Source organism: Arachis hypogaea, chromosome 19 (genome assembly GCF_003086295.3).
Source record: "Arachis hypogaea cultivar Tifrunner chromosome 19, arahy.Tifrunner.gnm2.J5K5, whole genome shotgun sequence".
NCBI classification, from domain to species: Eukaryota; Viridiplantae; Streptophyta; class Magnoliopsida; order Fabales; family Fabaceae; genus Arachis; species Arachis hypogaea.
The window spans coordinates 27,552,499-27,696,677 of record NC_092054.1 but is presented as its reverse complement, the minus strand read 5'-3'; the positions used below and the strand labels follow the sequence as shown (position 1 = coordinate 27,696,677).

Below are 144,179 nucleotides of genomic sequence, written 5' to 3'. Positions count from 1 at the left end.
GGTGTAGTACTGTGCTTCTCGTACTAGACTTTTTGTCTGCGGGAAGTATTTCCGATTTGAGATAGCTGACTATAGAAGTCATCTACCCCTGGTCCGAGTCTGATATATTTAGGACCTTTTTCTCTTCTGTGGTTGACGGATTTTGTAGTGTTTCTTGGATGAGGCTTCTATTATTGTCCCCTGGTTTGGTGCTGGCTAGTTTCGAAAGTGCATCAGTTCGAGCATTTTGTTTCTGGGGTATGTGTCGGACTTCATATCCCTTAAATTGGCCGAGCTGTTCTTTGGTTTTGTCAAGGTATTTTTTTCATGGCGGGATCCTTAGCTTTGTAGCTCCCTGCTATTTGCAAAGTGACTACCTGGGAGTCGCTAAAGATGGTAAGTCTTTGGGCTTCCACTTCCCTAGCCAGCCTCAAACCAGCCAGTAGTGCTTCATATTCAGCTTGATTATTTGAGGCAGAAAACTCAAACTTTAAAGAGAGCCCGAATTGGGTTCCCTAATCAATCTCTAAAATGACGCCTGCACCACTCCCGATTTTGTTTGAGGAGCCAACCACATAAAGGCTCCACTCTGTGGGGGTGCCCGGGGTGTCAGTGTACTCTGCGATGAAGTCGGCCAGGTACTGAGATTTGATAGCTGTCCGGGCTTCATATTTGAGGTCGAATTCGGATAACTCAACTGCCCATTTTAGGATTCTTCCAGCTAAGTCTGTTTTCTGTAAGATCTCCTTTATGGGTTGGTTGGTCCGCACTCTGATAGTGTGAGCTTGAAAGTATGGTCGGCGTCGTCGGGAAGTGAGTATGAGGGCGTAGGCGAACTTTTCTATCTTCTGATAGTTCAATTCAACCCCTTGTAAAGCCTTACTGATGAAGTTGATGGGTTGTTGCCCACTTTCGTCTTCTCTGACTAGTGCTGATGCTATTGCTCGACTTCCTACGGCGAGGTATAGTATGAGCTCTTCGCTTTCTCGAGGTCGAGTAAGGACGGATGGTTGCCCCAGAAATTTCTTGAAATCTTGGAAGGCTTGTTCGCATTCTGGGGTCCACTCGAACCTCTTTCTCTTCCTTAATGTTGCATAGAAGGGGAGAGATCTTAAGGTTGATCTAGCCAGGAACCTAGACAGAGCCGCTAGTCTTCCATTGAGCTGCTGGACCTCTTTGATACAGGTCGGACTTTTCATGCGAAGTATGGCCTGGCACTTATCTGGGTTTGCTTCGATTCCTCTTTGAGTGAGCATGAAACCCAAGAATTTGCCAGCTTCTACCGCGAAGGTTCACTTTGCGGGGTTAAGTCACATACCATGCTTTCTTATGGTGTCGAACACTTTAGTGAGGTCGGATAACAACGATTCCTCATTTTGTGTTTTTACCAGCATGTCATCTACATAAACCTCCATTAGCTTTCCGATGTGGTCGGCAAAGACTTTGTTCATCAATCTTTGGTATGTAGCTCCTGCGATTTTGAGTCCAAATGGCATGACTATGTAGCAGTAATTTGCCTTTGGAGTTAGGAACGAGGTCTTTTCTTGGTCTAGTGGATACATTGGGATTTGATTGTATCCCGAGTAAGCATCCATGAAAGAGAGGTAATGATAGCCTGACGAAGCGTCAACTAGTGTGTCAATGTTCGGGAGTGGGTAGGGATCTTTTGGGCAAGCTTTGTTGAGGTCGGTGTAATCGGTGCACATCCGCTACTTCCCATTTGACTTTTTGACCAATACCACATTGGCTAGCCATAATGGGTACTTTACCTCCCTTATGAACCCTGCCTCCAACAAGGCCTGTACCTGTGCCTCTACAGCTTGCGACCTTTCTGGGCTGAGCTTCCTACGTTTTTGCTGTACTGGCCGAGACCCTGGATATACGGCTAACTTGTGGCACATTAGTCCGGGATCAATACTAGGCATGTCGGCAGCCTTCCATGCAAAGAGATCGGAGTTATCTTTTAGGAGCTTTATTAGCAGTTCCTGTAAGTCTTCTCCCAGATTTGCCCCTATATTTGTTGTTTTGTCTGGAGTGTCTACAACTTGAACTTCTTGGGTTTCACCTTCTGGCTGAGGGCGGAGTTCTTCGCGAGCTCGAATTCCCCCGAGTTCTATATTATTGGTTTCTTTTCCTCTGGGGTCACCTTTAAGGTTCAGACTTTCGTTGTAACAGCGTCGCGCGAGTTTTTGGTCTCCCTTTATGGTAGCGATCCCTTCCGGAGTGGGGAACTTCATACATAGGTGTGGAGTGGAGACCACGGCGGCGAGCTGGTTTAACATTGTCCAACCTATTAACGCGTTGTAGGCTAAGCTCACGTCGACTACAATGTAGTCTATGCTTAACGTCCTAGACCGAGTTCCTTTCCCAAAGGTTGTGTGTAGTGGGATGTACCCTAATGACTGAATTGGGGTGTCTCCTAGCCCAAATAGGCTATTTGGATATGCTCTGAGTTCTTTTTCTTGTAAGTCGAGTTTATCGAAGGCGGATTTGAACAGTATATCCGCAGAGCTTTCTTGGTCGACTAGTGTTCGGTGGAGGTTGGCATTGGCAAGTATTATGGTGACTACCACGGGGTCATCATGCCTTGGGATTATGCCCGCGGCGTCTTCTTGAGAGAAGGTGATATTGGGGAGGTCGACCGACCTGTCCCCTCCTCCAACATGGTACACCTCCTTAAGGTGTCTTTTGCGCGATGACTTAGAGATCCCTCCTCCTGCGAATCCTCCATTGATCATGTGGACATACCTCTCAGGGGTGTGATGGGGACGTTCAGCTCGTCCGATCTCTTCGTCCCTTCTTCTTTTCTTTGGTTCATCTGTTTTATTGGCCAGAAACCTGTCTAGTCTTCCTTCCCGGGCTAGCTTTTCTATAACATTCTTCAGGTCGTAACACTCATTGGTAGGGTGCCCGTAGACTCGGTGGTATTCGCAATACTCTGTCCGACTTTCTCCTCTTTTATGCTTAATCGGACGAGGGGGTGGGATCTTCTCAGTGTTGCATATCTCTCTGTAGACATCCACAAGGGACACCCTGGGGGGAGTGTAGTTGTGGTATTTTCTAGGTTTTTCAGTAGGCTGGTCTTCTTTTTTCCTGGACTCTTTGTCCTTGTCTCGAGGTAGATAGGAGAATCCAGATTTTGGAGTTTCTCCTAGTCGAGAGTTCTTTTCCATATTAATATACTTTTCTACCCGTTCTCGTACCTCGTTCAGAGATGTTGGATGCTTTTTAGATATGGAGTGGCTAAAGGGTCCTTCTTGCAGGCCATTGATGAGACCCATAATGGCTGCTTCTATTGGCAGACTTTGTATATCCAAACATGCCTTGTTGAATCTTTCCATGTAGTTGCGGAGGCTCTCCCGATCTCCTTGCTTAATCCCTAACAGGCTTGGGGCATGTTTGGCTTTGTCTTTCTGGATGGAGAATCTAGCTATGAACTTTTTGGCGAGGTCATCAAAGCTTACTATTGACCTTGGCGGCAAGCTGTCGAACCACTTTATTGCTGTCTTGGTCAAAGTAGTCAGGAAAGCTTTACAACGGATTGCATCTGAGGCATCCGTAAGATACATCCGACTTCTAAAATTGCTGAGATGATGGCTTGGATTAGACGTACCATCGTACAAAGTCATGTCGGGGACTTTAAAGTCCTTCAGAACTTTAGCTTTCATGATTTCTATTGTGAATGGGTCTTGATCCTTGTGGGGGCTATCTTCGTGGCTGGATCGAGTGGTCTTACTTTTAAGATCAGCTTCGAGCTTCAGGAGCTTGTCCTCCAGCTCTCGACGCGGTCTTGTTTCTCTACGAAGGTCTCGCTCGGCCTCCTGCTGCCGGTCGGCTTCTTGTTCAAGCTGTTTAAGGCGATGCTGTTGTTCACGGATAGCTTCCAAGATTTCTGTGTCTGTGGTTGTTTATCTCCCTTATCTTGAGGTGTATCTTTTGGAGTGGCATTCGTGTTCTTATGCGGCGTTCTGTCCTCCAAGCCAGAGTTGTGATTGTTGTCAAGGTTGTCCTCCATGACAATGGGATGACGTCCAGGTTCCCCGGCAACGGTACCAATGTTCCGAGGGTTACCTGAAACTGAAGGTTGATCTCGGAGGAGATCTGCTGTTATGGTCGAAGCTGTTACGTTCGACTTGCTGATCCTTAATTAACGGAGGGGGGTGGTACCTGCAAGAGACTCCGATGCTTAAGTTAGCATGGGTTTTTAGTAGGTTTTTTATGTAGAATCAGAGTATAAGTTATACCTGGGTGCTCTAGTGTATTTATAGTAGTGTGGAATGACCTCCCTTGAGATAAGTTAGTTATCTTATCTTATCTTTTGTGGGTGAGTCCCTTTTATCTTTGGCCAGCTGCCTTTAGGTGGGCTATGATCTTCTGCTTTGGGCCTACTTAGGCCCTTATAGCACTTTGGCCGAGCTCTTTTTGGGAAGAGGTCAGTGTCGACCAATCTTTATAAGAGGTCAGTCGTTTCTGTCTTCATTCAACCCGGTTTGCCTAACTCGACCCATGGTATGAACAGGTGTTTAGTCTCTTTATGATGTAATTTATTTTTCTCATATCACACTCAATAATAATTAATCATTCTTCTCTATTCAATCTCTCAAATTTCGCTGGTGCAACTACAGCTTTTCTCTTCTCTCTTGGTTATAGGACATATAAAAACTTTAATATCAAGTCATAATATTATTAAAAACTTGGTTTAATTACTCTGTTAATCCTTATAGTTTTGTAAAATTTTTAATTAGATCCTATATTTTTTGTCCTTTTAATTGGATCTATGCACCAATTTTTTTTCAATTAAGTCTCTCTTGACAGTAATTAACTTAAACAAAAAATTGGTGCAGGGACTCAAATAAAAGAAAAAAAAATATAGGGACTCAATTAAAAAAAATTTGATGCAAGAACTTAATTAAAAGAAAAAAATATAAAGACCTAATTAAAATTTTCGCAAAACCATAGAGAGAGTAATTAAACCTAAAAACTTTGATATCAAGCCATTGAAAAAGTTCACGTTCATGATCAAATTTGTCGAAAACCGGATGAATTGGCCAAACCTATCAGGCAATTATTGAAGGAAAATTCATTCATAATGATGAAAAGTCCATCGATTAGTTACCGAGGGAAAACAAAATTTGTCGATAAACTATTATCGATGAGATTTTTTACCAACAAATAAAATTTGTCAATACATCCATCGATAATAAAAAAAAATTCACGAATAAATTCATCAATTCAACTAGATATCCTTTAAAATATGTACAATATTCAGCCTTTTTTTACAATAATTCAAAAAAAATAAAACCAACACATCTAAAAATTGTAAATAAATTTAGTGATTTTAGGAATTAAATTCATATTTAAAATTCAAATTAAATCAAACTAAAATTTAAAATTTAAATCTTAAATTTCTGTTTCAAATTTAATATATTTAATATAGTAATATTTTATAATTTAAATACACATTTAAAATTCAAATTACTCAAAATTTAAAATTTAACTTTTAAAATTCTAAATTAAATTTTAAATCATTTAATGATTCACTGAACACATTCAAAATAGGAGAAGAGAAGTCACAGAACCCCACATCCAAAACTAAAAAACTCAGAACGACAATTCAGCAGCACTCTGAAGACAGAGAGACTTCATCCCCCTGCTGCCGTTCGTCTGCACCACCCTCTTCGTCGGCCTTCATCATCGACGCCCTACAACGGCAACTCAGCGGCGCTCGTTGGAAACCCAGAGAAGTCACTCCCTGCCGCCGTTCGTCCGCGCCACCCATTCCTCCACCACGTCGCTAATCCACAACGTTGCATTCCTCTCCTTCCAAGCTCATCTTCGTCGCCGCCGTTTGTCCACATCAACCACGCCGACGACTTAACTGAAGTTTGGATTATTCTGACACCAATAATTTTTGTATTATTCTGTATAAAATTTTGATTTTTTTTCTAATTTGAAAAATAAATTCCGAATAAAATAGCTTGAGAAGATTTACATATATATTGTAATGTTTTTTTTATCTTTGCATGTACAATTTTGTGTTTTTTGGAAGTGTTCGAATCGAGCTTTTTGTTGGTAAGTTCATGGTTGCTACTTTACGTTATATCAATTTAGCTATTACTGCAGTTGGGTCAGAAATTAGCGTAGGCTTCAAATTCATATCGTAGGCTTGAACGATTATTGGACTTGAGCACTAATATTCTCATTTGTGTGTTTAAGTGTTACAGCATTACATGAAAGCTTTCTTTTCTACCCCAATACTAAATAATTTTATTGATTTTGGGTTTTTTATTTTTTAGAATGGATTAACTCTGACGGGTGCAAGGAAATTATGATTAAGTTCTATTTTGTAGTGTGTTAATGATCGAAAGATGTTATTTTTGTTGCATAGCTTTCATAGTCAATTAGCTTGCTGGGTTGGTTGCATGGGCTGGTTACACTGAAATTAAAAGAAATACATCTATTTGTTGGGATGAGAATAAAGATAAGAACTTGTAAGTAATTAGCGTGGATTATTACGATTCAGGACGTGTACTTAATTAGTTTGAGTAAAGAAGCAAAAAGAAATCTAGAGTTTACAAGAGAAGATGTAGCTGGTATAGTCATAAAAATTGTGTTTTTATTTTTCAATTATAACACATCTAATAGTATGATATTATATACAAAATATTCTTAAAACACATCTAAAATTGTAAAAATCTAGTTTTTAAATATAAATGTTTTCAAAATCGTTAAATTCTAGTTTTTAAATAAAAACGTACATAATACAATTAATCTTTTGATTTTTGATTCGATAAAATGCATCTAATATTTATTATTTAAATTATTGGTTGGATTTTTTCGTTATCTTTCAACTATAACACATGTAATAGTATGATATTATATGCAAAATATTTTAAAACACATCTAAAATCGTAAAAATCTAGTTTTTAAATATAAATGTTTTCAAAATCATTAAATTCTAGTTTTTAAATAAAAATGCACATAAAACAATTAATCTTTTGATTTTTGATTCGGTAAAATGCATCTAATATTTATTATTTAAATTATTAGTTAGATTTTTTCGTTACTTATTTGAACATTAACGCTTTTAAAATTATTATAATCAACAATTAATTTAAGTTTTTTATTATTTATAAAAAACATCCAACATATATTATTATAGTATTAGTTGAAAATTTTATTACTTGTTTGAGCATTAGTATTTATTCATCTTAATTTTTTTATTGATATTACTGGTTGGTATTTTAAATAATGGTTGAAATTAGTTTATGTCATAAGTTTATTACACATATAAAATAATACAATCGAACTAAAAATATATTTAGAATACATTCAAAAATCTATCAAATAGCACAAGATATTTTTTTTTGGTCTTACTGATCCAAAATGTTTAACTAAAATGGACATCTACAAGTATTTTCGGTGAAAACTTTATGTTTAACCTTATGATATAAACAATGTGCAGTGTAAAATCATAATGCCAGTTAAAAAACGTACTTCATCTGATACAAAGAAAGGAAAATCAGCAGTTAGTAAGGCTTCCGATGGCAGACTTGATGAATCTAGTGTTAACAATGTCAAAAAGAAAGTTGGAAGGCCGAAGAAACCAGAGGGTCCTAAAAAGGTAGTTTGTTTTTCATTTAGAAATTTTCGAGGTTTGCAAGTGAGGTACACAATTTCACATATACTAACTAGTGGCTCAATTTTTTAGAAAACACTTGATACCCGCTGCTCTCCAACTGCCATTGCGGATATGATGGAGCATTTAAAAGATAAATATCCGATCAAATACCAAGAAGTTGAGAAAATGAGTTTTGGATGCCTGAGGCACATCCCTAAGTGGTCGATGAACCAAGATTTGGTTGTCGCCCTGGCACGGTCATATAACAAGGATCGAATGCTTTTGGAAGTTGAAACCGGAGACATACCGATGAATGCACGAGTGATAAGTCAAGCATTGGGACTCCTTGCAAATGGTAATACGTAAAATATATATTTAATGTAAAGTGCATATATGTTCTCTTTTACAGTGTCTGATAAGACTATTGCTAGTTAGTGTTTTTGGATGTAGTACTACTTCTCTTAACCTTGTGCATATATGAGGCTCGAATCCCACTTTATTGGCATAATTGTAGTAAAATTGGCATGCTTCTTCGAGGGTTCCAAATAGCATCCCCACTTTTGGAATCTCCTCGTCAGAAATAGTGGGATGAATTATGACCTAAAAAAACAGTACATACTAACAAGGATTGTGGCACAAGAATGACAAAATAATACGTGCATATATATATATATATATATATATATATATATATATATATATATATATATATATATATATATATATATATATATATATATATATAGTGTCATTACTCGGATATTTAGATGTGTTCATAGGAATATATGTATTAAAATATAAACTATAATTAGAATGCAAGTAAAAAAGTCAGCCATAAATATAAGAAGAATAGATTGTTACATTATAAAAAATTCCAAAACAAAAAATGTCAACTACCTCATCGTGCACTCAGTTTCTGTAGCAGAATTGCTTGAACTATTACAATTTATATCGTCCATGTCGATATGGGTATCAAATGAGTGAATTTCTTCTGATGACGGTTGCGTGTTCAAGTCTATCACAAATGCCATGTTGATGTCTAAGATTATAAATAAAATAATGATCATTATAATATTAGAAAAAGAAAAAATTGTAATTAATTAAACTATATGCAAATTAATAGCTAAGTGTCCATTTGGTTAAACATTTTGGATCAGTAAGACCAAAAAAAAATCTTGTGTTATTTGATAGATTTTTGGATGTGTTCTAGCAATATTGTAAGTTCGATTATATTATTTTGGATGTGTAATAAACTTACGAAATAAACTATTTTCAATCATTATCTAAAATACCAACCAATAACATTAATAAAAAAAATTAAGATGAATAAATATTAATGCCCAAACAAGTAATAAAAATTCCAACTAATACCATGATAACATATGTTAGATATTTTTTATAAATAATAAACAACTTAAATTAATTGTTGATTATAATAATTTTGAAAAAGTTAATGTTCAAATAAGTATAAAAAAAATCCAACTAATAATTAAAATAATAATATTATATGCATTTTATCGAATAAAAAATATATATTAATTGTATTATTAACGTTTATATTGTATTATTAAAGTTGGCTGATTTTGGATGTGTTTTAAAAATATTTTGTATAAAATATCATACTATCAGATGTGTTATAATTGAAAAATAACAACACAATTTTAAATTAATTGTTGATTATAATAATTTTGAAAACTAATAAGTATCGAAAAAAATTTAACTAATAATTTAAATAATAAATATTATATTCATTTGATCGAATAAAAAATCAAAAGATTAATTGTATTATTAACGTTTAAATTTAAATATTTAAAGTTAGCCTAATTTTGGATGTGTTTTAAAAATATTTTGAATAAAATATCATACTATCATATGTGTTATAATTGATAAATAACAACAGAATTTTTATGACCATACCAACTACATCTTCTCTCTTAAACTCCAGATTTTTTTTTGCTTCTTTACTCAAACTACTTATGTAGAAAGTACTTTATTTGCAATAACTCTATTAATAAACTTAAATAAGATCAACCTTGTTCCAATTAAATCATCAGAGTATTTTTATGTTTAAATTAAAATATAATTAAAAATGTTGAACATGATATTTCTTAACAAATTACATAAACACATATGTGGAAAGTAATGATACCTTTCACCAATGCAGAATGAAAGAGTGCTTCAGCTGAAAGGTAGTGATACGTCTTCACCAATGAAAACGAGAGGGATAATTCAGCTGGAAGGTACATCTTTAGTTTTGGATTCACTAATGCAGTTTGAATGTCCCGTAGAATAAGAAATAAAAAACTTTATCTGTTACGTGAAGTTACGAAAGTAAAGCAAAGTTACCGTAACCAATGAAGTGGGTAGGTTTTAAAATTTAAATTAAATTCATTTATAGATACGTATCTATAAAATAGGAACATGTTTCAATAAAAAATAATTAAATATTATTTAAATATGATTAAAGACTTATTAAAGGTTGATTAGTATTGTACAACTAGCATTTTTCTAAATTCATCGGTGTTATATTGTTTTCTAATGTTAATAAAATCATTTTATCCAAAAATTTAAGCTATTAAAAAAACATATAAATGTTTATATAACTATTCATTATATCCTTAATTAGTCTAAGACATAAAATTAATATCTCAAATAAAGACAAATGATAACAACGGGTTACTTATTCTTTATCAAGAATCTATCAATGTGGGCGGCAATTATATTGGCAAATGCTACAAACACGTGTTTAATTTTTGTATTAAGTAAAGAGTAAATGTTTTAATTATTAAGATGACAACAATATAATATCGTTTTAAACTTTTAATTATTAGCGAGTGTTTTTGTTAATGTCAACCTTGAATTAACAAGTATATGCAATATAGAGCAAGTGATTAACATGGCAACAACTAATAATGTCTTTGATTCACATACAAGTGATTCTTTATTTATTAAGTATATGCCAACCTTGAATTTACAGTTACACGCAGCCGGTTAGGACATACAGCAAGGCGACAAATTAATGAAGGTTTCAAACGTATGATTATGTCATTGCGTTGTTCGTTGGATTCTGCTGGCGAAAAAGGAATAAAGGATTAAGGGACCTGATGACCTTTGTGGGCTGCGTTCATGTAATTGACAGCTACCAAAAACATTAGTTAGTTGCTGTTCAAGACTAAATTATGATTGTGTTATGTCTCTCGTATGCTGCGGCATAATTATTGCCAAGTAGAAAATAGCAGGAAAAAGGTCTCGTATCATTATTCAAATGCGTGCAAGATATATATTAGCTAGAGATATTGTAGATTTTTTTTTAATCGAAAATAGAGAGATTCAAACTCAGAACCTCTTAGATGAGTATAAAAAAACTATACAATTTGAGTTATAACTGCTATAGATATTGTAAATTAGTAGAATAACAATTACCATAAACATCCTCATCACTCTCACCCAAATAACAATAACAAAAATGATTGTATGAACAAATAAAAATTCACCAATTCAACTAAATATCCCTTAAAATCATTATTTTTTCAGCTTTTTTTTTTTGAAAAAACTCAAATAAATAATTGCAACAAACACATACATAAATTTGGTGTTCCGTACATCTTTTCTCCAATATTTAAAATAATCAATTTAAAAATTTAAAAAATTAATTATTTTAAATTAAATTCAAAATTTAAAATTATAACCTAATAAAATTCAAAATCATCATCATAATTAAATCTCGCCAAAATTTTTATTCCACAAGAGCAGATGTGTTCCTTCTCTCCTTCCATTTATTTATTTAATTTTATGGAAGAATTTTTTTTCATGGTATTTTTTAGCCCAACAGAACCATGACTAATTTATTTACAAATCTGATCTCTATTTAAGGATTTGTGATTGACTAACAAAAATTTATTGATACTTTCGTACCCAGATTCGTAGCAATCCTAGCTGTCCACTTTTGGATTTCTGCAGGCTTCCTTTTTGTTTTGGACAGGCAACTTCTGCAGGCTTCAATCATTCCCTAAGCAAATAATGGGCTTATTGGGCCGTTAGTTATATGGGCCGAATAGTTGGGCCTACTGCAAATTGCAAAATAGTACCCTTGAGCAGAGTGCGCGGGAAGCAGTTACCGTCTCCCTCGCATTTCTTCTTCTTCTGCCGTCTCACTCATCTTTCTCATTTTCTCTGCTCATTCCTAACACAAATTACTCAAACCAAATGGGTATCAAGGTCAACAATTCTTCGCATTTCGTTTTCATTTCAGCTTTATTCTTTATAATCAACGTTTCATTTTCCTTCATTGACGGATTCTCATGGAGGTTATTTCATTCTAGGGTTTAACGAAGCTTTTGGCGGACAATGCACCGAAAGCCATGAAGGAGAATAAATTCGAGAGCTACTTTGGACGCAAGATCGCCATTGACGCCAGCATGAGCATTTACCAGTTCCTTGTCCGCACTACTTACTCACTCTTAGCTACCACTATATGCTTCCAGCAATTCGTTTCTCATGTTTGTGTGGTTTTTGGTGCAGATTGTTGTGGGAAGAATTGGAACTGAAATGCTCACTAATGAAGCTGGTGAAGTTACTAGGTGGGGTAGTTAGTGATAATCAATTCACATTCACATAATTTTCAATCGAGTATTGCCTAATTGTGGGTCTTGTTATGTTTCTTTTTTCGTGTTTTCTTATAATTTCTTTATTGGAAATGTGTGATGACTTTGCTTTTGTATGTTACAGTCATTTGCAAGGCATGTTTACGAGGACTATCAGACTTCTCGAATCTGGGATGAAACCAGTGTAATTACTTATTACGTTTTCTGTTATTTGTTTTAAGTATTATTTCTATTTCCTTTCTTTCAATAGAAACCTAGGAGAAAGTGTTGTTTTGTAACGTATGCACTATTGCTGATTTTTTCCCCTTGCTAATTTTCCTCTTTCCCAGATATGTTTTTGATGGGAAACCACCAGAGTTGAAGAAGCAAGAGCTGGCAAAACGGTATTTTTGTGTTGATGTTTTGTTATTTCCAGATTGTTCATTTTTCCCCCCAAAAAATAAAAAAGGAATTTCATTAAGATGAGGAGAAGGATAATACAAACTGGGGATAAGGGCATCCCTGTACGAAAGCAAAACAAAACAAAAGATTTTTTTGTTTGAATGAAGAAAAAACAAAAACAAAAGATTTATCCGTAAAGCATAGCTTTCAATCTCTCAACATGTCTGAGAGAGAAAGTCCCCTATAAACTTCATGAGCTTTACACCAAATAGATGCTAGGCATATAATCCTACACTACAAAACATGTTTGTCATTGAAGGTGCATTATGCTCCCACCAAATAGTGGCAAAAACTGCACAATTCATCTTGTGCATCTAAAGAAGTTTTCTTTATTTTTTTCTTTTAAAAGAAAAATATATTCTTTTTCCACTTGATAAAAGTTCTTTAATAATGTTTCAGAGGTGAGGATGCTTGGGTGAGTGTACACAACAGACTAGATAGGATTAGAATTATTACATTTTGCATTATAAAGGACTTGAGATAGTTTCTATTATAGAGAAGATTATAGAATCTGATCTTAGTTGGTAAGTGGCTATACTTGGAGAAGGCTTGTTGAGACGGGAGTTAGGAACTTGGATTCAATGGAGGGTGAATGATTTAGATTTAGATATAAATGATTTAAACACATATATGGTTCATAATAAAACACTCATTTGATTCATGTAGTTGACCCCATCTTGAGAGACAAGGCTTAGTTTTAGTTATTCTCGTTCTCGTAATGATGTCTTTTTCACAAGTTTTGTTGTTGTTCAGTTTGACGAGGAGGGCTGATGCTACCGAGGATTTGTCTGAAGCCAAGGAGGTATGTCCATAATTTGATATTGGGTTATCCCTATGATTCCTTTGTGCAAGTATTTTCTTCTATTAAATAACAATATTGATCTTGGGGATGTCTTCTTTCTTGTAATTTTAGACAGCCAATAAGGAAGACATTGAAAAATTCAGCAAACGGACTGTGAAGGTGAGTCTTTGTTGGTTTGGCATCTTTGTTTAATAAGTTATTGCATGTAATGGATAAAGCCTTGGTTTTAGGTGCGAGCTGTTGATGCCATTTCTCCATACTCTTGTAGGTGACAAAGCAGCATAATGAAGACTGCAAAAAGCTTTTAAGACTCATGGGAGTGCCCGTTGTTGAGGTAACATTGTACTACAGAAGTATTTATGATTACTGGTACTGTGTGTCTAGATCTGGCTAAGACTTTGGCTTCAACAGGCACCTTCAGAAGCAGAGGCTCAGTGCGCTTCTCTTTGTAAAGCTGGAAAGGCAAGTTCATATCTACTGCATCCCCTTGAATATTTTGTTCTTTATTTTTTTTCTATTTATAGTTATAATCTTTAGTTATGACTTCATGCTATTTTTTTAGTTGATTGTTCAATCCTTTAAAATTAATTTCATTATTTCAAACATTTCCTAATATAAATTTTCTGATGTTTATGTTGAATATTTTACTACTTGTAGGTTTATGCTGTAGCTTCAGAAGATATGGATTCTTTAACATTTGGAGCTCCCAAATTTCTTCGCCATTTAATGGATCCCAGCTCCAAAAAGATTCCAGTGATGGAATTTGACATTAGCAAGGTCCTTGTAGCTTTCAAAGTTTGTCAAGTTTTTCACTATTAGATCTGTGCTTATGTTGATATTTATCTTGTTTCAGGTTTTGGAGGACCTACAATTGAGCATGGACCAATTTATTGACCTATGCATTCTTTCTGGGTGTGATTATTGTGAAAGCATCCGAGGTACTTTATATTCAATTTGATTTGCGAGATGTTAATTGAAGTGTGGCATTATGATTGCTATATAACTCAGTGCGTCCATGTAATATAAACATGATGTGTGCTGCAGGTATTGGAGGAACAACAGCTTTGAAGCTAATACGTCAACATGGTTCTATTGAGATGATACTGGAGAATATAAACAAAGAAAGGTTTTTCTTTTTCTTTTCTTCCGTTCTTTAAATCACCCTTGTCCACTTTATGCAATTTGATCTTGTGGTGAAATTTGGCTTACCTACTTCCCTTTGTTATATTCACACTGGATTTGCAATCAGATGTCTGGCTTAGATATTTGGGCTCTTCCAAGTTTACTGATTGTGAGAATGCATGTTCCATGTATTTTTCTTTTGTACTCATGTTGTATCTTGGTGTCATTTCATCATTATATTAAATATCTGCTATTGGAGGCTGTTATGTATTTTGGCCTCTTTATCTAGTGATTGATATCCCATTGATGCTGCCTATTTTTCCAGATATGCAGTGTAGAGCATCCATATCCACTGTCTATCAAAATAACTTCGAGTACTTTTTTTTTTTTTTTGTGGTGGTATCTCCTTACCATGTTGATAGTTTATCCTTTACAATGTATTGAATGTGTGAAGCAGGTATCACATTCCAGATGATTGGCCATATCAGGAGGCCCGACGGCTTTTTAAAGAACCATTGGTCATAACTGAAGACGAGCAACTTAATCTGAAGTGGTCTGCTCCAGATGAAGAAGTAATAGCTAGTCTGTTACAAAATCCTTTCAAACAGACACAGATTCACATACTCAAATTAATTCTATCAAAATATATTGAGTTCTTTGGCAATGTAACCAGCTTTGATCATGTTGCCTTGCAGGGGTTAGTAACATTTCTGGTAAATGAGAATGGATTCAACATTGATAGGGTGACAAAGGTGTGTGGCTTCAAATAATATCTTTTTGTTGACTGTTTGATCAGGGTTTGGTGGGCTTTCGTTGCTTCAGAAAACAACTTATTTATTTATTTTATTATCTTTAATCTGATAGGCAATTGAAAAAATTAAAGCAGCAAAGAACAAGTCGTCACAAGGCCGGTATGTGATCCTTAACTTGTTGGACATGAATGTTTAATGTTTTTTCTTTTCTTTTCCTTTCTAATTCCTTCACTTTCACTCTTCCAAACACTAACAGATTGGAATCATTTTTTAAGCCTACAGCAAATCCATCTGTACCCATTAAACGGAAGGTGTGTATCCATTACGCCTATTAGAGTCATTGCTTGCTATTATTTGTTAATATACGAAAACACTAGAAAAAAACCTGGCAAATTTTTCATCAAAACATTTATGGTCAAACTTTGGGCTTGCTATGATTCAATTATTCAGTTCTATTCGCCTGTTTTTCTGGCTGTAACAGCATCATGAATTATTGCTTCCATGCATTATTTGCATTATCTTAAGATGTCATCTGGATGATGACTAAACTCTTGCATCTGATGATGACATGACTTATTAACTTCAGTTGTGTGAAAAATCATTCATCTGAAGATGTGATCATGAATGTTATTTCTTAGATACAAATTGAACACCACAACTTGTGTGGCAAGGATATCCCTGATCATCTCCTTTACCCACTGTAGGTTTTTAGTTCTTTATTCTCTTACAAAAAATAAAAAATAAAAGGGTTAGTTGCACCTACACTTGTGACCTTTTATGATGCCATGCACACTATAGTTTCTAAACTTTAAATGTGCAAATTGAGCCTTCTAAGTTTTTCAAATTTACAGTTTGACCATGTTGGTAGTTTGTTCGTCAATTATTAAAAAAATATCACATTTAAGATTTAACAAAATATAGGGTATCAAAATTGCATATTTAGGAAAGTTCAAGAGGACCAATTTTTGCATAACCCGAACTTCTAAGGGTGTAGTGCACTTATTTTGGTTACAATGCACGTGTTCTCGGGGGTTTAATTTGCACATTTTTAAAGCTCAGGGAATAAAGTAGATGGGAGTAAGATGCATTTATTCTTTTGTTTTTGCAAACAGTATCCTTTCTGTTTCGCATCTGAGAAATTGAAGTACCAGAAACAGGAGTTTGCCATTTACTAGAAATATTGAAGCTGATTTGCGAGCATAATTTTGACTGCACACTTGATGACAGGAAAGCAAATGCATGCTTAAATCTTTCAAACCAGATATTGAGCATAAGATGTTCTCTCTGCAAACTTTTAACTGTTCAAGGCCCATGGTTAGTGGCAAGTTAAGCTTGCCAAAACATAATCTGGGTTCCAAGCACCACGTGTCATTGTCATTATTTAGAGCTGTCTGCTTTGGTGCCTGAAGCTGATTAGCCCTGGTGAACCTTCAAAGTCAATCTATTCTCATGTAGAATCTATATTTTAAGTAAAGAATGTGAAAGTCTTAATTTGATCATCATATTTTATGGAAGGGATAAACTATCCTTTATCACTATCTATTGTGTCATCCAATAATCTGTAACTACTAATTTTACATCATAAATTAAAAAAAAAGCCTCCTTTCATTACTCCACGCATGTTTCATTCCCAATATTGTGTATTTCTCAAATTAAGTATTTAGCTTAGCATTTGCTCCCTTTAAGTATGCAGTTTTGTGGTTCATGGTGTTTAAACTTTACCAAGTCTCATTGACTTTATTTACATAGATACGAAGTCTCATTGTTATGCAGGAATGTAAAAGAACTGAAGAGCTTAAAATTTATTTTGTTTCTCTTGCTTGTTTTATTTCTTGTATTTCTTTATTAACCACCTTTTCTTTAGTATTTTAATCTGATAATTGTATATGCTAGCGGTTAATGGATAAACAACACCTCCACCCCCCCCCCCCAACACAAAAACCACAAAAAAGATGTCACTGGTAATCTGGCAATACCAGCTTTCACATGATGGTGGAAGTTTATGACTAGATTTTACATATGAGCAAAATTTACCCATACTGGGCTCATGCATTATTGCTAGGTTTTTTCTACTTCGTAGCACAAGATGTTTGATGCTTTGCAAAATGGGTTTATACCTTTCATAAAAGAAAGTTGAGAAGTTCGTAGAGCCAGTCTAACAAAGAACTTCAACGATTCTGCTGATGGGTTTAGAATAAAACACCTCTACCATATGTCACTATTCTTGCGTTAATAAGTTCTCATTTCTTGGCAGGAAACACCACAAGCTAATGCTAAAGAGAGTAACAAAAAGACTAAAGCCACTGTTGCTAAGAAGAAGAAATAGTTGGCAGCATCTAGAAGATTCTGGCCAAAGCAGTTAATCAGGTTAGAGTAGCTTTGCATCATGGAGGTTTGATTTGCAGTACTGAAATTTACTCCTCCAAAGTGTAAAATACTAATGTTAAGTTTATTTTTGGAATTTGACTAATTTATGCTAGAATTTTGCTTCCTATAATGCCAATCTGTGGTGCTACTTAATTAGTCCATCGTTACGTAACAACAAAAATGATTGGAAGAAAAATTCCACTGAATTTCAGTTTACCCTTTTGTAGTTTTTCTTTTGTCATCTCATGCTTAACTAATGTCTAATGTAGTTTTGCTTTTGACACGAGTTTTTAGTTACAAATGGTTCAAATTTCGTACAAACTTAAAGTCCAACCAAATCCCCACAAATTCTTTGAAAACTTGTGATCTAATACACTACCAAAATAAAAATGTTTGAAAGAGAATAGAAAATTGGCTAAAACAATTTAAAATTATCTTATTATCCTATTTTATATTTTTTAATTATTGTTGGAATAATTGAGTAATATTAGAAATAACAAGTGTAGTTATAAATTTTACATACATAAAATTACATGTGGCATGTAGAATGTCGTGGATATGTTTTGTATTATTTTTAAATTAGAGTGACAAGGAAAAAAACACGTTTTATATTTGGGAAACTAAAACAAAAACCTTGTGATGAGTAAAAGTGTAGGGCACGGATTCTATGTGCTGAAGATCTTTGGCACACCAATGCGCATAGCACTTATCTTCGGCTGACCGGTGTGCCTTTGGATGCTGTCTGTCGGATCTCTCTCGTTTTTTTAATTCAATGGTGGAGATCACCTTTCCTCTTCCCTCCTTTGATTGGTTAATAGATATCTTGTGTCAGAGGGGCTATTTTACAAATTTATATTGTTGCTAGTTATTTTTGTTAGATCTGAAAACTATCTGGGTTTATGTAGAATTAGTTAACGATTTTTAAGATGGAATTATTTGAAGTTAATGATTCTGCGTTACGTTTAATCAGAGACGATGGGATTGGGCTGGGAAGGAAGGAGTTTCATCGTTGACGTTGTTTGACGCATACTAGAATCGCGCGGATGTTTACGTTTCCGTCACTGACCACCAATGGAGTTGCAGGAAGTTCCCCCCAACCCACCCCTCGCGGAATCACACTGCAAAGCTGCCTACTCTCCGAATGGCGCATCTGTCGCGACTCATTGGTTCGGAGGATGAAGATCTGCATAGTGTCCTCGCCGGAGCTGGATTCGATCACCGTCGGATAACAATGAGTGATGTTTCGGCTAGATGTATGGCTTTGTCGGAGACGATCAACAAGGAATGATCGAAACGGCGTGGAGACGGGGTGCGAGAGGATGACGAAGGAGAGGAAGAAGGTTTTTCGGGTCGGGCGGGTCAGGTTGGAACACAATTGGTTGGACTTGGCTCAATCCAGATGGGCCTCTACGTTATAATTTTTTTCTGAAACCAATGAACAATGATGGGCTCAAGTGCTGGGTTATTAATTGTTAAAAATGGATCACTGGTTTGGTATGGTCAAAAAAAAAATTTACATGGCTGAAGAAAGATGAGGAACACCCAGTACCAAAAAAGAAAGGTAACACAAAAACAGTTATTGCATGTATAATTAGTTGCTGAACAATCTAATATTCTATAAGATATAATAATTGAGTAAAACCAACTTATCTGTAAGGTTTTGCCATATTCTGGTGCACAATATTAACAGAAACGTTGAATAAGGAACATCCACATATTTTCCAATTGAACACGGGTTTGCATTCGAGCAATATGATTGGTTGAGGTTGAATACCTCTCCTTTAACAAGCAAAATTCGATGAGGCTTTTTAAGGAGATTTTAGTATTTAATTGCACTAATTGGCTTATTATAAACCAAGAAAGAACTATGAAACTTGTTTAAATTAGTCCTTTCGTATTCTTTGTTCATCCAAGCATTTTAATTGAAAAATATGTTTATCCATTATAACCGAATTTGGCATAATATTACGATACGCCAAATGAAAATAATTCAGAAAGGAAAAATCGATAAGCAAGTCTTTGAGAACGCACACGATTTGGAAACGGTAAATGCTAACAACCCAAGATAATTTCCTAATTATGTATCAACCGCTCAGATGACTTGTTTTATATTGGATGATTTACATCCCCCTTTTTTGCTTGGGACTGTGAACTATCTGGTACCGTCACAGTTAATTTATACAAAATTGCCCACAAGATTGGTAACTCGGATAGGTAATGGGGAGTCACCGAAAAGTGTGATTTGCGTATATTTATAAAATATTTATTTCAATTTAAATCAATTCAAATTATTACTAACAAGAAAGGAGATGAGAAGATATTGATAGTTAACCGCATCTGGATTAAACGAATTTATACTGACTACGAAGCATAGAATATTAATCTTCCGAATCAATGGCAATCAAAATGGAAATAACTTAGAAATTTTGTTCTTGTCATGTAATAGTCACTGGCGAGGAAGGATAAACCGATTAACAATTCAAGATAAACAGATTTTTAAGATCGAAGCGATGAAAGTAGATATATTAATCGCCATCGAGTTTTAATTAGCATTTCAGAAGATCAAAAGGGCGATCAAATAAACAAACCAACTAGATCATTCAGGTTTCAGGCCTCGACAGAAACCAACACAATATAAAGATATCACACATGTGCACCAGGTCAAATACCTCCATCACTGTCTTCACTCTGCTCCGGTTGAACACCTGCCCGACGGAACAAAAATTTGTGCTTGACCTCCAAAACATCGACCCTGTGTGCCAGGTCACGCCATTTTGAGCTTTCCGCCATCATTTCGTTTGCTTGGTCATACAGTATGCGAACGGTCGCTTCAGACTGTTGCTGCGCCTTGCAGAGCAACTTTTCCTCCCAGCGCCGTGCTTTCTCCTCTTCCTCCAGTTGATCCTCCTTTTCCCTCAACTTGACCTTTAACTTTAACCTCTCGGCACTGACCTTCCAGAGTTCATCTGAGATCTTTTCAAGCCTAGCCTCTCAAATCTCCTTCCTCCTGACAAGTGCGGCCTCAACGAGGTCACAATCCGCGAACTTTTCATCTGTACGGACGATGTCGATCAGAGAAGCGATCGGCTGTTCCATGAGGTCGTCGGGACTAAAGGTGTGGTCGGTGATGGACTCCTGCGACATTTTCTCTAGTATACAGTAGAGAGAGCAGTGGAGGGTGGCAGAAATAAGGAGGGCGATAAGGATAGACAGAGAGGTGAGAGAAGGAGTTACGGAAGAGAAGAACTAGGAAAGAAACATTAGGAGGGATAGGGTTTGTCATTAACGGGCACGTATACATATACATATATAGTGTAAAGTGGGACACTGCTTCGAATACTTTTTTTCATAGAAAATTAGTAATTAATGTACTTCGTTTATTTTTGGGAAAACAAACGATTTATTTAAACTAGTTTGATGGAAGAACAGTATAATACTACATACATTGCCAGGGAGGGGAGGGGTCGGTTTACGATGTCTCCATCCCGTTGTTGCACTGACCCCTAAGACCTGGGACTTTACCTGTCCAGCAAAACGTCAGCCAGCTGCCGTATGATTTCTCCCAGTTGAGTCTTGAGTTCCTGTCTCTCTCTTTCGATCTGGGATACACGGTACTCGATTGACGCAACGGCCTGTTGTAGGTTCTCAATCGATTGGCTGGCTGCAAGTGATGTGACTTTGTTAGCAACACGCAAGTGACTAGATGTGGGGGCGTCGCAAGAAGACATTTTTCGCTTACCTGATGCACCTGGTACCGCCGGGGAAGTGGTTGTCACCGTCGTAGCGTGCCGTCCACCGTAAACGAATCGATTGAACTTCGACGCCGGCGGGAGCTCGCTACCCAGCCCCAGAACAGGCGAAGTCGTCGTCGCCGTCGTATCGTGCCGTCCACCTTGAACGAATCGATTGAACTCCGACTCCGGTAGGAGCTCGCTGCCCAGCCTCAGAACAGGCGATGCAGTCACCTGGAAGTAGTCGTTCCAGGCGTTCATGGCCTCTTGGTAAGTCCGGTAACGAAGAAGCAGGTTTCGTGAAAAGTCATCCACCTGAGCCGATGCCGTCTCGCAGTTGGGGTATATTCCGGGTATCCTCCCTCTAAAGACGACGTACCTCCCACCTTCTGTTCGCATTGCCATCCGACTGTTAGAGGAGATCTGGTAGACCTTGCAGAGGGAGAGGGGGTTAGGCTTGATGGTGGAATACAGTTTATGGGTTTTTTTCTCACTTGGAGGCTAAGAAATGGAAGAGTAAACAAATAAAGCAACTAGAATGGTGCAACAGCAGTCGAGGTTTACTTGCACACAGACCCTATATTCAGGAGTAGGGGTGCAGGCACTCTAGGTACAAGAATATGGGTGTACTTGCACCATCAAATAAAAAAGTAATAACATTTGTCTTATTCACCACTATTAATTTAATGAATTTATTATATTTTTAAAATTAATTTTGATCAAGAATCAATTCCCATTATAAATTGCAATCTGTTGTGATAAGAATACCTTATCACATCTTATGTGGATGCCCATTTTCCAAAAGATACAGTTTTTCAAGGATGACTGAATTTAATATAGTTTGAAAAAGTGAATCCTCTTCTTTATTTATTTATTTAGTTATTTTATAACACAATCGAGTGAACTTTTTAATTTTAATATGGAAAGAGTGTTGGTGTATAGTAAGGTTATGTAGGGAATTGTAATTTGGGTTCCCAGTTAAATACGATAAATGCTTTTTTAATCAATATAATTATTATATTACCTGGACGCATCGGTAAACAAAGAAAACATCTAGGAAAATGTATGCGGTACTGAACCACAACCCCCCTACCCCCTCCCCCCCAATGGCAGTATGTTAAAAAGCAAAATTCCAGAAGGTCAGTTACAAATTCGTTTATCCTCTTTATAATCTCCAATAATCCCTCCACGAAGTCCTTGCAAATGGCTGGAAGTTCCCAGAAGGACAGAAATAAAGTGGACGTATCCGTTCAGCACGAATGCCCGCTGAATCTTCTTCCTCGCGAAATATGGTCGAGTATTGCCACGATGATTGCATCGAATTCGATTGAGGATCTATTCAACATGAAGGCGACGTGTAAGGTGTTCCTGGGTGTGGCGAGTTCAGACCCTGTATACAAGCATGCGACGATGTCGTATAAACCGTTAGCGCGTTTTTTACTTCACCTCGACGGGCCTGAAAGGAGATTCCTTGATCGCTGCGTGGAAGTAGGAAATGTGGATGCTATACTCCGACATGGGTTCACGGAGTATCTCTGGTTTGGCCGCCGTGACAAAGGGATGGAACTGCTTGCTAGGGCCTCAACGGAGGGCTGCGTCGAAGCAGGTTACCTGTGTTCCATGTTGCTAATGTTTGATCACAAAGACGAGGAAGACGTGCAAAGGGGTGTTCAAATGATGGAGGTTTATTGTATTTCTGGGCAGCTCGAGAGCTATACCAATTTCTTGAGGGGCATTTGCAAAGATACTACTGTGCTCTTAAAAGAAATGTTTGCACGCATTTGAACGACCGTGACTGTTTACCACTCTTGCCAATCCTCCCCCGACTGTACTGTTGTGGGTTTATCTTTATGTAATCCTCCAATACAGTGGCTAGCAAATGCCGGTTTGTTATGATCCTTCATTAACCCCTTGCTAATTGCTATGTGTACTGATAGTGTATTTTATTTTATTTTATTTTATTAAAAAACTGTCAGTTTGATCAATTAATTTATAATAATTATGTGGATGGCACAGACGACGCAATTAATGCGTATCTTGGCTATAAGCCTATAACTTAGTCCAAATAATGCTTTCTTCTTGAGTGGGATATGATCTGAACTTTGCACTATTGAAGTGACGTTTGAATGGACAGAAGACTGTTTAGTCAATCAACCTTTTAAACCTTCGAAAGGTTTTTTTCTGGGGCTGGGTACTAAGACCGTGACAGTGAATTTATACAAAATTGGTAAACTTGGTGTATAGCAAGGTTATGGAAGGAATTGTAATATGTGTTCCCAATTGAATAGGATATATGCTTTTTTAATTAATATAATTATACTATCGCGATAAGTACAAATTATCATATAATAATATATAACAGCTAACAAAAGTGTCTGTCCATGTATTAATGCCTGGTTTTATCTCGAAACATCGATAAATGAAGAAAACATCGTGGGAAACGTATATTAAAAAGCAAAATGCCACAATATGGTCCAGTATTACCACGATGGTTGCAGCGAATTCGATTGGGGATCTGTTCAACATGCAAGCGAGTTGCAGGTTATTTGCAGCTGTATGCAATTCTGACGCCATGTACAGGCATGCCTTGGTGTCAGTGTTGCCGACTGCTTGCTTCCTGGACTACTATGGGCGGCCTGCAATGAGATTTCTGCGTCAATGCGCCACAGCGCAGAATCTGGCCACTCTGCTCTGGATCGGGATGGCTGATTTATTCTTCCTTGGCCATCGCAGAGGTGGTATACAGACCCTGACCGAGGCAGCAGAGTTGGGTGATGTAGAGGCCTGCTTCCTCTCTGTGATGCTGCTACTGTCGCTTGATGACAAGGACAAGGATGAGATCCACCGTGGATTCGAATTTTCGGTGTGGTCCGTGAGTCCGGTGCAGTCGAAAGGTGCAGAGAGGTCTTCACGCAGGTGTTCGCGGGCCCGTGGTCGGAGATAAACCCGGCAGACCCAGAAGAGCCCGTGTCATCCGTTCCGGGAGTTGTCGTACCGGCGGAGCCATGGATCTTGCAAGTGATTTGTCCAGTGTGTTGTGTGTGCAATGCCTGATTGAATACGAGGTGCGGAAGTTCTTGGAGACTGTTTACGTTTAAGAAGTTTTCTAAACCCCGATGATGGAGGTGTTGATCATGCTCCGTGTGTGCATTGTCGGGCACACTATGATTTGCTATTATGTAGTCATGTTATTATTATATATCATTTTGTCCGAATAATTTTTTTTATATTGGGTTATTATTCATGTTTTTCATTAATATTTTGATGTTTTGGAGTAATGAATAATGAATAATGAACATGATGTTTTTGCTTTCATATTTTAATGAGTTCTGATTATGTAATTGCACTAAATGTTTTATTATAACCTGAGAGAGAAGTAATTTGAATTTTGTTTCGATCACTGGCTTTGTATTCTTTGTTCATCCAAGCAATCTAATTTGAAAGATGTTTATTTCCTATAATTTCATGTAATATAAGGATATCATAATCATAAAAATGATACTATGTCTATGTTTCTTTGTATTATTATCTAGTGTAAAATGACAGTACGTGCCCTTAAATCAGAAGAAAGGATAAATCGAAAAACACGTAATACCTAGTGTATTATTATCAAACGCGCTGCCTGTGGGGTGATACCAAACTGCAAGGAAGGATAAATCGAAAAACACGTCTTTGATGACGCACACATAAATAATTGCAGAAATGGTCCGAAATCACGATTTGGAAATGGTACTTGGCTCCATCATAGCATAAATCCCTAATTGTGTGTCAACAGGTCACATGACTTTTGAAATTAAGAACAGACAGATGAAAGTAGATATAATTATATTATCAGAGTTTAAGTTCCACTACAGAAGATCAAACGAGAGACAGAACAAACAAAGGAAATAAAAGGATCATACAAGCCTCGACGAAAAACATGACATTAGGATATCAAGCATGTGCAGTAGGTCAAATAACTCCGGCCCCGTCTTCATTCTGCCCGGCTGGATGACGACCCCGACAGAGCAAAAACTTATGCTTTTCCTCCAAAACGTCGATCTTGCGTTCCAGGTCACGCCACGGTAGAGCCTCCAGCTATTCCTGTTCACGGCGCTTGGCGATTTCTGCCATCAATTATTTTGCTTTGACGTCCAATTGGTGAAGGATCACGTCATTCTTTCGCTGTCGCTATTTTCAACTCCTTTTTCAGCCGTCGCGTTTCCTTCTCCTTTTCCTCCAGTTCATCCTTCTTTGCCTCGAAAATGAACTTGGCGGCCAACATCTCCACTTTCGCCTGCCTCAGTTCTGCTTCGGTCCTTACAAGTCTATCCTTCAAAATCTCCTCCCTCCTGACCAGTGCGGCCTCAACGAGGTCATAATCTGCGGACTTTTCATCCACACGGATGATGTCGATAAGAGCATCGATCGAGAGTTCCGCGAGGTCGTCAGGACTAATGGCGTGGTCGGTGACGGATTCCTGCGACATTTTCTCGGGAGAAGAAGACGACATATGGCAGATTACGACGACCCTTAAAGCAACGATTTTTGTTCCGGCGACGACGGTCGTCCTCTGGGTGGGTCGTTCTCAGGAGATAGACATCGAATCTTCCTTCTGAAGTTACGCCGAGAGTACGAAGTAGAAGCCGTGTACGGAGATGACTGTGGCGATGTGGCAGACGGTGGAGAGAGCAGTAGAGTATGGCAGTAATAAGGAGAGGGAGAAGGATAGACAGAGAGTGGAGAGAAAGAGTTATGGCAGAGAAGAACTGAAGAAGGGTTAGTACTTAGTAGGATTTGGGGTTGTCAATAACGGGCACGTATATATATATATATATATATATATATATATATATATATATATATTATGAAGTAGGTAGAAAGTTTCTTGGTATCCTTTTTTTTTCGTAACTATTGTGTCAATAATGGGGGTTTATTTTCAGGAAAATAAAACATTAATTTAAACTATTTTAAAGGAAAAAAAAAAGAAGAAAAGATAACATTTATTCAGCGAGTAATTAAATTAAGAAACTAAAGTTGACATGAATATAACACAAAAATCGAACAGTCAACATTAAATTCTTGCGTTGTAAAACCAAAGCATTTGAATAGGAAAGCACATTAGTATTAAAATAAAGGGGTAAAGTATTGAGTTAAGCTTGTCTTTGTTTCATATTCCTAGAAAAATAAATAAATAAAAACGAGTATTCGTTCGTCCCCTATTAATTAATTATCTTATCTTTTCCAGAACAATCGGTAAAGAAACGTACGAGGCACTGAACCATTTTAACAACAAAAAAATGATATAATAAGAGCACAAAACGTTTCTTTGGTGGTCGTGTGTTGTCTTGATATTTTCCAAAACCCCTGGCCCAAGTTGCTTGCAAAATGGTTGGAGGTTCCATGAAGAACAGAAAGAAAAGGAACGCAGCCAAGTCGATCAGAGAGAAAGGGACCGTATCCCTTGAGTACGAATGTCCGATGAATCTTCTTTCTCGCGACATATGGGTCAGGATTGCCACGAAGGTTGCGTCATATTCGATTAAGGATCTGTTCAACATGCAGGAGACTTGTAAGGTGTTTCTGGGTGCAGCGAGGTCCAACGCTGTTTACAAGGAGGCGTCGATGTTGGAGTTGCCGATTGCATCCTTTTTATACTACTATGGCCGACCTGAACACAGTTTCATAGAATGCTGTGCGGAGGCTAAAATTAAAATGGATGGTCGAAAATGCTTGAGTCACGTGTAAGCGTGAGGCACACGTACACGTGGGTTGGTGCCCTGTTTTTCAAAATTTTTCATGTTTTTTGCACCAAACCAAGCATTCCAAACCTCCAAACAGCTACCAAAACACCATAAAACCTTATTTAACATATTAAACTACTAACTAAACTCAACAAATCAATCAAAAATGAAATTAAACCAATTCTACCAATATGTACAAAAGAGAAAAAAGGGAAGATTTTACCATGGGGGGTGTCTCCCACCTAACACTTTTCTTTATTGTCCTTAAGTTGGACTTATGGGGAGATCCTCATCAAGGTGGCTTGTGCTTAAATTCATCTTGGAACATCCACCAATGCTTGAATCTCCAATAAGCTCCATTCTTCAAAATCAATAACTCCAAGCCTTGATGGAGTTCCTCACAAACCATGAGCTCCCAAATTGATTTTCCTTGTGCTATCTGGGATCCTACACTTTGTTTTGACACCCGTCTTCAAGTTGATCATCATTGTTCCATCCGGGTGGTAGGCAAGATGAATTCTCAATAAAGTGCCAAATCCTCCTTCTAGACCCATCTAGTTGAGCACTAGCCAAACCTTTGTATCTAATCCTTGAAGTTTCAACCATAATAAACCTTGCTTTACATCGCCAATCATGAAATATCTTTTTTTACGCTTCATCCCACAAAAGTTCCTAAGTTGACCATCCGTTTCAAGCAAGCCATATTCGAGTGGGATAATAAAGCTAATAGAAATGAACTTCACCAACTCAAATATAGAGGTAGATGACAACCTAGGCAAAGAAGCTTCCAAGGATCTTGACAAAGTGTATCCCATCCTCCTTTTTCTAAGGACCTCCACCTCCTCACAAGATTTCTCAATCTCAATCCTTTGTTTAACAATTTTATCTAACTTTTTTCCCTTACTCAAATCATAAATGGGAGGATGAGAGAAATTTACCTCCACATTACTTTCTATCTCATCGGGAGAAGCTTCTTTAAGTTCAAAGGATTCTTCGCCACTAGGATTTGATGCTTGATCTTCAATTCCAAGAGAACTAAATTCTTGCTCTATCCCATCCAATTCTTCATATGGAATATGCTTTGGAGGATGTACACTTTCCTCCTCAACATCAACTTCAATCTTGTTGGAGGGATTTTCTGTGGCCTTAGATTCCCATGGAGACTCCGCATCTCCTAAATCTTCAACCACTTCTTCCTTTTCTTCAATAATTAAAGCTTCCTCCAATTGTTCCAACACAAAGCAACATTCCTCATTTTTCACCGGAGTTTCCAATCTCTCCTTCATGCTATGCTCTTCATTTGATTCTCCACATGTTGCCATGGGAGTTCCTTGAGTGTCCAAGCATTGGGAGGCTAATTGGTTTACTACCTCGGCCAAGACGGCTATGAATTCTAGTACCTCCCTTTTCATCTCCTCTTGTCCTTGAACAAGAACATCAAGGATGTCATCCATTGGAGGTTGGGGTGGATGGAAGGGTTCATCATTTTGGAGAAATGGCTCATAATAGGAAGATGGTTCTTCTTGGTCAGGTTGTGGTGGTTCAACACTTTCCACTTTTTCCACTTGTTTCACAACACGCTCCATGGTTGCTTGAAGTTGATCCAATGCTTCCTTGAGACGATCCCTTGACTCTTGTTTCGCTTGGATAACATGATTAGGATCATATGGCTCTTGGATCGATGGACATGAATATTCTTCTATGTAGGGTTGTGGTGGAAAGTAAGATTCATCCTGTGGGTGAGAGTTTGCATCCATTGGAGGTGGTTCATCTTGGTAATAGTATGGAGGATGTGGTTCTTGTAGGTGTTGAGGCTGGAATGGTGGTGGCTCTATGTAGGGTTCATATGGCTCATATGATTGTTGGTATGGTGGGTAAGGATTAGGGTCATATGAAGGTGTTTGGTAAGAAGGGGCTTGTGAGTATGGTTGAGGATTATGTTGAGGATAAGGCTTATAAGCATATGGTGGGGCTTGTTGGTAACTACAAGGAGGTCCATCATAGCTATTGTATTCATATGCATTAGGAGTGGAATTATACCTATAAGAAACTGGAGGAGGTTGTTGCCAAGAATGTTGTCCATAAGCTTGAGGCTCCTCCCACCTTTGATTATTCCATCCTTTTGATGCCTATCCTCATTGAAGTTTTCATTTTCTACAACATAATTAGAACCAAACTCATAGCCAAAGTGAGAATTCATGATAGCAAGAGCAAATGAAAACAAAATCTAAGAAGAAATAAAGAAAACCAAATCCTAAAACTTAGCAAGAATTAACAAACAAACAAAAGGCAAACATATTCACAATATTCACATATATATAATAACCAATAACAAGCGCACATTTGCAATTCCCTGGCAACGGCGCCATTTTGATGAATGGATTTTTGACGGTTTAGAATTTCACAAATGAATTCTCGTTGCAAGTATAGTTTCTAAACCAACAATAATCTTTTCATACAAAAATTTGGTTGTCACTAAAACAAACCCCTATAAAAATAACCGAAGTATTCAAACCTCGGGTCGTTCTCCTTAGGAATTGCAATAAAGTGTTCTTGTTATTGGCTATGGAGTATAAACTAACAAAGCTCTTGGCAAGGTATGAGAACTAGAAGTCCTATCCTCATTATCCTCCTCAATTGTGACAACAATTATCCATTTCTCCCACTTAGTTAACCTCCAACTATGGAGGAAAGTCAAGTGGATGAATTAACTTGATTCCACAAGTCCTAGCCTAATCATGATGAAAGACTAGCTTTAGTGGCATTCAAGTTAATTAGCAACTTCTAATTATCAATCAACAAAGGATTTTGATAACTCAAGAGTCACCAATTACTCTACCTAGGCCAAGAGGAACAAAATCTAACTCATAACTAAAAGAGGCATTTCAACAAACACATAGAAGGCAATAAAGGTAAACAACATGAATTGCAAGAATTAAAGAGAGATCTAACTACAAAGGCAATAGATCCATAATAGAAAATCAAAGAAACATGAAAAAACATGAAAATCATAAATTGCATTGAAAGAGAAATAGATATCTACATAAGAATTCATAAAGCAAAAGGAAAATTGAAGCAAGAGAAGAAGTAGATCTAGAGCTAAGAAATTAACCTAAACCTAATCCTAATTCTAGAGAGAAGAGATAGCTTCTCTCTCTAGAAACTAACTTTCCCTCCAAAACTAAACTAAACTAAACTAATGTGATGTAATGTGTTGATTCCCCTTCAATCCTTGGGTTAAATAGCATCAGAGATTAGTTGGATTTGGGCCTGGGAAGCCCAGAAACAGCCCCCAGCGGATTCACTTTAAGTGGATCACGTGCGAGCACCGACGCGTATGCATGGGTCACGCGTACGCGTCGCTTGGCAATTTTCCATCCACGCGTACGCGTCATGTACGTGTACGCGTTGCCAAGCGACTCCACAATCCACGCGTGCGTGTCTGCTGCGCGTGCGCGTCGATCTCAGCATCCCAAATCCTTGTTTCTTCATGAGTTCTCCACTTGCATGCTTTTTCTCTTCGCCCCTTTGATCCATTCCTAGCATTTCCATCCCGAATTCACTAACAAACACATCAAGGCATCTAGTGGAATCAAAGTTGAATTAAAATTAACACATTAAAGGTCTAAAAAGCATGTTTTCACATTCAAGCACAAATTAGGAGATAATCATGAAACCATGCTATTTCCTTGGATAAATGTGAGAAAAGGTGATAAAATTCCCTAAATTAAGCACAAGATAAACCCTAAAATAGGGTTTATCAGTCACTGCATCGGTGGAATGGATACTCTGACTATGGCCGCAACTGGGGGCGACCTGGAAGCCTGTTACATGTGTGAGATGCTGCTACTGTCTCATACCAAGGAAGACGAAGAGCACCTACGAAAGGGACTTGAATTTTTTGAGATTGTACGTGATTCTGGGGCGCTCAAAAGGTGCAGAGAGGTCTTCAGGCAGGTATTCGCGGGTCCGTGGGTGGAGGTTAATTCGTTGGATCCTGGACTGCCCGAGGTGTGTCGGTCCACCAGTTGCCGCACCAGAGGCACCATGGGTGATGTGGAAGAATCGTCCCGCGTCTCGTGTGTGCAGTGCCTGGCCGATTATGAGGTTCGGGTGTTCCGGGAGTTGTTTGCATTCGAATAAAAAATGTCTATTTTGGGTTTTGTGTTTCCCAAGTTTGTTGTTTATGCTTCTCGTATCTGGTATTACCGTATGAAGCGTTATATCCACTTTTGTTAAGAATTTACGCATGGTTATCCTCATATTAAATATATTTTTATTGTGTTTCTGTTTTCGTGCATGGATAGATCTTAGTTAGTTTGAATTGGTTAAGCTTGATGGTGTAAAGTGGTTTAGGGGTTTTCCCTCGCCTGGATGCTCAGAACTGGAAAAGTAAATTGAAGAACTCCAACGGAGTAGCAGAGGTGTACTGGCACGCAGACCCCACGTTCAAGAGTAATCGTGTACTTCACGCGGAAGTAGGTTCAGAAGCAGGGGTGCAGGGATACCAGGGTCAGGACTAGGGGTGTACTTGCACCCACTTAGACAGAAATAAAAAAGGTTTGTTCTGTCAATCAATATATTAAATTGAATGCAATTAATTGCAAATAAAAAAATTATCATTTAATTCGATAATTTAATTTAATTTGACCATTTACGGTTTTTTAATCAGTTTAAAATTCCTTAACTATTATCGATGAGCTTAGATAAAATTGCAAACAACCAAAACATCATTAACGTTTCCCATTTCCGGATATCGAGGCAAATTAGAAAATGAAAACGAGACTGCCCACTGCCGTTTGGCAGAAGAAAGACACTTCTACTCGTACATATAGATAAATATGGGTATAAGTACATATAGTAAATGTATTAATTATCCGGTATTATCCATAATGTTGGGCAACGAAACGTCTGACGCGCTAAGTCGTAATAATTAACTAATGTCAGTATATAATTTAATTTATAATTTTTTCTGACTGATAATATAATATATTATATACATATATATTTATATATAAAAAGTAACTTTTATTGGATAGAAAATATATGTTATAGTTGAGGATATACACATTTTGAAAATTGGTATTATCGCGATAACCGATAAGTTTAAATGATAATAATAATATATAAAAGCTTACATTCCGTCTCTTAATTGGCGGTCGTTTCTCCTGTTAATAATTTTCGATAAACCCCCAATAACCGCCTCCAACCTCTACCGAGCCCTTGCAAATGGCTGGATCTTCCAAGACAAACAGAAAGGAAGGGAACGTGCCCGTCGAGCATGAATGTCCGCTGAATCTTCTTCTTCGCGATATATGGGCGAGGATTGCCACTAAGGTTACATCAAATTCGATTCATGATCTGTTCAACATGTAGGCGAGTTGCAAGGTTTTTCTAGATGCAGCAAGTTCCGAAGCTGTGTACCAACATGCGACGATGCGAGTTATACCGTTAGTGTCCTTTTTATTTTACCTTGACCGGCCGGAAAGTAGGTTCCTCGATCGCTGCGTTGAAGCAGGAAATACGGATGCTATACACCGACAAGAGTTGATGGAGTATTTCTGGATTGCCCGCCGTGGCATTGGGATGGAACTGCTTTCTAAGGCCTCGACGGAGGGCAGCGTCGAAGCAGGTTACTTGTCTACCATGTTGCTACTGTGTGATCACGAGAACGAAGAAGAAGTGCAAAGAGGTGTTGAAATGTTCGAGTCTATCCGTACTTCTGGAAAGGTCGAAAGGTGCATGGAGTTCTTCGCAAACATTTTCTGGAAGCGATGGGTTGACGAGAGACCATCGGATCCGGGACATGCCGTGGCTTGTCAGTCCACCACTTGCACTACCTGTGGCACCATGGCTTGTGTGAATGATGTGTCCCGTGTCTCGTGTGTGCACTGCCTGGAAGATTACGAGGTCAGGATTTTTTTGGAGATATTTAGATTTTAGTGAATGTGGTTGTTTATCACTCTTATCAATCTGCCCCCGAATGAACTGTTGTAGGGTTATCTTTATGCAATCTGCCAAAACAGTGGCTATCAACTGGCGATTTGTTAACAATCTATTTCTTGGATGAAAAATGGCAGTTTGATCCAATAAATTAACAAAATTAATTCGCATTGTTGTTCACGCAATATTTCATAGCTTCACCCAGAAAGAGAGAAAAAAAAAACAATATATTTCTTGTTTGAAAAAATGGCAGTTTGATCCAATAAATTAACAAAATTAATTCGCATTGTTGTTCACGCATTATTTCATAGCTTCACCCGGAAAGAGAGAAAAAAAATAAGAGAAATTCAAATGCTGCACAAATTAGATATAATTACGAAAACTAAGTTTTATGTAGGGATTACAGAACATCAAAAGAATGGCTAAAGAAACAAAGCAAATAAAGATTTGAAACATAGAAGTCGTAGGTCATATACCCCTGACATCGTCTCCATTTTTCCCGGCGGGCTCCTGATTGTTAGAGCCGTGTGCCGTTATCGGAGCTTGACCACACAATTGGCGGGCCAATAACCCTAGCTTGATCTCCACAACCTCGAGCCTGCCTTCCACTTCACGCCACAGTGCCATCTGTTGTTGTTCCCTTTGACGAAGATCGGCAATTTCTGCCTTCAATTTGTTTGCTTTGTCATCCAGTTCGCGAATGGTCGTTTGATGCTGTTCCAGCTCCATGCGCAACTTCTCTTGCAACCGGAAACCTTCCTCCAGTTCATGCTTCCTTATACTCGCCCTGACCTTGGCGGTAATAGTCTCCATCCTCGCCTCCCTTAGTTCTGCTTCTGTCATTTGAAGACTATCCCTCAAAAACCTCACCTTCCATATCAGATCTGCGATCAGAAGTTCTGCGAGGTTGTCGAGACTAACGACGTAGTCGTTGAGGGATTCGTGCAACATTTTCTCGGATGAAGACAGGGAGGTCTGCTCGACGATGAAGGCCCTTCAAGCAATGATTTTTCTCCCGGCAGAAAGGTTAGAGAAGAAGGTAGGGATTATAAGAACTGACGAATGGTTATGACGGACTTACTTGTGCATTAATATACATTTTTTTAATCAAAATTTTAGTTTTAAACAAATAAATTAATACATTTTAATGTGTTTAATTAATGTACGTTTGCTATTCCTTGAAAAATGAAGATAATAATGACCCTGGAGGTTTTATCGGTAAACGAAGAAAAAATCTGGGGAAACATGTGCTGTACTGATTGCGCAGAATTTGCAATAAATGCAAATCTTGGCAATGTGACGTTAGAATAGACAGGAAGGGATGAAGGGTTATGTACTGCTATTAATAACGTGACAGACGGGACTGGCGGTGAGTTTATACAAAAATGATTACTTGCAGAGGCAATGGGGAGTCACCGAATGGGAGGTCAATAACGGGGAACAATTGTTTTTTTATAAATAAAATTTTTAATACGAAACACAAAACACATGATAGTAACACGAGTCACATAATAGCAAAATCCTTACATAATACATATATTAGATAGGATAAGCAAAAAAATATGGTGAACTCAATCCTATCCTATCAGTCAAAGAGGTGGACAAACAGGATCAACTCATAATCTACCCAACAATGCACGCACGGAAGATAAGAAACACCTCCATCACCGTCGTTTACATGCCACCCTCTTCCATAGCGTTGATGGTGGTAAATAGCACCCATGTTTCCACGGCTTGGACATGCATGCGAAGAACAGACTAGATTCTCTGTGTTTAGCAATGGCACGTGACGCAAGTGTGTCCACATCCCTTGGATAATGCCGCAGAACACCAATTTGCATATTGTTAGGGCACTAGCCGCCTCAAGCCCACGAAATGTTTCCAAGCCCTTGCTCTTTGCCTCGGCGTCGTCACGTAGCATCCGCATCATTGACACTGTGTACTGGGTGGCTGAATGGCCGTGGGCTGCGACAACGTGCATCGTTTTCATCCCTGCAAAACGACACCCGCCGGGAAAAAGGTCAGACACAACAGACCGAAACAGAACTTCTAGGTTCCCGCTCTGCCTGCATTGCGCTAAGAAGTTCCTTCTCCCTTGGTGCATCGGACTCACACTCCACCACCATTGGTCAGAAATTGGAATCGAGGCACATCGGTATATGAAATCCTCATCCCCTGCATTGCGTGCAACGGTGCACAACATCCTGAGACTGCACAAGTCCCTGACGGATTGTGCTGTGGTCCTCGTGGCAATTAAAGTCCAAATATAGTGGGAAAGGTTGGCGGTTCCTGTCAGATGCTCCATTTCCTATCCTTATGATGAATGCCTGATACGATAGTTGAATGGGCAGTTATGTATAAGGACGGGATAACACAAAGGCTCCAAGTAGTTCTGTCAATGGCTATTGTTTACGGTGTCTTTATAGCCACCCGGTGCCGTTTGCGATGGTGTCCCACCGGTTGTGTACCGTGCCTATACACCAACTCAGCCACACTCACATCGATTTAGTAGCGTGCCGATTCAGTTTCCCGTCGCCTCACACACGGCTTCCTTAGCAAACACGTCCCTTGTATTCAGATTATTTTTATTTTTTATTTTTATTTTTACTTTCCGGTCATGAAATTCGTAATTAATAATATAGTGAACTCGAGGAAAATCTTGAAAAATGTGATGTCCACTTAATAAAATAGATTTATAAAAGTCTAACTTTCTTTATCATATTGTCTTCCGTTTTTTCCATTTCGTCGTTTGGGATTTTCCATTTTTTTTTTCTTTTGCTCTTTTTGTGTTGTGGTATCCGGTCAATATATATAAGTATCGGTTTAACCAAGACACGGTTTTTATAAATGAGTAATCGACTAGATAATATAAATCGTTGTCAAATATTTACATCATGGATATATAAAAAACATAGCATTCATTATACGATAAACAATATAATATTTAATTATACTTCAATCCTAAATCCAGTGTTGATTCGTCAACCACAATATGCATGACAATCCTAAACCCTAGGTATGTCTACGTATCGTTCCACCTCGTAGTCGGTGCGACAGTGGATGCACCGAATATGGTCGGCGCCTCTGACACCGTGTACAGAGCCCCGCTCTGCCGCCCTTCAGTGGTAGTCATACAGAAGACCCATGTGGCTTCGGGTTAAGCATCTGGTCGAGTCACAGACCGTATGTTCTTCTCCCTTTTCCAGCATTTGGACTTCATCTGGCCCAGAAATTGTGAGAACCGCAAAGCAACTCGAGTAACATGCGGGGAGTAAGCCACCCGCTTCGAGCGCACGAAATAGTTCCAAACAATTTTCTTTTTGCCGTTGTCGTCCCTTCAGATGAGTAACTCCATTGAAAGTGCGTATTTGGCAGCGTCCAACCCATTACTTGCTGCATTCTGCAGCATTTCTCATCCGATGGCGTGGTTACGTCGTATGTAGAGCTCCCGCAGCGCCTCCCGAAACAGAAGCTACGGGTGACCAATCTCAAAGAACCTCTCAAAAAATCTTCGCCCTATCGGGTCGCGTCTCCACCACTAATTCATCACATGCGGGGGTGGTATGGAAACCATCCTGAGCACAGTATCCTCGTTGCCTACATCGCACGCAGCGCAACACGTCATACGGAACCTGCACAGGTCCTCAATGGAGTTTGACGCGACTTTAATGGCTATGACTAACCAAACGTCGCGGGGTAGTTCGACGGCAGCAGACAAACGCTCCATTGTAACTTTCCGTTGGACGAGGGCCTGGCAGTGTATATGCTTAAGACGGTGTTATCCAGTGGTGTTGAAAATACGCCTGCTAGTATATTTATGGTTTAACTACGCCCTTTGGAATCTAGTTCCCTCGGCCTAAACCGTCGCATCTTATCCTTGGCGAAATCCATTTTCGTTTTCTTCAAAAAAAAATCTTCTATGCACTTGCATTGCAAAGATAAATAACATTATTAATTGAGGGCATTTATTAGATTTGTATTTACTCGCTGGTGCGTATTTAGTCGATGGCTAGAAGGGTGAAAATAAAATATATTTTAACTAATCATCATTGCATTCATATATATATATATATATATATATATATATATATATATATATATATATATATATATATATATATATAAGGAAAATCTATCCTAGAAATTGCAACAGACGTCCATGCACAAAAGATGAAACGTAAAGGGAAAGGCCGTAAACACACAAAGTCCTAATTTGCCATAAGACAAACTTCGATCGCCACACATGCTCGCGGTGTAGCCAAATAAAAAACAAAAGAAAGAAGCAACCTAATAATAACTTGGGGGCCAGTAGTGTCATAGCTGGTTGAACCATGTATCCTATGCAGTACCAGGCGGTCGACTTAGGTGTTCTTCTTTGATTTTATCCTCCATAACTCTGCCTTGCTCAACACACGCTCTTTGAGTTTGTTGAATGGTGTGCTGGTTAGGTTCACCGCAGTTGTTGCCCTGATCTCGTTCTCCTGTAACTGTAAAATGGTCGACACTCGGGTTTAATGTGCCCGTATAATATAATAGCCATAATCTACTTTTTTTTATTTGAGCGTACTTACAATCCCGTCCACGATCGGGTTGAAGTTGTCCCCCATGTTGAGCCACCCAATGACCCATATTCCAGAGTTCATGCTAAATGTTGATCAGACGAATAGACAGTAACCGTCAGTACGTATTATGGATAAACCGTGAAACGCTTAGATGGTATGCATGCATGTTTTACTGGGTGATAACGTACCTCTGCCCACAATTTGGTATCCCTACAGGGCTCCTTATCAGTAAATCTCCGAAGTTGCTTGGTGAGTTTATTAAGTGCTTCTCGTATACTTTCTGTGTCATGTCGTATAAGACCCTTGCCTACACAAACTGCGAAACATAAGTCAGAACGCCTTTATGCACATCATGTTGCATGGTATGCCAAATTAAAGTAAAGACTACAATCAAAATTGTCTGGTAATCGTTTTCCAGATTCGGTCTTCCCAGTGCGGAGTCTCGAACTGGTTCGGCGATAAATCAAGGTTGTAAATTACCCGATTTTTAAAAGACACGACCATCAAAAACCAGTGGCCCAACGCGTCCAGCATGGGGACGTAAATTTGTACAAAATAAACACGTGTAGTTAATCCACGAAAGACACTTGTTCGTGGTTTAGGTTTCGATTAACAAATAGTTCTACAAAGACAACATTGACGAATAAAATAAGTCGTGTTCTATATCCGATCCCCGACGACTGTCAACGAGCGTTAATCGCGCAATGATTCATTTCGAGTACCAACACCAGACAGAGTTAACTTACCGAGACCGACGGAGGAAGGCACCAATACGAGGGGGACGTGGCAAGGATCTCAGCACCAGTCATTGTCAGGGCAACCATATAGATGATTTGGTAACTAAGAACAGCAAACAAAAATTTCATGGTGTATCGCGATACATCATATGTGTTTTTCCTCTTCAAAACAAGACTAAACAGGTGCCATACCTTGTCATCAACGTCATTTCCCGGTAGTAAGCTGTGTAAATCAGCTCTGTCCGTCGATTTGACTCTAGTGCGAACAAGTTCCTCGCTATAGTAGGAGGAAAGTGTTAAGGCGTTAAAACAACCGGGATAGGTGGGTTTAAAGACACAGGTGTCGAGTTTTACCATGTATCAAGATTCCCGTCGAACACATACGCGAATAAAGCTGACTGTTGGTTGCTGAAGTCCATGGCAGGAGTGATCTTGAACCTCATCTACGACACAAGTGTCTAACGTCAGTCGGTAGTCACATTTGGGGTTAAACTAACTAACCGATTATTTACCTTCTTGCTCGTTGAATGGGTAGACTTTCTGCTGTTGGAGCCAGTTCGCACATATCTATCCGTTCCCTCACCGAAACGTGACCGTTTGGCATTCCTTGTGGCAGATGGTGGTGTGCGGAACAACTTTCGCATGATGCTGTCGGTTCCTTTCAAGGGTGGAGTACTCCTCTCAGCCGAATCCGGGGCAATCGGCGTTCCACCTGCGATGCCAGATGCAACTTTCATGGGCTGTGGGGTTGAGTGTTCATCCATCTCTCCATCGGAGTCCAACAACACGATGGTTTTTTCGCGGCTTGCAGTAGCTGGGTTGTCAGTTTCCTTCTCGAGGTCCCTCTGTCAAAGTGTAAGGTAAAGTCGTTTAGGATAAGGGACACCAACAAGACACGTTAAATACAAGGCCAAGGAGTAAATCCTAACCTCGACCTTTTCCAAGAGGCCCCTCATCAAGTCCTTGACGATGGGACCGATCTTCGGAAACGACCAGTCCTCCTCCGGCTGGATCTGAACACCTTTTACCTCAGTAACATCCTCCGGTTGTGGAGCTCTGTCCGAGGTTTCGGAGGCAGCTTTGGGTCCACCAGGAAGCTACATATCAAGACAAAAGGGTGCCAACGAATCAGTTATTTGTTGAAAGAATGTGTGCAGTACACCTGCCGAAGATTTACCTCAGATGCTTGCAGAGGCTACGACTGCTCAGCGGCATCTGCGTCGTGAACCTCTTCGCATACGTCCCTGTATGTACCCCGTACGTGGCTGTTAATGCTAATATTCCTCTCCCATGCATATGCAACGTAATGCATTTTGTTGTATTCTAAAAGTCATAAATGAAACTTATCTAACCTGTTGGGTGTGTCACCGTCAGACCTTGAGCGTGCTTCTTTGTTGCCCATTGTTATTTATGTTTCGAATAATGGTCGTTTAGAAGGGTAGGTTTATTTAATTACAAAGATTCTTGTAAATGTCGATGGTTGTGTGCTCCGTTTTTGGAGTGTGATGTGTTTATCTTTGGGGTATTGTGGGTGGAGTCACGGGTATTCGTTGTAGTCATCAAACGTGCGATAAATCTTTCATCCGTATGGTACCTTCGTATGCGGGATCGTTTTAGGGTCTGTTCTGTATCCAAAAATGAAAGTTCTAAGTGCCACGATACTAGAGAATTTCCTTTTGCAATCACCTATTCTGCGACGATTAAGGTCAAATCTATCCAATACTCCAACAGACTTCCATTACGGCGCAAAGTCTGACCATGCCTTCGTACCACATCAATACAACATGGCCATTATTTTATTTTAATTGATTATATTGTATAGGCATGGGAATGCGAGCTACATACGCAATGGGCGTATTGCTTTTTTTGCTTACACCGTCAAAAGGCATTCGTTGGGAGATGGGACAAAGCCAAAAACCCTAATAAATTAGATGTCTTTAGCTATCCGGTTCCCTTCCCATCGTACGTATTAACCGGTTTGTCCAAAGATGGTTCCATACTCATTTAAGCATATATCTATATATACACAATGTATTATCCCATACTCCCCATTTGACATATACATCTGCTCATCTGCCGCTACCCAGTATATTGGTCAGTGCGTCATAAAGTGTGGCATCTTGCGCAGTACAAGGAATTTAGTCACGGTTGTTGCTTTCCACAATCGTGCGCAGTATAGTAGTCTCCATTAGCCAACACTAATAGGCAATAAAATAACCCTAAACCCTAAATCAAAAACCCCAAACCCCAAACCTTAAACCCCAAACCCTAAATCCTAAATCCTAAACCCTAAACCCTAAGCCCCAAACCCTAAACCCCAAACCATAAACCCTAAACCCCAAACCCCAAATCCTAAACCCTAAACCCCAAACCTTAAACACTTAACCCAAACCCTAAACCATAAACCCCAAACCTTAAACCCTAAATCCTAAATCCTAAACCCTAAACCCCAAACCCTAAACCCTAAACCCCAAACCCTAAACACTTAACCCTAACTCTAAACCATAAACCCCAAACCTTAAACCCTAAACCATAAACCCTAATTCCTAAACCCTAAACCCTAAACACTTAACCCTAACCCTAAACCATAAACCCCAAACCTTAAACCCTAAACACCAAACCATAAAACCTAAACCCCAAACCCTAAACACTTAACCCTAATCTAAACCATAAACCACAAACCTTAAACCCTAAACCATAAACCCTAAATCCCAAACCCTAAACCCTAAACCCCAAACCACAAACCATAATTGCCAAACCACAAACCATAAACCCTAAACCCTAAACCATACCCCTTAAACCCTAAATCATACCCCCTAAACCTTAAACACTAAACACTAACCCTAAACCCTCAACCCTAAACCCTAAACCCTAACCCATAAACCCTAAACCCCAAACCCTAAACCCTCGACTCTCAACCATAAACCCTAAACCATAAACCATACCCCCATAAACCCTAAATCATAAACCCTAAACCCTAAACCCTAAACCTAAACCATAAACTCTAAATCATAAATCCTCGACCCTCAACCCTAAACCATAAACACATCAACCATAAACCATAAACCCTAACCCCCTAAACCATAAACCCTAAACCATAAATCATAAACCCTAAACCATAAATCCTAAACCATCAACCATAAACCCTAACCCCTAAACCCTAAACTCTAAATCATAAACCATAAACCCTCAACCCTCAACCCTCAACCCTAAACCATAAATCCTAAATCCTCAACCCTCAACCCTAAACCATCAACCGATCAACCCTAAACCCTAAACTAGAAACCCTAAACCCTAAACCGAAACCATAAACCCTAAATCCTAAACCCTCAACCTTCAATCCTAAACCATAAACACATCAACCATAAGTCCTAAACCCTAAACCCTAAACCCTAAACCATAAATTCTCAACCCTAAACCCTAAACCCTCAACCATAAATTCTAAACCCTCAACCATAAACTATAAACCCTCAACCCTAATCCATCAACCCATCAACCCTAAACCCTAAACGCTAAACCCTAAACCCTCAACCATAAACCCCCTAAACACTAATGTAGAATAACATAAAGCATTATAAAATATATTTCTTTATAATTGGACTTTTTTGAAATACAATGTTTATTTATTGTTTCACGCCTAATAAACAAGTAACGATGTTATTATTATTATTATTATTATTATTATTATTATTATTATTATTATTATTATTATTATTATTATTATTATTATTATTATTATTATTATTATTATTACCATTTATCCCTGACATTATTATAGGAGAGAGAGGAAATCACGCTACATTTCTTGAGGCCATCTGCCCACCTTCGTCCTGGCTAGCTGTGTATTATTATTATTATTATTATTATTATTATTATTATTATTATTATTATTATTGTTATTGTTATTGTTATTGTTATTGTTATTGTTATTGTTATTGTTATTGTTATTGTTATATCTAAAGTCTAATTTTTTTTCGTAATTTCTAAAATAATATTTATTTATTCTGTCTTTTCTTTTGTTCATTGGCTAATCCCGTTAACCCTATCCAGACCATACAGCCCCATCCATCAATTCCCATATCCTCATCTTATAATGCATCAAACTCAGGTGAGCTAAGAGAAACAGCGATAGTAGTAGGACAACACAGCGTGAAGGAGGACGAAGAGAAAAGCTAAGGTTCCTGTAAGGTCGGGCTTCATCTGGACCAGGTGCGGGGACTGGGTTGGGATGCGGAGCGAAGTTTCTGTTGTGTTGGTTTGTGTCGGACTACGGCCCAAAACCATGTCCAAAAAAAATGCTTTCCATGGTATTGTTACAGGAATCTTCCTAATGCAATCTCCCATGTTCTTTGAATCTGGAATAAATCAAATTTATTGTTACCTAATCTCTTAATATTCCTTGAAAAATGATGGTAATTAATTGTTTCATATTTTTTTGTATTTAAGGAGCATTTACGTTTCTTGATGTGACGTGAGTGATGGCTCGCTGTAGCTATCCGCGGAACAAGAGGGTTAAACCCATCATGATGCATAACTCTACACACGCCTCAACTATACAATTTAGCAAAAGTGAGAAAGTGTATAATATACGCTTTCCTTAAATGTTTACTCCATTGCCCTTGTTCTAGATAGTCTAATTCACGATATTCAAAAAAAGAAAAGAAAAGCAGCTTGGAATATGGCAAATCAGTTTTAGGAGTTGTTGGCTGGGATGGGTGATCTGGTCTGTCCAGACGATATATTGAGGGAGATTTCCACCCGGACAAACCCAAAGACGACGACGAGATGCAGAACCGCAAGCACAACCTGGCATGTCCGACTGTCTTCTGACGGATTTAGGAGGGACAACACGCTCGCAAACATCGGGAAACACCATAAGGTGTTGCTCCAGATTGGTGACCAGGAGACGTACTGTTCAACAGAACCTTTCTGTCTTGTGGACTGTATAGATGGAGGAAGAGTAGCCGCACCAATGCCAGAACAACTGGATCCACGAGGATGGTGGAGTGTTATTGGCTCCGATTGCGGTATGATTTGTGTCCAGTATAGCACGACTGATTTTGATTTGAGACTCCTGGTATAGAACCCACTGCTGCGAGTCGCTCGGCAACTGGACGATCAGGCCGACACCCTATATGGACAAGCCGTTATCGGTTACGCATTTGGATACCGGGCGGGAACTAACAATTACTACGTCATCCGTATGTCAAAAAGGCACGTCCTAGACAGGTTTTTGCACTGCGATGTTTACAATTCCACAGACGGATGCTGGAAACACGATTACATAAATGATCAACATCTCACTCACCTCAATGCGAGCTCAGTATTCCACCTTGGTAAGGCCGTGTGGGTCAACTGGGGTGGACGTGGTGCCACGATTGTAACGCATGTGGTCGTTCTGGATGCATCCACCTTTCTTCTGAGCAAGATAAGGATAAATCGTAGCTCAATTCATTACGTGTAGGCGATGCGTGTGCTCGATGACAACCCACACCTAGTCGGATATGAACGATCCCCGCACGGACTATCGGCCATATGGTGCAAGATTGACTTGGACTCGATATGCGTCATCCCTTTCATCAAGCTAGGAGTTGCTGGTCAGTTTGGTGTTCCATGGAATCCTGTGACGATCATGGGTGATTGTATGATCACAGTGCACGAAAACAGTCATAAACGGGCAAGAGGTGCTAACGGTGGTTTTGTGATGGAGATTTCGTTAGATCAGATTAATTTAGATAGCCGACACAGATTCATCGCATTCAAAGGTGAGTGGCCGAGTGACATGTCCCTTCAGCGCGTTATAATTGTGGGGGTGGGTTCTCTAGTTCCCTGATGGAGTGGCCGCTTGTGTGATTCGATCGCATATGCGGCAAGTAGGCTGTCACTACGTAAATCTATTACGAGTACGTATGGACCAAATGTAATCGTTGTTTGTATTATGGGTATGTTTAAATTATGCTTTTTGAATGGATTGATGTGTATCGTGGTTTATTATAATTAGTAGAATGTATACGGGAAATGAAAATTATCTAATTAGATTGAAAACATAGTGCCAATGCAAACAAATCCACGCTATAATCAATGTTAAACAATCCTTTGAATTAGCAATGTATTTCAATCGTCAACACAAAAAAAACCCTCAACTGGCGATTTTAATCGGAAAAAAAACCAACAAAACGATCACGGATATCAGCGCGACAATCGCAACTCCATGCCTCATCGTCGTCGCGACACTCACAAGCATGTTGCTTCCATGGTCATAGAGGCTGCAATGCAGCCTCGAGCTCTGACGTCGTTTCATGCACACACTGTTGCAAACGACATACCTCGTCTAAGAGTTCCTGTCTTCTCTTCTTCAACTCCATGTTCTTGCTTCTAATGCCCTCGTTGGTTTCCAGCAACTTGCGAATGACATCGGAATAATGAGTCGAGGGCTCTGGATCGTACCACTGAAAGAACGAGCATCTTCTATTGGTTCCGTACCCAGAACATCCATAAAACCTTCTGCCTGGATAATCACAGTGACAACGAGGCATTGGTGCATCGACGAAGGATGAGCTTATGGAGGAGGATCCCTGCATTGTGTGTTCAATAGTTCATGGGGAGAGTGAAAGACTGGCTTTTGAAATAGCAACGCGCAACGAGGGTTCATATTCATGTCTCTGCTAATGGCATCATGTCTTTACATCCCAACAGTCTTCTTGTTGACTGACACCTGTGACGCTAATTTGGCACAGACCGGTCGATTAAAGCCTCGAGGGCGGAGGCATCATTCCCCCCATTGAGTTGTTAGCTGACGATTCAAACCATTAACATTAAATATGTGCCCCGTTATATCCGATTGGTTTAATCTTTCTCTAGGAAAAATATCGAAAAAACATAATTCATATGTATATATCTTGTAGGGTCCGATTTTATCTGGGTCGGTACGGGAATTGGGTTGGGCTGCGGGGCAAATTGTTTCTGTTATTTTGGGCCGGGTCGGACTGCTGGCCCAAAGCCACGTTAAAAAAAAGCTTTCTGTGGTCATTGTTGCGGGACTCTTCCTAATGCAATCGCCCTAGTTTGTTTGACACTAGAATAAATTAAATTTATTGTTTTCTAATTTCTTGTTATTCCTTGAAAAATGATGTTAATTAATTATTTCATACTGTTTTTGTTTAAGGTGCATTTACATTTCTTGATGTGACGTGAGTGACGGCTCGCTGTAGCTATCCGCGGATCAAGAGGGTCAGACCCATCATGATGCACAACTCTACGCGCACCTCAATGCTACAATCTAGCAAAAGTGAGAAAGTGTATAGTACACGCATCCCTTAAATGTTTACTCTATTTTTTTCTAGATAGTCTAATTCACGACATTAAAAAAAAGAGAAGAAAAGCATCTTGGAATATGGCAAATCAGTTGGCGGAGTCGTTGGCTGAGATGGGTGATCAGGTCTTTCCGAACGATATATTGATGGAGATTTTCACTCGGATAGACTCGAAGACGGCAGCGAGATGCAAAATCGCAAGCACAACCTGGCCTGTCCGATTGTCTTCTGACGAATTTAGGAGGGACAACACGCTCGCAAACATCGAGAAACACCATAAGGTGTTGCTTCAGATTGGTGAACAGGAGATGTACTATTCAACAGAATCTTTCTGTCTTGTGGACTGTATAGACGGAGGAAAAGTAGCCGCGCCAATGCCAGAACAACTAGGTCCATGCGGATGGTGGAGTGTTATCAGCTCTGATTGCGGTATGATCTGTGTCCGGTATAGCCAGACTGGTTTTGATACGAGACTCATGATATGGAACCCATTGCTGTGAGTCGCTCGGCATCTGGACGATCCGGACGACACCCTATGGAAACAAGCCGTTATTGGATACGCGGGAACTGACAATTACTACGTCGTCCATATTTCAAAAAAGCACCTCAAAAATAGGTTTTTGCACTGCAATGTTTTCAATTTCGCAGACGAATGCTGGAAACACGAGTGCATAAACGATCAGCGTCTCACTCACCTTGGTGCGAGCTCAGTGTTCCACCTTGGTAAGGCCTTGTGGGTCAACTGGGGTGGACGTGATGCCACGGTTGCAACACATGTGGTCGTTCTGGATGCATGCAACTTTCTTCTGAGCAAGATTAGGATAAACCGTAGCTCAATTCAGCACGTGCAGGCGATGCGTGTGCTCGATGACATCCCACACCTGATCGGATACGAACGATCCCCGCACGAAATACCAACCATATGGTGCAAGATTGACTTGGACTCGAGGTGCGTCATCCCATTCATCAAGCTAGGAGTTGCTGGTCATTTGGGTGTTCCATGGAATCCTGTGACGATCATGGGTGATTGTATGATCACAGTGCATGAAAATATGCATAGACGGGCAGCAAGAGGGGCTAACCGTGTTTCTGTGATAGAGATTTCGTTGGATAAGATTAATTTAGTTAGCCGACACAGAGTCACCGCATTCAAAGGCGAGTGGCCGAGTCACATGTCCCTTCAGCGTTCTTTAATTGTGGGGGTGGGTTCTCTAGTTCCCTGATGGAGCGGCCGCTTGTGTGAGACGATCACATATGCGGCAAGTAGGCTGTCACACCATAAAACCTGCCTGGATAATCACATTTCCAACCAGTTCTGATGGGCGAGCTCACGCCACAGTGACAACGAGGCGTCGATGCATCGACGGAGGACGAGATTATGGAAGAGAATCCCTGCATTGTATGTTCAATAGTTGGGAAAAAATAATTCATATGTATATATCTTGTTATGTAATGGAAAACTTCCTATCATTAAACGTTAACATGAAAATAATGAAAGCCGTATGCAATTTGATACAACTACTATACGTTATTGATTCTTATTATTTTAGATTAGGAAAAGTATAGGTAACCAACAATATTTTTGAACAATATGTGAACAATGTGAATTAATAGAGTGAAAAGAGTAAATTAATCTTAAATTTAACACATCATTATGTAAATTATATAATAATAATAATAATAATAATAATAATAATAATAATAATAATAATAATAATAATAATAATAATGTTATTTATTCTGCTGGGTTTTATTTGAATTTTTTTCATTTCGCACATTATGTTTTTATTTTTTCCATGCCACACAATTAAAATAGATTTTAATATCGTATTTCCGTGTACAGACGCTACTGATCTCGTATAATGGCAGGTCACTTTTTGCTATGTTAGGAAACACTTTGCACATTTTCAACATTGGACGGCACCCAAGGTTGCCTAACCGGTGCAATTCTTAATGCATGTGATGCATCCTACCTCAATGGATAAGACCGTCTTCATACTCCAAGCAAGGTGTTGGCAGACCCAACTTTTTGACTGAGCAACAGCTAGCCGATGTGATTGTCTACAGGCTTCAAGCCATCGCGGAAACACAATCAACCACATACACAGCCAACGCAGACCGACCCATCGGACCCCGACGAGCGATACTGCAACCAACTATGGCCGATCATGGAACACCCGCTGCATCCGTCAACGTCAACGGCGAGACGGCTCAGGTATAGTTGTGGTGCATTGGTTGGGTTTCTATAGTTTTTTTTTATTATGCTTATGTTGCTCCCGGTTCTACTGAGTTAGTTGTCTACCACAACGTACTAACGAAAGCCCAATGCCAGGAGGACCAGAGAACACCGGGCCCAAACGACAACACTTCGAACGACGATTTGATGGAAATAATGAGAGAGGTGCTCGAGAACACAAAGGTAAGTAACACCTGTGTCAATTTCCGCTCTAACTGTTTCGGTAAATCGAATCGTCTGACAGATCTGTTCCGATTTTCCATGAAAGAGCACGCAATGCCGAATGGACAGGGTCGAGGCTGAAATGGTCACGATTCGGTTGTTGGTGGGCGATCTCAGAGAGCTTTTCACCCATGCGCAAAAGGGACCTGTGTAGAAAGTTAACGCAACGTCCGATGGAAACCGGATAGAGAAACAAAGACTACCAGTCGCCGACGGGGAATACATGCACCAGCCGATGTCACGCACCTCCATTCCCAACCGTAGACAGATGATGCTTCCAGGAACGATAAGGAAGAGACTACACCCATCGTCGTCAAAAAGCAGCGCCGAAGACGTCGACATGTCCGTTTTTGATGGCGATGACGATCTGAAATGGGCCATGCACCCAAAGATCTGCAGGTCAAACACGAACAGCGTGGAACAGGTGCCAAAAGGTGCCAAGGCCACATGCTTCTTCAGCCGATTCAAGGAAGGGTATACGGGAGTAACCGAGGGACTATATCGCCTCAACGGAGCAACAATGTAGACAACCTGACAGTCGACGAGAGCTCATCGAAGCCGGAAAGCAACCACGGATGGATAGCCGAAACCTATAAGCAGATTCCACGACGTCCCCCGTCAAACTTGACCAAGAAGGGAATAAACACCACCAACGGATGGCCAATCTCTCAGCACAAGCTGGACATCTGTAAGTACGTCTATGACCATCTGACCCCACGTGAGTATTCTATCTGAAAATCAACAACTGAATCTGGCATGTGGCGTCATTAGTGCCGGAAGGCTCACAACATGCAACTTGTTTTGACATGGAATGCCTAGTAGACCGCCGACAACCAAGCCCGAAGACACGTAGCAGTCCATCGTATCCTCTTCGAATTAATGGATTTATCCGTTGACCCGGGTTTGACCTTTCCGTGCGATATCTGATTTTTCTGTCATCCGATGATTTGCAGATAATGGAGTTGATCACGATCATGGTTGCATCGGAAGGAGAAACCGATGGAGATCACCCTCGAGAGGTATGGTGCTTGCATCCAAAGTTTGCGGTACGACCAAATTCTAATTCTGTAGCTTAATTGAGTGCATAACTATGATTTAACGTTCTTTGTTTTAACACGAACCATGTACCGTTAACATGCACAGTGACTTGTTTCATCCGCTGAATACTCCCTGAGAAACCAGGCCGATGTAATGGACGGCGTCCTCCCTGAGATTTTGGCGCAGCGATACGGCAATGACCACGTGCACCCGACGGAAGACCTGCGCCTTGCAAGTTACCGACTGATAAGATTCTTGTATGCAAGTTTTGAACATGGGTGGACTGAATTATGACAATCTTATCGTATTCAGCTTTTTTATCAATCACATGTCTATATACCAATATTGGAAGAAGACTGTGACAAGCACTGGTTTTTGGCTGTGGTGGACCTGTCAGAGAAGTAGATCTTCCAATTTGACACGAATGCAACTAAAGAATCGAAAGCAAGAAGGAGACGTGTCATACAATGCATGGTAAGCGATGCACATAGGTTAATTTAGCGTCCTATCCGAATACACTAATCTTTGTATCTTGGCGAATCTGTGGCAGCTGACTGCGCTGGATGGAATCATTGCAACTGATGCGTATAAAGAGTTACGCTCTAAGAGCGCCACCAAGTTTGCCAGTTTGGACATCATGGCCGCACAGGGGGTGCCAAAAAACAGTAGCAGTACAGACTCTGGCATTTGGGTCATGCAATGGATGGCACTGGGACGACGGTTCACGTATGTGGTGTTACCAATTGTAAGTTAACGCATGCATACAAGTAAAGTACCATTGCACTGTGTGTTTCTAATCTACGCCGCAATGACAATTGCAACTTGACGAAGAGAAGACCAGAATCAAAATGGCTATTGCACTGTTAACGGGAAGATGCAACGAGAAAAGGGGTGCATTGCTTGCAAAGGCAGCGGATTCGGCTAAGGCATGGGAACCGTTTCTAGGCTAAGTGTGAAGTCGCTCAAAACAACGTTTTTTGTCATGCACTACAATATTTTTTTTTAATTTGGTTGTTCGATGTCATGGTACAAGTTATGTTATATGAAATTGTTGGGCCTAATCAATGGACGGACAGTCTTCGTGGGCTAATTATATCATGGGCCATATATCATACTAATGTTATTTAACGTTATTTCCAAAAAAAAAAACATAAAAAACATAGATATACAAAAAAGTGTAATTATGACCTATTTACCTGCTACCATCGACTACATCAATCCGTTCATCCATCACCAAAGCAAGACTGACAATATGAAGTGATCCTTCACTGACCCACTCAATGGAATAAATGATAAGATTAAATTAAGCCTATAATTTAATTTTTGAATTACTTAGGTTATTTCCTTTTTAGAAATTTGGTTATTGCCCTTGGTAATTGCACCAATATTAATACCCAATTAGTGCCCAGTCTAATCAAGTTTAAGGGTTATTTAAAAAAATTAAAAAAGCCAGAGGTTTTTCGCCAGATTAACGCGCAAATGTTTCGAAGAAGGGAAGCCATTGTAGAAGACTCCAAAGCATCCGGCAGTAAGAACCATCAACCATCCAAGTAATCAAAGGCGAAGTATCATAATGCCGTCGCTTGCGAATTTCCGCTTCTTCAAATTCATAATCCCCAACATGGATAATCAAATTGTAAGTTTTCATTTTTTGTTCTAATCCCATAACCCCAAGACCCGCATGCAAGGACACATCATTATCGCTTTCATAATCGTGCAAAGAATGCCAACGGCCTTGTCCAACCTTGTCCGAGAGACCATGAGCAACCCCATTGAGATAAGCACCACAAATGGTCAGTCGTGGAGCATCTCGTGGGGCGTCGAGGAGGAGCATCCACATCGAATCGTCTTCACCGGAGGGTGGCGGGACTTTTGCAAACACTACCATCTTCGAATAAGTTCCATGCTGCTATTATCGTATCACCAACCAAAGTTTTTCTATGTGGCCATCCATGGCACAAGTTTCTGCGAGATCAACTATGGAAGGTAACACGATTATTTAACGAGTTTTCTGTATGCTATATGAACTCGGGTAAAGCGTGTGTTTTCTGATGTTTTACGTTGTACCAGCAGAAACTTGCGACACTGAAGTCTTCCAACAATACCCGCACATGGCAACCACACAGTCCAGTTCTTCGTGATAATCCCGGTGAACGACCTTGATACACTGGTATAGATGCCAATTTTAATTCTTTTACTACCTGCAATCACCAATCCATGTATGATACTGCATTTTTTTTTTCACCATCTGCTAACCACGCCTACAGGATAGCATCATCGCGTGGGCTGGAATATGGAACCTAATGGAAGGATCGTGCTTTGTGGAGGATAGGACACTGTCAGGGAACACTACAGCCTAAAGGATGAGTGGCTGGTGCTGTTTCGTTATCACAACATTCAAAACACCATGTATGTTATGTTCTTCAACGGGCATACAATGGAAATCAACAACTTGGCCCATGACGGACCGGGGACGGACTGCACTTGTATAATGTATCCAACGGCCCCCCAGGACAATGCACATAGTCGACGAGTTCAGATCGACCAATCCATTCTTTGTCGTGCCAATCGTAGACCCCATGACATCCCGTCTTCTCGTAAGAGTGCTGACAATTAACATATATATCCTCACCGAATTATATTACGTTGGACCATAATTGGTAACTCTATGATCTATACTATAAATGTTTATTTTAAAAGGCAACAATTTCTGGTGCTATTGTTCTAGTCTTTTATTGCACTCACCCTAAAAAATATGTTTCGCTTCCAGCCAAATGTCCCACCTCTGCCGGGAGTCTACGAGGATAGCCCAATTTTGATTACCAATGAGAGGGGCGCTTGGACTGTTCAGTATAGGCACTGTGCCGGGAGGACGAACGGATGTTTTGGAGTAGGCTGGTCTGTCCTAGCAACTGCATGCCAACTAAGACACGGCCATGTGTGTGTCTTCGAGCGGCTGGCGCTGCAAGACTACCGCCTGCATATATATTGAGAACTCCTGTATACTAAACCCCCAACCACCACCCCCTACCCACATCCAAGTACACTCTATCCATGTTGTTTTCTTGTCTCCGTTTGTAAAGTACAATGCTGCAAGCTGCATGTCAATATATTAATATCTTTAATCTACATTTTATTTCCAAGCATACAATTCTACTTTGCCCTCCTTAACCTATGCTTTAGATACTAAACACGATAATTGTTTCCTTTGTTAATGTGCACATAGCATTGCAAATAGAGTGTTCTCCCAGGATTAGAAATGTATGTCAAGTAGTGTCAATGGCTTTGAAGTTTGAATGACTGAAGTAGTCGTCAGTCGGTGTTAACATGGGACATGGTCAAATTATTTTCGTTGGAAAAAACTGCCTTAGTCAGTTGTTTACATGTAGTGGCTTTGTACGTGGTGGAAGAGAGTTAATAATGATGGATGGATTGTTGCTGACGAATTCTTCATCCAAGATTTACAGAACCACATCACTCTCTACTATTACGACTGAGGAATTTTCAATTTTTCGATCAACTTTACCTAATTTTTGTAATTTTGAATTTTGAAACTTTACAATGATTTGTTAATCTCCTAAAAATGCTAATTAGTAGTAGTTGTTTATTGATTCAGAGTTGTTACCGTGCTTCATTTAGTGCATTTAATTCATCACATCCGGTGTTTTAATCGGGTGTTTTAAATTACATCCAGAAGCCATGATCCCTTACAAGTTACAAAGCATTTCAAAACCGCGATTGAACCAAATTCAGTTTCAAATAAGTACACAAGCTACTATTGTAAAGAGGCAGATGAAGGGAGCTTTTATAGGGGACGTGCATCTGACCTCCAAATCAACGGCCTCACGCAACGTCGTCATCTGCGGGTGGTGTAGCACCCGGACGGTGACGCAGCACTGCATGCTTCCTTTCCAGCTCTACCACCCATAGTTGAAATACATGCCACTTTGCTGCCTCATTTTCTTCCCGCTGACGAAGGTAACCGGTGTCGGCCGTCGGGTTAGCTGCCTGAGTTACCAGTTGGCAAACTGTGGCACTGTGTTCCTGTTTCGCATCTCCCACCTGCGCGTCTCTAGCCAGAGCGTCGCGCTGTCCCCTTCCTCGACGTCCGACTCCATCGTATTCCGCTCTACACAGGGAGTCGCTTGCGCCACGTTCTTCGCAGCCAGTTGTTCACGGTACATGCGAATTTGAGCTGTGAGTTTGACTTCCAACTCTTGGTGCAGTACGTAGAACGTGTCATGGTCTGAAAAGTTTACCTCCCTACGCAGGAGGTCGATCAATTCCGAGACCGATAGTTCCGAGAGCTCCCTGTGATGGATCGAGATCGGTTGGTTGACTGAATCTTGCTCTACACAGGGAGTCGCTTGCGCCACGTTCTTTGCAGCCCATTGTTCACGGTACATGCAAACTTGAGCCGTGAGTTTGACCCCCAACTCTTGGTGCAGTGCGTGGAACGTGTCACAGTCTGAAGAGTTTACCTCCCTGCGCATGAGGTCGATCAGTTCCAAGATCGATAGTTTCGAGAGCTCCCTGTGATGGATCGGGATTGGTTAGTTGACTGAATCTTGCGACATTGTCGGGATTGTGTGTAGGGACTGGGTCCGGCTGGGAAGTAAGCAGTCGCGTGTCGTGGTAAGTGTAGCTTGGTGGCCAGCGAAGCTAAGATTGCTGTAAACTGATGGATACCGATAACTGGCGAGACCACGGGCACACATTACGGACCTCTGTCCTTTAATATATATAGAAAACCTATTAGACATGTTAATACTAACCATATTTTGAAAGTGAATTTATGTATATTTACATTGATTAACCTTTGGCTTTTATTATAGATTTAAATTCAATTAAATATTAAATTTCGGTTTTCAAATAGTTTTAAATTTGATTTTAAATTTATTTTGGAACTATATCAAGATTTAGATCATACTCGCATTGACCACATTGATATTTTCAATACTCAGCATTGATAATTATGTTTGCAGTCTCTTCGATGCACGTGCAAAACCCACAAATGAAGCATGATTATCGTGGGCGTAAATGAAGGCATTCTTCCACGCCGCTGTCCGCTGACTCTTCTGCCTCGTGATATATGGGTGAGAATTGCAGAGAGGGTTGCGTCGGCCTCGATCCAGGATCTGTTTAACATGCAGGTGACATGCAAGGTGTTTTTGGATGCAGCCCGTTCATCTGCGGTGTACAAGGTGGCCTTCATGGCGGAGCTACCAATCGCGTTCGGTACTCACTACAACGAACGTCCTGATCGGGGGTTCCTTTATTGTTGCGCAGACGCAGCAAATTCGGCCGCTATATTCCGTACAGGGATGACAGAGTTCTTCTGGATTGGGCTAAATGTTACATACTAAATATCCACATAAACGTTACATACAAAATATCCACTTAACATCCCAACATACATACAAAATGTGCAATAAACATAGAATCTCTAAAGATGCCCCTAACTACCATGTTCGATTCAACAAAAGGGTCGACAACGAACGATATATAATACATTAGGTTTGACAGTGGATTTGCAGCTCTTCGCACGACACCACTTCACACCTCCACTTCTCTAATTAGTCGTCGGTTTAGCTCTATGGTTTTATTGAAAATACACGATTAAAATCAGTTAATTCTAAAGCACAGCCACATACCAACGAAAGCCAACATAGCAAAAAAAAAAATTTTAACGTCGACGACATATAGACATCCTCATGTATATGTAGTTTAACAAAATAAACTCTGTAATTCAGACAGTGGTTCTATACCAAGATGAAATGCAGACAATATTCGGTGTCCGACTACCGCCTACCGGAGAATGTGAAAAGGTTCGACCAATATACCGTTGCAACACACGGTGGTGACGACTATAGGCCCCCTTTGCTCAATCGGCGAGAGACATGACTGGCCCAGACGTGTTGGTCCTAGCGAAGTCGCTGTTAACAAACCCAGCCTGCGTGTCACTATCAGAGCATCGGAACGAAGGAATCTCCGCAGTCGCATACAGATCCCCGGAAAGGTTATCATAGAAATGACACCAATGTAAAAACCAAATTATTAGAACCATTTAACAGGGCATAAATGTTAACTAGATCATCTATAAAATGACTAACCCACCATGTCAGTGTCCATCGAATCCATTTCATCTGCAACTGCACTGGATGACTCCATTGTGCGGCTGACGTTAGAGATTTTTGCCAGTAAAGAAGTTCATAAAAACAGTCGCGTTGTAGATATAGTCTCTAAACCAACAAAAATCCCTTCGTGCAAACGTTTTGGGTGTCACAAGTAACAAACCCCTTAAAAATTGTTAACCGAGTATTCAAACCTCAGGTTGTCTTCTCAAGGAACTGCAAAGAAGTATGTTCTTATTATTGGCTATAAGGGTTGCAATCGGGGTTTAGAAGGTGAGAAGCAAGTGATGACAAGTGAAGTAGATGGAAATTAAAATAAATAAATACTGTAAAGCAACTTTTGGCAAGGTAAGAGAAATTGGAAGTCCAATTTAGTTATCTCTCTCAACAATAATGAAACTTAGTTAACCTTTACTAAAGCAAAGGAAAGTCAAGGGACTAATTAGTTTGACCTTCGAATCCTAGTTAATTCCTAAGAAAAGGTTGGGATTATTGAAGTTCAGTTCAATTAGCAAGATATCGATTAGCAGTTACGTTGAGTTTGATAATGTTGAGTTACTGATTTCTTAACCAAGACCAAAAGGGGAAGAAGTAAAATTGCTGGAATAAAAATATCCTTAGATGGAAAGCAATGGTAACACAAATTAAGAAGAAAGCAATCAATAACTGAAATACCTCAAATAATCATTAATTCAAATCATAACATGGAAAGGGTTCATAAGTCAAGTTGGCAACATTTATAGGTACGAATAAAGGCATTAAAGTAAATATTAAACCTGGATCGAGAGTCACTCTTACAAACTAAGAGAAGTCCTAAATCATAATCCTATTCCTAAGAGAGAGAGGAGAGAACCTCTCTCAAACAAAATCTAAATCATGGAAAGTGAAAATTGGCGAGTTCTCTTTGAATGGATGCATTTCCCCACTTTATAGCCTCCAATCTGTGCTTTCTGGGCCAAAAACTGGGTCAGAAACAGCCCAGAAATTGCCCCCTGCATATTCTGGTACGTTCAGGTCGTGGACAAGTGACGCGGAGGCGTCGTCCACGCGGCCGCGCGGATTGTAGTTCGCAGATGCGACGTGTCCGCGTGGATCACGCTTTCGCGTCGTCTAGCGTCAGGGAAACTATGGCATATTATTTATCAAATCGAAGCCCCGGACGTTAGCTTTCTAACGCAACTGAAACCGCGTTGTTTGGATCTCTGTAGCTAAAGTTATAGCCGTTTGAGTGCGAAGAGGTCAGGCTGGACAGCTTAGCAATTTCTCCAACTTCTTGTATTCCTTCCACTTTTGCATGCTTCCTTTCCATCCTCCAAGCCATTCCTGCCCTGTAATCTCTGAAAATACTTAACACACATATCAAGGCATCTAATGGTAATAATAGAGGATTAATAATAAATAAATATAAGATCAAAGAAGCATGTTTTCAATCATAGCACAAAACCAGGAAGGAAAATGTAAAACATGCAAATAGTATGAATAAGTGGGTAAAGAGTTGATAAAAACCACTCAATTGAGTACAAGATAAACCATAAAATAGTGGTTTATCACCCTTCCCACACTTAAACAATAGCATGTCCTCATGCTAAGCTCAAGAGAAGCTATAAAGATGAAGAGGAATGGTAGGATGTATGAAATGCAATCCTATCTATATGAATGCAACTACATGTAAAATGTTTCTACCTACTTGGTTAAAAATAAATAAGTTCTCCAAGACAAACATAAATCAGATTTCACTAATTCAAATTATACAATAAAGGACAAGTAAACTTGTAAGAAGATAGCTAATGAAAGCAAGGAACATAGAATCAAGCATTGAACCCTCACTGGTAGTGTATATCACTCTTACTCTAAGGTGTCTAGGGTCAATCACTCTACTCTTCTCTAGTCATGCTTTCTAAACCTTGTTCTTCATCTAACCAATCAACAATATTTAATATACCAATGCAAACATCATGAGGTCTTTTTCAAGGTTGTAATGGGGCTAAGGTAAGGGTAAAGGTATATATATGGCTAAGTGAGCTTTATAAATTGAATCTTTAATTAACCTAAGCTCTCGCCTAATATACATATACTCTATATACTTTTAAATTCATGCCTAGCTACCCATAATTCTCACTTTTGTATAATTTCCATACTCATGTACCAAATTTTTTCTTTAATTTTTATCACATGTGCATTGATCTTTTATTAAACTTAATATTGGGGTAATTTTGTCCCCTTATTTACTTATTTATTGAGTATTTTTGGATTTTTCTCTTTTTTTCTTTTTTTTTGTAGAGAAACAAACATAACTTATCAATGCACATGGATTTTCTATTATTTTTTTATTTTGGTTTTTCATGAGTAGGTTCCCAAATTCCTGATATTCAAATAAATTAGAAACATTATACTTTTCCTTTATTAACCCATGTTCTCACAGTTTCCCCACACTTAATTAACACACTATCTTAAGCTAAGCAAAGATTCAATTGGGATAATTAATTTGTTTTCCGTTTAAGGCTAGTGATGTGGTAAAATATAGAACAAATGGGGATTTCAAGGCTCAAAGTGGCTGACAAGGGTGATTTAAAGGGTAGGCTTATTTGGGATAAGTGAGCTAAAATCAAATAATGGCCTCAATCATATGCAAGCATGTAAATACACTAAATATTGGACATATAGACTGAAACAAAGTAAAGATCACAATTATAGAGAAGTAAACACACAAGAATAAAATATTTATGGTTAAATAATGTAACCATGTAAATAAGCTCAAAATCTCACAGGTTGTGTGGTCTTTGGCTCAAAAACCATGTTCCAAAACAACTTCAAACAAATTTAAAAAAAAAATTCAATTTAAATTAGTGAAAATTTTCAAAAATATGGTCTTTAGAAGAATTTTATTACTTTAACCAAGTAGTAACTAGATGCATAAAATCAAACAAATATGCAAATGCAACAACTAATTTAACAAAGAAAATTAAACATTGGTGCTAAAATATGAAGTGACTAACCCATGGAAGTCGGTATCGACCTCCCCACACTTAAAGATTGCACCGTCCTCGGTGCATGCTGAGATGTGCAGGTGGACGGGCTGTTCCAACTGATGCTTTTCTTCAAGGATTGTACTGATGGACTTGTTTGTCTCCCCATGTAAACGTCTTCCGGTTCCCTTGTGGGTGGCCATCCTGAAAGAAAAAGGGAAGAAGAGTAACCCAGAAATAGAGATAAGAAAATAAAAGAAGTATGGGTGGGTTAATGCCAAATGATAAGGGTCTCATTTACATGGAAGCTTCAACATGTAAGTGAGAAAACAATAGAAGCCATGGCATACCAGTGGTGCAAAATTGCAACAATGGAGAAGAGAGTGGAGAAAGAGAGATAATATAAATTCATGTCAATGCAAAAAGTAATACAGGTATAAAAGATTGGCATTGATTTAAATAATATTACCTAACCAGAATAAAACAAGTCATAAGCACCAAGATAATACCAGAAAAGATATAACAGTTGAATAAGAACATTTGAACACCAATAGAAAAATAAAAATATGCAATGAATGAAAGTATGCAAATAAATAAAATAAAATAAAATAAAAGATAAGAAGAATGAGAAAGGAAAGAAGGGAAGAAGAAGTAAGTAAGAAAGGAGGGAGGAAAAATTAGGATTGGGAGAGAAAAGATAAGATATTTGGCAAATTAGGATAAACTATGCGGCGCAAGCGACGCGGACGCGTGGGGCACGCGGTCGCGCGACTTGCGCTTATACTGATTGACGCGGTCGCGTCGGTCACGCGGTCGCGTGACACAGTTTATGCTACTAGCGCGAGGGCAGCCTCGCGCCCGCACAACTCTCTGTTCAAAATCATATTAGTGCCAAATTTTAAGTGACGCGATCGCATGGGGCATGCGATCGCGTGAGTGGGCTTTAAAGGAATATGACGCGGTCGCGTGGGTCACGCGGCCGCGTGGGAAGGATTATGCGTTCAGCACCAATCCAGCACCTCTCGCACAACTTTCGGGTGTGCACCACTTTGACGTCGAAATCTTGGTCACGCGGTCGCGTGGGAGGCCATTATTCCCATATGACGCGGTCGCGTGGGGTGAATTGTGCCATTGGCACGCCTCCAGCCCTGCTCCTGCGTAACTCTCTATTCAATTCTTTTCTTCCAAAACGCACTAGTGACGCGGACGCGTCAGCGATGCTGCCGCGTCGCGTGCGTTGTTTTTTTTTTTTATATGCATGAGAAATGCAGAATGCAATGATGAATGAGATGCAAAATTTCAGGTTCAATATAATAAGCTAAAATAAAACTTGAAAACAAACAAAATGAAATAAAAATTGAAAAATGAACGATCATACCATGGTGGGTTGTCTCCCACCTAGAACTTTGAGTTAAAGTCCTTAAGTTGGACATTGGAAGGGCTTCCTGTTATGGTGGCTTGTGTTTAAATTCATCCCAAAATCTCTACCAATGCTTGGAATGCCAATAGCCTCCGGGGTCCCAAACTAGGCATGTGAAGCTTCTGATCAGCTTCAAGCAGATTTTCAGGCTCCCGGGATGACGAATGTCAGAACAGAATCCATGATCCCAAGCTTTGTTTTTAAATCCGCCTCCGTCTTGATCTACATGTTTCCATCCGGGCGGTTTAAAAAGTAGAATCTCACCATGGTGACCAATCGTTCTCCGTGATCCATGCAATTGAGCATGATACCAATTCGTGTACTTCGAGGTGAAGCGTGGAACCTTATTGAACCTTGTGCACCAGCTCTGAGTACGAGCCATTTCCCTCTTACTCTTAAAGCCGCAAAGAGCTCTAAGCTGGCCATCTGTTTCAAGAAAACCATATTCAAGTGAATAAGTAAAGTTATAGGTTAAGGATTGTACCTACTTGAAGCTTGTATTAGGTGGTAATGGCCTTGGGGTAGGTGTTTCTGGTGGTTCTGTAAGTTCTTCTCCCTTGGGTTCTTCTGTGAATTTCTCCACTTCCTTGCAATAGTCTACAATTGTATCTGTGTCCTGGTCAAAGTCTTCTATGTCTTCCTCATCACTTGAGTCATAGATTGGAGGTCGAGAGAAATCTACCTCTGCATCATCTTCGTATTCATCTGGGGAAGATTCTTCAATCTCAGAGACTTCACTTGCGGATGCAAGTTCATTACAAAGAGAGATAGACTTGTGACTATCATCATCAAGGGAATTTGTGTCCTGGGTTATTCTGTCTGATTCTTCATAAACAACTTGCCTTGGAGATTGTACAATATCCTCCTTAGCATCAACTGTAGCGTCCTTGACGGAGTTCTCCTCAGTTCTGGATTCCCATGGAGGTTCAACATCTCCTAGATCTTCAACCAACTCTTCTTCTTGAACAATGACAGCTTCTTCTACTTGTTCTAGTACGAATTCATTCTCTGTCTTGTCTACTGAAGTTTCTGGTATCTCCTTTATGCTACGCTCTTTGTTAGGCTGTTCACATGGGGCTGTGGCTGATCTCTGTGTATTTGAGCGCCTAAAAACCCATTGAATTATTACTTGCTCCAGTTGTCGAATGGTTGTTTGAAATTTATTTACTGTTTCCTTTAGGCAAACCTCTGCTTCTCGGGTTGCCGGATTTGGACATGATACAAAGGAAAGTGGTGGTGATTGGGAGTGATTGGATTGGTACTGGGGTAAGGAAGGATCATATGGTGGCGAATGGTGAAGAGAAGCTTGTGAGTGTGGTGGTTCGAGTTTATGTTGAAAGGATAGTTTATATGCACTGGGTGGGGCTTGTTGGTAGTTACAAGGTTGTCCACCATATCTTTCAGCTGGGTATGCACGGTAGAATGGTCTTTGTCCAGGATATCTTGGAGGGTGTTGCTGCCTAAAGGGTTGATTAGATCCTCTTGGCTCCATCCATCCTTGATTGGTCCGACCTTGATGCATATTCCTGCTGTAACTTCTATTTCCTTCAACAAAGTTAGAACCAAACTCAAAGCGAGAGGGGTGAGAGTTCATGGTAGCCAATAAAGATAAAAAGGAAAAACAAAAATAAAGAAACAAGCAAAAGAAAAATATTTACAATAACCAATAATAAGGCACACGTTAGCAGTTCCCCGGCAACGGCGCCATTTTGACGTTAGAGATTTTTGCCAGTAAAGAAGTTCATAAAAACAATCGCGTTGTAGATATAGTCTCTAAACCAACAAAAATCCCTTCGTGCAAACGTTTTGGGTGTCACAAGTAACAAACCCCTTAAAAATTGTTAACCGAGTATTCAAACATTGGGTCGTCTTCTCAAGGAACTGCAAAGAAGTATGTTCTTATTATTGGCTATAAGGGTTGCAATCGGGGTTTAGAAGGTGAGAAGCAAGTGATGACAAGTGAAGTAGATGGCAATTAAAATAAATAAATACTGTAAAGCAACTTTTGGCAAGGTAAGAGAAATTGGAAGTCCAACTTAGTTATCTCTCTCAACAATAATGAAAGTTGAATCTAAATTCCACTTAGTTAACCTTTACTAAAGCAAAGGAAAGTCAAGGGACTAATTAGTTTAACCTTCGAATCCTAGTTAATTCCTAAGAAAAGGTTGGGATTATTGAAGTTCAGTTCAATTAGCAAGATATCGATTAGCAGTTACGTTAAGTTTGATAATGTTGAGTTACTGATTTTTTAACCAAGACCAAAAGGGGAAGAAGTAAAATTGCTGGAATAAAAATGTCCTTAGATGGAAAGCAATGGTAACACAAATTAAGAAGAAAGCAATCAATAACTGAAATACCTCAAATAATCATTAATTCAAATCATAACATGGAAAGGGTTCATAAGTCAAGTTGGCAACATTTATAGGTACGAATAAAGGCATTAAAGTAAATATTAAACCTGGATCGAGAGTCACTCTTACAAACTAAGAGAAGTCCTAAATCATAATCCTAATCCTAAGAGAGAGAGGAGAGAACCTCTCTCAAACTAAATCTAAATCATGGAAAGTGAAAATTGGCGAGCTCTCTTTGAATGGATGCATTCCCCCACTTTATAGCCTCCAATCTGTGCTTTCTGGGCCAAAAACTGGGTCAAAAACAGCCCAGAAATCGCCCCCTGCGTATTCTGGTACGTTCAGATCGCGGACAAGTGACGCGGAGGCGTCGTCCACGTGGCCGCGCGGATTGAAGTTTGCAGATGCGACGGGTCCGCGTAGATAACGCTTTCGCGTCGTCTAGCGTCAGAGCAACTATAGCATATTATATATCAAATCGAAGCCCCGGACGTTAGCTTTCCAACGCAACTGAAACCGCGTCGTTTGGACCTCTGTAGCTAAAGTTATAGCCGTTTGAGTGCGAAGAGGTCAGGCTGGACAGCTTAGCAATTTCTCCAACTTCTTGTATTCCTTCCACTTTTGCATGCTTCCTTTCCATCCTCCAAGCCATTCCTGCCCTGTAATCTCTGAAAATACTTAACACACATATCAAGGCATCTAATGGTAATAATAGAGGATTAATAATAAACAAATATAAGATCAAAGAAGCATGTTTTCAATCATAGCACAAAACCAGGAAGAAAAATGTAAAACATGCAAATAGTATGAATAAGTGGGTAAAGAGTTGATAAAAACCACTCAATTGAGTATAAGATAAACCATAAAATAGTGGTTTATCAGCGGCGATCCGGACACGTCGTCCTATTGTGTCCCACCTCCCGGCACAAACGACATCGCTGGGTTTTCTTTCCACCATTAGCACCGTTACCCTTTGTATTGCCCCTGGGTGGATTCCGTGCCGGGGCTCTGCCACCCTCAGTGGGTGGCCCCTCGGGTGGAAAACTGGTGTCCACTGCATCTTCGTTCTCGAAGTGCTTCAGCATCAGCATGGCAATGTCTCTTGCAAACTGGAACTTTTTAGTGCTGTGACATGCAATTTTGCACATTTTTCGGTACCAATCCATCAGGCACCAGTGTTGCGTTAGTTGTACAGAATCCCAAATCACGTCCATCGACTACACCGTCGCAACTTTTGCATCCTTGGTCCATCTCGGCAATATTAGAGAACTTGGGATCTCATGAACATTGTTAAGAACAAGCACCGCAATTATATGTTCACAGAGGACCCCGAAACATTCCATTCTCATGCACGTGCATCGGACCTCGCTCAAATCAGACATTGCAACAACACGCCAATCCTTCCCCGGAGTGCCGTATCGAGAGATGGTGTGGATAAAATACGAACCGTTGTCTTCAGAATCAACCACCCTCATTGCACAGACCCTGTCAAGAATGGGAACAAACAACTAGAATATTTCCCGAGTGTAGTTCTCGGCTGCACTCTGCTCCAACTGTTTCAGGTTGGTGGTCATAACAAGATCACCCTTTGCACACTCGAAATCAGCCTCCACTTTTTTTGCACGCATGAACATCAAGCATCGATGGAAATGACGTAAAAAAATGTGTAACTGTATCGAGAATTAACATATCGTGATATCACAGCGTGCAAGCCCTCGCACCTTGAGGTTGTGCGAAATCTGGCAAAGAACTTTCCTCGTATGTGTGCTGTGGCCCAACTGTGTCTTCTCTCGTACATGTCTTGTACCCATCTTTTATCGGCGATGCCAAATTTCTCAACCATCTCAAACCACTTTCTCTGGAATGTTCCGACCTCGTAGTCGCCAAGCACGCAATCCCTAAACATCCTGGTGAATTTAGGCTTTCCGATGTTGCTCGTGGCGTTTTGGAGTAGATGCCAAGCACATAGTCGATGGTGAGCCTCTGGAAAAACTTGCTCGATCACATACTTCATTTGCCTATCACCGTCGGTTATTATGGACGTGGGAGCCTTCCCTTTCATTGAGGTTTGCAACTATTGAAGCAGCCAGACATAGGTCTCTTCTTTCTCGTCTGCCACCAGTGTAGCGGCAAAGACAACCGTTAGGTTGTGGTGATTCACACCGAAGAACACTACAAGAGGTGAAAGGTAAACGTTTTTCTTGTACGTTGCATCAAATGCGACCACGTCTCCAAATACCTGGTAATCAATTTGGCTGATGCCGTCACACCAAAACAACTGTTGTAACACGCCCTCACCGTCAACAACTTCCTTGTAGTAAGTGCTAGATCATTTGCCTTGCACTCTTGGAGATACCTTAAGCATGTTTCCGCATCTAGGCCACCCTCCCTTTGTTGCTTCGCATTTACATTGTGCATGTCCCTTGTTATGTACAGGACATTATGATACCCACCGGCTAGGCTCGCCATAAAACCGTGGATTCGCGAGACGCCAACGCCCCCTTTGCACATGTTGTTCATCTGCTCGATGTCTGCTTCGCTCATCCTCCGATGGCCTGGGAGCATGGAAGAAAATTGCAACTCAAGAACGTGGTGGTTATGCGCGTTTGAAAAGTATGCAACGCGCCAACGTCCTGATTCATCATCCATGCGAAGTAGCATCCTTGCAGGGCATCCACACCGTGTCTCGGCTCTCGGCCTCTTTTGCCAGTTAGGAATTGAGTAGAACTTCGGGGATCAGTACCCTTGTCGGTGGCACACAAACTCCTGCCGTATCCTTACTTCGCCACATTTTTTGCTTCTGGAACGTCTCGTGCCAACGCCATGGTACTTTGCATATTGCTGGTAGAACTCAAATGCAATATCAACATTTGTGAAATTAAAGCGGAGAACCTCCTCCTCGCTCAAGTTCAAAAAATCAATCCAACCTATCGATTCACCGGAATCAACAGCGTACAAGTCATCATCCGAACAATTATCAGACATTCCTCCGATGCTGTCCAAATTGGCTTCCAATTCAACCATATCCCCATTGTCGACATCGGCCTCTGCATGATGGTCGTGCTCTGTTTCATCTTCCTGAAAGTCGTACTCATCCGACTCCATTCCTGCAAAGCCTTCGCCCTCAACCAGATGTTCGTGTTCTATTTCATCTTCCTGTAAATTGTACTCGTCCAACTCCATTCCTGCAAAGCCTTCGCCCTCAACCAATCCAACTCCATGGTCTGCTTCGCCCCCAGTGGTATCTTCATCCCCGGCAACCCTATGCCAAACAACAACAATGTGGTAATTTAGCGAAACACGCAAAATTGGGGGATGTCCTTCAAAGAAAATTGCAGACATATGACGAAACAAAGGGGGATATTTGTAAATCAAGTGAAGGGTGATAATACAATGGGTACCTTCTTTCCATTTATGGAGACGGCGAAGCCATTAACTGCTGAAGACAACCGACAATGCAGATCAGGTACCGTCGTCGTCAGAGGTGAGGCTATTTGTGTACTTGGATCCGCCTAAACAGAATCATTAACACTGAGTGGGGGGGGGGAGAAGAAGTTAGCTGAGTGGGGTGGTTTCAGTCATTCTCGGTGGTGGAGATAGGAAGGGACAGTGCGATTGCGACGGAGGGGAAGGGGAGGAAGAGGTTGCGATTGTGACGGAATGGAAGGGGAGGAAGAGGGTGCGATTGCGACGGGGAGGAAGGGGAGAAATAGGGCGGCAGTAATAGTTGACTAATTCTAAAAATTAAGTTAAGTGTATTCATTTCAAAAAACCAAAAAGTGACCCCTATAATTTATATAAAATTGCAAAAAGAACCCAGCAAAACCATGCATTTTAATTCTGGTCTCGCCTAGCTGACCGGTGCGCCAAACAATAAAATGGTGTTTCAGTGCGCTATGTAACCCCGCGTACCGAATCCGTGCCCAAAAGTGTAAAACTGTAAAAGAGAAAGAAAAACATCAAGGTCGTGGTTAGAGGCTTGGTTGAGTTGCATATTATTTGCCTCCTTAATAACCACGTTTGGGTTCAAGTCTCACAGGAGATCCAATACCTCCTCTAATAGGAAACGATTAATCTGGTACCCACCTCCCTAAGGGTGGGTGAACTGAACACTAATGGAGCCTATAGGGAGAAAACAAAAGAAGCGGGGAGTGGTGGCTTGCTAAGAACACATAAAGGGGAGTGGATAGGAGGTTTTACCACAAGATTGGGAAATCGTTAAACTATGCAGGCAGAATTGTGGGGTGTTGTCCATGGGCTTAGGATGGCACGGGACTTGGGTATGAGAAGAATAGTTATAGAAGTTAATTCAATAGAAGTGTATGAGGAGATAAATCTCAAGCATAATACACAACGTTTTAACCCCCTCCTAAGAGAAATTGAGGAGCTTCAAAAAAGACCTTGGGAGCTCAACTTTCAACACACCTCAAGAGAAGGAAACATGTGCGCTGATTGGCTTGCAAAAGAAAGTTTCAAAAGGCAAAATGGGTTTGGCTTCATTGACAGTATGCTCGAAGGAATGGAGTCTCTATATATGAATGATAGAAGAGGAATAATCATTGCAGACAGTTAGTTTTGTTCTCTCTTTGGGCCTTGGCCCCAATGGTTCACCAAAAAATAAACTTTGTAATCAAAATAATTAATTAAGGAACGTTGATAATAAATTTATGGTGATTTATATAATAATTTAACTTAACAAATTGAATTAAAATTTTAATTTTTTTTGTGACTAATTAAAATTTTGATCGAAAACCATAAGAAAATTAAAATAAAAATCATAATCCTGAATCATCACTCATACGCAAGTGAATTCCCATAATAGCTCTTAAGATTCACACGATTACCTAATGTGATTTTTAAGATTCTAATTTCACCATAATGGTCTCCCAAATTGAGCTCCAAATACCATCGTGGTCCCTACTCCCTAGGCTCATTCCGGTGATGACTCAGCTGAAAATCAGGGTTCTTCAATTTCGAAACCTTGTAATTCATTAACGCAACCTTGTGATTCATAAAAAAATCAGGATTCTTCTTCACCTTCCCCTAATTTCGTTCCTTCTCCAACCATAATTTCATCCATAACCTCCTCCACTTCACCGCCACCGCTATCGCCAGAGACATTCACCTCATCGCCTCTGACTTTGCATCATTTCTTGTCACCGTCATCGAAGAAAATCGTGGCAATGGATTTCAGGTGGAAAAGCACAATCTTTAAGGCCTGCGTCTTCGAGACGTGGGGGTAGGATTTGGTGCAGTAATTCGTGTTGCTCTTTGGCAGACTCCATTGGAAAAATTAGATTCCGATTTCGAATTTTATTTTGTGATCTTTTTGTTTTGGGAAATAAAACTCTAACTCCTCTTGCTTGCAATGGAAGAGATGAACGGATAACTCAATCTTGAGTCGGATGTTTTCTTGTCTCAAAATTTTTGACCCCACCCACGAGACCCTACAACAGCACCATTGATGAAGACAAGAAGAAGATGGAGAGGGAGTTTGGAGGTGGAAAAGACGAATGGAGTGATAATCAAAACTAGGAGTGTTCGCAGTGCGGTTTGGATCGGTTTTGAGTCAAAAACTCATCCGATCCAAACACTAATTGTACTTGCAGTGCGGTTTGGATTTGATGACTTTTAGAAAAAAATCCGATCCGATCCGATCCAATTTCAAGCAGTTTGGATTGGATTGGATTTGCGTTTTTGTAAATTAAAAAAATCAAATACATATAACAAGTCGCAACATTAAATTTTAAATAATCAACGATGACATAACAAGTCTCAACAATATTTTAAGAAGCCAACAATAACATAACTATAGAAATAAAATTATAAGTTAGTTAAAATAAATAAATAAATAACATTTTGGACATAAAATATTTATTAAATAATAATAATACATGAATAATATAAAGTTGTATAACAAATTGAACATGTTATAAGTATAATTGTAAATATAATAATAAAATAATAATATTATAGCACATTGTGCGGTTTGGATTGGATTGGATCGGTTATGGAAAGTAGATCCGAAATCCGATCCGATCCAACGGTTTGTAAAAAATAGAATCCAATCAAATTCGAATTAGTGCAGTTTTAATCGGTTTTTGGTTTAGATTGGATTGAATGAGTGGTTTAATTTGGATCGATTTGGATTTGAACACCCCTAATCCAAACGGTGTTGTTTTCTTCAAATCTGGGCTCTAAACCAAAACGGCAACATTTTGGCACCTCTAGCGTGCCAAAGTGATGCCAGGTCAGTGCGGCGATAGCTAACTGGTGCACGAAAATTACTTCACACTATGTAATTCCGCACAACTAACCAGCAAGTGCACTGGGTCGTCCAAGTAATACCTTACGTGAGTAAGGGTCGAATCCCACGGAGATTGTTGGCTTGAAGCAATCTATGGTTATCTTGTAACTCTTAGTCAGGAAAACAATTCACTTATCAAATTGAATCACGAAAAATAAGAAAGTATGAAATAAATACTTATTATGCAGTAATGGAGAATATGTTGGGGTTTTGGAGATGCTTTGTCTTTTGAATTTTAGCTTTTCTCTTGTATTCCTCTTCCCTCATGCATGCAAAAGTGCAAAGTTCCTTCCATGGCAAGCTCTATGTAAGGTGTCACCGTTGTCAATGGCTACTTCCCATCTCCTCAGTGAAAATGGTCCAAATGCTCTGTCATAGCACGGCTAATCATCTAGAGGTTCTCGATCATACTGGAATAGGATTTACTATCCCTTTGCGTCTGTCACTACGCCCAGCACTCGCGAGTATGAAGCCCGTCACAGTCATCCAATCCCAGAATCCTACTCGGAATACCACAGACAAGGTTTAGACTTTCCGGATTCTCCTGAATGACGCCATCAATTCTAGCTTATACCACGAAGATTCTGATTATGGAATCTAAGAGATACTCATTCAATCTAATATAGAACGGAGGTGGTTGTCATGCACACGTTCATGGGTTGAGGAAGGTGATGAGTGTCACGGATCATCACCTTCTCCATAATTAAGCACGAACGAATATCTTAGATAGGAACACCATGTTTGAATGGAAAATAGAAGTACTTGCATTAATTCATCGAGACGTTGCAGAGCTCCTCACCCCCAACAATGGGATTTAGAGACTCATGTTGCCAAAAGGTACAAATTTCAGATCTAAAATGTCATGAGATACAAAATAAATCTCTAAAAGTTGTTTAAATACTAAACTAGTAACCTAGGTTTACAGAAAATGAGTAAACTATGATAGATAGTGCAGAAATCCACTTCTGGGGCCCACTTGGTGTGTGCTGGGGCTGAGACTAAAGCCTCTCACGTGCCTGGGCTGTTTTGGGTGTTCAACGCCAGGTTGTAACCTGTTTCTGGCGTTGAACTCCAACTTGTAACTTGTTTCTGGCGTTGGACGCCAGACTGCAACATGGAACTGGCGTTGAACGCCAGTTTAAGTCGTCTATCCTTGAGCAAAGTATGAACTATTATATATTGCTGGAAAGCTCTGGATGTCATCACTGAAAGGTTGCAGGTGCATTACACAGCCCAAATGGCATCCTTCTGTAAGCAAATACTCCAGATGGACATGTGAATGCTGTTTTCTCTTGATCCTGGGGATCTACTACAATTTGGTTGTAGCCTGAATAGCCGTCCAAAAAGCAGTAATAATCATGACCTGCTAGTCTCTCTAGCATCTGGTCTATGAATGGCAAAGGAAAATGATCCTTCCTGGTGGCTGTATTGAGCCTTCTGTAGTCAATACACATGCGCCACCCTGTAACTGTTCTTGTAGGAACCAGTTCATTTTTTTCATTATGAACCACTGTCATGCCTCCCTTTTTGGGGACAACTTGGACAGGGCTCACCCAGAGGCTATCAGAAATAGGATAAATAATTCCAGCCTCCAGTAATTTGGTGACCTCTTTCTGCATCACTTCCTTCATGGCTGGATTTAGCCACCTCTGTGGTTGAACCACTGGCTTAGCATTATCCTCCAATAAGATCTTGTGCATGCATCTAGCTGGGCTTATGCCCTTAAGGTCACTTATGGACCACCCAAGAGCTGTCTTGTGTGTCCTTAGCACTTGAATTAGTGCTTCCTCTTCCTGTGGATTTAAAGCAGAGCTTATGATCACTGGAAAAGTATCACCTTCTCCCAGAAATGCATATTTCAGGGATGGTGGTAATGGTTTGAGCTTGGGTTTAGGAGGTTTTTTCTCTTCCTGAGGAAATTTCAGAGACTCTTTCAATTCCTCTGAATCCTCTAGATCAGGTGGAACATCTTTAAAGATGTTTTCCAGCTCTGATTCGAGACTCTCAGCCATGTTGATCTCTTCCACCAAAGAGTCAATAAGATCAACTTTCATGCAGTCTTTTGGTGTGTCTGGATGCTGCATGGCATTGACAGCATTCAACTTAAACTCATCCTCATTGACTCTCAGGGTTATTTCCCCCTGTTGGACATCAATGAGAGTTCATTCAGTTGCTAGGAAAGGTCTTCCTAGAATGAGAGTAGCACTCTTGTGCTCCTCCATCTCCAGCACTACAAAGTCAGTGGGAAAGGCGAATGGCCCAACCCTGACAATCATGTCCTCAATCACGCCTGATGGGTATTTAATGGAGCCATCAGCAAGTTGGAGACATATCCGGGTTGGTTTAACTTCTTCAGTTAAACCAAGCTTTCTGATAGTGGATGCAGGTATTAGGTTGATGCTTGCCCCAAGATCACATAATGCTGTCTTGGTGCAATTACCCTCTAATATGCATGGTATCAGAAAGCTTCTGGGATCTTTAAGCTTTTCAGGGAAGCTTTTCAGAATGACTTCACTACATTCTTCAGTGAGGAGAACTTTTTCAGTTTCTCTCCAATCCTTCTTATGACTTAAGATCTCTTTCATGAACTTGGCATAAGAAGGTATTTGCTCAAGTGCTTCTGCAAACGGAATCTTTATTTCAAGAGTCCTGAGATAATCTGCAAAGCGAGCAAATTGCATATCCTGCTCCTCTTGGCAGAGTTTTTGAGGATAAGGTATCTTGGCTTAATACTCCTCAACCTTGGTTGCTGCAGGTTTATTTCCTACAGAAGTGGTTGAAGAAGCCTTTTTAGAGGGGTTGTCATCAGCACTTGTGTGTGTCTGATCCCTCACGGACATTTGAGTGCCAGGGTTGGAAGCTGAAGTGACGTTAGATGCCAACTCCTCAACTGTTTCTGGCGTCTGAACGCCAGAACTGTGCTTCCTTTGGGCGTTCAACGCCAGTTCCTTGCTTGTTTCTGGCGTTGAACGCCAGTCCTGAGCATGGTTTGGGCGTTCAGCGCCAGCCTTCCACCCAATTTCTGGTATTTTAGCGCCAGAATTATTTTTTCCTGGGCTCTTACTGTCCTCAGATAGAATTTGGATAGTTTGCTCATTTCTTGGCTTCCTGCTGCCTTGAGGTGGGGTATTTAATGTTTTCCCACTTCTTAATTGAACTGCTTGGCATTCTTCTGTTATTTGTTTTGATAGCTACTGCTTTGTTTGCTTTAATTGTTCTTCCATATTTATATTAGCCATCCTTGTCTTTTGTAGTCTCTCCTTGAATTCGGCTAACTGTTTTGTTAGAAAATCCAATTGCTGATTGAATTCAGTAGCTTGTTCAGCAAGACTGAGTTCAGTAGTCACTGTTTTAGCCTCTTCTTTCATGGAAGGTTCACTGCTTAGGTACTGATGCTGATTTCTGGCAACTGTATCAATGAGCTCTTGAGCTTCTTCAATTGTCTTCCTCATGTGGATAGATCCACCAGCTGAGTAGTCTAGAGACATCTGAGTTCTTTCTGTAAGCCCATAATAGAAGATGTTTAGCTGAACCCACTCTGAAAACATTTCAGAGGGACATTTTCTTAGCATCTCTCTGTATCTCTCCTAGGCATCATAAAGAGATTCATTATCTCCTTGTTTAAAGCCTTGGATGTCCAGCCTTAGTTGTGTCATCCGTTTTGGAGGAAAGTATTGATTCAGGAATTTTTCTGTCAGCTGTTTCCATGTCTTTATGCTAGCCTTAGGTTGGTTATTTAACTACCTCTTAGCTTGGTCTTTTACAGCAAATGGGAACAGTAATAATCTGTAGACATCCTGATCTACTTCCTTATCATGTACGGTGTCAGCAATTTGTAAAAACTGTGCTAGAAACTCTGTAGGTTCTTCCTGTGGAAGACCGGAATACTAGCAACTTTGCTGCACCATGATAATGAGCTGAGGATTCAACTCAAAGCTACTGACTCCAATGGAGGGTATACTGATACTACTCCCATATGAAGCAGTGGTGGGTTTAGCATATGACCCCAGAGTCCTTCTGGACTGTTCATTTCCACTTAGATCCATGATGGAGAAAGGGAGATGATGTAGAATAGAGAAAAAATATTTTTATTTATTTATTTATTTATCTTAAAAATAAAATAAATTAAAATAAAATAAATAAAAATGGGTGAAGATTTTCGAAAAATGGAGAGAGAGAAAAAAAATAGTTAGAAAGTTTTGAAAAACATATGATTGAAAGGATATGATTTGAAAAAGATATGATTTGAAAAAGATATGATTTTTAAATTTAATGACTAATTTAATGCTAATTTTTTGAAAATTATGAGTAGAATAAAGAAAATATATTTTTTTTATTTTTGAATTTTATGATGAAAGAAAAAAACACACAAAAGACACACAACTTAAAATTTTTAGATCTAATGCTCTTTGTTTTCGAAAATTTTGGAGGGAAAACACCAAGGAACACCAAACTTAAAAATTTTAAGATCAAAACACAAGGAAGACTCAAGAACACTTTGAAGAATCACAAGAACAACAAGAACATGAAGGAGGAACACCAAACTTAAAATTTTTAGAAAACCAAACTAAAATTTTCGAAAATTGTAAAAAGATTAACAAGAAAACACCAAACTTGAAGTTTGGCACAAGATTTAATCAAAGAAAAATTATTTTTAAAAAATTTTTACAAGAAGATACCCAATTACCAAGAACATAGACCAACGCTCTAGCCAATTGGGCAATAAATGTAACACTTGTTTTGAAGAAGTATTTTTAATAACTAAGAAAAATTTTTGAAAAATTTAAAAAAAAAAGAAAATAAGGATTTTAAGAAGAAAATTTCAACCAAAAACAATAATAGAAGACTCTAAACCAAAAAGAAAAAATTTTTCCTAATCTAAGCAACAAAATAAGCCGTCAGTTGTCCAAACTCGAACAATCCCCGGCAACGGCGCCAAAAACTTGGTGCACGAAAATTACTTCACACTATGTAATTCCGCACAACTAACCAGCAAGTGCACTGGGTCGTCCAAGTAATACCTTACGTGAGTAAGGGTCGAATCCCACGGAGATTGTTGGCTTGAAGCAATCTATGGTTATCTTGTAACTCTTAGTCAGGAAAACAATTCACTTACCAAATTGAATCACAAAAAATAAGAAAGTATGAAATAAATACTTATTATGCAGTAATGGAGAATATGTTGGGGTTTTGGAGATGCTTTGTCTTCTGAATTTCAGCTTTTCTCTTGTATTCCTCTTCCCTCATGCATGCAAAAGTGCAAAGTTCCTTCCATGGCAAGCTCTATGTAAGGTGTCACCGTTGTCAATGGCTACTTCCCATCTCCTCAGTGAAAATGGTCCAAATGCTCTGTCACAGCACGGCTAATCATCTAGAGGTTCTCGATCATACTGGAATAGGATTTACTATCCCTTTGCGTCTGTCACTACGCCCAGCACTCGCGAGTATGAAGCCCGTCATAGTCATCCAATCCCAGAATCCTACTTGGAATACCACAGACAAGGTTTAGACTTTCCGGATTCTCCTGAATGACGCCATCAATTCTAGCTTATACCACGAAGATTCTGATTATGGAATCTAAGAGATACTCATTCAATCTAATATAGAATGGAGGTGGTTGTCATGCACACGTTCATGGGTTGAGGAAGGTGATGAGTGTCACGGATCATCACCTTCTCCATAATGAAGCACGAACGAATATCTTAGATAGGAACACGCATGTTTGAATGGAAAATAGAAGTACTTGCATTAATTCATCGAGACGTTGCAGAGCTCCTCACCCCCAACAATGGGATTTAGAGACTCATGTTGCCAAAAGGTACAAATTTCAGATCTAAAATGTCATGAGATACAAAATAAATCTCTAAAAGTTGTTTAAATACTAAACTAGTAACCTAGGTTTACAGAAAATGAGTAAACTATGATAGATAGTGCAGAAATCCACTTCTGGGGCCCACTTGGTGTGTGCTGGGGCTGAGACTAAAGCCTCTCACGTGCCTGGACTGTTTTGGGCGTTCAACGCCAAGTTGTAACCTGTTTCTGGCGTTGAACTCTAACTTGTAACTTGTTTCTGGCGCTGGACGCCAGACTATAATATGGAACTGGCGTTGAACACCAGTTTAAGTCATCTATCCTTGAGCAAAGTATGGACTATTATATATTGCTGGAAAGCCCTGGATGTTTACTTTCCAACGCAATTGGAAGCGCGTCAATTGGACCCCTGTAGCTCCAGAAATTCCATTCCGAGTGCAGAGAGGTCAGGATCCAACAGCATCAGCAGTCCTTTTTCAGCCTGAATCAGATTTTTGTTCAGCTCCCTCAATTTCAGCCAGAAAATACCTGAAATTAGAGAAAAACACACAAACTCATAGTAAAGTCCAGAAATATGAATTTTGCCTAGAAACTAATGAAAATAAACTAAAAACTAACTGAAACATACTAAAAACTATATGAAATTAACCCCAAAAAGCGTATAAAATATCCGCTCATCACTAACTCATCACCGGAAAGATGTCCAGGGACCACTATAGTGTCTAGAGTTGTATATGGGAGACTACAATGGTAAAATTAGAATCTCAAAGAACATATTGGATAATCGCATGAATCTTAAGGACTATTATAAAGATTTACTCCTCATCGCAGTCACCATTCATCTTATCTGGAGCCACATCTCTCCCCAAGTCCCCATCTTCACATTTCCCTCAATCACCTATGTTTATTTCCTCCCCGATTGTATCCCAATTGAACCAACCTCCCGTTCTTATTAATTTGTCTGTATTAATTTTTTTTTCAAATGTTATAACTTGAAAAAATAATTAATAATATAAAAATAATTTAAATTTTTGTTCATGTTTAAAAAAGCACACCACCTTTATCCCAATCCATTTATTTCATTGGCAAAACATAATTTATAAGATTTTACTTCTAGGCTTGTGAAAAATTATTTTTTTTTTTGCATATAAATTTTTTTTTTTTACATGAAAAAAAATCTTAATTTTTTTTCATGTCATTCATTATTTTTTTAAGATATAACATTTGAAACAAAAAAAATCAACTATGACACTAATAAACTGAAACTAATTTGTCAAAAACTAAGTATCTCCAAAAAATTATATCTTCAAACTAGACTAAAAAGTAAATTGAATAAAAAAAAGATTAAAAATAATTGATTTCTTAACGTTAATAAATAATTAATCATGCTCTATAAACTAAGTAGAAATGGGGTCTGTATTTCAGTAAATACATCGAAATTTGTCTCCTCTTTCACATGTCACAAAGTTAGAAGGTCCTCACTGTACAACTTTCATAATAATAATTGTCCTTTTTATTTTTTTTTTACCTATAGACTATTGCTAGCTGGTAAACGAATCCCACAATGATATTCTAGGCAAATAACCTACTGAAGTCAAATTGCTCTAACATTTTATTTGGATGTAGAAAAAAAATAAAAAAAAAGAAATTTTTTTGTGTTGTTTGGATAAAGAGAAAATGAATGGAAGGAAAGTAGAGAAAAAATTTTCTTTTGTTTGGATAAAAAGAAAAGCGAAAAGAAAGAAAATCGTAAGAGCATAAAATTACATTAATACCTTTATCTATATTATATGTAAATTATAATTCATTAATGATAGTTGTCACATTTCTCTCTATTTTCATCTCATCTTTAGGATGAAAAATATTTAGTAGGCTCCATACTATTTTTTTTCTTTTCACTTTATTTTTTCTTTCCATCCAAATATCAAAAAATTCACTTTTTCATCTATTTTCTCTTTTCCTATTTTTTTCCTTTTAAATTCTCTCAATCCAAACAATGTGTAAGTATGACATACCTTATTTGATTTTTATTTTAGAATTTTTCAATAGAAAAAAAAGCCTAACTTGTAAAGTAAGATGTGCTATACCACAATCAGAAAAAGAATAATAGTAAGATTTTTTTATGTCTACATATGCAAAGAAAAAGAAAAGAAATAAGAAGAAAAGCAAAAAAGAAAACCAAGTTAATTGGCTTAATTCTTATTTAAACATTTAAAATGAAAAAACATGTTCCAAGGCTACAGTCATTTTACATATTCTACGCATTTCAGGCGACATTTTTAGTTTTTTTTTAAATAAAAAGCACAACACACGAGGTAGAACAAACAGAATCCAAAAGCATAAGTACAACTGAACATAAACTTTCACTAACAGCTAAAGAAGGTAAAGCAATCCCTAGTCATCTTTGGCATTGCCATCAACAACCAAAGGATACACCACCAATCCACTCGTCTGAGAGCACAAAAGACCTGTTAGTGATTTCCGCTACTCCTGAGCCTTTATTCTGGAATACTCGATTATTTCTTTCAAGCCAAATTGCTCAGATTACAGCAAAGAATCCAATCAACCACCTCTTCCTCTCATCCTTTCTTTGTGCAGCAGTCGTCCAGCTCTCTAGGGCTGCACACGGATCGGATCGGATCGGATATAGCCTAAAATTCTATCCGATCCGCACTGCACTCATCGGATCGGATCGGATACGATATCCACATTTTTTTATGCCGGATCCGATCCGCATACTTGCGGATCGGATCGGATCGGATCGGATATCGGGTAAATCCGCATAATTAAAAAAAAACTATTTTAAGATTCTATTTGACTATTTTTACAAAAAAAATTCAAAAAATTCATTTTTATCTGTTTAAACCTATTTACTCCTAAAATATTATCAATAATAGTTCTTTTGAATAACAAAAATAAAATAATAACACAAGATTTAAGTTTAATTATTCTAAGTTGAAGTACAACATAAAAAATTAAAAACAAAATATCATAAAATTCATAAATAACACACTAAAATCCATATCACATTAGGGTTTATTTTCTTAAACTATGCTATTTATATGTGATGTGCGGATATACGGATTTGCGGATCAGATCCGCGGATATCACTGCCAAATCCGCAATCCGATCCGACCATAGTGCGGATCCGATCCGATCCGATCCGATGGCTCTGTGGATCGGATAATATCCGCAAAATTTGGATCGGATGTGGATAATTACCGCGGATATACGGATATTATCCGATCCATGTGCAGCCCTAAGCTCTCAAAGTGTTGCTTTAGTGTACCTGGTACGGACCATTCTTTTCCAAGAGCGTATAGCCAAGCACCCCACACCTGCCAAGTGATCTCACACCCAAGAAACAGATGAAAAGCAGACTCAACAGACTTACAGCATAAAGCACACAAATTATCAAACTGGTTAATGACCCCCTAATCTGCAAAGTCTCTCTTTAGTATTCACCCTCTCAATCAGAACAAATCAAGAAAATAATTCGACCCTCGGCGGGACGAAACCCCTCCAAATAGCACTAGTGAAGCTATAGCTTGTTACTTCCTCCGGAAGGACTGCTTCCTGCAATACCTGCACAAAGGAGTTAGTAGAGAAAATACCAATTCTATCAAATTTCCAAACCACCATATCCTCTCTCTCTGTTGTTAGCTTAACTGAACGTAAGATCTTATGGAGTTGGTTCAAAAGTTTCAGCTCCCATTGAAATAACTCTCTCCTCCACTAGAAGCTCCATATTCACTCTAACCCATTCCAAAGTTATAAGATAAGCTGCATGATTGACTATTCTTTAAATCAAGATGGTACAAGTTTTTCAATTCTGGCTCAAAGTTTCTTGAATCTTTTTTACTAGGTTTCTTTCCAGAATAATATCATCAAATTTCTTTTAATGCACCATAAGAAAAGCATTCAAACAATCTGTTTCACAAAGAACATCGCAAAAACCATATTTCCATGTAAAGATTAAAGTCGTCCAAATAACATGAAGTTCGACCTGAAAATTACTAGCATTTTCTAACTTCACAAAGTAACCATTTATCCAACAACCATCCAAGTTACGAATAAGACAACAAAAATCCGTTGATCCACTAAGAGAAATCTGACTAGCATCACAATTCACTTTAGTCGAATTAATAGATGGAGAGACCCAAGAGAAATAGAATGAAGGAAGAGATAAAGAGATGTGCATATTAAAAATAATATGAAGATTCCTGCCCGAACTTTGAATCATAATAACCACTTAGCTGGCAACCCACCCATCATCAACCCACCCTTCATCAAGATTGAAAATATCATTATTTCTATTTTTTCAAATTCACTAAAAGGTTGAATAGAATAAAAAAGTATTTTTTTTGTTGGAATCTCACTTAAGTCAGTTCTTCAAGCTAGGAAAAACAAAATATATATCTAAAAGAGTCTAAATTTTTTTTACTTTAGTACTGAGACAATAAAAAAGTAATTCAGAAACTTATTTGCATCTATGATATCAAACGTGGTAAGGCCACCATAAAACCTGAACTCAGCACTAAAAACCTCATCATGAAGACAAAGTTAAATCAAGAACTTATAATTTTTTTGGCATTTACAATCTCCAAATCCAAAGCCAGTTGTCAAGCTCACCCCAGCCAACCTTCCTCTTAAAAAGCCAAAGTATAATCATTGCTAGCTGAATAGAAATTAGAAGCAGATGCACTCCAAACCCAATCCAATCTCTTCCCGACTTGCAAATCAGGATTATATCTCTTCGAACTCTCTAATCTTACTAGGAATAGCAGTGACAATATTAGCAAAATTTTCACTCTCTTACATTATTAATGATCAAATTAGTATTAAAAATGTGCACAAAAGACAATTCCTCGGCAATTTGACCTTCAAGCATCCACTTCTCAAACCAAAGGATTGAGTTGGTGATCGATAAACCAAGAAAAATCATCCTTTAAGGCAACAAAAGATTTACATATGGTTTTTTAGATATGAGATGCTGACACCGGAAAAGAACCATCAAATACTCCCACTTCGTGCAGATATTTTGCTTTTAATAAAGGGTGAATATCCCATCCCATTCCTGACAATTATTTCGAAAGGACAACGAAGTCTCTAAGAAAAAAACACCCAATCCGATCCTGATATTTTTTTTTTGGGACTGATTAGCCTCTATACCAAAAAAAATATTTATTCTTTTTGGCATAGGGGCTTCGTTGTCCTCTCGAAATAATTGTCAGGGGCCGGGTAATTTTTTTTTTTTTTTTGTTAAGGGCCTCGTTGTCTTTCGAGATAATTGTTAGTAGCTATTTTGGGTTTTATTCTTTAATTGAAATTGTGCATCCAAGCAAAATACTTAGGGTCTGTTTGGAAAGTTTTAAAAGTAATATTTTTGAGCTTTTGACTTATGAAAAGTAGTATTATTAATATTTAGTACAATTTTACCATATTTCTACAAAATAAGCACTTTTAGAACTAAAAATTCAAACATAAAATAATTTATTTATAAGCTACGTTTAATATAATCATTTATTATTTAAGCTATTTTTTCAAAAAGAGCTTAATTAAGCTGTTTACCCAAACTGGGCCTTAATAAAGTCTAACCAAGTTGTTATAACTTTTCAAATCACATGTCTCATTCTCCTTCTTCTTCTCCTCCTCCTCCTTCTTCTTCCAAATTCGCACACGCAGGTTCTTCTTCTTCTTCCTCTTCTTCTTCTTCTTCCCCAATGTTGCGTCTTCTTTTTCTTTTCCTTTTTCGTTATCGTCATCATCAATAACACCAACATTTTGCTAACATCTTTATTAGTTTTGATTTTTTCTGATGCCTTCATTAAATAATTTCGGTTCATTTCTTAGTTTATTTCGATTCATTTGGGTGTTAATTGAGGTTCACTTGATGTTACTCATAAGTATTGACCAAATTTTTTATTCTTTAAGTAATTTCAGTTTATTTCTTAGTTTAATTGAGGTTCATTTGGATCCAAAAATAAATTTGATGTGTTTTGTTAATGATTGAGTCTTTTGAACTGTTTGTTCAAATCTGAACTAATTTTAGTTCATTTGTGAACTAATTTTAGTTCATTTGTATACTAATTGAGGTTCACTTGCTGCTGTTGATAAGTATTGACCAAATTTTTTAGCAAAGAAGAATGAAATTATTCATTATCACTTTATTCAATAGCATTAGATTCCATTCCATTCTATTCAATTAGTTCAGTTTTAAACAAGCAGTCAAAAAGACTCAATCATCAACAAAAATACATTAAATCTATTTTTGAATTCAAATGAACCTCAAATAAACTAATAAATGAACCGAAATTACTTAAGGAATAAAAAACTTGGTCAAAACTTAACAGCAATATCAATTGAACCTCAATTAACACACAAATGAACCGAAATTAGTTCAGTTTTGAACAAGCAGTCAAAAAGACTCAATCATCAGCAAAAATACATACAATTTATTGCTGAATCCAAATAAACTTCAATTAAACTAAGAAATGAACCGAAATTACTTAAGAAATAAAAAATTTGGTCAATATTTATCAACAGAATCAAGTGAACCTCAATTAATTTACAAATGAACCGATATTAGTTCAATTTTGAACAATAGTCAAAAAGACTCAATTATCAACAAAAACACATTGAATATTTCTGGATCCAAATGAACCTCAATTAAAAGGAGGAAAAAGAAAAAACGCAGTAACAACAGCAACAATAAAAGAATGATGATTGAGAAAAAATACACAAATAAAAAGAAGGAACGCGAAAAAGAAGGAGGAGGAAGAACGCGAAGAAAAAGAAGAAGGAATGCGAGAAAGAAGAAGGAAGAACGCGAAGATAAAGACAAAGAAGCGTTATTGAAATACGTGTTTACACACTGATGTAATAAAAGTGATTTTTGTTGAGTTTGAATGTGCTTGGTTGGACTTACATAAAAATGCTTGGATATGTAGTTGAACTTTTTTGCTTTTATGAGACCCACCCAAGACTTATCTTCATAGTGCAAGTATGTAAGATATGTTAACTGTTATTAGGGGTGCACATGGGTCGGGTGAAGCCGGGTTTGATGTGACCCAGACCCGACCCGAAACATACAACGGGTCTATTTATTAGACCCGAACCCGACCCTAGACCCGATGAAACCAATACACTTTCGGGCCACAATTATACCGGGTGAAAACCGGGTGAAAATCGGGCCGTTAACATTACATTACGTTGATACCTTCTTGTAAGCTAGCATGTAAAAATATCCAAATTTCCAAGACTCAAACCATTATTTAACATGGTAAAATTCACTTAGAAAAATATAATAAAAACCAACGCTTCTTTAAAATTAAAGCATAACCACAATCAATACTAAAGCAAAACCACAATCAATACTAATATGGTCTAATAATACCAAATATTTAAATCAATACAAATAACACAATATTATGCATTAGTCTAAAGTCTTATGCATTCTAAACATAAAACATTAACTTATAGTCTTATAATGACTAATAAAACAAAATATTAAGGTTTACAATACTTAAATTCCACATAAGAATAGTCATGATCCATCACTAATAACACAAAATATTAATTGTGTATGATGACCGGGCCGACTTCGGGTGACCCGAGCTATGGCCCGGACCCGACCCGAAATAATGACCGGGTCTATTTTTGAGACCCTTACACAGCCCTAAACCCGATGAAATCACACCAAATTAGCCCCTAAAGTGTTCGGGACCGGACCGGGCCTTCGGACCGGACCGGGTCTGTGCACCCCTAACTGTTATGTGCTTATAATCCGAATATTATATGGAATCTAAACTGACAAAATATTGCATAAAAAAAAAAAAAACAATCTCCTTTTGAAACAAATATTCTATTTAGATTCTGTACAAGGAATTCTGGATTGGCCAAATAGACAAATACATCTTTGTAAAAATGATACTTACAACTCACTGCTTAGTTTTTAAAAAGTGGATATGTTAATCCTTAATAAAATATAAAATAGAACTGATAAGTTTGAAATGGGATGTGGAATATGATTGGTGATGGAAGTTAGTTAAGGACAAATTAATTCATTATTTTTTAAAGTTTATATGATTTGATCTCTTTATTATTTTTTCCCCTGAAAAAATGAGGCTAATTTGTCATTTGTAAAAATTTAAAAAGACCAAAACACAAAACATTGGGGGATTAGATTTTCCTTTTATTTTACTTGGGACTAATATCTGAATTTTAAAAGGTTAATGACCGTCCTGTCAATTTCATATTTTTGTTTTTTCATTATACTTATCCGATACAAAAATCTTTAACGACCATAGTTTAATTTTTCCCTTTTATCTATTTAGTGCTTGTTTTGGGATGTGAAACAAAATGGAAATTCATTTACTCTCCATGGAGTTGATAACCACTAACTAGTAACCAGCACCCACTCAATGATAAATCTGAAATTACCATATTGTCCAAATGCGGATATTGGCTCCTTGCCTAGATTCCTCCTTGAATACATTTTAAAGAAAAGATTAAAAGGCTGCTAAATGAAATTCACACAATTTTTGCGTCTTATAGGCAAAACACAGATAAACTTGATTTCTTGGGTAGAGACCATTCCATTACCTCCCAAGAAAAAAAATTTGAAAAAGACAGAAAAGGCTTGTCAAAATGCTAGTCAAAAACCCACTAAAATGGTTTGCTTGATTCATAGTACAATTTTAATTTTGTGATGGTAAACATGAAGTAGTTCCACAAACTAGTAAGCCCCCATTACAAGCAACTGAGCTATTGAATGTGGGTTGTTCTAGCACATTTTAAAGAACAAAAAGTTTACTTTGTCTGCTGCCTACCATCAGGGATTGCAAATAGCACAATTGGCTTCGATGCCCTAATGAAGGGTGCGTCACACCTGAAATATCCTTTCCTCTCCAACTGCAATATATCTCCCCGCTGAAGGTTTCGCATATTGGAGTCTCCATAAGCTAGCGTCTCCTTTTTGGTACATGGGTTAATCACATCCATGAAATCCTCCCCTTCCTCGAGCTACATCGGAGAAAAAAAAAACTGTCAATACAGATTCACAGCAAAGCAGACATTACAAAGTTTTACAAGATAAAAGCAAGACACAATAAAAATAAGATTTAATTACCTTTTTTTTCCATTCAATTGGATCCCTACACTACTTTTAATTTTGTAATTAAGTCTTTACTAGTGTAAAATGTTAGTTAACAATATATTTCTCCATAAATTAAAAATACCCACAATTAAAAACCTAATTAGATCTTTGCCCACATATTTTTTGAAAAGAATATTCTGCTAATTTTAACGTTTAGTACACGAAAAAGGCCTAATTACAAAATTAAAAACAGTGTAGAAACCCAATTGAAAAGGAAAAAAAATATAGAAATATAATTGTAAAATGCAAATTTGGTGAAACTATAAGGACCAACACCAATAATTGTCTAAAGAAAAAAGGTTAGGGTAGATTGGTGCAAGAATGAGATCAGTGGTGCTAGCAGGCAGTCATGAATGGTGGTGGAAGTCAAATAGGGCAGGTGGGGGGCCGACGGCAATTGATTCAGAAGAGGAAGTGGGAAATGATTTAGTTTGCTATATTTTATTCTATGTATATTCCAAACACAATAATTAAAAGGCCTACTTGGATTGCTAATTCTTAACCCTATCAAATATTTTTGTGCAATTATGCAAGTTTACCTGATAATTATTGATTTGGAAGTGGATATTTTCCAGTCTAAGTTTATCTCCATAATTATTGACAATTTATCAAAGAATAATATTATTAAAATAAGAAGGCCATTTAACTTGAATAGGTCACACTTAACAGAATTTATATAGATCATCCAAACTGGCAGGCCCCTGTGGGGTTTTGAGCTGGAGCTGCCATAGCTTATGGCTAGAGCAATGGAAGGGGCTCCAGCATAGAAAACAGTAAGGGTAACTGTATAATCATGCCTGAATCCTTGACAAATTTAGGGTGTAAAAGCACATACCTTCTTTTTGGTAATTAGATAATCAAAGTCCACCAATGTCAGGTTAACTAGTTCATCTATGAAAGGCAGCCAAGTGAGTTTCAATTTTGTGGTCTTCACAGACCCTTCAAGATGCAAAACACCAATCAACCCTGTGACATTTCCATCTTGATCCTTCTGTATTTCCTTCACTATGGCATTTCCCCAGTCCATTAGGGTTACTTCCTCGCCTGCTGATATGGACGCTGCGTCAACATGGTCAAGCCATATCTTTTTAGTAAATGTTGTGGCTTTATCGCCAGCAGCAGCATATTTCTTGTGCTTAGGTATGATGCGGACAAATGGTTTCTCAGGACCATCAGTGAGGGTCAGCAACACTCGTCTGTCTGCAATGACAGCAGTGTGTCTCGGGCAGACAGGATCAATAATCTTCTTATTAATTGTCCAAAGCTTGTCCCATTCCATGAGATTGAGATTTTTTGATGCTCCCTGCCCAAATATGGAATGCTCATGAGTATTCTCAGAATGAGTGTGAAAGAAGAAATGAAGAACGCACAAAGATTTAATAAGGAAGCAAATTTTTTTTATTATATATCATTCCCAGTCTTTTCTTTTGATAATAAATGAAAGAATATCTGTACATACTTGCTCAACAATAAACTGTATTAGTGCCTCAATTTTCAAACCTCTGCGAACAATTCCTTGCACTGTAGGAAATCGCGGGTCATCCCATCCATCAACTCTCCCATTTTGGACAAACCACAGAAGTTTTCGTTTGCTGAGAACAGTGTAGACCATATTTAATCGACTGAATTCATAGATTATAACTTTTCGAACTCCCAAATCCTCCTGAATCCTGTAATATTGAGCATTTCGATCATGGTACTCACTAGACCGAAGAGCATGAGTAATTCCTTCAATAGCATCAACATATGGACACGCAAAGTCATAAGTTGGGTAAACCTTATACTTGGATCCAATTCTGTGATGAGGCATAGGATTGCAACGATAATACACAGGATCTCTAAGTGATTTGTTTGGGTCCTGCATATCCAACTTGCCACGGACACAACATTGTAAGCCTCTCTCAGATCCTGCAATCATTTCCTTCCACAATTTCAAGTTATCCTCCACGGTGTTGTCTCTGTTTTTAGATTCTATACCATCCATTCTTTCTTTTTGCATCTGTTCACGTGGGGTGTCATCAACATATGCTTTACCCTGGCGTATTAATTTTTCAGCAGTTTTCAGCAACTCAGGGAAGTAATCAGATGTATATGTCACGCGTTCATAATTGACACCCAATGTATCAACATCTTTCAGCACATTGTCCACAAATTCATTGCTTTCTTTAGCAGGGTTTGTATCATCAAACCGTAGAATAACTTTGCCTTGGTATCGCTCAGCAAAATATTTGTTCAACAAGGCTGCTTTTGAGTGTCCAATGTGAAGATAGCCACTGGGTTCCGGAGCAAAACGCAGACAAACTTTTCCAACTTCAGCATCTGGAAGATCTATATCTGCTGAAGATTTGCTTCCTCCTTTAGCAGATAGATCACCATTCACAGTCTTCACTTGATCAGCCACAGCTGGCATGGCCACTGATGGATCTGCACTTTTTTTTCCAGTATATTTTGTTGTAACTTCATTTATTGCAGAACCATATTCCTCTGTAATTGAATTGAACCATCGTGCAAGATTTGGATACTTTTTTGACTTCCTTAGACTTTCCCATCTCTTTCCAGTTCCTGCAAAGGTATGGCATGCATAGAATTTATGTGGACTATACATAATATCAATAGAACACTAAGCTACATGGAATAAAGAATGCAGAGCTTATTAGTTGCAAAGTCAACATTACAAGTTGAAGGGAAAGACAAAGGTGATCTTAGTGAGCAACCATGTTACACAGAATATTGGTATCAGATCATATTAGGTGCAAACTACAATGTCAACATTATAAGTAACGGTGGCGTATTTTGTTGCAGTGTTGCCTACCAAATCTTACATCATGCCATAAAAGATAAAGTACAGTATGAATATACAGATTTTCTCTTCAATATGCAGCTTGTTTGACAGAAACATAACAGTAAAACAAGTCAATCAGGTCTCCTAAATGATCTTTACCTGCAAGACTTGACCAGATTGCTACATCCGCAATTGATAATGAATGGCCAACAAAAAGTGTACGCTTCTCCAAGAACTGATCCATATATTTGCATCCATTCTCAAAAGTAGGGCCTGATAAGAAGATAGGTACATACTCCAGCCATTCATCAATCTGTGAAGCAAAGAAAATGAAGTAACCAAAAAAGGCACTAACTCACAACCACAAGCAGATGCTGACGAGCTATTTAGAAGATAATTTACATGTTCAATCTTAAAGCAACACCATTAATTTGTCATGGAATCATTTTAATCTTTCATTTCATTAAAGCATTAATTTACTAAGTAGTTTCCAAAAGCAAAAAATGAATCATTATGTGGATATAAAGACATCACATCAAGAAATTCACCTGGGTAGCCTCGAAAGCATCTTGGCCATAGAAATTGGGAATGTTGGCAACCCGCCCAACATAACGCAGAAGAACGGATGCTCCGTGCAATTTCAGCCTGCAAAGCTGAATGCATTCATCAACAAGTAGTAGACAGTAGATAGTAGTATACTTAAGAAACAAAACAGTAAAACATTTTTTATTTCCCACCAGTACCACCTATTTGAAAATAGACAGAAATGCCAAATTGAAAGAACTTCTATGATCAAATTCAAGAGGAAAACTTAACGGAAAACAAAATACTAACATAAAATCATTATAAATACAACAACTCAATAATTACTTCCTATTACTATATTATAAAACCCAACATGCTTATAGGGATTGAAACAAGTCCAGTGCATGTCATCAATAACTTAATAAAGCTCAATGCAACGCAAAATATATTGGCACTACAGTGTCACTGCCTCTTGGATTTACTTCAAAGTATTTAACTATGCATTACTACATAAACTTAAAATTAAGAATATATTAAAAAAAGAGGGAAAATTGGGGAAAACAGAGAAGAAACTGATGAATCGAGTTATTATATAAAAAAATAGAAATGAGATCGGAAAAGAAGGGAGGGAATATGATACCCATTAGAGAAGAGAAATGTCGGAGATGAGTCAGGAGGGAGTGATGTGTCAACCGAGGGAGAGATTCCGGCGAGCTTGGCGGCGGCGATGACCGATAGTGGCGGAGTAGCAGCGGCGAAAGCAAAGGTTTTGATGTCCATGATTTGGAGCAAAGACTGCGTTGCCTGCTCGTCCCCTCAAACAGCCGATTAGTAATAGTATCTACAAATTAGGGCGCACCAATGAAATTTAGTTTTTCACATAATTGTCAGAATCGAACCGGTAATTAAACCGGTCAGATTATTGGATCACCAAATCACTGGGTTAACCAGTAAGTCACTGGTTTAACCAGTAAATTACTGGTTTAACCGGTAAATTATTGGTTGAACTGATTGAGTTGATCTCATATAAATAAAAAACATAAAATAGTCAAAAATTTAAAATTCGAAATACATATGGTCAGCTTCTCACTAACATTTTAACAACAATTGTCTCAACTTCTAAAAATAACTAATTCTATCAAATCATTATTTGTCAAAGACGTGTGCTGCAAATAAAGGGTATAGAAGAAAGCAATAAAGTTTCAAAAATTTGAACCTTTAGACGAAAAACTTAAAATCTGATAAGTGCCAAATACTTCCTAGTTTAAACTCTTGCAAACAAAACCAATCTATCAAAGATTATGTAATAGAATAAACATGAGGAGAATAATATAAATTAACAGAACCTATCCACTATCCAAAATAATATAAACAAAACAGCTCAATTCACAAAATTTATCCATTATCCAACAATATAAATTCACATAACAATATAAAAACAACAATATAAAAACAGCCTCTCAATTCACCATAATGGTATAAAAACAGCAACAAATCAACCCTAAACACTAATAGTCAGAAAAACAAAAGCATCAATCAACCACTAAACCTATATATATTACAATGTATCAACAAAATTTGAATGATCTGCCAACAAAATTTGAGAGGATGGTGTTTTTGATAGTGTATTTGATGAAGCCATCTAGAACAACAATAATATAAAACAATATATTACACTATTGAATAATCTGCCTGAATCAACAAAATTACAATCAACCAAATATAATCAACAACAATGAAGAATCTGTTAGTACACAGCAGAATTGCTTGACTCCAAAACACGAAAAGTAAGGTTGATAAGTAGAAATTGGTTTGATAAGTTACAGGTCTGGTTAGTTCTCATCTCAACGTTTCTTATCATAAATTGTAAAACCCTTACAGAATCGACAGATTGAGTTAATCAACATCATTAATCAGTTCATCAGTTAATCAAATTATAACGCAATGAGGCAATAAGTCAATAACGGAATAAATTAAAAAAATTAAAAAATATACCTGAGAAGAGGGAGACCAAGCACGGCGAAGCAGAGTCTGGCAAGGGGAATGCAGCAGCGACGGTGAGCCACGCCGGACGAGGGCGCGACGACGACGACGTCGACGATGCAAGATGCTGTCACGCAGAGGAGGCGACAAGCCAGGAAGGAGATGCACAGGGGCCGACGCGACAGTCACGAGACGAAGCAGAGTAGCCCGGCGGTGGCGGTGGCGGTGCTTTTTTGGAAGTGTGAGAGTCAGAGGCTCTCCTTGTTGAGTGAGATTGCGAGAGAGAGGTAGGGGACGGGGGCTGCTGCTGCTCGAAGAGGGAGAGGGTAGCTTTTAGGTTTCACTTTTTTCCCTTCAGAAAGCCAAAACGACGCATTTTCGCTGGGGAGAGGGACAAAAAAAAAAGCAACGAACCGGTTCAAATTTTAACCCGGTCAGTTCATCGGTTTTAATCAAACCCGACCGGTTCAAATCGAATCTTGTCGGTTCTCTTTCTTTTTCTTTTTCTTTTTTTTTTTTACCAAAAATAAGAAACTCGAACCCACAACCTCTTAATTGAGTATAGAGAGATTATACCATTTAAACTATAACTCATTGGCGTTCTCTTTCTTTTTCCGGCAGTATAAAATTTAATTTTTTATTATTAAATTTATCCTTTTAATTTTAACATGTTTAATTAATAGTTAATACTTAATATATTATTTTTACTTAAATAAAATTTCTAAATATTGTTTTTTTTTCTCGTTTACTTACTTAAGTTACTTTTAGTTTTTAACATTCAAAATTCAAAATTTTATATTGTCAAAATTGAATAAATTTATCCAATCAAAATCACAATTTATATAATTCAAATTTGATCCTATAATAATAAATAAAAAATTTAAATCTATGTGTACTCCATAGACACTAATATTTGAACTTTGAACACTAATTACTACGTACTCTTTATGAATTTTATTACTTTTATTATTTTTACAAAATTTAAAAAATATTAAAAATAAAAACAAAACTTAAATGCACATTATTTTTTTATTGCTCAGTTTGTTTCATCTTTTTTTCTTTTTCTCTTGAAAAAAAAAGAATTAAAAAGTTTAAAGTTGAACTAAAAAATTGAAAATAAAAGAAAAAAGAAGAAAAGAAAAAAAAATTATGATTTCAAAAGGCATTGATGATAACAATAACAGACGATGCAAATGAACGATAGAAGAGAATCAACTGCAGAGGTGAAAACAAAAGCAGTAGCACCTTCTTCTATACTTTATAAACTATTAGGAGAATTACAAGGTACAGATTTATTTGTACAGATAATTTTTTTATTCATATCGAAAACAATGTGTGTTTATAAATCTGCAAGATAACGTAAGAGAGAAAGTAGAATTATAGTTAATACACTTTAATAGTTTAATTACGGAATATTATTTTTATCAAAAAAAAAAGAAAAAAATATAAAATAACATGAAATTTATTTTTGAGAATGAGTATGTGTATATAGAAGAAAGAGTAAGACATTCTCTCTAAATATTAAATACACTTTGCCCTTCATATGTTTTCTTAATCCTTTTAATGTTAAATTTTTTTTTTATTGTATTTAAAAAATAAGATTTATTATTAGAATATTATTTATTGTATTTTTAAAATAAAGTAATTGTACACATAAATTTAATGTATCTTTTTAAAAAATAATTAAAGCATTGTTAAATTAGTTTAAACAACTTAAAAAAATAATTGACAAAAATAACATTAATTTAGTATTAACTGGATTTGTTTTATTTTAACTAAAAGATGAATATGCAGTAATAATAATACTCTAAATTAATTTTTAATAATTTTGTTTCAAATAATTAGTACTTACAAAATAAATATTAACATAATAACTTGATTATACCTGAAATAAATTACGACAAAAGAACAAAAAATCAGATTATACCTGAAATAGATTACGATAAAACAGAATTAAAATTGTTAAATATACCAAAATAATAATCTTCTACATCCAAAAACATTCAATATACACTTTTACAGCAGATTTATAAAACAACATTAATTTAGCATCATAAACCAGAACAGCATATTACCTGTTTGTATTGTAGGTGGTGTCGAATGAAATAACATCTCCGAAATACTCACAGGTAGCCCTGCTTCTTGCGTTCGCCCAAAAAGCAAGCTTAATCGACTTATCGTCCTCGAGTTTGAACTCGAAAAAGAAATTCTGATTCTTCTCTTTCATTCTTAATAAGTATTTTCCGAATTCTTTTGCATCCTCTAGTTACGAAACACTCTGCACTTCTCTCGTGATGTAATTTCTCACATCTTTTTCGATAAAATTTAACTCGCGGTGACCCTCAACGGCTGCCACAAATGATTGGTAAGTTTTGCTTGGTCTGATACCGGCTTCCTTGTTATTCTCTATTGTACGACGCACAGACATGCTTAGTTCCCTATACTGTTTAAGCATCTCTACTTGATTTAGACAGCAAGGATATGAATGATGCAACACAACCTTGGAAATGATCCAAACACCGATTTCCTTCAATATGTGTATATAAATTCTTGCGGGACAATTTAATCCTACTTAGGGGTTTGTCTTCTCCGTCGGAGATATTTTCGATTTCCATTTCCCCTCTATGCTACATGTAATCAATTGATTCTTAATTTCGTTTCCCTTCTTATTTGTGCTCCAAACTCTTGTAGAAAAACCTGCAGCTTTCGAATAATTCTTGTAGAATTTTGCAGCATTTTCAATGGTGTTAAAAGTCATCCCAATCTTGAGAACAAACTGCTCATCAACATTACAAAGAAGGGCTGCAAAATACACCTAAAAAGTCCAAAATACACCATATTAAAACAAGCATAAACTATAGAATGCAAATACAACTATAAAACCATCATAAAAAATAACAAAAATCAGATTCATGAATCATCATCAAAAAGAAACTAAAACAATTCAACTAAAAGAATAAGACAATTCACCCTCAGTCACGTGAGAAGTCATAAACTGTAAATACGCCCAAACTTTCTTAAGGTACACCCAAATGATCCTGATTTACACCCGAAAGTCTGATATAAAATACAGAAAATTCATCAGAACTAGTACATTACATTCAATTCAAACAACAAACAATGAACAGCAAATTTCACAGGTAAGGTTTATAACATTATTCAGCACCACAATCATAAACTACTAACAAAAATATTAACTGAAAATAAATCACACCTCATGAACTTCATTGGATTCAAATTTAAAATCCACTTCGCTCTGGTTCAGCTGACAATCTGAAGTTGAATTATCCATTATTTTTAAAACGATTTCAGAGCTTGATTTCAGAAACAATAGAAATCGAGAAAAACGAAGAAAGAGAACACAGAGAGAAACGCAAGTAAACGGCGAAGGAGAACGCAGAGAGAAACGCACGAAAGAGATCGAAGAGAGAATGCAAGAAAATACAGAAGAAATTCGAAAAAGAAAACGAAATCCTTTCGAAAAAAGAAGTTATATATTCGCGCGTTGATTGATTAAAAAATCTGTTAAGGAGGCGCGTGGACTAGACCTGCCAGAAAAAACGCGTTTTAGGGGTAAATGAGTATGAACTTGTAAAACTTGTATAACAAACGGGCTTGTATATGGAGATTAATTCTTAATTTTTTTATCCAGATTTTAAATTTTAAAGTTTTTACAATTTAAATTACATCTTATCTAAATTTTAAATTTTAAAATTATTATAATTTAAAATTTTTAATTTATCAAGTTTTTCAAACCAAAATAAATTTATCCAATCCAAATAACAATTACTAGAATCAGAAAAGATAAAAAAAATTTAATTAATATAACATAAAATCTTATCATTTGAATTTAATTTTATTAGGTTTTTTAATTCAAATAATAAGAATTTATGTTATATTAATTGAATTTTTTTTATCCATTCTGATTCTAGTAATTGCTATTTGGATTGGATCAATTTATTTTAGTAATATTAAAAATTTTAAATTACAATCATTTTAAAATTTAAGGATAAAAGAAATTAATTTGTCCTTTTATCTTATTTGAAACTGATTTATTTAATTAACTATTATGTTAATATTTATTTTTTAAGTACTAATTTATTTGAAACAAAATTATTAAAAATTAATTTTGAGTATTATTATTACTGCATGTTTATTCGTTAGTTAAAATAAAATAAATTCTGTTAATATTAAATTAATGTATTTTTGTCAATTATTTTTTTAAGTTATTCAAACCAATTTAACAATGTTTTAATTAGTTTTTTAAAAAGATATATTAAATTTATGTGTGCAATTACTTTATTCTAAAAATACAATAAATAATATTTAATAATAAAACTTATTTTTTAAATACAATAAAAAAAAAAAGAATTCTAACATTAAAAGAGTTAAAAAAATAGATACAAAGAACAAAGTGTATTTAATATCTGAAAAGAGTATCTCACTCTTTTCTTTTTATACATCCATACTCATCTTTAAGAATGAGTTTTATGTTGTTTCATATTTTTTTTCTTTTTTTCTTGATAAAAATAACATTCCGTAATTAAACTATTAAAGTGTATTAACTTTTCTAACTATAATTCTATTTTCTCTTTTTTAAGTCATCTTGCAGATTTGTAAACATTCATATTACGTATGTGTTGTTTTGTTTGTGAATAAAAAAAGAATATCTATACAAATAAATCTGTACCATAGTATGACCCAAACTATTATAGGATGCCGCGATTTATAGCCAATTCGTATTTTTCAAAAATTGCTATAGGAGTACCATAGTTTATATTCAAAATTGTTTTTTTTTATAAATCACTGTAGGATATTGTAATTTATGTTCAAATGCTAAAACGTTGTAGGCAATAGCAGTGTACAATATAAAACTAAATTCTGGATATAACTAGTTTTAGATAGTTACATTTGCATAAATATAAATTCCACTTGTTTTATTTGTGTCGTTTTTCTTATATGTTGTGTATATTCTGTATCAATAAATCGAATCAAATAAATTACACTATATGAATAGTAAATAAATGGTAAATTAATAAAATTACATCAATGTCCTAAATTGAATTGGGTTTATATGTATATTTTCTTTACAATTTTATGTAAATTGATTTGATTTACGCTATTTACATGTAAATTTAATCAATTTGATTTGATTTACAACTAGTACAGAGTATGTATGGTAATTCGAATCAATTAGATTCAATTTACATAAAATTATAAATGAGACATGCATATAACCCAATTCGATTTATGACATGGTGTGAATTACTCTTTAATTTAATTTTAAAATTAGTTTAATTATAAAAAGACAAAAATATACCATTTTAGAATTAGACTTTAATTATTTCAAAGACTAAAAATTTATATTAAATTTAGAAAGATAAAATTATCTCTTTTAAAAATTAATTTTAAAATTATAAAGTATTCATTTAAATATTAATAAATAGACAGAATACCCTTTTTAGTATTAATGTTGTTTAAATGCATTAAAAAAATAATATATTTACAAAGTGTTCTGTTAGGGTTTCTTAGTGCTCTGTTAGGGTTTCTTAACGGAGTTCCTACTGCTGTCAAGGCTACATTATCAACGTCAGTTAAATCTCAATACAAGTCTACGTAATCTGCATGGCTGAGACAACGAGGGATGAAGATCGGACCCAAGAAGACAACCGGAAAGGAGGTAGGAATGTGATTCTACTGGAAGAGGCAGACATATCAGAAGGTATTAATGCTTGCTCTAATAGTCTCTATGGCAGACTCTTTGCTTCCAAAACCTTCTCAATTGGAACCATGGGGAATGCATTAAAGGCTATATGGGGAAACCTGGAAGGATTTAGCGTGAGTGACAAAGGGGATAATTCCTTCCAATTCTTTTTTAATAAAGAAGTGGATGTCTTGCGTGTTGAACGTGGTTCTCCATGGCTATTCAAAGATTATGTGCTCCATGTCAAGAGATGGAAGGAAGATTAGAACTGTGATAAAGAGATTATTTCCAATTTTCCAGTTTGGGTTCAATTTTGGGGTTAGCCAAAATCGTTTAAAACCCTCGAAGTTGGACATAAATTGGGAGAGAAACTGGGCACAGTGTTGGAGGTAGGTAAATTTCATATGCGAGGCAGAGAAACTAGGATTGTGAAGACCAAAATCAATATTGATGCTGCCAGGCAAGTGAGAGATCAGTTAATAGTGGCAGGACCAAATAAAAAGGAGGTAGAAGTGGCACTGCGCTATGAGAGACTTAGAAAGTTCTGTACCTATTGCGCAAAATTGGGGCACGAGGTGAAAAACTGCCATGATCTGCTGAAGGACACAGAGAGTGATATGGTAAAAGAAGATGACATTGGCGAATGGGTTAAAGCCAGCCAAGTGGGAACGCGAATCTACTCCGAAAGAGAAAGAACATTCAACAACTCAACCCAAAATCAGAATAAGGCCACTCAACGTAAGAAAAAATCGGTCTTTCTTATTGGAAGAATTTGCAGGGATGTCAATGCAAGAAGGGAAACAAAGTTTGAAACCACAAGACACTGGTAACAGGGCAGCACCTGAGTCACCTCAATCAGCCAATTCTAGAACAGAATGCATGGAGGTTATCATAGCTGGTCAGTCCAATACCAAGGAGGATGAAGGGCAGCTTATGCAATTCGCTATTGGGCAGTGTCTCACCACAGAGAAAGGTAGGAAGTGGAAAATGTTAGCAAGACAAGGTGCTGCAGAGTCAGATACTAAAAGTGAACCCAAAAAAAGGTTTATGAGTGGTATAGCTGAAGGATTTACAAAGAAAGCAAGAACAGAGGATGAAAATGTAGTTGAACAGATGGTGGAGGGTGCCAGCCTACAAATGGCACCCAAGGCGCCATGAGAACTATAGTTTGGAATTGTCGGGGTTTGGGGAGACCCCTGACAATTCACACCTTAAAAGGGATCTGTAAATCCCACTCCTCCGAGATTGTGTTTATAAGTGAAACAAAGAACCAATCTCGACAGGTGGAAGCAAAACTTCGGGTATGCGGCTACGAAAACTGGCATATTGTTAACCCGGCAGGAGTGGCAGGAGGACTTGTGCTAGCTTGAAAGGACAACATCAGTGTTCAAATTATTAGCAGTGGAGAATTCTTTATGGCAGCCGAAATTAAGGAAGTCGGAAGCAGTGAGGTATGGGCGTTCATTGGTGTCCATTTAAGTTGTTTGGAACAAATTCGATCCTTACAGTTTGAGGAGCTTACAACAATGAGCCAACACCTGGAAGGAAAAGTGGTAATAGCAGACGATTTTAATGCTATAACAAGCCAAGCGGAAAAGGAGGGTGGAGGCCAAAAATCAGCAACCACTATTGCAACATTCACTAATTTTATTGACAGTAACGAATTAGTGGATATTGGAATGGTGGGGCGCCCTTTCACGTGGACAAATCGAAGACAAGGAGAGGATTTGGTGAAGGAGAGGCTTGACCGCTATTTAGTTGCGATGGAATGGAAGTTGAAGTTTTCGAATGTAGTGGTGCACAGGCTCACAGAGTCAGGCTCAAATCATGCTCCAATTTTGATGGAAACCGAACCTCAATCATGGCATAGTAAAAGGCGGTTTAAATACTAGGAACGTTGGTGTGGAGAAGAGGATGTCAAGAGAATTGTTAGTGAAGTGTGGAGAATGGAAGTTGTAGGCTCGGCTATGTTCTCCTTGTCCCAAAAGTTGAAAGTTTGTAGACATAGACTAGTTCAATGGCAGAAAACTCACAAAGCAAACTCCTGGAAAGAAATTGAGGACCTTCAAGCTAAACTAGAGGAGTTGCGGGTGGCTGAAATCAATGGGGGAGAGGAGGTTACCAGTTTGGAGGAGAAGTTGGAGCTGGCATATTTGAAAGAAGAGAGCTATTGGCGAGAAAAATCTAGAGTCAAGTGGCTAAAAGAAGGAGATCAGAACACTAGATTCTTTCACCAGAAATTTCAATCAAGGATGCGAAGGAACATAAGTTGGAGATTAGTGGGGAGGGACAATGAGATTGCATCAAAACCGGAGGATATTGCAAAGGTAGCTGAAGACTACTTTTGCGATATTTTTACTTCTTCTTGTTCGGCTGATCCGAATCCATACTTAGAGGATTTGGAGCCTAAGGTTACAGCTTCCATGAACCGTAGGCTCCAAAGGCCAGTAACTATGGATGAGGTCAAAAGAGCTACATTTAGTGTTCATGCTCAGAGTGCTCCTGGTGATGACGGGTTTACAGGTAAGTTTTTTCACTTTTTCTGGGATATAGTTGGAGGTGACGTTTTTAAGGTAGTGAGAAGTTTCTTTCACAATGGTAAAATTCTAAAAATCTTCAATCATACTCAAATTTGTTTGATTCCAAAGGTGTCAGATGCCAGTGACATGACTCAAGTACGACCGATCAGTTTGTCTTCAGTTATGTATAAAATTATTTCTAAAGTTATGGTGCACCGATTACAAGGTATTATGAATAAAATTATAAGGCCAAATCAGAGTGCGTTTCTCAAAGGTAGACTCATTTCAGATAATATTCTAATTGCCCACGAATGTATGCACTATTTGAAAAATAAGAGAAGTGGGGCAGAGCATGAGATGGCTATTAAACTAGACATGAGCAAGGCTTATGATAGGGTTGAGTGGCATTTTTTATGGTATATTATGGATAAGCTGGGCTTTGATGCTAAATGGATTAACTGGACTAAGGAATTGGTAACGACTGTTTCTTATTCTGTCGTTGTGGAAGGTCAACCTTTTGGCTATTTTAGACCAAATAGGGGCATCCGACAGGGTGACCCCTATCTCCATATCTCTTTCTTTTTGTGCAGAAGGGCTTTCCTTCTTGCTACACAAGGCAGAGCAAAACAGATTAATTCAAGGAGTTCAAGTTAATCGGAGATGCCAAACAGTTAATCACCTTTTGTTTGCTGATGATTCAATCTTGTTTTTGCAAGAGCGCACCTAATACAAGCCAAAGTATTCTAGAATTGCTAGAAATATATGAGGATTTCAGTGGGTAAAAAGTCAATTTGAATAAGTCGGCTATCTTTCTCAGTCACAACACACCTCAAAACACAAGACTAGAAGTTGCTCAGACACTAAATATTGAACATATCGGAGCACAAGACAAATACCTGGGACTGCCCTCTATAGTTCAAAAATCAAAGAAAGCAACTTTTGGAGCTATCAAGGATAAAGTTCAGAAGAGGATTATGGGTTGGAAAAGAAGTCTATTGTCATCAGGTGGCAGGCACACGCTATTGAGAGCGGTGGGGGAGGCGATTCCTATTTATACACTCTCTTGTTTCAAGCTCTCGGACACGCTGTTGACTGAGATTCATAGCATGCTTTCGCAATTTTGGTGGGGTCAAAAAGGCACAGAACGAAGAATGGTTTGGATTAAATGGGACACAATGACGAGACCGAAGAAAGATGGAGGGCTGGGGATCAAGGACCTAAGGGCACAAAATTTGGCTTTATTGGGCAAGCAATGTTGGCGTCTAATGAAATACCCTAATTCTACTCTATCAAGAATGCTCAAAGCTAAATATTTCAGATATACAGATTTCCTACATGCAGAGATAGGAAGCGTACCGTCGTGGGGTTGGAGAAGTGTTCTTGAAGGACGCAAGGTGATCGAGAAAGGTTTGTTATGGAAAATAGGCTCTGGCACTAATGTTCGCATCTTCCATGATCCCTGGCTCCCACCATCAGTGCCCCTTAATGTCCCTCAAAATGCACTCACAATCCCACCAAATTTGCAAGTGTATTACGTTAGTGCGTTACTAAATCCTGATAGAAGCTGGAATAGAAATCTGATTGAGTCGATTTTTTCAGTTGATATATGCAATAAAATTTTTTAATCAAACCAACAGAGGAGGAGGATGAAGTTAATTGGTGCTGGACAAAATCTGGTATATATGAAGTTGGGTCAGGATACAAAATTGCTTATGGATTCTTTCATTCTCCTACTTCATTGAGGCCCCAGAACATACACAACAGAGTCTGGAATAGCATTTGGGAGTTGAAATTACCACATAAAATTAAGATTTTTCTATGGAAAAGTCTTCATGAAAAGCTTCCGGTGTTGCAACAAGTTCACAGCCGGTTCGCATCCACTCCTGCCACTTGTCCAAGATGCATGTTGAAGGCTGAATCAATTTCTTATGCTTTGTTCCAATGCCCCTTGTCTCCAATAATATAGAGTCTAAGCTTAATAACCCCTTACCTATGGATGAGAGAAGAAGATACCTTTTTCAATTGGTAGCAACGAGTCTTATCCTGGGTAGCGGCTCAATTCGACGGTAGACAAAAGACCCTCCTCATAGCGGCGCTGTGTTGGAGCACTTGGAAAGCGAGGAATCGATGTGTTTTTGAGAAGGTAATAAGCCCGGCACCAGAGATAGTGAAAGAAGCCAGCAATTTAGTGCGTGAACTCGTAAGCCATACCTGATAGATGCTGCTAATTTTCTTTACTCTTACTTTACTCTCTTTTAAGCTCTTAGTCTTTCAGTCACAGTTGATGATCAATGGGAATACCAAATTCTTTTGTACTTTCTTATGGAAACACTTTTATTTTATATTAATAAAATAACATTTATCTTTAAAAAAAATAAATGCATTAAAAAAACTAAAAATTTAAATTTAATATAAAAAAATTAAAATATCTTATTTAAGATTAATCTTAAAATGACAAAATACCTTTTAGGATTAATGTCATTTAATGGATTTAGAATGTTAAAATTTAAGTTTGATTTTAAAAGACTAAAATACACTTTAGGTAATTTTAAAGTTAAAAAATAGCAGCTATATAATTAAGTTTGTTTTATTGAATTAGAAAGAAGAAATTGGATTTGATTTTAATAAATTGAAATATAATATTTAATATTAAAATTAAACAATAAAAACTATTTTAGAATTAAGTTTATTTAAATGAATTAAAAAACATAATTTTAAATATTATAATGATTTCAATATTTTATTTAAAATCAATTTTAAAATGTCCAAAATATTCTTCTAGAGTTAATGGTGTTTAATAGAATTAGAATGTTAAAATTTAAATTTGAAATGAACGAAATTTAATTTGTTGGTCCATTTTTATTGTGGCTATCGTTGGTACTAGGGTAGGAGTGGCAAACGGGCCTAAACCTGTCGGGTCGGTCCGTGTAACCCGTCGGGTCGGCCCGTGTAACCCGCCAAAAAGGTGGGCCGGACTGAAAATTGGGACCGCCAAATAACCAAAGCCTGCCTAACCAGCACTGCTTAAACCGTGGGTTTTGGTAATTTTTTTGGCAAGGGGTATTTTTACAATTTTTTTTTTTGCCAAAACCCAACTTCTCCCAACCCAACTTACAAGAGAATAAAGATGAAAATTGAGTATTTTGGATTATGTTTATTTTGTTTTAGAGACAATATTTATAATTATGTTTTGGATTATATTTATTTTACTTTGGGAACAATATTTATAATTATATTTTGGATGAAAATTTGGTTTATAATTATGTTTATTAGATATTTATATTTTATAATTACAAAGACTTTAATGTTTGTGAATATAAAAATTATAATTTGTTTATACTTTTAGAAATTATAATAGTTAAAAGTAAAAAAATAGAAGAGATTTTTTTATGCCTTTATATATATTATTTAATAATTAAAAGTAAAAAAAAATATTTAGCGGACTTAGCACGTCAACCCGCCAGCCCGCCGTTAGGTGGGACGGGCTGAAATTCTGGGACCGCTTCACTAGGCGGAGCGAGATGAGCCAGCCCGTCAAAGGGCGGAATTTTGACGGAGTGGCTTCCCGCTTGCCACCCCTGTACTAGAGTATTATTACAGTATTAATTATAAATATCAACTTTCAACTAATATTTATATGTTTGGCTCATTATTTATTTTGTTTTTTTTTTCTTACTCTATTTTTTTATGTTTTGTATATCAGTTTTCTTCTTTTATTTTTTTTTTATCATGAAGTTGGATTATATACCGATTTGAAAAAGGAAAGTCATAATTAATTTATAAACATTCAACAATATATACAACTAATTAAGTTACAATATTTAAATAATGTTACATCAAAATATTTAAAGTACTTAATTGTCTAAAATATCATGTAAATAACCAACTTATTTAATTAAATTTAAATTATAAGATTTAATTGATAACTTAATTTCAATTATTATATATCTTCTTCATAATTATTTTTTATTGAAAATATATTTTAGAAGTTATTATTAATGTGTTTGTAGTTTAAAAAAAAATACATTAGTTACTTAATGATCCTATCAATATATATGTACCGCTGGATCAAATTAATACAGGATTGAAATAAATTATGATATTTTCTTTTTAAAATTTTATGGAGTTTTAAATCTCCAAACAATAAGAGAGTATTATAATAGCTACCTACTTACTAACATCACCGTCCTTTAGGTTGTGAATCATGAGATTTTATAAGATACATACATAGTGAACAAGGAGACAAGAAATTAGTTAAGAAATGAAAATCGATTATTTAATTATGAAAACACAACGATTTGGGCATCAAATTTTTTTTCCTTTCCTATTTAGTAAGTCTGATCATTTTTGAAAATAAATAAGGGTTTAATTAATGTTGCTAATAATAGAAAATTTTAAATAGTTTACGATAATAAAGACGTAACAAATGCATTGAAAATTTAAATTTTATATTTTTTTTTGTAAAAACATTTTTAATTGGAAATTTTATTATGTGCTATAAAGACATATATTAGCTAAACCTAATAAACAATGAGCCCAACTACACATCCAAACATTTTTATATCAAGTTCAACCAATCAGGTCCAAATTCAACAAGAACCAATTTTATTACACCAACGTGAACACACGCACGTATCAATGATTCTTCTTCATCTTCGTCTTCGCGTTCTTCTTTTTTCTTCTTTGCCTTCATACTTCTTATTCTTTGCGAATTTTCTCTCAATCATCATTCTTTTATTATTGTTGTTGTTGCTGTGTTTTTTCTTTTTCTTGTTTTAATTGAGTTTCATTTGGATCCAGAAATAAATTCAACGTGTTTTTGTTGATAATTGATTCTTTTTATTACTTGTTCAAAATTGAACTAATTTCGATTCATTTGTGAATTAATTGAGGTTCACTTGATACTGCTGATAAGTATTGACTAAATTTTTTTTTCTTAAGTAATTTTGATTCATTTCTTAGTTTAATTGAGGTTCATTTGAATCCAAAATAAATTGTATGTGTTTTTGTTGATGATCGACTTGTTCAAAACTGAATTAATCTTGATTTATTTGTATGTTAATTGAGATTCCGTTGATGCTGTCTGTTAAGTTTTGATCTAGTTTTGACCAAGTCTTCCCATATTTCTAAAACTTGTTTCTCTTTTTCTATCCAAAACTTTCGCCGTTGATTTCTCTTTCGTCGGAGCTCCGTTCATGATTTCGAGACCACCATTATACTCATCGTGAGTTGCCTTTTTCTTAATGGATTTAGTAATTTTGATTAGTTCGCTTTTTCTTATGGTTTTAAGTCTCCTATTTTAGTCCGTTGGAGTTAGATTCTAAGAATGTTGTAATTTGTATACTAATAATACTATGGTTGCAGATTTTTTGCAGAGATAGTGCTGTCGGTGATGCCACCGCTGTTGCTGTATGTGTGCGGGAAGTGGTTTACTAATTTTTTAATATTAGTGTTATTAAACCTGAAATTGAACCTGACAATTTAATATAAGTAAAATTACTACATAAACAGTAACAAGTTTACTTTGTGATTCATTGCTTGTTTAGGATAACAACTTGAGCCTATATGATAGAGTTGCAGGATTGAAGAGGTGAAATGATTCTATGTAGAATATGTAGAGATTCTTCTCATTTGTGTTTTAGAGAGATTGTTTGCGTTTTCCTTCTTGATCTGGAGAATAAAGTAAACTAAAATAGTTAGGAATAACAAGAGTCATTACAAATTGTACGAGACTTATTTAGTTATTTATGATATTTGGTGTAAAATAGATAATTTGACACGCCCACTGAGATAAAATTTGAAAATTTGAGTCTCCTGATTGTAGGAAAACGCTGGCAAATTTTTTAAAATTCTTAATGTCACACGGAAAAAATTAGAGAGCAAAATTTTTCGACAAATGTAAGGCGAGAGGAATTATAGCACAAATTGTTCAAAATACAAATGAAAGAACTGAAATAGGGAGTTTGAAATCGTTTATGGATGACTTAAAGGGTGAAAAATGCCAAATATCAGTATGCTAAGTAAAAATAAAAGTTTAAAAACACTGATGACATGATCTCATGATAAATAAGTTTATCTCTAATCACTGGATTTTCAGTTCAATATGGCGAAGAGAGCTTAAATTTGCAAACCAACAAACTGAAGTGCGATTCGTGACAACAACCGACCTAAAAAATCAATGTCGTTAACAGTGTCTAGCGCTAGTGCAAGAACTGATGAAGGAATGAGAAAGAAATTAATACATATCTACAGCATGCGTTACAATAAGTTACAGAAACAAACTAGAGGCACAAAGGAATGCAACTGATTTCTCATTCCAGTCACTTTCTGATGTACAAAAAGCACATTATCTTGTAACATCTTATTAACTAACCTTTTTTGGCCAAAACTTCTAATCTTTCAACTTATGAGCTGCGGCAAGTTCAGCAGATAGGATAAAAGATGATTTGCCTGCTTCCCTTACATAACGCACATCTCCATTCATCAGCTTTAGAAGTTTTCTGCTTATGAGAAGGCTTATACCTTCTTCCTCTGATTCAAGCCCATTGCTCTCAAACATCTGGTTCAGCAGTGCTTCCGGCACCCCACTACCAGGATGTGTTATGCTGCATGTATTACACAAGTTATTGGAGTTGTGTTTAGCATTATTTTTATGTACAATCAATGTGAAAACAGTTTTGTTCTTTCAACAACTCATCGCCATGTCCCCTGTGACGATATGAATCCACTCTACACGGGACATGTGATGAGTAATTTGTGAAAGTTGTTGGAGTGAGTTTCAAAAATAGACAGACTTATGAACACATACTTGTAAGACTTTATAGTAGATGATTGAGCGAAAACATTTGGTGACATGGTAATACATGATTCGATGTTTTCACAAAATAAAATAAACTACTATTTTTACTCATGAAAGTTTAGAATGCTGACAAATCTACCCATGAATAAACAAAACTTTGTATCCATGAAAGATAAGGAACTACTATTTCTGCGATAAAAGTTTGGAATGTTAGACAAATCTATCTATGGATAAATTTAATGTTTGAGTACTTTTATCACGTAGAAACCATCTTTTGTGGGTAAAAGCTAATTTCGTTTAGTCATGGTTAAATTAGTCAGTGTTCTAAAGTTTTATGGGTAGAAATGATAATTTATTCAAAAATATTTTCACTGATAATGCATTAAAATCAAAGTCTATTTATTAGTTGTTCAGGTCAGTTTTTACATAAATAATGTAGCAAACAACGGGGAAATGGTTTAATGTTGACATTATAAGATATACATTACATATATAATAATAAGGAATTAGACACAACAGATTCAGATATGTTATGAAGAAAAAAACATAAAAAATAATGGAGTTTCAAATGCCTCGTGTGTGGGTGAATAGTTTACCTGAGCTCCAAATTAACAAGATGGACAGATTGCCCTATTTGTTCTTTGGTCAGAGTGGCTGTTACTACAACTTGACCTCCATTGGGTGTGAAGTTTATGGAAATCAATAAGAAGTCAGCTATGGCCTGCTGAAGCCTAAGACTATCACCGTATAAGGTTTCTGTCACAATTTGCTCTTTGACATCGTTGACTATTCGGATAGCTTTGGTGTTACTCTTTGCCATTACTTGACTAAGGGAAGCAACCAATACATCATGCAGAGTGAATTCAGCCATCTCAAGATCCAAGTAACTGTTGATCACAATGGGAAGAAAGGGATATATATAATTGTTACGAAAGAGTTCAAGACCAATAATGACAGAGTAATTTATCAAGCATCATAAATTCCTATTCTAAAAGCATACTCAAGTTTCTTCTGGATTAAACCGTTGTTATCTAAATATTTTTTATAACTAGATGACACCAAATGTTAGGACTCTACTACTTGTCCCTTATTTTTTTGGCTTAGCAAAAAATGAGGTTAACTTTCTAATTTTATCTACAATGAGGTTTCGAATTTGCGCTTCTATGCTGAAGTAGGAGCCTAGGAGGCCTAATTTATTTTTTCTTTCTTTTTGATAAAATCTGATTGATATCTTGTTAACATTAAAGAATCCAAGGATAATGCAAAATTTAAACAAAAGAAAAATCATAGCTAACATACCCATCAATGATGCTGTCAAGATCTGAGTCATCAAGAACTTTGCTAAGCTGGCACTGGCACTGAGCACTGGTGTGTAGGAGTTGCTTTTGTTCCGTTCCCAACTCAGTGGCCTCCAACATTTTCCGCGAAAACATCATCCCGGATAAAGGATTCCTGATCTGCCTCTTCATATAAGTTAAAGCTTTCAGTCTCTTCAAGGCAGTTTGTTCAGATATTCGCTGAACATGCAATGCTTGTTGCAGCTCTGGACTAGCTAGCTGCAAGAAGCAGAAGACCCCAGTAACTACACCTTCGACGTCCAATTTTTTACTCACCGAAAGCAGGCATTCTACATACTTCCCACTACGAGCAAAGAAACCAAAAGCAACCTTTGCTGTCTCCAAACCGGTCATGGCTTTATTAAGTACAATACCAAAATTAACAAAAGCTTCTTGGTTCTTAAGACGACAACAAGCCATCTGAGTCCCAAAAACCTCTCCTAAAAGCATTTTATCCATCACCTCTTCTCTCTTCCATCCGGTCACCTTTGTCATAGCTGCATTCCACTCACAACACCAGCCAAATTCATCAGTTCCAAATATTGGGGGGATCAATGGGTTGGGATTCTGTACAATCGCCTTGTAATCACCTTCAATTCGGGTAAATTTATCCATGACAGTCTTCTGAGCTGTGATGTCTTGGGCCACAAAACAAACCCCCACAACATTATCATGAATATCCCGGCTTGCGCAAGCATTAACTACCAATCTAATAGGACCACAATCAACTTTAGACCCATGTGTTTTGATCTCAAATTGGACGTTTTTCTCTTCTTCACCTAATTACATTTAACAGAAGAATTCAGTAATTTAAGAATACAAGAGGCAGGCAAGAATGCAAGAGAATGAACTGATTCCTCCAACCAAGAATCAGAAATAAAAGTGAACACTCAACTCCTAGCATGTTCCGCTCCTTCCCAAATCATGTGTATCTCAAAATTGAATGAAATTGTAAACAAGGCAAGCTATCTTTCCATAACTCTTTCATGAGTGCAATATTTGCGTATGGCTTTATATACACATGGCTAAATAGTGATAGATTCACATTACTGCTTCCTCTTTTTTCCCCAAGTATATATACGCGTTATTGTTAATTTTAAACTTTTTGTTCACAATGCTATGTGTAAAAGACAAAAAGAGAAGAGTTTATATCTTCACCAATTTTTTTTTTTTAAATATATTATATAAGGACAAGATGTAGAAGGCGGGAAAAAAAAGGCATACCTTTCAATGCCATCTCAAGCATCTTCTTGACTATACCAACTGAAGAGTTCTCAATGAGCGTGAGAAGATGCTTCCCTATAGCATCACCAACCGAAAGGCCAGTCAATTCGGCAATCTTTATATTCCATCCATTAACCAGCCCATCAACATCTACAGCCAGAATAGGTACTGTTGCAGTTTCAATTAATCTAACCATCTCACTCGTCACGGCTTCCAGTTCCTGCATCCCTTCAATCCTCAAATCATTCAGCCTTGTATTTATTGCATTTGTGGTTATGTCCATACTATCCATCTCTTTGAATGCATTTCTGAGTATTAGCTGCAATGAATGAATAGCATCCATCTCGTAGTCTTTCCACGGTAAGCTCCTTGACTTAACAACTTCAAGGAAAGCCTTGAAAGATGACCGTGGATGCATCCTCCTGCCGTCGTCCTTTTCACCAGGGTCATGCTTTGCACCGCCCCATCTGATTTCTGCAGCTGTGTGTGATCGAAACCAGAAAACTATGTCTTTCTCAGTTATTCTAACCGCTGCCATTCCACATACTACATCACCAAGAGACAGAGCCCCTGGGAACCCGGCATCATACAAGCTATCTGTACTAAGACCTGTGGAATCCATATGGTGCTCAGACAACCACAAAGCTATCTCTCTTATATGAGATTCAGTAGGTGTTACTCCTAATCTCCATACCTTGTTTTTATACAAGAGGGAAGCCCCATCACATTTAACTAGGTCCATTATATTAGGGCTTTGTGATACAATTCCTAGGGGTGCATCTCGCATCAGCATATCACACAAGAGCGTCTGAGTGCGAAGGATATTCTTTTCAGTAATCTGATATTCTAACTCTATTTCTCTGTTGACATGGATGGCAAATACTTGTGTCAGAAACTCACAAGCATACCTTAGAGGAAAAGGAACAAACCTGGGAGTAGTGTTATGACAAACAACTAAGCCCCAGAGTCGCTTTCTCTTTTGTGGCTGAACAGCATCAGAGTTGTCCGCATCTTCATCGCTGTCATTGACTATAACTGCCATAACTAGGGAAGCAATTGAATCCATGTTTGACATGTATTGCAAATGGCAACTATGAGGAGCTCTTAAGGTTGAACCACACAAAGTCAAATCGAATGGCAGCTTCTCATCTTGAACAACCTTTACATGTTTTGCATGACAATCAACAATCATACGGACCTTGTTCTTCAAGAACAAAAAACGTGCAGCCTGGGGAATATCAGTGGACGGATAGTGCAAACCAAGATATGGTTCAAGTCCTGGCTTTGTTAACTCAGCAATCACTTCCCCATGATCATCCTCATGAAATTTATAAGCCATCACCCTGTCATAACCCGTGAGTTCAAAAACTTCTTGAACCATTGTATCACATAGCCTTTCCATGCTCCCACTAGGCAAAGACTGCAATCGGGTGATTGCTTTCGCAGCAAGCTTGTAGGATTGCAGAGCACCTGCTGCAGTCATAGGAACTTCATAAGGCTTGACGGGCTCAAAGTCAATAATCAAACTACCAGTAACACGATGGAGAATAGCATAGAAGGGTTTCCCAGAAGTCTTGCAATGAACTAGGATGGGGTTAAGAAGATGAACTTCTCCAAATCCTAGTGCTTTCTGCAATGCCGAAGCACTTGGAGCAGTGAAAATAGTTCTTATGTCGGTGCCAATGCCAAGGGCAGGGTGGTCACCAACACTGGGAACAGCATGACTCGCCATGGTCAGCATCTCTGGTGCATTCTCACTGTAAGCAATCACCTTGCATGTTTTCTCATCCAAGGCCAGCAAGCACCCAAAGGGCTGAATCATCTTGCCTTTCTGTATGTGATGGAGGTAAGCTGTTGTTACTTTATCTGTTCTTGGTTGATTTTCTCCATCAGCTGAGCCGGAGGCGCGCACCGAACTAGAGTAGTCAAAGGAACTACCAGACTCCTCAAAACTAGCATGGAGCTTTGCATCTACAGTGGTCTGAGCAATAATCCTAGCGCTATGTCTTGATCTCCCCGAATTGCTAGAAGATTGGCTAGGCCTTGAGGATGACATTTTCACCGAACTACAATTGAAACAATAGAAATAACACAATTAAGTTAAACTGGATTATTATTAGAACATACTACAAAGATACAAAATCTTTGTAATCCTGCTCATTATAGCAATTCAAGAAGAGTGGCAGCAAATTTCAACATGTTTTCAATATGGCAAAAAGGGCTTCATTCAGCAAGTAATGTAATGACCCAATCAAGGACAAGTTAAATTTCTTCAAATCTCACGTGAATAAAATTGCCTATTACATCATTATCCATATAATTACTCTTAATTATGATGTTCTCCTAAGAAGGAAAACAACAATATCCCACTTCAACTCAGATGGACTCACAACCGCATGGCTCATTCTTACTCTTAATTTTCAAGAAAAACAACTAACAATGACGATCTCAGTTTCTTCATGCACAATTTAAGTGTGATTAAAGAAAAAAAAGGAAAATACATGAATAGAACAAAGGAAATGAAGAAACCACAACCACCACCACAGCAGCAAATAGATAACTAACATACCTAACTACCAAAAACAAAAGAAAGCATGCTAAAAAGAAGAGAAAAGGTAACTAAGCTTACAAGAAAGAAGAAGCCTTGTAGTGTTGTTAACAATGAGGAGAGGAAGTTGGAAGAAAAAGCTGGGCTTTAAAATAAGCAAGTGCCTGCTGCAGTTGAAGAAGAAGAAGAAGAAGAAGAAGCTCTATTCATGAAAGAAAACCTCGATCAACGGCAATCTTATGTGTGTCCCCCCCAGAAATTGAAACCCTCAAATCCAAATCCAACTTCCAAGTTCAGCACTCAGCACTGCTGCTACTACTACTCATCACTGAGGAGGGGACCGCCATAACACCAAACTTGTATTATATATAAAATTTATAAATAAGTAAATAAATGTTGGGCACTATAAAAACAAAGAAACACCATGTGAATATGGTCGAATGAAATGAATGAATGAATGAATAAAATAATAAAAGATGGGGATAATGATGGTCATGGAATAGTTGAAGTTCCCTCTGGAAGGGGATTCTCAATTCTGGCATGTATATATTATTATTTTAATTATTTTAATTCGGGAAAGACACACTAAATTGGGCAAGTGGGCATTTGGTTTGGTTGCTAAAGTGGACAATAATGACAGTTACATGATGATCACGCATCACGCATACCGATTAAAAAAAGGGGCAAAACAAAATGAGAGTCGCAAGATGGGGAAGCCGCGTTTTATTTTTTTAACTAGCTAAGCTTACTGCCAATTGCTTCCCTTTCCTTCATTCCATTTTTGGGGATCATGTCGCCGCCTCGCCCTCCACCTTCCAAGCTTGCATCACTCCAGCCAACGCCATACTAAAATCACACTCTCACCTCTGCCTTAATTAATCATCGTTTTCTTCCCTTTTTTTTATTTTTCCTTCTTTATTTTTTAAGTTTCGTAATTTAGTTAATTAATCAGCTTTAAAACTCGAGTCAACTATACCCCTGTAGATGTCTTTAAAGTTTACTAATTAGTTAATTAACAGTGCAATTATGCCATGTAAATAAAAACGATAAGCTACTAAATTAATTATTCCTATAAAATATATATTAAAATATAAAATATATATTAAAATAATTAAACAATATATATTTATGTATAAATATATTATAATTAATTTTTTTATATACATAGTATTTTTTTAATAAAAAATTTTAGAAATTAATAATTTTTAATAATTTTAATTATTATTTCATCAACATAAATATTAAATTATTTTTAATAAATAAATTTTATTAATTTATATATATAATTTTTAAAAAATATAAATACAAATTATATTAATTTATATATATAAATTTTAATAAATATAAATACAAATTATTATTAATTAAGTGTTGATTTAAAATAATAATATTTATTAGTTACGTAACATTATTGTTTTCTAATAGTAGGATATTGAAAAAATTATTGAAAGTGAAAAAAATTGTAAAAGAAAAAAAACATAAACAAAAAATTATTTTGAAGTAAAAAAATGGATAAAATAATAAAATGATATTTTTATACTATCAGTAAATTTTTAACTTCTATTATATGTAAATTTTAGGACAATTTATTTTAATAAACCAACTCTAATCTAAAATTATGCAAATTCTTCAAACTCTAAAAAATTATCTGAATGTCCCAAATTGTATTTCTACATAAATCGAATTTAATCAATTCGATTTATCCAAATACGTACTAAATCGAATCCATGAGATTCGAATTGCATGCAAATGGATTTCACGTGTAAATCGAAACTAATGGCTTCGAATTAAATAACCACACTAAATCGAAACAAAGAGATTCAATTTTCAATTGCAAGTAAATCGAATATATTCAATTCGATTTATACACGTGAACAAAATTCCATGGTAAATCGAAACCCATAGATTCAATTTGCATGCAATAACTCTCTCAAGTAATTCGAATCCAATGGCTTCGATTTATAGTGAATGTGGCTATATATACAAATCGAGTTTCATTTATTCGAACTACAAAACATACAAACCCCACACCCAACCCCACCATCCAGATCCGAAATTATCGGAAAGCAGCCTGAGAAAAATCAAAGCTGAACACATGGAAGACAACCCGAATCGTCTATATTGGCTAGATGGAGTCGCGCATATTGTTGGCGCCATTCACCTCGAGATTAGTGAAAAAATTTTTGTTTTTTTAAACATAAATTACTAATTCTAGTAATGTTAACATAAATCATGTGGTAGTTCGTTATAGTCTTTAATTAGGGATTAGGAAAATATTTTTTTAATATAAGTGCAGATTAGAAGTAGTAAGCTATTAGGTGGTTAGATTTTGATAACTTGAAATGGGACTTAAGAAGGTTTTTAGGGTTGTAGGATATGTTAGACTTTTGAAGTTATTAGTCTTATATTCTTGGAGACTTGGTTTATGAGTAGCGTTAGCTATAAATTTTTTGAGTTTTTTAAAAAAATTAATATAAATATTTTTTGTAATTGTGATTTATTGAGTTAAATAATTATGATTAGAAATGTAAGATATGTTAGATGACTAAAGCTTGAGCTTTATTGTAAACAAATTCCTAAAGTTAGAGCATACAATGTTTATTGGTTTCAGAATTTTATGCATTGAAAATGTCTTGTGACGATTGTGATAAGGAATTTTCTATCGTTGTGCTGCTCCATCGCTGCATCACCAGCATGAGACGATAACACGGTATGTCATTGGACGATAGGATCGTTCCGTACTTGCAGATGGCCTGTTTATACCATCTTGTAAGACTGAACGAGCCTTGGTTTCGGTTGGACGAGCCATTGGTCAGCGCATTCGTGGAGAGATGAAGGCCTGAGATGCACACTTTTCACATGCCGTTCGGGGAGTGCACGATCACGCTCCAAGATGTGACATACCAGTTAGGCCTCCCGATCGACGGTCAGTATGTCAGCGGATGCCTTACGAACTTTGTGTGGCATAACAAGGGGCCGCCCAGCGTGGGTATGATTTGAGGAGCTGTTGGGTGTTTTGCCTCGTGCGAACTACATCGACAAGTTCATGGTGAAGTGCACATGATTTCAGGAGATACAACTCCTGTATTCTATATCTCTTTAGTCCCGAAGCCAACAGGTACTCCCGGATCACTCTGAGGGGCCATGGCATCCAAGTCCAGAGCTGAGAAATGGGGGGGGGGGGGGAGTACTGATTAGTACCTGAACTAGATGCTCCCCCACCCACAACTAGAATCTCCGTGGTGTGTCATCATCACTGCATCAGCTATTGTGGCGGACTCCACATCATCATCATCATCGTCATGTAATGCATCCTCTACACCATCAGGTACTCCAACCTCACCGAAAACCGGGACCATTGGAGGAGAGCCGGGAGTCGCAATTGCAACCCCTCCAATGGTCCAGTCTCACTAATCCCTGCATCACCACTGCAGTTCAAATTAATTGCAAAGGATGGAGAAGCAACTAAAACAGTAAAACTGCCTTAGGTGCAATCTCCAGCACAACTGACGAGGCACCAGCAGGCATGGAACTAGAGCAGGCTGCATGTCCTAAGGATTGTGGATTCTAATTTGAACCTCCAGAACTAGATACCACATCCACAAGCTTTGCCAACAGCTCTGAAGTCCTTACCTCGGGAAACTAGCAACGATAATGGAGCGGAACTCCCAAATCTTCGTCACTGCTAATAACGAATGAATCATACTTCACATCATCGCATAAGACAAAAATTGGGATTCTATAGAACAACTTCTCCACCCGTTTCACGCCATGCAGACCTAGTTTTTGGAGTATACTATTCTTAAACTCAGTAAAAGTCGTGGAAGGTTTGAGAATCACACTCAGGGGGTCCTTATCAGTAAACTTAATTTCTGATCGCGTTTTTTTTCTTATTAGACCTTCTGTAGTGCACAAGAGCTACAAAACTCTCATCATTAGCATTGTGAATCTCACTATGGTAAAAAATTCATGTTGAGCTCGTATTTATAAACATTAGTACTCTATAAATCGAATTAATTGTCTTCGATTTAATCATATAGTGTCATACATACTAAATCGATCCTAATGGCTTCGTTTTACCTAAAAGGCTACGTAACATTATAAATCAAATTGAATGGATTCGATTTACTTACAATTGAAAATCGAATCTCTTTATTTCGATTTAGTGTGGTTATTTAATTCGAAGCCATTAACTTCAATTTACACGTGAAATCTAATTGCTTGCAATTCGAATTTCATAGATTCGATTTAGTACGTATTTAGATAAATCGAATTGACATAGAAATGTAATTTAAAACATTCAAATAATTTTTTAGAATTTTGAAAATCTACGTAATTTTAGAAAAGAGTTGGTGTATTAAAGTAAATTGTCCTAAATTTTACTGTAATTGAAAGGTGAATAGGTTTTACATTCTCACGTTATTAACATCGTTATTTTAAAAGAGCTTGATAAAAATTTAATCATTGTTTAGCTTGCTATATCTTACTACATTGATTCAAGAATAATCAAAACGTTACATGCATTCTCACTATAAAAGAATTTAATTCGAATAACTGTCTTATCCATTTAAATATTATAAATAAGCAAAAAGGCATTAATTATCATATTTTGTATTTGATAGCAAATATTTCGGTAGTAGAAAAAAATTTTTCTTATTTAAATAAATAAAAATAAATATTTTCATATCTACGCAAAATGTAGGGGTGAGTACGGGTAGCGGGTACTCGATTACCCACCCGAATTCGAACCAAACTAATCAAATTGGTTCTGGAACCGACGGATAATCGGGTCCAACCCGAACCAAACTAATGACATTTACTGATGATTGGTTTGGGTATCGGTTTTGGGGGCGCGGAACCTGAACCAACCCGTATATCCGATCATAATTATATATATATATATATATATATATATATATATATATATATATATATATATATATATATATATGACTTTTTATGTGTTTTCTAACTCATAACCCTAATCCTATCTCACTACTGTTTAGATTTTAATGTGTTTTGGTTTTAGCTTCTTTCAAAGATTATTCACTAGACTTTTGTATTTAACTTCTAATATTTCTATTGCACTTTTATATTTTCACTAGACAAGATTATTTACTATTAATATGTTTGGATTTTGATGAGTTTAGTTTTTAATGTATTTGGTATTTAATATGTTTGCATTATTTCTGTTGATGTTACATGTTTATTGTATTTCTTGAATTTTTAAGATAAAAATTTGCCAATTTAATTTTTTTTTATGAAATCGGGTACCCGCTACTTGAACCGAACCAATCCGCTCTTAATCGGTTTGGTTTGGTTCGGGTATAAGCACAAAAAAAATGCAAATCCAAACCAAACTAAACCAATTACTTTTTGATCGGTTCGGTTCTAATTTTACCTTGAACCTGAACCAAACCGACCCGTGCTCACCCCTAGCAAAATGTGAGAGATTGCGAATCCAAAACAAGTGACGCTTCACAATGGAAATATTAGGGTCAACTCATGGTTAAAAAAAATGGCTAATAATACCTCAATTTTTATGGTTAATACAAAAAAAAAAAAATCATTCATCACATAACATTTCTCTTTTCAAATACCTTATTTCTAGAGAGGAAAGTAAGTCGAGGTGAGTTGAGGCACGCTAAATTTAAACTTAATTCACAAAAATTAAACTCAATTCATTATTTAATTTATTAACAAATATTAAAGTTTAAACTCGACACATTAAAAATTTACGAGTTGTTTCAAATAACATGAACGGAATATATAATTTCATATAAATAAAATATAACTTATATATTAAAAATCTATCAATTATATATATATTATCTATTTATAATCTGTAAATTATAATTTGGGTCTATTATCAAAATCATATATAAAAAAATAACTATAAAATTTTTGTCAAAACATTAATATATAAATATATAAATAGTTTACTTAGACTTATCATCTTCTAATTACGAGTTGTTTCAAATAACATGAATATAATATACAATTCCATATAAGTAAATTATAACTTATATATTAAAAATTTATCACTTATATATATTGTCTATTTATAATTTATAAATTATAATTTGCGTCTAATCAAAATTATATATATAAAAAATAACTATAAAATTTTTGTCAAAACATTAATATACAAATATATAAATAGTTTACTTAGACTTATCATCTTCTAGTTCATTATTTATTTAACATACAACAAAATAAATAAAGATATTACCATCTAAATATGACAAAAATAAAAAATAATGCACCCTCATATATTTAACAAACATGAATGTTATAATTATTTTATAATATTAAAAATTGAAAAAAAAATAAAAATCATAAATCATATACACAATATATATAACCTGGATGAAAACTCCACTACTTAATCCACTGGCGTGGTGCTACTGGATGCTCTGGTTGACTTGTCCGTTCCGCTTCTCTCCCGCTTTTGGGCGGTTCGTATCAATGGAATGACCCGAGCAGACCAAAGGACATACACAGCTCTGAATGGAGTCATACCAATGGAAGGATGAGTTGTAACAATACTCAGCCCACCTGTGCGGAATCAGCATTTGGAGCAGGTAACTGGATCCTCCAGAACCACAAGAATCAACCCCGACCTTAAGAGAATCCGGGGTGCCGGTTAGCCCGTCGCTTTATGGCTTACAGGAGTCGAAGTTGACGATCTCGAGAGGAAGAGCTCGCCCCGTCTGGCACATTCAGTGAGTCCGCGATCGCCCTCTAAACGATCAGAATAAGGAACTCCATCCGATCCCTATCTTTTATGCCGATCTCAGCAAGCAGTACCGGAAAAAAAGGAGTAGTTGCCGTTGTGGAAGGTGTGAAGCTTGCTTCCAGTCCTTCAATGGCGCTCACTCTGCTGTCTTGAAACCTAACCTTACCACAGGTATATATATATATGGTTAAGTATAATGATTTTTATGAGTTTAGTTAAAAATTAAAATTGTTTCTAAGTTTTTTTTATGTTTAAAATTGTTTCTAACATTAAATTTTATTTTAAAATCATCATTTTCTAATTTTTGGATAATATACTTTTCTTCTTTCCACTCACCATCATTCTCGTTTTTTCAATTTCTTTCGGTTTCTCCAATCTCATCTTCCCAACTCTCATCATAACTAAGTGCAATGGTATGATTTTTATTTTGAGCTTGGAGTAACAGTAGGACACCATCCATTCTTGATTTCTTGATACTCACATTGAATAAACCACAAAAAATATTTAGAAAAAAAATCGAAAAAGTAAAAAATTAAGTGCACAATTAAGTTGGAAAGAAGCAAAATCAAAAGAAAAAATCCAACACCCACCACAAAACTAGAGCAAAGCTACGAAGGACCTCACTGTCGTCGGAGACATCGCCGGTACCATCGCTTTTATCTAGTCAATGATATCAAATCTTGAGCTCCAAATTCTAAAAGATCCTTCTAATTCCATCTTTACGCTGCTCAAATTGGTTTTTGCTTTCTCTGAATTGGCCACACTTTACTCATCCAAGGATTTCTCCCTCAAAATCAATGACCTTCGAACCCACACTTCTCTCATAACAAACAACACAACAAAGATGCCTTCTTTTTTTTCTCTTCACTTTAAATTTGTATTTCCTCAATTTCTTTCACTTTGGGGATGTGTGCGGTTAGATGAGAGTAGGGATGATGAAGGATTGGAAAAATTGAGAGAAATTTAAAAATCGAGAATGATGAGTGGGAAAAAGAAGGGTTTGTTTTTTCAAAAATTAGGAAATGATGATTTTAAAAAAACCTCAATATTAAGGACAATTTTGAATACAAAAAAAAATATTAGGGACGATTTTGATTTTTGGCAAAAAATGATAAGGACCAAAATCGTACTTAACCCTATATAGATTAGATAAGATTTTTTTAAATTTTAAACTCCTAAAGATAACACTAGACAAATCAAATCAAATCAAATCAAATCAAATTAAATCATTTGACAAGACCAGAAACAAGTCAAATTTAAATCTAAACTATCTTACTTCAAATTTAAACAAAAGATGAGAAGTCTAATCAAAATCAACTAGAATTTCAAGTAATTTTCAAATCTGAAATGTGATGAACTTAGCTAGAAGCGGTTCTGATTTAGAAAACTTATTATGATTGCTTGCACTCCAAGTAACTTGAGAAAAACCATGTTCGTTGCACTCCAAGTTGATGTAATTTCACTTGAGGCAAACTCTTAGTCTTCTTGATATACGAGGTTGGCATAATGTAATTCTTCTAGTAATAAGATCATTGGCCTTGGCAAAATTACCATTCTACCTCTGTGCTAGCATTACAAAAATACCCTCTTGAGCAATCATTCTATCCCTCTGTAATTGAGTTAATAGTCAAAATCATCCCTTAAAGATACCTCGATCTCCATTTTCATCTCCGAAAGATAAAGTTAATCAAAGTCATCCCCGAAAGATAACGGACATGTTTACGTTCGTCCTTCCATCATCTCCTGCACTGAGGTGGCTAACGTTCTCTGACGTGTTCCGTTAACTGCCAGCGTGGACATAAACAAAACGATGCAGTTTTGATTGAATGGCCTCCAAGACTTGATGCGTCATCGTTTAGTGTCCAGAAGAGATTCAAAACATTGCAAAGCCTCACCCCCTCTCATAACAACCATATCTCTCTGTTTCGCTCCAAAACGTATCGTCTTCCTCAAGCTATGCCCTAAGCCTTTCACCCAATATTTGAACCAAGCCATCAATCTTTGTCAGTGTTGGTTGACGATTGAAACAGAATAGGTATCGCTATTCACTACAAGAAAACCGGCAGATAGCGATGGATATTTAGCGGTGTTTTTTTTAAACCGCTACTAAATAGAACATGCCAGCAGTTCTTGTGGCGGATTTGGGAGAGGCTACCAAAAGCTCTTATTGTGCAGCGATTTTGCTGTAACCGCCGCAAAATGTCGAGTTGGCGAATATACTTTGATACTCTTTTTGCAGCGGTTTTCTTCCAACCGCTGCAATATTATTTTTAACTTGAATTTTTTTTTTGTTTAAACATTGCCTTGTTAAATCTATTCTAGTCCTCGCTATTTTTTTTATGAAAAATATGTTTCAAACACTGCAAATTAATGATTAAATAAATTTTCGATTTTGTGTTACGTAAAAAATAATTCATTAATTAAAAAATATTTATAAATTAATATTGTATACAAATTTATGAATAAGGTTTTCTCTTGTACTATTAGCGCATTTTGAGTTTGTATTCAAACATAAATGGTAAAGAAAAAATCAAGTGAATGTCTGAATTCATAAAGTCAAAACAAAGTTCAATAGAGCATAAAAATCAGAATTACTAAAGTAGACAAACAATCATTGACTCAAAATTTCTCATCAACATCGTATTGACCTGGCCAGAAATACTCTGTAAAAAATCTACTACAGTCATGTGATAAAGGATCTGATAAGTCATCTCCAAACCATGGCTTTTTGTTCAGATCGAAGCCCTTTTTATAGCATGTACGTCATCTTCTCTATGTTGGGTGTATAAATTTTCATTGTCTTCTTCTGGAACCTTATTGAGCTCAACATTCCTGGAGATATCATATCCACAGGAGGAGATAGCATCTAAATCGTCTTCTGAATCAGTGTCTGCCCCATCTAGAGTCTCATCAACTATTTCGCCTGAATATTCAGCTGACACTAAATATATGTACATGCAACCAACAACATAAATCTATTTAAAAGAAAATGATAACTTCCAGGTCATTACCTAGTAATTAAGAAAACGAATTGCGAAATTATGGGAAGAGAACTTTAAACATTAACAAATACAAAATTAACAATTACCATTTCCTTCATTGGTAGTTTGGACAGATTTCTTGGAAAGAAGCTCTCTAATAGAACGTTCTATATACTTTAATTCCTCTTTTGAAGCAATTTCCAACTCAACAACATGCGTGTTATTAAAGCGCGTCTGCATCATAATAAAATGTATAGTTGATGGTCTTTTTTGTAAAGCATATTGTGTCTCTGTGATTCACTTTCTATGCTAGAAATTTATTTCTAACCTTTAATTCAGCAAGTATGTCTTCAGAGATCCTACCAACTACAAATGTCACAAAAACATATCCAAATTCCTCCTCGTACATTGATCCCCATTCATGAAGTTCCTACAAATTTTAGCATGAACGTAACAACTATCATTGGTTAAATGTTGTAATCATATATCAACTTAAAATACTTATTATTCAAATATAGTTGAACTCAAGTTTTTAAGGGTATGGCTAATGAACAAACCTGCACAGTAGCTTCGTTCGTCGTTTCCAAGTATTCGTTAGAACAAGATCGTCATGATATAGCCTCCATTGGGTCACTCACTCGCCTACATGTGAGAGACTAAAGATGAGTTCACAGCTTATGAAACCATTGCTATTATTGTTCCCAAGAGTGAAGAGTCAACAAACGCCTTCATCAAAGGGGTAGCAATCCAAGTGATCCTTACAAGCAACTGCAGTCCCTGATAAGGCAGCTATGATGGTAAGAACCCGAGGAAATAACATTCAACTTACGAGACCATATGTCTCTGGCAACCATAATTGCATGTTCCAATGAAGAGAATGGAAAGGCCATAGCCATTTCGTTAGCGAATGTTGTGCCTGCACAGTATGATGAGAAATCATCCGTTTTTATTTCTCCTGTTACAACACCATTTTATGTTAACTATTTGGGTCAATGATAACAATATTATAATTCAACGCAATTTACTTGATACCAAAATTTTTTTCATTGGAGACTAAGAACAACAACAATGATGATGACAACAACAAAGCCTTGAAAACTAACTTTTGCTAGCAACAATCGTTGGAAGAAATGAGAAACTGGTGGTATTCATGAAAATCAACAAGAAATGAAAACTTAATTCAAATACGAAAACACAGATAGTAATGTAACCAGCAAACTGCGTACATCATAAACAATGTTAAACTTATTAAACACACACAGATTCTCTATAAATGATGAACACGTTTTCCATATTTTCACTATGCCACATCATCGATGTTATTAGAAACATCTTTTATTGGGTCTTTTATATCATCATCCCTTGCCAACTGTAAATCACTGATGTCACCTGCCGCTGACATGTTCAACCCGGGCTGTAGAGAAAAAGCAGCTTCAACTTCTTCATTCTCTCCTCCTATGTCATACAAGTCTCGTGGTTTTACATGAACCACTACACTCCATTCTTGATCTAATTCATCACGTACATAGTACACGAGATGAGCTTCTGATGCCAATATGTACGGTTTATCATCTTCTCGATCACCGGTGTGAATCGGACGAGTGAAATTAATGCTGGTAAGGCCCAGATGGTCCTGTTTGATGCCTCTGCTCGTAGTTGTATCAGCCCAAATACATCTAAACAAAATCACTGTGAAATGGCAGCTGTAGTTCAATTCGATTATGTCCACAATTTTTTCATAATATGGAACATCACTAACAACCACTCTATTGTCACGCATGCTTGTATAAATTTTTGTATTGGATGAGACATAAACTCCACTATTTTGGATTTTTAGCCCGTCTTCCTTTGTGATAGTTCTAAACTTGTACCCATTGACGTTGTACGCCTCAAAACGTCTTGCCTGAAGCATGGGACTACATGCCAGCAACTTTATTTCTTTTGAATGTATAGTACTGTGGTGCACGAAATTGTGATGTCCAGGCTCAAACTATTCCTGGCACGTGAGCAAATTGGTACGCGTAATCGTGATTACACATTTATAATATGTCACAACTTCGATACAACTAACCAGCAAGTGCACTGGGTCGTCCAAGTAATACCTTACGTGAGTAAGGGTCGAATCCCACGGAGATTGTTGGTATGAAGCAAGCTATGGTCACCTTGTAAATCTCAGTCAGGCAGATATAAAGTAATAATGGAGTTTTCGAAAGTAATTAATAAAATAGGGATAGAAATACTTATGTAAATCATTGGTAGGAATTTCAGATAAGCTAATGGAGATGCTTTTCGTTCCTCTGAACCTCTGCTTTCTTGCTATCTTCATCCAATCAGTCTTACTCCTTTCCATGGCTGGCTTTATGTGATACATCACCATTGTCAACGGCTACTTTCGGTCATCTCTCGGGAAAATGATCCAATGCCCTGTCACGGCACGGCTAATCGTCTGGAGGCATCACCTTTGTTAATGGCTTCATCTTATCCTCTCAGTGAAAATGATCAACGCACCCTGTCACGGGACAGCTATTCATCTGTCGGTTCTCGATCATGCTGGAATAGGATTTACTATCCTTTTGCGTCTGTCACTAACACCCTGCAATCGCGAGTTTGGAGCTCGTCACAGTCATTCAATCATTGAATCCTACTCAGAATACCACAGACAAGGTTTAGACTTTTCGGATTCTCTTGAATGCCGCCATCATTCTAGCTTACGCCACGAAGATTCTGATTAGGAAATCTAAGAGATACTCATTCAGTCGAAGGTAGAACGGAAGTGGTTGTCAGGCACGCGTTCATAGGGAATGATGATGATTGTCACGTTCATCACATTCAGATTGAAGTACGAATGAATATCTTAGAAGCGAAATAAGATGAATTGAATAGAAAATAGTAGTACTTTGCATTAACCTTTGAGGAACAGCAGAGCTCCACATCTTAATCTATGGAGTGTAGAAACTCTACCGTTAAAATTACATAAGTGAAAGTCCAGGCATGGCCGAGATGGCCAGCCCCTCTGATCTAAGAACCAGGCGTCCAAAGATATCTAATACAATAGTAAAAGGTCCTATTTATAATAAACTAGCTACTAGGATTTACATGAGTAAGTAATTGATGCATAAATTCACTTCCGGGGCCCACTTGGTGTGTGCTTGGGCTGAGCTCTAACTTTACACGTGCAGAGGCCATTTGTGGAGTTGAACGCCAGGTTTTGATCCATTTCTGGCGTTCAACTCTGGTTTTGGATCCTTTTCTGGCGCTGGACGCCAGAATTGGGCAGAGAGCTGGCGTTGAAAGCCAGTTTGTGTCGTCTATTCTTGGCCAAAGTATGGATTATTATATATTGCTGGAAAGCCCTGGATGTCTACTTTTCAACGCAATTAGAAGCGCGCCATTTTGAGTTCTGTAGCTCTAGAAAATCTACTTTGAGTGCAGGGAGGTCAGAATCCAACAGCATCAGCAGTCCTTCTTCAACCTCTGAATCTGATTTTTGCTCAAGTCCCTCAATTTCAGCCAGAAAATACCTGAAATCACAGAAAAATACACAAACTCATAGTAAAGTCCAGAAATGTGAATTTAACATAAAAACCAATGAAAAAATCCCTAAAAGTAACTAGATTCTACTAAAAACATACTAAAAATAATGCCAAAAAGCGTATAAATTATCCGCTCATCACAACACCAAACTTAAATTGTTGCTTGTCCCCAAGCAACTGAAAATCAAATAGGATAAAAAGAATAGAATATACTATAAATTCCAAACTATCAATGAAACATAGCTCCAATCAGATGAGTGGGACTTGAAGCTTTTTGCCTCTTGAATAGTTTTGTCATCTCACTTTATCCATTGAGGTTCAGAATGATTGGCATCTATAGGAACTCAGAGTTCAGATAGTGTTATTGATTCTCCTAGTTCAGTATGATGATTCTTGAACACAGCTATTTTATGAGTCTTGGCCGTGGCCCTAAGCACTTTGTTTTCCAGTATTACCACCGGATACATAAATGCCACAGACACATAATTGGGTGAACCTTTTTAGATTGTGACTCAGCTTTGCTAAAGTCCCCAATTAGAGGTGTCCAGGGTTCTTAAGCACACTCTTTTTTTGCTTTGGACCTTGACTTTAACCGCTTAGTCTCAAGTTTTCACTTGACACCTACACGCCACAAGCACATGGTTAGGGACAGCTTGGTTTAGCCGCTTAGACCAGGATTTTATTCCTTTAGGCCCTCCTATCCACTGATGCTCAAAGCCTTGGGATCCTTTTTAATTGCCCTTGCCTTTTGGTTTTAAGGGTTATTGGCTTTTTGCTCTTGCCTCTTGGTTTTAAGAGCTTTTGGCTTTTTCTGCTTGCTTTTTCTTTTTCTTTCTATTTTTTTCGCCTATTTTTTTTCTGCAAGCTTTGTTCTTTGCTGCTTTTTCTTGCTTCAAGAATCATTTTTATGATTTTTCAGATTATCAAATAACATGTCTCCTAGTCATCGTTCTTTCAAGAGCCAACATATTTAACATTCTTAAACAACAACTTCAAAAGACATATGCACTGTTCAAGCATACATTCAGAAAACAAGAAGCATTGTCACCACATCAATATAATTAAGCTAAGTTCAAGGATAAATTCAAAACTCATGTACTTCTTGTTCTTTTGAATTAAAATAGTTTTTATTTTAAGAGAGGTGATGGATTCATAGGACATTCATAACTTTAAGACAAAGTTACTAACTACTGATGATCATGTAATGAAGACACGAACATAGATAAGCACATATCATAGAAAACGAAAAACAGAAGAAATAAGAACAAGGAATGAGTCCACCTTAGTGATGGTGGCGTTTCCTTCTTGAGGAACCAATGATGTCCTTGAGCTCTTCTATGTCTCTTCCTTGTTTTTGTTGCTCCTCCCTCATTGCTTTTTGATCTTCTTTTATTTCATGAAGGATGATGGAGTGCTCTTGATGTTCCACCCTTAGTTGTTCCCCATAATTTTGTGGAGGAAAGTGCATTCGAGGCATCTCCAGGATCTCATGGTGATGAGCTTCCTGCGCCTCTTGAGCTCCATGAATGAGCTCTCTTGTTTGCTCCATCCTTTTCTTAGTGATGAGCTTTAGAGATGAATCTTTCCATCTCCCATGGCTCAGAGGTGAAAGCACTTGCCTTCCCTTTCCTCTTTGAGGTTTCTCTAGCCTTAGGTGCCATTAATGGTTATGGAAAACCAAAAAAAAGCTATGCTTTTACCACACCAAACTTAGAATGTTGCTCGTCCTCGAGCAAAAGAAGAAAGAATAGAAGAAGAAGAAGATATGGAGGAGATGGAGGGATGTGTGTATGGATGTGAGTGGTGAATGGAAAACAGAAGGGATGATCATGAATGGAGAGAGAGAGGGTGAGGTGGGTGGGGATCCTGTGGAATTCACAGATCCTGAGATGATCCTGTGGTGTCCACAGATCTTGAGGTGTCAAGGCATTTACATCCCTGCACCAATTTAGGCATGCAAAATACCCTTGCACACAACTCTGGGCGTTCAGCGCCAGGTTGGTGCCCATTTTGGGCGTTCAACGCCCATTTGCTGCCATTTCTGACGTTGAACGCCAGAACCATGCCTGTTCTAGCGTTCAGCGCCCAGAAGCTGCCCATTTTGGGCGTTCAGCGCCAGAACCATGCTCTGTTCTGGCGCTGAACGCCAGACAGATGCTCCTCCAGGGTGTGATTTTTCTTCTGCTGTTTTTGATTCTGTTTTTAATTTTTATATTTATTTTGTGATTCCACATGATCATGAACCTAATAAAACATGAAAAACAAAAATAATAGAGTTAGATAAATAAACATTGGGTTGCCTCCCAACAAGCGCTTCTTTAATGTCAATAGCTTGACAGTGGGCTCTCATGGAGCCTCACAGATGTTCAGAGCATTGTTGAGACTCTCCAACACCAAACTTAGAGTTTGGATATGGGAGTTCAACACCAAACTTAGAGTTTGGTTGTGGCCTCCCAACACCAAACTTAGAGTTTGACTGTGGGGGCTCTGGTTGACTCTGCTTTGAGAGAAGCTTTTTCTGCTTCCTCTCCATGGTTGCAGAGGGAAATCCTTGAGTTTTAAACACAAGGGAGTTCTTATTCCATTGAAGGACTATTTCACCTCTGTCAACATCAATCACAGCTCTTGCTGTGGCCAGGAAAGGTCTTCCTAGGATGATGGATTCATCCTCTTCCTTTCCAGTATCCAGGACTATGAAATCAGCAGGGATGTAAAGGCCTTCAACCTTTACTAACACGTCCTCTACTTGTCCATAAGCCTGTTTTCTTGAGCTGTCTGCCATCTCTAATGAGATTTTAGCAGCTTGCACCCCATAGATTCCCAGTTTCTCTATTACAGAGAGGGGCATGAGGTTTATTCCTGAACCAAGGTCACACAGAGCCTTAAAGATTATGGTGCCTATGGTACAGGGTATTATGAACTTTCCAGGATCCTGTCTCTTCTGAGGCAATGTCAGTTGATCCAGATCACTTAGTTCATTGATGAACAAGGGAGGTTCAACTTCCCAAGTATCAATGCCAAATAGTTTGGCATTCAGCTTCATGATTGCACCAAGAAACTTGGCAATTTGCTCTTCAGTAACATCCTCATTCTCTTCAGAAGAGGAATACTCATCAGAGCTTATGAAGGGCATAAGGAGGTTCAATGGAATCTCTATGGTCTCTAGATGAGCCTCAGAGTCCTTTGATTCCTCAGAGGGAAGCTCCTTATTGATCACTGGACGTCCCAGGAGGTCTTCCTCCTTGGGATTCACGTCCTCTCCTCTCCTCACAGGTTCGGCCATGGTGCTTATGTCAATGGCCTTGCACTCTCCTTTTGGATTCTCTTCTGTATTGCTTGGGAGAGTACTAGGAGGGATTTCAGTGATCCTTTTACTCAGCTGGCCCACTTGTGCTTCCAGATTTCTAATGGAAGATCTTGTTTCATTCATGAAACTTACAGTGGCCTTAGACAGATCAGAGACTAAGTTTGCCAAATTAGAAGTATTTTATTCAGAGTTCTCTATCTGTTGCTGAGTGGATGATGGAAAAGGTTTATTATTGTTAAACCTGTTTCTTCCACCATTATTAAAGCCTTGTTGAGGCTTTTGATCCTTCCATGAGAAATTTGGATGATTTCTCCATGATGAGTTATAGGTGTTTCCATAAGGTTCACCTAAGTAATTTACCTCTGCTATTGCAGGGTTTTCAGGATCATAAGCTTCTTCTTCAGAAGATGCCTCTTGAGTACTGTTGGATGCAGCTTGCATTCCATGTAGACTCTGAGAGATCATATTGACTTGCTGAGTCAATATTTTATTCTGAGCCAATATGGCATTCAGAGTATCAACTTCAAGAACTCCCTTCTTCATAGGCGTCCCATTGCTCACAGGATTCCTTTCAGAAGTGTACATGAACTGGTTATTAGCAACCATGTCAATGAGTTCTTGAGCTTCTGCAGGCGTTTTCTTTAGGTGAATGGATCCACCTGCAGAAGTGTCCAGTGACATCTTTGATAGCTCAGATAAACCATCATAGAATATATCCAGGATGGTCCATTCTGAAAGCATGTCAGAGGGACACTTTTTGGTCAACTGTTTGTATCTTTCCCAAGCTTCATAGAGGGATTCACCTTCTTTCTGTCTGAAGGTTTGAACATCAGCTCTAAGCTTGCTCAGCTTTTGAGGAGGAAAGTACTTGGCTAAGAAAGCCGTGACCAGCTTATCCCAAGAGTTCAGGCTGTCTTTGGGTTGAGAATCCAACCATAATCTAGCTCTGTCTCTTACAGCAAAAGGGAAAAGCATGAGCCTGTAGACTTCAGGATCTACTCCATTAGTCTTAACAGTATCACATATCTGCAAGAATTCAGTTAAGAACTGAAAGGATCTTCAGATGGAAGTCCATGAAACTTGTAGTTCTGCTGCATCAGAGAAACTAATTGAGGTTTCAGCTCAAAGTTGTTTGCTCCAATGGCAGGAATGGAGATGCTTCTTCCATGTAAATTGGAATTAGGTGCAGTAAAGTCACCAAGCATCTTCCTTACATTATTATTATTTTCGGCTGCCATCTCCTTTTCTTGTTCGAAAATTCCTGACAGGTGCTTGCTGGATAGTTGTAATTTAGCTTCTCTTAATTTTCTCTTCAGAGTCCTTTCAGGTTCTGGATCTGTCTCAATAAGAATATTCTTGTCCTTGCTCCTGCTCATATGACAAAGAAGAGGGCACAGGAAAATAATAATAATAGGGATCCTTTTTGCCCAAGCATAGAGGTTCCCTTATGTGAGTAGAAGAAAAGAAGAAAAGAAAATATGAACTCAGAGAGAGAGGGGGTTCGGATTTTTGGTGAGTTGAAGGAAAGATGTTAGTATATCAATAAACAAATAGAAGAAGATGAGAGGGGGAAGTGAATTTTCGAAAACAATTTTTGAAAAAGAGTTAGTGATTTTTGAGAATAGTTTTTGAAAAAGGTTAGTAAATTTTTTTTTCTTTTTTTTTTTGAAAATTCAAATAAAAATAAAAAAAAATAATTAGTTAATAAAAAAGAAATTTTTGAAAAAGGGGGGAGATATTTTCGAAAATTAGAGAGAGAGAGTTAGTTAGGTAGTTTTGAAAAAGATAAGAAACAAACAAAAAGTTAGTTAGTTAGTTGAAACAAATTTTGAAAAGATGAGAAGTTAGGAAGTTAGAAAAGATATTTTGAAATTAGATTTTTGAAAAAGATAAGATAAGAAGATATTTTAGAAATTAGTTTTGAAAAAGATTTGATTTTTAAAATCTCAATTAATGACTTGATTCATAAGAAATCACAAGATATGATTCTAGAACTTAAAGTTTGAATCTTTCTTAACAAGCAAGTAACAAACTTCAAATTTTTGAATCAAAACATTAATTGATTATGTTATTTTCGAAAATTTGATATAAAAATAAGAAAAAGATTTTTGAAAAATATTTTTGGAATTTTCGAAAATAACTAAGAATTTTGAAAAAGATTTGATTTTTGAAAAAGATATTGAAAAAGATAAGATTTTCAAATTGAAAATTTGATTTGACTCATAAGAAACAACTTGATTTTAAAAATTTTTGAAAAAGTCAACTCAAATGTTCGAATTTGATGAGAGAAAAAAGGAAAAGATATTTTTTTGGTTTTTGAATTTTTAATGATGAGAGAGAAAAACACTAAAATGATGCAATGCATGAAATTTTTAGATCAAAACAATGAATGCATGCAAGAATGCTATGAATGTCAAGATGAACACTAAGAACACTATGAATGTCAAGATGAACATCATAGACACAATTTTGAAAAATTTTTAATGCAAAGAAAACATGCAAGACACCAAACTTAGAATTCTTTAATGCTTAGACACTAAGAATTCAAGAATGCATATGAAAAACACCATACAACACAAAACAAAAAATCATCAAGATCAAACAAGAAGACTTACCAAGAACAACTTTGAAGATCATGAAGAATACTATGAATGCATGAAATTTTCGAAAAATGCAAGATGCACATGCAATTGACACCAAACTTATAACATGACTCAAGACTCAAACAAGAAACACAAAAAATATTTTTGATTTTTATGATTTTCTAATTTTTTTGTATTTTCTTTTAATTTTTTCGAAAATTATTGTGAAAAAATAAAAATAAGGATTCCAAAATTTTTAATATGAATTCCAGGAATCTTATGCTCTAAAGCTCCAATCAAAGGGTCAGGCATGGCTTAATAGCCAGCCAAGCTTTAGTATGTAACTCAGACATGACACGCCTGACATACTCATTCCCAAAGGAATTAGACATGGCTTTACAGCCAGCCAGGCTTCAACATGCTCCATGAAACACTAGAATTCATTCTTAAAAATTCTGAAGACAAATATATTTTTGAAAACATTTTTATTTTAAAATATTTTTTTTTCGAAAACAAAAGAAAAATTTTTGAAAGATTTTTGAAAATTTTTTAAAGAGAAAACAAAAAGAAAATTACCTAATCTGAGCAACAAGATGAACCGTCAGTTGTCCAAACTCGAACAATCCCCGGCAACGGCGCCAAAAACTTGGTACACGAAATTGTGATGTCTAGGCTCAAAATATTCCTGGCACGTGAGCAACTTGGTACGCGTAATCGTGATTACACATTCATAATATGTCACAACTTCGATACAACTAACCAGCAAGTGCACTGGGTCGTCCAAGTAATACCTTACGTGAGTAAGGGTCGAATCCCACGGAGATTGTTGGTATGAAGCAAGCTATGGTCACCTTGTAAATCTCAGTTAGGCAGATATAAAGTAATAATGGAGTTTTCGAAAGTAATTAATAAAATAGGGATAGAAATACTTATGTAAATCATTGGTAGGAATTTCAGATAAGCTAATGGAGATGCTTTTCGTTCCTCTGAACCTCTGCTTTCTTGCTATCTTCATCCAATCAGTCTTACTCCTTTTCATGGCTGGCTTTATGTGATACATCACCATTGTCAACGGCTACTTTCAGTCATCTCTCAGGAAAATGATCCAATGCCCTGTCACGGCACGGCTAATCGTCTGGAGGCATCACCTTTGTCAATGACTTCATCTTATCCTCTCAGTGAAAATGATCAACGCACCCTGTCACGGCACGGCTATTCATCTGTCGGTTCTCGATCATGCTGGAATAGGATTTACTATCCTTTTGCGTCTGTCACTAACGCCCTGCAATCGCGAGTTTGGAGCTCGTCACAGTCATTCAATCATTGAATCCTACTCAGAATACCACAGACAAGGTTTAGACTTTCCGGATTCTCTTGAATGCCGCCATCATTCTAGCTTACGCCACGAAGATTCTGATTAGGAAATCTAAGAGATACTCATTCAGTCGAAGGTAGAACGGAAGTGGTTGTCAGGCACGCGTTCATAGGGAATGATGATGATTGTCACGTTCATCACATTCAGATTGAAGTACGAATGAATATCTTAGAAGCGAAATAAGATGAATTGAATAGAAAACAGTAGTACTTTGCATTAACCTTTGAGGAACAGCAGAGCTCTACACCTTAATCTATGGAGTGTAGAAACTCTACCGTTAAAATTACATAAGTGAAAGTCCAGGCATGGCCGAGATGGCCAGCCCCTTTGATCTAAGAACCAGGCGTCCAAAGATGTCTAATACAATAGTAAAAGGTCCTATTTATAATAAACTAGCTACTAGGGTTTACATGAGTAAGTAATTGATGCATAAATTTACTTCCGGGGCCCACTTGGTGTGTGCTTGGGCTGAGCTCTAACTTTACACGTGCAGAGGCCATTTGTGGAGTTGAACGCCAGGTTTTGATCCATTTCTGGCGTTCAACTCTGGTTTTGGATCCTTTTCTGGCGCTGGACGCCAGAATTGGGCAGAGAGCTGGCGTTGAACGCCAGTTTGCATCGTCTATTCTTGGCCAAAGTATGGACTATTATATATTTCTGGAAAGCCCTGGATGTCCACTTTCCAACGCAATTAGAAGCGCGCCATTTTGAGTTCTGTAGCTCTAGAAAATCCACTTTGAGTGCAGGGAGGTCAGAATCCAACAGCATCAGCAGTCCTTCTTCAACCTCTGAATTTGATTTTTGCTCAAGTCCCTCAATTTCAGCCAGAAAATACCTGAAATCACAGAAAAACACACAAACTCATAGTAAAGTCCAGAAATGTGAATTTAACATAAAAACCAATGAAAACATCCCTAAAAGTAACCAGATTCTACTAAAAACATACTAAAAACAATGCCAAAAAGCGTATAAATTATCCGCTCATCATACTGTCCATTGGAACCTAGCACCATAAATTAAAGTTCATTCGTATAAAACATTGGAATTCGTAAATTATAATTCTAGGGCATAAATAAGTTGGTCAGGTTAAATTTCTACCAACCTCATACTTGAACCAGTGAGAAAATTCTGCATGCACAACACGGTCTATCTTAGATTGCGACCTTGTTTGATGCCGTAATTTTCCCTTCGTTTCTGCCCTAAATGTACTTTATGACACAACAAGAAATTAGTCCAACGACTGAGTGTTTGAAATGGGTTATAATCGTACTTAAAAAGTGTACTCTGCATACTAACTCAATAAATGGAACGACGGCCTCGCAATTGACTAGCACATGACGATGTGCCTGATCATTTTCCATCGGGGTCAGTCCAAAATGTGAAACAGCCCCTGAAGCTTTTCCAATTTCTGGGGACATAGTTTTTCCTGTATTGTTTGTAATATCAACAGGTTGATCATCAAGTCACGCTGGTCGGTTGATTCTAGTTTCAATATTATCCAAATATCTGGAACAGAATATCAAAATCTTCTCAGATAAATAGCCCTCCGCAATTGAGCCTTCTGCTTGTGCCTTATTACGCACATGTTGCTTCAATCGTCCTAGATACCTTTTACATAAATAGGACACAACACTTAGTATATACGTAATGAGACAAAATAAATGTATTAAAGGCGCTTAGTAGCAAGCTAACCTTTCTATTGGATACATCCACCGATAATGTACCGGGCCACCAAGTTTTAGTTCATCAACGAGATGCACCGTAAGGTGAACCATGACAGTGAAGAATGATGGAAGAAAGATCATTTTCATCTGACATAGAGTTTGCACAACATGATTCAGAAGGCCACCAAGCTGCATAGAATTTATAGCTTTCCAACAGAGTTCTCAGAAAAATGAAGACAAATTTGCAATCACAGTCGACACCGGACTCGGCAATGCATTCTTCACCAAAATCGGAAGTAATTGTTCCATTAGAATGTGGCTGTCGTGACTTTTCAACCCATACAACTTGCGCTATCGGATGTCAACATAACGAGCAATATTGCTCGAGTAACCATCTGGAAAGACCACGTTCTGTAGAGTCTTCAGGAATACATCCTTCTATGGATTCGACATTGTGAAGATTGCTGAAGGATATTTACCATCTTCGTCCGGCCACAATTCAGGTCTTATGCCCATGGTTTGTAAATCTTTGTGAGCTTTAAGATTGTCTTTTGATTTGACGCTATCGTTTAAGATAGTGAAGACCACATTGTCACAAATATTTTTCTCTATATGCATCACGTCAAGGTTATGACGTAACATGTGATCCTTCCAGTATGGGAGTTCAAAGAACACACTCCTATTTTTTCAATACGAGTCATCTTGATCTGCATCTTCACTAATGTGTCTTCTTTTGGCTGTCAAAGTTGAGTTCTTCCCAAATGAAATTTGCATGTTAGACTATTGCCTTAAGACATCTATTCCATAATACTTCTTTGGTGGATCTCTGCTTTCAGCTTGTCCGTCAAATCTATTCCGGTCTAGTCTATATTTATGGCCCTGATTCAAGAAGTAACGATGGCCCATGTAATACCGTTTTTGACTGAATGTTAGTCGCTGAGCCTTAGCATCCACATTACACGTGGGACATGCTAACCCACTGTACGTGTTCCAGCCAGATAAATTTTTCAACCCTGGAAAACCGCTAATAGTCAACATTAGCGCCGCATGCATCTTGAAAGTTGTCCTTTTATTAGCATCATAAGTTTCAACGCCATCCCAGAGTTGCTTCAACTCATCTACCAAGGGCTCCAAATAAACATCTATGCCATTACCCAACATTTTAAAACTGGGAATAATCATAGATAGTATAAAAGATGCCTATTTCATGCAAAGCCATGGAAGAAGATTGTACGGAATAAGAATCACAGGCCAAATAGAATACTTCGTACTCATATTTTCGAAAGGATTAAATCCGTCACTAGCTAAAGCTAAACGAACACTGCGCAGATCGTTAGAAAAAAATGGATACTTTGCATCAAATTCTTTCCATGCTTCAACGTCCCTTGGATGCCCCAAGTACCCATCATTATTATCAGCCTCTTTATGCCATAACATGTCAGTTGAAGTTTTGCTACACATGAATAACCGTTGCAGTTGTGGTATAAGAGGAAAGTAACAGAGAGTCTTTGCTGGGAGAGGCTTTCCATTTTTCCTGACAGGTATTTTGAGTTTTGTAACGGAACCCTTTCGCTTCTTTTGCTTCCATCGTGAAGTCCCACACTACTTGCATTTGGTCGCATCCCCATCATCACCCCGATATAACATGCAATCATTCGGGTATGCATCTATCTTTTTGTATTCAATCCCTAACTTTCGGATAGTTTTTTTGGCTTCATACAATGTGGACGGGAGTTTGGCTTGCTCAAATGCATCCCGCAATAAGTCCAGAATCATCGACATAGCCTTATCACTCACACCGCACATATACTTAATATGATAAAGTTTCACTAGGAAAGACAACTTTGAGTATTTCGAGCAGCCTGGATATAATTCCTCCGCTCCATCCGTAAGAAGATCGGTAAAATCATGTGCCTCGTGACTTGGACCATCGTACAAGTACGGCAACTCCAGATCATCGTCTTCTACAGGTTCACCTGTTGCAGTCTCCTCACTTCCATGAGGCATTGTGAAGTTAAATGTCTCGTGCACCATTTGAAAATATGGATTCACCTCGGTTGTAAGTTTTTTAACTATCGGTGTGCAAATAGAGCTATCTTCAGCTGGTTTCTCAGCATGACACAACCACAAAGTATATCCAAGGGGAAAGGACTTTATCAACAGGTGGTCGTACGCATCCTCTCTTGTTTGCATAAATTAAAATCCACATTGAGGACATGGACACTTTATCATGTCATCTGACGATGCATTTGTAAATGCAAAGTCTATATTCTATGCTATCTCGTAGCTTAAGAATCCAGGTTTTGTCCATATCTATCATACACCAAAGATATGGTTTAATAATTAATATGATACAACTTGTTCAACACTAAAATAATGTTAAGTATCTTAGGGTATTTTATCCGCATGATATAACAAATACAGTTCTACTTGGAGTTAAAATGTATGGTTATAATATTAAATTATATTCAATACAAGGAGCTAATTGTGTTTCAAATGTGTCAATTAAATTAAAATTAACTGTGTTTCATATGCATCTAAAAAATAGTTTGAGTTTAAAACAGCATACGCATTAAATTTTTGGTTTTTGTTGCTAAAAAATAACTATAAACAAGAAATGTAGTAAAACGTAAGATGTATGGTAAAATACGTGCGCAACTAAAAACATTAAAATTTATAATAAAATGTATAGTAAAACGTAGAATATAAAACTAATATAAAAAAAAAGATGCCACATAATTACAGTTATAATATGACTCTAAAATTTACACAAAATAATTTTTGTTACAATATATTAGGATTCATTTTACATATAATAGTCATTCATCTAAGTTCATTCATGGAGTACCTTAGAAAAATTATATTTACGTAATTTTTTTTATCTTATAACCTTTTTATAATTTGGGATTCAAAATTTATGTATTTTTATTTTTATTCAAGATTTATTTTTATGTTTTATTTTAGTTATGTTAATAAAAAAGTATTAACATTAGTTTTTAATTTTTTACTTTTACGATGGATAAATAAAAAATGAGACTTTTTTATAAATTAGAAGATTAAAAAACTATTTATTATAGGAGAAATTAAGTCTATTTCTTGACCATAGGAATACATATAATTCACTCTTGAATGTAATCAAAATAAATATAAATTTATTTAATTTTTTAAATTTTACATTAATTATTAAATGGTTTAATTACTCTGTTGGTCCCTACAGTTTTGCGAAATTTTCAATTAAGTCTTTATACTTTATTTCCTTTTAATTGAGTCCTTGCACCAAAATTTTTTTTTAATTGGGTCCCTACACATTTTTTTTCTTTTATTTAGGTCCCTATACCAATTCTTTTTTTTTAGTTGGATCCCTATAAAATTAAGCCAATTACTACTAAGAGGGACTTAATTGAAAAAAAAATTTAGTGCAGGGACCCAATTAAAAAGAAAAAAAGTATAGGGACCTAATTGAAAATTTCACGAAACTATAGGGACCAACAGAATAATTAAACCTTATTAAAATCATGATATAATGGATGTACTCCTGTTAAAAAAATTGAAAGAGGTAATGACCAAATCAGTATCCGAAAGATTCAAACGCTGATATTTTGGTATCTCACTATTGTTATTGACAAAATGATTCTTAAAAGATTTTAAAATTTGACAAGCATGCTCCTGAGCTTACCGGAGTAAATTTTCGGCAAGCACAATGCTGATGTGGCCACTGTGTTTCGGTGACTTGGCAAACCACCCCCAAAGTTCCCTCCTCAACGCACACTCCCTCCCTTTCCCTCTCCCTCCTGTCGCAGCCCCCATCCCCAACGCACACTTCTCCCTCATCGTAGTCTCCGCTGTATCACAACCCCCTCCCCATCGTACACTTTCCCTTTCTCCCTCAACACCACCATTCACAGCAACAATAACTTTAACATCAACAACAACAACAACCTCCACCACTCTCCCTCTCCAACGCACACTACCCCTCCCTCCCTCAACTCCACCACTCGTAGTCCTTAATATCAATAGCAACAATAATCTCTACCACTCCCCCTTCCCCAACTCACACTCCCCTCTCCCTCCCTCAACACCACCATTCACAGCAACAACAACCTCAACATCAACAGAGTTGCCCCAAATCATGAATTGTTCCAAATTTTTAGGTTAAATTATCATTCAAAAAAATTAATAACAATAAAATTCAGAGAAAATAAACAAATTCATATACAATAATCAAAATAAAATAAAATAAAATAAAACTTAATACAACACCACCAAAGCAAGAATAGAAGAAGAACACCAGACACAGAGGGACACGACACGATGGAGCCAAGATGGAACCCAGACCGAGGAGGCATGGCAGCTACCGGGGGCTAGCAACAAGCAGATACAAGCAGTGAAGACGACAGTGGTGAAGACGCACAGACAACGCAATGTCATGAAGGAGATAGATGACACTGGCGGATGCAGAAGATCCGATGATGAGATGGCAACAGTGCGGTGTCCATGACACTAGCTCTGTAAGATTGAGAATGTTGAACTCCACTGCTGTTTTGGGGGAGAGTGAGTTAAGAGTGTGTGAGACACTGTGTTGAGAAGGGGATTAGAATTCAAAGGGGCAAGGGAAGGGGGATTAGGGTTCAAAAAGGGAGATTTTGGATTGAGGAGGGGGGAAATGCATTGGGGATGGGGGATTAGGGTTAGGGAAGGGGAGGAAAGGATTAGGGTTGAGGAGGGGGGAGAGTACATTCAGGAAGGGGAGGGGGAAGGAGAAGGAGAAGTGCGTTGGAAAGGAAGAAAGGAAGAAGTAGGGTGGAGGGGGGGGTTGCCATGTCATCAAAATGTAGTGGCCATGTCAGCACTGTACCTGCCGGAGATGTGCTCCGGCGAACTTGTGGGTACGCTTGTCAAATTTTAAAATCTTTTAAGGATCATTTTGTCAATAACAATAGTGAGGTACCAAAATGTCAGCGTTTGAATCTTTCGAGTACTGATTTGGTCATTACCTCAAATTGAAAATGACTTCATAACAATTTTTTTGTTGGACGAAAACATGACTCATTAACTATAAAGTCTAATTTAAACAACTGTTTATAAGTAAAATAAGTAATAAAAACTAGACATAATATTTAACCTTCTTGTTATTTGGTACAAAAATAAATATAATAAAAAATAAATCATTGTTCCCATATATAATAACAAAAAATTTAACATTTTTCTCTTCTAGAGCTATCTAGTTTTTTAGTTTTCATCTTTATTTTTTTTTACTTTATTTTAATTTTGTTAAGCAAAAAAGTACTAATATCATCTAACTTTAATTTTCAACTTCTATTCTAAATAAAAATATGTGACTTTGTAGTTTGTATGCATTATATAATAATAAAAAAATACTTATAATAGAAAAAAATAAAACTTATTTGTTCGTTACATTTATAGGAGTATAGATGATTCACATAAGAGTTATGTGACATTTTTTTCTATCTTATTTTTAAGTAGTATTCCTGAGTGTAATGACCTTATGTTGTGTAATGACCGTATGTTGTGTAAAGGATTAATCAAATGCCTAGAAAACTTCGCTACACCATTAGTACTGCAGCCAGAACTATTGCTGCCCCTGATAGTCAAACCCACACTTCTGGTGAGTTAAGTAATGCAACACTTATCTCAAATGTTGATTTGCCTTTTAGGATAGACTTTATTCAATATAATTTGTGGGAATACTGGAAAAAATTGGTTGATGTACTAACTACTTTGTTTTTAGTACACAGATGGAACGAAGGATACGGGAGTAAATACTTCAAGTGCACAGCGGCGTGCTAAAGAGCCTCTACCTCCGCATTCCGGCAACGGTGCTCGAATATCTCATGTTAACGCTATACCATTTCGACCACCGCGCAATGAAACACGGCTGGCTCCGTCAAGTGACATGGGGAGCTATACAAAGTTGAAACATGAGTATGGGTTGAAAAAGGGAATTATGGGTAGCTAGGCATGAATTTAAAAGTATATAGAATATATGTATATTAGGTGAGAGCTTAGGTTAATTAAAGATTCAATTTATAAAGCTCACTTAGCCATATGTACACCCTTACCTGCACCTTGGCCCCATTACAACCCTGAAAAGACCTCATGATGTTTGCATTGGTATATTAACTGTTGTTGATTGGTTAGGAGAAAAACAAAAGTTAGAAAACATGACTAGAGAAGAATAGAGTGATTACCCTATACACTAGAGATTAGAGCGTACATACATTACCAGTGAGGGTTCAATGCTTGAATTTTCATGTTTCCTGCTTTCATAAGCTATCTTCTTGCACTTTTATCGGTTTTATTGTATAATGATAGAATTAGTGGAATTTGATTTGTAATTGTTTTGAAGGGATTATTTACTTTTGATCAAGTGGACAATAATCATATAGTTGCATTTATTTATATATATAGGATTGCATTGAATTTCATGAGTTTCTACATGTTCATATTTATTTCCTTGTCTCCTTCAATTTAGCATGAGGACATGCTAATGTTTAAGTGTGGGGAGATTGATAAACCACTATTTTATAGTTTATATTATGTTTAATTGTGTGGTTTTATCATGATCCTTACCCACTTATTCATCAATTTAGCATGCATTTAAATTTCCTTCCTAAATTTAGTACATGTCTGAAAATTGCTTCCTAGAGACTTTAATTATTTAATTTTAATTCTCTTTTATTCCATTCGATGCCGTGATCTGTGTGTCAAGTGTTTCAGGCTTTATAGGGCATGAATGAGATGGAGATTGGAGAGGAAGCTAGCAAAAATGGAAGGAACACAAGAATTTGAGGAGATAACCAGCGAGAAGTGACGCGGTCGCATGGCTCACGCGACCGCGCGAAGGAGCGCAAATCGCAGTGACGCGGCCGCATGGCTTGCGCGGCCACGCAGATTGGAAAGCGCAAGCGACGCGGTAGCGTGGACGACGCGAAAGCGTGGAGAGGAAAAAGCGCAAGCGACGCGTCCGCATGGACGACGTGATCGCGTGACATGTGCGATCTGCATAATCTGCAGAATTCACTGGGGGCGATTTTGGACCTTATTTCGGCCCAGGTTTCGTCCCGGAACAGCAGACTAGAGTTAGAGAATATGCAGAAACAACACACACATTCATTCAGTAGTTTTTAGATCTAGTTTTACTCTCTTAGGTTTTTCTCTCGAAGTTTTTAGGATTCTAAATTTGAATTGATCTGAGCATTGGAACATTGAGAAGAGTTATTTCCCTCATCAAGACTTCGTCATTCTAGTTCGTTTTCTTAACTTGGTTTCATTCTTCCATGTTCCTTGCTTTGTTCAATTTTGTATTTGAATGCTTTTATGATTAATTAATGCAAGGGTTATTTCTTTTTAATTCAATTTCAATTCCAATAATCATGTCTTCTTTTGATTCCCTTTTATGTGCTATGGATTCTTTATTTACAATGCGTGAGTAGTTTCCTTACTTGATGGGGAGTTGATTAAAAGGAACTCTTGAGTTGGAAGGATTGAAGGAAAAATTTGTAGTTGGGTTAAATGTTAGACTGCTATCCTGTCACCAACGCCAATCCCTTTGAACTAAGTGGGTTGCAACTTGTGAACAGATCTGGCATTCCAACTTGTTTGACTTTCCCTTACCTAGTAAAGGATAACCAAACAGAGTAACCGTTAATTATAAATCAATCTTAAAAATCACTCAATCAATGATAGAGCTTCTAACAAATCAATTCCCAGTCAAGGATTTTATTTATATTATTTAAAATTTCTCAATTTAAATTCCAATTTACTTAGCTCAACTTCTTGGAACATCTGATTAATAAAACAGCACACTTTTCTGCAACTCGTTGAGAGACGACCTGGGACTTAAAACTCCCAGTAATTTTAATTTAAACTCTCTGTGACATATTTCTAAATTGATAGGCAAATTTTCGGTGAGTTAAGAACTATACTTGCAACGTAACCATTTTAATAAATTTTTAATTCACCAGCTTCTGCTTCCCATCATCCTGCAACACGCACAGAGCATCCAGATTTACATGAAGTTGTAGATGACCATTCAGAAGATGATGACTATGACTCGGAGGTGGATGAGTGATGCACCACTATTTCGTGGTACATCTTGTACTTAATTGAGTGGATTTTATCCACTAAACTCACACTTATTCATAGAATTTGCATGTTTTACATTTTTCTTCTTGATTTTGTGCTATGATTGGAAACATGTTTCTTTGGTCTTAAATTTGCTATGTTTAATCCTCTCTTATTACCATTCGATACCGTGTTATGTGTGTTAAGTTTTTGCAGAGATTACAGGGCAGGAATGGCTTAGAGGATGGAAAGGAAGCATGCAAAAGTGGAAGGAATAAAAAAATTGAAGGAACTGCAAAGCTGTCAGTCCTGACCTCTTTTCACTCAAACGGTCATAACTTGAGCTATAGAGGTCCGAATGAGGTGGTTCTAGTTGCGTTGGAAAGCTAACATTCGGAGCTTCGCAACGATATATAATTTGCTATAGCTGACCCGAAGATAGGTGATGCGCACGCATGAATCACGCGCACACATGACCTGGAAAAAATTCAATCCACGCGTACACGTGGACGACGCGTACGCGTGACTTTGCCATGTGCTGGACGTATCAGAAATCACTGAGGGCTATTTTTGACCTAATTTTCGGCCCAGAAAACACAGATTAGAGGCTATAAAGTGGGAGAATCGATCCATTCATGGATGCAACATTCATACTCATAATTTTAGGTTTTAGATGTAGTTCTCTAGAGAGAGAAGCTCTCTCCTCTCTCTTAGGTTTTAGGATTTAGGATTTCTTTTAGGATTAGGATTTCTTCTTCTTCTCAATTCCAAGTTCAATGTTCATTTAAATTATTAATGCAAAAAGTTCTTTTCCATTTAAATCTATTATTTGTTTAATTGTTTCCAATTGAATTTTAATTACCATGTTCCCTTTTTTTTATTTTCAAGGCATTTTTATTCGAGTAGATTTTCTCTCCCTTTGCTTTGGTTGAGTAATTGGTGACACTTGAGTTATCAAACTCAGCTGTTGATTGAAAATTAAAATTTGCTGATTGATTTGGATCCCTCTAAAGCTAGTCTTTCCATAGGAGTTGACTAGGACTTGAGAAATCAAATTGATTAGTCCACTTGACTTTCCTTTATTTAGTAAGGGTTAATTAAGTGGGAGCAATAAACAATTCTCATCACACCTGATAAGGATAACTAGGATGAGATTTCCAGTTCTTATACCTTGCAATGGTTTTCATGATAATTTACTTTAATTGTTGCCCGTTTATTTTCCCGTTCCCTATTTCAAAAACCCAAAAATATACCTTTTTCCATAACCAATAATAAATCATACTTCCCTGCAATTCCTTGAGAGACGACCCGAGGTTTCAATACTTCGGTTATCAATTTTATTGGGTTTGCTTAAGTGACAAACAAGTTTTTGTATGAAAGGATTATTGCTTGGTTTAGAAACTATACTTGCAACGAGAATTTATTGTGAATTCTAAACCATCGATCTTCTGTTCATCAAAATGGCGCCGTTGCCGGGGAATTGCAAACGTGTGCCTTATTATTGGTTATTGTAAATATTTGCTTTTTCGTTTCTTTGTTAGTGTTTCTAGTTTTAGGAGTTTATTTTCATTAATTTCTATTAGTTTTTATTTTTATTGCTACTATAAATTCTCACCCTTCTGGCTTTAAGTTTGGTTCCAATGTTGTTGTAAGGAATGGAAACTATAATGAAAAAAGGCATCAAGGTTGGAAGAATCAAAGATGGGAGGAGCCACAAGGATTTGATCAACCCTCTTGGCAACGACCCCCTCCAATGCACTATAACCAACCTCCACCAAATTACTATGGTCAAGATCCATTCCAGGGTGCATACCAAGATGATGAATATGGTGGACCCCCTTGTGGTTACCAACAAGCCCCACCATATGCTTATGAACCCCCTCCTCAACATAACTCTGAACCACCATACTCACAAGCCCCTTTCCACCATTCACCTCCATATGACCCTAATCCTTATCCACCACACCAACCACCATATGAACCACACCCGGAACCACCACCTCAATATTCACTATCTCCATATCCTTATCAAGAAGAACCACCTCCGTATTATGAGCCCTTTCTCCCAACAAATGAACCCTCCTATCCACCTCAACCTCCATTGGATAATAACACACTCATCTCTAACATCATTGGTCTCACCTCTACACTCCAAAATCTTATATCCCACATGAACCAACCCTCTACCTCCAATATTCAACCCTCAAACTCTAGTGCGCTTCCTTTTCAACCACATGATGATCTTCCCATCCCATCACCACCCTCCATGGAAGAGCACCCACATCCATCAATCCAAGAGCAAGATGATCACAGTCATGCTATTAACATGGAACAAGAGAGAAGGATCGTCTTCGCAAATTCATACTTCATAAGTAGCTAGAGGAGGCCCTAAATTTAGAGGTAGGAGAGACCCTTGAAGGAAGTTGTCAAGAGGTGAAAGTCAATAAGGAGGAGCTGGATTTTGTACTTGAAGATGAAGGAATAGTTGAAAGAAGTTGTCATGGAAAGGAAATCATCAAGGATGAGTACGATTTTATACTAAAACAACTGGACAAAGTAGTAATTATTGAAGAGGAAGAAGTGGTTGAAGACTTGGGAGATGTAGAACCTCCATGGGAAAGTCCAGTCATAGAACCTCCTTCCAAGATGTTTGAATTTGATGTTGAGGAGGGTGTACAACCTCCAAGGCATATCATGGTTGAAGACTTTGAAGGGGATGATCAAGAGATGGATTCAATCATTAATGAATTCTTATCTACATTTGAATCCTCTCCCATTGGACTTGACATGGAGATTAAAGAAGAAGGAGCACAACCTCCCATGCCCTTGGTGAACAATGAAGAGGAGATCGAATTGGAAGAAAGCAACCAAGAGGAAGAGGTTGATATTGAAGAAGCTTGCAAAGAGGTAGAAGTTGTCAAAGAAGAGCCCAAGGGAATGGAGCTGGAATTCACCTTGCCAAAGTTGTTGGAGACCTCTCCCCCAAAGCCATCACCATCCATCCTTTCATTCAAGTGGGTAAATCTCTCATCTCTAAGCTTAATTAGCCCACTTGAATATGCTTTGCTTGAGACGGATGGGCAACTTAGAGCTCTTTGTGGCTATAAGAGTAAAAGGGAGATGGTTAGTGATTGGCAACATAATCCTAGGTTCATTGTGGTAGGAAGCTTACGGCTGAGTTATCATGGTTGGAAGAATACTGAATTGTATGGGTCTAGGAAGCTGTTTGGATGCCTCAGTGAAAATTTGGATTGCTTACCACCCGGTTAGAACAAAGATGGTCAACAAGAAGACGGGTGCAAAAGTAGGGTTTGGGACCCCAGAATTCAGTCTAGCAATCAACACTCTTGGGGCCTTGTCACTTGCTTAATCTTGCTTGAAGGCTCTTTGCGCCTAGTTTGGGATCCCGGAGGCCATTGGAATTACAAACATTGGTGGAGATTCCTGGATGAGTTCAAGCATAAGCCACCATGACAAGGAGCTCACCGAATGTCCAACTTAAGGACAATAACTAAAAGTGCTAGGTGGCAGACAACCCACCATGGTATGATTGTTCTTTTTCAGTCTTAGTTTTATTTTTTTTTGTTTTCTTCTTAACTTTATTTTGTTTTTCTCAGTATCCATTTATAATCTCTGCATAAATTAGCTGCATACTGCATTATGCATAAATTAAAAAATAAATAAATAAATAAATAAATAAATAAATTTTGCACACGACGCGCAAGCATCGCTGACGCGTACGCGTCATATGTGCTTTCGAAACAAAGAAGAAAAGAAGCAGAGAGTCACGCGGGAGCATGGCTGGAGGTGTGCCTTTAGGTATAAACACGCCCACACGAACGCGTCCCTGACGCGTTCGCGTCACTTTAAAAAATTAGCCTCCCACGCGTACGCGTCACCCACGTGCACGCGTGACCCTGCGAAATCGATGTAAAGGGGTGTATGGCAGAGAGTTATGATGGAGTGAGGCTGGAATGGTGCTGGAAGTACAAACCCTATCACGCGTACGCGTCCCCCACGCGTATGCGTCATTTTTCAAAAATAGGCCATTCACGCGTGCGCGTCACCCACGCGCACGCGTCACCCTGAATTTTGGCAATGTGTGTATGAAACAGAGAGTTGTGCGTGCGCGAGGCTGCTCTCGCACCAATAGCACAATTCAGGTCACGCGTACACGTCACTTGAAAATATCACAAACCACGCGAACGTGTGCTCCACGCGTCCGCGTCGCATGCGACGCACAGTTTATCCAGATCAGCGCCAGAATTCCTATCTTTTCTTCTCCAATCCTACTTATCTTTCTATTATCATTCTTTCTTCTTTCTTCTATCTTTTCTTATTCTTTCTTCTTCCTTTCTTACTTTCTTCTTCTTCATCTCTTTAACTTCTCATCCTTCTTCACTTTCATTCTATTTTACTTAATTTAATTGCATACTTTCATTCATTGCATTTTAATTTTGTGCATATTTTTATTTTCTTTTCTAAATTTATTATTTTTTCATTGATGTTAAATTTTCTTTTTCAACTGTTGTATCTTTTCTGGTGCTTAGTGACTTGTTTTACACTGTTGGATGATATTATTTATCTGTCACTGCTAATCTTTTATGTTGCCTGTATCCCTTTTACATTGACATGAATTTATATTTTCTTGCATTACCCACACTCTCTTCCCATTGTTGCAAATTTTTGTACTATTGATATGCCATGTGCTTCTACTTTTTTCTCACTTGCATGTTGTAGCTACCATGTAATTGAGACCCTTATTATTTGGCATTAACCCACCCATATTTTCTTGGTTTTCTATCTTTGTTTTTGGGTTACTTTTCTTCCCTTTTTCTTTCAGGATGGCCACCAAAAAAGGGAAAGGGAAAGCTTCTAAATTGGGAGACAAACAAATCCATCTGCACAATCTTTGGAGAAAAGCATCAGTTGGAGCCACCCGTCCACTTGTACATCTATGCATGCACCGAGGACGGTGCAATTTTTAAGTGTGGGAAGGTCGATACCGACTTCCGCGGGTTAGTACTTCCTGACTCAACACCAATGTTTAATTTTTTTGTTAAATTAGTTGTTGCATTTGCATGTTTGTTTGATTTTGTGCATATTTTACCACTTGGTTGAAGTAATATTTTCTTTTTCAAGAAACTTTTTCT

At 37.4% G+C, this 144,179-nt stretch overlaps 7 protein-coding genes and 1 non-coding gene across 12 annotated transcripts; 4 read left to right on the top strand and 4 right to left on the bottom strand.

Annotated features, from left to right (window-relative positions):
- Positions 1–11,695: 11,695 nt before the first annotated feature.
- Positions 11,696–19,418, top strand: LOC112776583 (flap endonuclease 1). 4 transcript variants are annotated; one of them, XM_072227177.1, is made up of 18 exons: positions 11,696–11,818; positions 11,923–12,039; positions 12,122–12,180; positions 12,329–12,388; positions 12,534–12,587; positions 13,399–13,447; positions 13,559–13,606; positions 13,716–13,781; positions 13,859–13,909; positions 14,105–14,224; positions 14,301–14,385; positions 14,492–14,573; positions 15,027–15,141; positions 15,265–15,321; positions 15,434–15,480; positions 15,578–15,632; positions 17,576–17,688; positions 18,659–19,418. In XM_072227177.1, the coding sequence occupies exons 1-17, from the start codon at positions 11,807–11,809 to the stop codon at positions 17,645–17,647; spliced, it is 1,149 nt and encodes a 382-aa protein (XP_072083278.1). In that variant the 5' UTR covers positions 11,696–11,806; the 3' UTR covers positions 17,648–17,688; positions 18,659–19,418. The 4 variants fall into 4 exon arrangements, with proteins under 4 accessions (XP_072083278.1, XP_025676572.1, XP_072083277.1 ...); XM_025820787.3 differs by lacking the exon at positions 18,659–19,418 and having other exon boundaries at positions 17,576–17,904; XM_072227176.1 differs by lacking the exons at positions 17,576–17,688; positions 18,659–19,418 and adding an exon at positions 16,549–16,932.
- A 3,204-nt stretch (positions 19,419–22,622) lies between these two features.
- Positions 22,623–23,204, top strand: LOC112778174 (putative F-box protein At1g67623). Its single transcript, XM_025822525.1, has one exon. The coding sequence runs from the start codon at positions 22,623–22,625 to the stop codon at positions 23,202–23,204; it is 582 nt and encodes a 193-aa protein (XP_025678310.1).
- A 703-nt stretch (positions 23,205–23,907) lies between these two features.
- Positions 23,908–24,363, top strand: LOC140182215 (uncharacterized). The gene has a single exon (XM_072228354.1). The coding sequence runs from the start codon at positions 23,908–23,910 to the stop codon at positions 24,361–24,363; it is 456 nt and encodes a 151-aa protein (XP_072084455.1).
- A 38,918-nt stretch (positions 24,364–63,281) lies between these two features.
- LOC112778173 (protein FAR1-RELATED SEQUENCE 5-like) lies at positions 63,282–64,126 on the bottom strand. The gene is made up of 2 exons (XM_025822524.1): positions 63,786–64,126; positions 63,282–63,549 (listed from the first exon to the last, which is right to left on the bottom strand). The coding sequence occupies exons 1-2, from the start codon at positions 64,124–64,126 to the stop codon at positions 63,282–63,284; spliced, it is 609 nt and encodes a 202-aa protein (XP_025678309.1).
- An 18,587-nt stretch (positions 64,127–82,713) lies between these two features.
- On the bottom strand, positions 82,714–89,049 carry LOC112779608 (glutamate--tRNA ligase, cytoplasmic). Its single transcript, XM_025823934.3, has 7 exons — positions 88,642–89,049; positions 87,287–87,487; positions 86,670–86,766; positions 86,281–86,434; positions 84,799–85,901; positions 84,175–84,642; positions 82,714–83,206 (listed from the first exon to the last, which is right to left on the bottom strand). Exons 2-7 carry the CDS (start codon positions 87,424–87,426, stop codon positions 82,994–82,996), a joined length of 2,175 nt encoding a protein of 724 aa, XP_025679719.1. The 5' UTR covers positions 87,427–87,487; positions 88,642–89,049; the 3' UTR covers positions 82,714–82,993.
- Positions 89,050–101,641: 12,592 nt separating this feature from the next.
- LOC112775781 (phytochrome A-2) lies at positions 101,642–109,629 on the bottom strand. 2 transcript variants are annotated; one of them, XM_025819626.3, is made up of 6 exons: positions 108,842–109,513; positions 106,213–108,278; positions 104,951–105,767; positions 104,248–104,538; positions 103,226–103,457; positions 101,642–102,522 (listed from the first exon to the last, which is right to left on the bottom strand). In XM_025819626.3, the coding sequence occupies exons 2-5, from the start codon at positions 108,266–108,268 to the stop codon at positions 103,244–103,246; spliced, it is 3,378 nt and encodes a 1,125-aa protein (XP_025675411.1). In that variant the 5' UTR covers positions 108,269–108,278; positions 108,842–109,513; the 3' UTR covers positions 101,642–102,522; positions 103,226–103,243. The 2 variants fall into 2 exon arrangements, with proteins under 2 accessions (XP_025675411.1, XP_025675410.1); XM_025819625.3 differs by lacking the exon at positions 101,642–102,522 and having other exon boundaries at positions 102,913–103,457; positions 108,842–109,629.
- Positions 109,630–126,055: 16,426 nt separating this feature from the next.
- Positions 126,056–126,163, top strand: LOC112781235 (small nucleolar RNA R71). Its single transcript, XR_003192024.1, has one exon. It is a non-coding gene; the product is annotated as a small nucleolar RNA R71 (small nucleolar RNA).
- Positions 126,164–130,740: 4,577 nt separating this feature from the next.
- LOC112778172 (uncharacterized) lies at positions 130,741–132,948 on the bottom strand. The gene is made up of 7 exons (XM_025822523.1): positions 132,548–132,948; positions 132,262–132,394; positions 131,729–132,141; positions 131,421–131,620; positions 131,180–131,292; positions 130,970–131,088; positions 130,741–130,885 (listed from the first exon to the last, which is right to left on the bottom strand). The coding sequence occupies exons 1-7, from the start codon at positions 132,946–132,948 to the stop codon at positions 130,741–130,743; spliced, it is 1,524 nt and encodes a 507-aa protein (XP_025678308.1).
- Between the last annotated feature and the right edge of the window lie 11,231 nt (positions 132,949–144,179).

Excerpts from the sequence above, each read along its gene's own strand:
- LOC112778172 (XM_025822523.1), bottom strand. The coding sequence starts at position 132,948 with ATGCCTCATGGAAGTGAGGAGACTGCAACAGGTGAACCTGTAGAAGAC. Across the intron at positions 132,142-132,261 it reads TTTCTAACGATCTGCGCAGT|GCATCTTTTATACTATCTAT; the intron begins GTTCGTTTAGCT and ends TGCATGAAATAG. Across the intron at positions 131,089-131,179 it reads TCGACTGTGATTGCAAATTT|ATGAAAATGATCTTTCTTCC; the intron begins GTCTTCATTTTT and ends ACTCTATGTCAG.
- LOC112778174 (XM_025822525.1), top strand. The coding sequence starts at position 22,623 with ATGGCTGGAAGTTCCCAGAAGGACAGAAATAAAGTGGACGTATCCGTT.
- LOC112776583 (XM_072227176.1), top strand. Across the intron at positions 12,389-12,533 it reads GAATCTGGGATGAAACCAGT|ATATGTTTTTGATGGGAAAC; the intron begins GTAATTACTTAT and ends CCTCTTTCCCAG. Across the intron at positions 13,607-13,715 it reads TCAGCAAACGGACTGTGAAG|GTGACAAAGCAGCATAATGA; the intron begins GTGAGTCTTTGT and ends ATACTCTTGTAG.
- LOC112779608 (XM_025823934.3), bottom strand. The coding sequence starts at position 87,426 with ATGGACATCAAAACCTTTGCTTTCGCCGCTGCTACTCCGCCACTATCG. Across the intron at positions 86,435-86,669 it reads ATGCTTTCGAGGCTACCCAG|ATTGATGAATGGCTGGAGTA; the intron begins GTGAATTTCTTG and ends TTTGCTTCACAG. Across the intron at positions 85,902-86,280 it reads AATCTGGTCAAGTCTTGCAG|GAACTGGAAAGAGATGGGAA; the intron begins GTAAAGATCATT and ends ATACCTTTGCAG.
- LOC112778173 (XM_025822524.1), bottom strand. The coding sequence starts at position 64,126 with ATGAAAGGGAAGGCTCCCACGTCCATAATAACCGACGGTGATAGGCAA. Across the intron at positions 63,550-63,785 it reads AGATTTCGCACAACCTCAAG|GGTCTGTGCAATGAGGGTGG; the intron begins GTGCGAGGGCTT and ends CATTCTTGACAG.
- LOC140182215 (XM_072228354.1), top strand. The coding sequence starts at position 23,908 with ATGGTTGCAGCGAATTCGATTGGGGATCTGTTCAACATGCAAGCGAGT.
- LOC112775781 (XM_025819625.3), bottom strand. The coding sequence starts at position 108,268 with ATGTCATCCTCAAGGCCTAGCCAATCTTCTAGCAATTCGGGGAGATCA. Across the intron at positions 105,768-106,212 it reads GCTTGAGATGGCATTGAAAG|GTGAAGAAGAGAAAAACGTC; the intron begins GTATGCCTTTTT and ends AAATGTAATTAG. Across the intron at positions 104,539-104,950 it reads CTTGACAGCATCATTGATGG|TTACTTGGATCTTGAGATGG; the intron begins GTATGTTAGCTA and ends TGTGATCAACAG.